Source organism: Porites lutea, chromosome 7, assembly GCF_958299795.1.
Source record: "Porites lutea chromosome 7, jaPorLute2.1, whole genome shotgun sequence".
Lineage (NCBI taxonomy): Eukaryota > Metazoa > Cnidaria > Anthozoa > Scleractinia > Poritidae > Porites > Porites lutea.
In genome coordinates this window covers 30496679-30621678 of record NC_133207.1, presented here as the reverse complement: position 1 = coordinate 30621678, position 125000 = coordinate 30496679, and the positions used below count along the sequence as shown (strand labels likewise).

General features: G+C 40.2%; 10 protein-coding genes and 1 long non-coding RNA gene across 11 annotated transcripts in view; 4 read left to right on the top strand and 7 right to left on the bottom strand.

Annotated features, from left to right (window-relative positions):
* Positions 1-1845, top strand: part of LOC140943102 (zinc finger FYVE domain-containing protein 21-like) — a 9264-nt gene extending 7419 nt beyond the window's left edge. Inside the window, exon 7 of the mRNA XM_073392161.1 lies at positions 697-1845. Coding sequence (XP_073248262.1) covers positions 697-729 — 33 coding nt within the window. The 3' untranslated portion in view covers positions 730-1845. The remainder of the gene's footprint in view (positions 1-696) is intronic.
* A 1845-nt stretch (positions 1846-3690) lies between these two features.
* LOC140944774 (uncharacterized) lies at positions 3691-13855 on the top strand. The gene is made up of 6 exons (XM_073393880.1): positions 3691-4015; positions 7137-7730; positions 11134-11202; positions 11558-11833; positions 12174-12408; positions 13519-13855. Exons 1-6 carry the CDS (start codon positions 3721-3723, stop codon positions 13853-13855), a joined length of 1806 nt encoding a protein of 601 aa, XP_073249981.1. The 5' UTR covers positions 3691-3720.
* A 7721-nt stretch (positions 13856-21576) lies between these two features.
* On the bottom strand, positions 21577-29939 carry LOC140944772 (uncharacterized). The gene is made up of 11 exons (XM_073393879.1): positions 29843-29939; positions 28006-28157; positions 27681-27757; positions 27066-27177; positions 26524-26552; positions 25374-25451; positions 24973-25060; positions 24772-24857; positions 23716-23801; positions 23209-23399; positions 21577-22506 (listed from the first exon to the last, which is right to left on the bottom strand). The coding sequence occupies exons 1-11, from the start codon at positions 29937-29939 to the stop codon at positions 21577-21579; spliced, it is 1926 nt and encodes a 641-aa protein (XP_073249980.1).
* An 861-nt stretch (positions 29940-30800) lies between these two features.
* Positions 30801-33646, top strand: LOC140943131 (uncharacterized). The gene is made up of 5 exons (XM_073392191.1): positions 30801-30922; positions 30996-31157; positions 31425-31524; positions 32289-32408; positions 33266-33646. The coding sequence occupies exons 1-4, from the start codon at positions 30920-30922 to the stop codon at positions 32375-32377; spliced, it is 354 nt and encodes a 117-aa protein (XP_073248292.1). The 5' UTR covers positions 30801-30919; the 3' UTR covers positions 32378-32408; positions 33266-33646.
* Positions 33647-34131: 485 nt separating this feature from the next.
* LOC140943089 (zinc finger protein-like 1 homolog) lies at positions 34132-43875 on the bottom strand. The gene is made up of 8 exons (XM_073392147.1): positions 43658-43875; positions 40662-40773; positions 39722-39810; positions 39128-39232; positions 38407-38476; positions 37476-37709; positions 35754-35874; positions 34132-34911 (listed from the first exon to the last, which is right to left on the bottom strand). Exons 1-8 carry the CDS (start codon positions 43757-43759, stop codon positions 34701-34703), a joined length of 1044 nt encoding a protein of 347 aa, XP_073248248.1. The 5' UTR covers positions 43760-43875; the 3' UTR covers positions 34132-34700.
* Positions 43876-53524: 9649 nt separating this feature from the next.
* On the top strand, positions 53525-57594 carry LOC140943077 (interstitial collagenase-like). Its single transcript, XM_073392132.1, has 5 exons — positions 53525-53779; positions 54614-54868; positions 55287-55758; positions 56089-56350; positions 56882-57594. Exons 1-5 carry the CDS (start codon positions 53645-53647, stop codon positions 57357-57359), a joined length of 1602 nt encoding a protein of 533 aa, XP_073248233.1. The 5' UTR covers positions 53525-53644; the 3' UTR covers positions 57360-57594.
* A 1982-nt stretch (positions 57595-59576) lies between these two features.
* On the bottom strand, positions 59577-65294 carry LOC140943078 (matrix metalloproteinase-24-like). Its single transcript, XM_073392134.1, has 6 exons — positions 65024-65294; positions 63302-63556; positions 62684-62927; positions 62091-62315; positions 61343-61622; positions 59577-60932 (listed from the first exon to the last, which is right to left on the bottom strand). The coding sequence occupies exons 1-6, from the start codon at positions 65123-65125 to the stop codon at positions 60452-60454; spliced, it is 1587 nt and encodes a 528-aa protein (XP_073248235.1). The 5' UTR covers positions 65126-65294; the 3' UTR covers positions 59577-60451.
* Positions 65295-68234: 2940 nt separating this feature from the next.
* LOC140944771 (uncharacterized) lies at positions 68235-87954 on the bottom strand. Its single transcript, XM_073393878.1, has 14 exons — positions 87746-87954; positions 86695-86928; positions 86097-86346; positions 85570-85788; positions 83669-83747; positions 82339-82458; positions 77780-77858; positions 77002-77172; positions 75131-75373; positions 74031-74283; positions 73459-73677; positions 72344-72719; positions 70831-71039; positions 68235-69734 (listed from the first exon to the last, which is right to left on the bottom strand). Exons 1-14 carry the CDS (start codon positions 87899-87901, stop codon positions 69574-69576), a joined length of 2769 nt encoding a protein of 922 aa, XP_073249979.1. The 5' UTR covers positions 87902-87954; the 3' UTR covers positions 68235-69573.
* A 566-nt stretch (positions 87955-88520) lies between these two features.
* On the bottom strand, positions 88521-97363 carry LOC140943067 (matrix metalloproteinase-25-like). The gene is made up of 7 exons (XM_073392120.1): positions 97069-97363; positions 95221-95475; positions 93487-93736; positions 92637-92855; positions 90630-91380; positions 89714-89934; positions 88521-89063 (listed from the first exon to the last, which is right to left on the bottom strand). Exons 1-7 carry the CDS (start codon positions 97231-97233, stop codon positions 88903-88905), a joined length of 2022 nt encoding a protein of 673 aa, XP_073248221.1. The 5' UTR covers positions 97234-97363; the 3' UTR covers positions 88521-88902.
* A 3050-nt stretch (positions 97364-100413) lies between these two features.
* On the bottom strand, positions 100414-104888 carry LOC140943133 (uncharacterized). Its single transcript, XR_012166588.1, has 2 exons — positions 104509-104888; positions 100414-102119 (listed from the first exon to the last, which is right to left on the bottom strand). It is a non-coding gene; the product is annotated as an uncharacterized lncRNA (long non-coding RNA).
* An 11753-nt stretch (positions 104889-116641) lies between these two features.
* Positions 116642-125000, bottom strand: part of LOC140944770 (stromelysin-2-like) — an 8408-nt gene continuing 49 nt past the window's right edge. The window contains exons 1-6 of the mRNA XM_073393877.1: positions 124942-125000; positions 122155-122424; positions 120274-120529; positions 118665-118889; positions 117913-118261; positions 116642-117068 (exon numbers count right to left, since the gene is read on the bottom strand). The exon at positions 124942-125000 is cut by the window's right edge and continues 49 nt beyond it. Coding sequence (XP_073249978.1) covers positions 116642-117068; positions 117913-118261; positions 118665-118889; positions 120274-120529; positions 122155-122424; positions 124942-125000 — 1586 coding nt within the window. The remainder of the gene's footprint in view (positions 117069-117912; positions 118262-118664; positions 118890-120273; positions 120530-122154; positions 122425-124941) is intronic.

Genomic DNA, 125000 nt, shown 5'->3' with positions numbered 1-125000 from the left:
AGCCAGTGCCAAAATCCTTGTTCTGGGCCCCAACCTGTGTACTAGGATTTGAATACGCGCCATGACTGGCCAGTTTAACATGCCCTTGTTGAACTTCCAATCAGATTAAAGGGAAATTCAAATTGCACTTCCCATAATTTTGGTTGAGTCCATTGGAGGCCCATAACAAACATCTCGGCGCTTCTTTGCAGATATTATTACCGTATTAATTTTATTTGATTAACTGCCCTGGGCGCTTATTAAATTTTTGGACCTTGAGAGTGGGCGCTTATTCGAGGCTGGGCGCTTATTAAATTTTCACCATTTTCAGCCAGTGAAGTATGTTTATTTTGTAACAAAACAATAATTATGCTAATGACAAAACGCGAACAAGTAACAAAGCAAGGTTTCTGTAAAATGTTCTGAAGAAAACTGCGTCCTCGGGCAAGTCTCTTATTAGTATTTATTCACTCGAGTGGGTGGGGTGGGGGTGAGCGCTTATTTGAGTTTGATTGGGAGGAGGAGGGGGTGGGCGCTTATTCCAGGGTGGGCGCTTATTTTTTTTGTGCCTTTAGGATGGGCGCTTATTCGAGGTGGGCGCTAATTCGAGGTTGGGCGCTTATTCGAATAAATGCGGTAACTGGGGTTAGATGGCTATCAAAATAAAAGAGTGACTGATGCATTGTGGACATAAAATACTCCACTTTTGTATCGTAGGCAATAAAGATGCTGTTTGAGGTGGGCAGCTAGATCAGTAAAGCCACTGAAGGAAGATGCAGATAATATAACCTTTATATGATGGGGGTTATGAGTGGTGATTGCCTTCGCAAACAATTGAAATTCTGTCATCAGAGTTTAAAATCTCTAAAGTGTTTTCTAATAGTCATGATCAGGACACTTGTGCTGAACTAAAGCATGATATTGGGATCGATCAAGATCCCTTTATTTTCTGATCAATAACAATCTGTCATCATCTGACTCAAGTATGATCACTAACACTATAATGGACAATACAATGTTGCTACCAAAAATCAAAATTTGAGATGATAATTTGAAAATTTCAACTTTTGTTTATTTAATTAAGAAACAAGGTCTCTCGGGAGTTTTTTGCTATAGATGAGAAAACAAAACAACAACAAAAAAAACTGCAAGGAAGAGCAACTTTTCTATTACAGCATGAATTCACACTGTCCCGTAACAGTGTCATAATAAATGCTCAAATCGGGGCTGCTGAAGGCCATTCAGATTGGAGAATGTATTGTTGTTATAATTACAATAAGTCTAGTAATTACCACCCTTTTACTTATAGAGTTGTATATAATGGAGATTTATATAACTTTTCTGTCTGTGGATGAAATCCAATGGTCGATGTCACCATTCAAATGAAACCTTCTTGGCTCCTCTTTTGCGTGGTGCTATCTGTTTTTGGTATGTAACAAAATAGAATAATTTTTTTCTAAAAGTTCAAGCTCTTTTGATAGTGAAAGGGTTAAATAAACAGTTAGTAGCAAAATTATAGCTTCTTGCTTATCCATAAGCTCAAAGTTGTTGAGATTTTTGAGCAAATACATGTAGATTACAGAAAATTCGTTTGGAAAAAAGAGGAGCATTTTTTCAAGAAGAAAAATACATTTAATAGTTTAATATATACTTTTTCGAGAATTAACATCATAGTGAATAAGATTTGCTGCTTAAGTAATAGCAATATTTTCAGGTGAAACTCCTTTTCCAAGAAGAATAATTTCTAGGTGTTTCTGCCCTTGTAGCATAGCGTATGGCTAGAAATAAAACTTGTAAGTAGCAACTTGATTACGAAATTGTTGTTAACTTTCTGTATAATTTTAAGTCTGGATTATAATAAAATTCGAGCAATTTATCGTTGTCTTTTTCTGCTGGTGTTTAATTTTTAAGTTCACCCGGATGAGTGTTTATTCACTTGTCTTTGCTGATCTCTTTCACGGTGTCTCACTCTCCTTCACATCAGCGTCAATTCTAACAAAGTCGGGGTACTGGAACGAGGAGAAACTGTCGAGACTTGGGGAAATAACTAAAAAGGAATTCAGTTGAAGGCCCGGGATATTGATCAGAGAGGAATAATTGCTTTACATCATCATACCTCTGGGCTAAGTGTGAATCTTTAAATACTACCGAAATCAGTAGCTATTAACAACCCGGGAAAAAAACCGATCGTTCGTGAACAAAAGCACACATTTTAAGCCAATTGAAACATTTCAGTATACACGCTTCTCCCCATGATCTTGGCACGCATTAGGGCGCAAAAAGGCTTTATCAAGTGTAAAGGCGAGGCTGCGGCTATTCAATTCGAATACGGGGAGGCTCCGCCCCGAAGTTTAACCCCTTGACCTTTTATCCGGGCTTTTATACCATTTAGAAAGAAAACGTACCCCTTTCATATCCCTTTTATTGACAAATGGTTCTCCTTTCACAAGCCTAGTTTAGAACTTAAAATTTGCATCCCTTTTAACTGCTGTAAATGCACTGTCTTAAAAATATGCTGAATAAATCACAAAACCAGGCGTTTTCTCGACTTTGTCACAGTCTGAAAAGCATCTGTTAGCCCTTTTGGGAATTTTTACCGACCTGCCGGGCCTTACCCGGGGCACTAATGCATAAAAGCCATGATACGTGTCACCCTGGCGTTTATATATCGAGCTGACCCAACAAAAAAGGAGTTAACAGAAATATACCGCTCGCATCCTGTTATTAAAAACTCGATTGGTCAACTGTAGCCTAGTAAGCCACAAAATAATAAAACCTTCCTGTTGGCAATTAGCCTGTGTGGCAGGCGTTCGAAAGGGAAGGAAAAGGGGAATCTGGGCTCTGGGGCGCGCGAGGAAGGAGGGCACGTTCAGCCTGTCACACAGGCTAGTTGGCAATTCGCCTGTTTATTAAACACTATTATTAATTTACCGCAAAATGTATAGGTGCTCTGTTAAAAAAAAAAACTGATGTGCCTTATTCGAGCGCCAATTTCAAAGTATAATATTGGTCACGAAAGTACTCAAATTGAGGACATGTCTCTTTGAGTTATGTGTGCTCATTTCCATAGCCAGTGTACAGACGCCCCTTTCTCTCCAAAAAAAAAGAAGACTAATCGGGGAGAGAGCCTGGACTCTCCAATTTTTTTCTAGGAGAGGGGACTTCTGTACACTGGCTATCGTTAGGGACTTTAAGATGCCACGACGGCGACGACAACGAGAACGTCAAAAAAGCAATAGGTTGAATAGGCAAAACAACAACTCTGCACGTGCATCACGCTTTTTTGTACACTTCTTTGCCGTCACTGCACGACTACGACGGGAAAATGCCTAATTTCACGTTTTATGGAGGACGTTAACAGACGACAGCTGAAGTTTCTTCCTCTTTCTAAACTTGAAATTCGGCTCAAAAAGAGTTCGCTTGCATTTGACAAAATAAATGAGTTTGAGTAATCGGCCGGATAGAGATTGCAAGCACGCAAATTCACTTTTCAAGCGACTCCCTATATTCCAATGAAGTACGGTGTACGTAACACTGAAACTTTGACCAATGCAACACGAGAATGTAAGAATACCGGTAAGACAGGTCAACATTCAGGGTAGCTTCACGTCAGTTGTCATATCAACCATATTTTTTTTAGGCCAAATTTTCCGGTAAAGGTATATTTTTGGTGGCAACTTTCCCACATGAAACGTTCGTCTCTGTGTGGCTGTGAAAGAAAGAGATTGTAGAGCTGAAGAAATGAAACCCTTAAACACCTCAAGATCTCATCGACTCCTTGATTTTGTTCCATCTGTAAGGCCATCGTTTCTTTCTGTGATGTTAGTTTTTGTTTGCGGATGCCTCTGGGTGAAGAATACAACAATCAACGAACGACTTGTCGCGCTGGAATCTCGCATTCACTGTTTTTCCTGCGTTAAGAGTATTTCTATCGAAAATCTTGACAAGATGACTCTCTCGCCGGCGAAAGATACCGCAAAAGATCTTTACAAGAATATGCAGACACATGTTTCAGAAGGGATCGCCTCTAACTCAGGTAAAATCGATGCTTTAGGTATGATTATCCTATCTCAGTCATAGATGTCGTAGTTTGACTGAAAGAAACTCCCGCTATTACGGGCTCTCGCTAAAGAGGGCACTAACTCAAGGTCCCGAGATCCGCTATAAAGGTACAGTGTTCTCTCCAAATTTTAGCTCAGCGGGTAAGGGACCATTCATGCCCCAGAGGTGCACTTTTCTGGGGAGGAATGGGGCCCGGGGGGGACTCCGCATGTGAAAGGGTGGGGATGCTCGTCGGAAATTTTGAATTAAACCTCTTTTTTCACGTGCAACCCTAAACGAGACCTTCACGGCTAAATATGATGGCGTTTTACCCAGAACACCTTAATTGAGACCATAATCCGACATTTACACCCCTAAGCGAGACGACGAGCATCCTCACCCCTTTCATATGCGGAGTCCCCCCCCCCCCGGGGGGAATGGGGGTAGTGGAGTGAGAGTAGGCTTTGGTAGATTGTGCTCGAAAAAAAAGCATATTATGCTTTTAGCAGTGCTCATATTTTTTAGAAATTATGCTAAAATTATGCTACTTTCTGGAAATTATGCTCTCTGTCACCGAAATTATGCTACTTAGATTTTACACTGATTTTAAGGAAAATAAAGACCATCAGTAGCTTAACTCTATCAATTTTGTCTTTAATGAACATTCATATAGTCCACCTTCCAGTCTTTAGCATGGCAAATACGCATGTCAGGCATGTGCACACATAATCTCGCTTTTTTGTCACTTTTAACTTCTCTTGCCTGCGGCATGTTTTTTGGAAGCCAAGTGGTTTTTGAGAATGCGGTTTTTAGAGCTCAATATCTCCTTACACCCATTGCAAAACAGTTTCCACCTCCAAGACACAAATTTTCCCCCTTCGATTCGATCACGAGGACTCATGTTCTTTGGATCTGAGTTACCTCTTTCCTTGTACTTCCCGGTATTAATTTTAGGAACACGTTCTCTAGAGATTAAAGCTCTCGGTACGGCACTGGAAGAAGTGGAAGTGGTGGAAGTGGATGTACTCGAGCCGCCGAGCCATATAAGCGTGATGGCCTGCATGAGTCTCAGTCTTATGCACAGGGTGACCTCTGCCGCCTGCCGGACCATATTTGACCATGGGCCTTAGCACAGACCTCAATATTTTCCAAAAACAATACAGAAATAAAATACAAACTGAATTATTCTAGAGCTATGATGGTTTTTTTTGTTTTCAGCGCATAAAAGCTCGGATTATGCTAGCAGTGCTCGAACTAAAATAAAAGCTTAAAATAATGCTCGTCTTGCTGAATTATGCTTAAAATTATGCTAGCACAATCTACCAAAGCCTAAGTGAGAGACATGAGTAGCCAAGTTCTTGGAAACGTCATTCCCTCATTTTAAGACCTCTTTTACGCAAATCGGCCGTTGGTATCTTTAGACAACAACTTAAAACGTTTGCTCCCAATAATTTTACTCTGTATTCACTGTTTTCTTTCCAAAATGCGTTGCCCATAAAAAGAAAAGCTGTGTATACTTAAGCACTTTTCCATATATTCATTCATTTCCTTGATCGGATCGGATCGCACCTTGCGTATTTTTTAAAACTACTTATTTCATTTTAGTAAACCTTCAAGCGGTTGCAGGCGGTAAGAAGTGTTGCTTCAGGAGGTAAATTGTAGCGACTACCGCCTGATAAGGAGAACACTGAGGTAGTTAACTGTATTTCGCCTTTTGAAAGAAGAAATCCTCAATGCATCCCTTCCCAACCCCTCTGCCCTCTGCAAAATATAGCATGACAGTATAACGTGACTGATATGACCTAACCAGAAATTCCAAAAATTATTGTCGTTCTCCGCTTATAAAATTTAAACAAGACAGGGTCAATTTGTTCCTTAAAAAACCTCGCAAAGAAAATTAAGTTTCAGTTTTCACATTTCTGTATGATATTGCATTTAAAGCCCTTCTAACTATCCAAGTTAATATGTTTCTATTTGACGGGGCGATCTACAAATAGCATTCCTTCCTTGTCATCTTGTAAGGAAAGACTTTTCACACGCAGGGAGAGTATTCCATCAAATTGAAACTTTTCCAAGGGGACCGTGGGAAGGCATTTTTTTTGCTCCAGCGCAGGCTAACAACATCATCGACTACTGTATCTAGATAATCATTGGGCGTAGATATAGAGGGAAAAATAACTCCACGCAATTTGTTTTGTTCGCTCCAATTCGACTTCCATTTCTGTTTGCAAGACGACCTGAAATGACCGGTCCCCTCCCTGCAAATATCGGCACCATTGAGGAGAGAGTAGGACGCAAAGCCTTCTGGGAGATCCATCGGCCATTTTGTCTTTTTTTGAAACAGATTCGAACCATTTCTTGATTGGGCGTTGCCCTCACGGGCAGTACAATAATAACAAAAGTGGCTATTGTTTATACCTTGTTCTGTCTTTCTTTCTTAATATAAGACGGTGATAAGAGGCCTTATGATCACAATAACAATCCAAAAAGAAATGCGAGATTCACACAAAGAGCTACGAAGTAATTACAAACTAGAAACCTCTCCTTGAGGATTGTCTGAACGAAGAGAGAAGGAACTATTGGTCTAATTGAGCGGCATTAGACCAATAGTTCCTCCTCTCCTCGTTCCGACAATCCTCAAGGAGAGGTTTTTTTTTCAAGTTTTTTTTACGGTAATATATAGTACTTCTAGTTTGTAATTACTTCGTGTGAATTACTTCGCATTTCTTTTTGGATTGTTATTGTGATCATAAGGCCTCTTATCACTGTCTTATATTAAGTAAAAAGCATCGAAGTTAATTTTTTGGTGCACCAAAAAATTTATCGCGGGTCTTAATTACGTAACCCTTTTCCTTCCCTTTCGAACGCCTACCATGCACGTGGGTTTTTGTTCCCCGTTTTACTGTAGCTTTTTATCCGGTGTCTCTTTCCCGTAAACACTTCCATCTATGGAAAGGGACATGTCATTTTCACTCACTCTATGCTGGTGTCAGTAATTGACCTAATAACTCAGTTTAACTTTGAACGAACGTCCCAATTCGTACAACGTTGTTAAATTTATTTGTTCTTTAACCAAATCATTTATTACAATTTATATGTAACATTTCTTACTGCAGTTGTACCGTTGTCAAAAATGGCTTTTACAACCATCCGACCAAGAAACAGAAGGCACGTTTTAAACGACACTTCAGCTAGTTTAACATTACAAGACGTGAGAAAAGAAATCACAAAACATTTTCAGCAACTTATGCCCCTCAAGTACTGTACGTCAAGTGAGAAAGTATGCCCCGCAGGTCCCCCTGGACTTCCTGGTCCCACTGGGGCAAAAGGACCCCGTGGTAGGAGGGGACCAAAGGGGAAAAGGGGGCCTCAAGGTCCCATGGGACCACCTGGAAAATCCGGAAAAACAGGAATGACGGGTCCTGCAGGGCCGAGAGGAGAAAAAGGAGACAAGGGAGAGCCTGGGCCGAAAGGTGTGCCTGGACCGCCTGGAATGCCTGGAAAATCGATATCTGCTCCACAAGTAATGTTGTCGCCGGCAGAACGGACACGAGATGAAGGAACAAATACAGCTTTTTATTGTACAGTTGGAGGAAATCCTCCCCCTGCCGTCGAATGGCGATTCAAGGGCAGAAAGCTTCTGTCAGGAGCAAAATATTTGATAAAAGGAGGAGAGTTGATCGTTAAGAATCTGAACTACAGCGATGCAGGTAGTCAGGTCTCTTAGTGCAAAATATAGGCCGGATCGTTACAGACGTGACAAAAGTGCCAAATTTGGCACAGAGCTTCCTTAGCACCTGCCGATTAATACTGGAGGGGGTGCCCGTTACAAACGGTCCTAATTGCAGATAAAAGGGGGGGGGGGGTTAACTTTCACCTATAATAACAGATTGGGTGCCCTGTGGTGAGTACTCTTCTTGTTTGATTTGGCTAAGAAACAATTGTTTCAAATTTTTAAGTTTTTTAATTGGTAATGTTTAGTTGTGGTTACACTATTCAAAATAGTTTTTACATGTATATAATACTGATTAGTGCCCAGTCTCCACACGGTAAGTGTGACCATGTTCACTGTGCAGCTATCAGTGTCACTTTTAAGACTTGCCAGTGATCGTATCATTACATATCAATTTAAACAGATCACAAAGCCAGCTTTCAAAGATGTCATACAATAACATAAAACCCAAATATATCACATCCTAAACGATAGAATTGTTAAATTTTGACATGCCACATGAACGACCTCATAAACCATAACTGGCAACGCGCCCACTTTGTAATTGTGCAGCTAAGATTATATTATAGTTTGCTTCGTTGGTAACCCTGTCCTTGAGATAATGATTAAAACATGTCAACCTCGTCCTCAGGGGGAAAAGGAGGAGCAAGGGTGGCACAGTTGGTAAGTGCGCACCCTTCGGTGCGCGAGGTCCCGAGTTCGATCCCCGGTGTCATCACATCCATATTTCAACTTCTCTCCTTTCTGTGTAGCTTTGACTAGCTTTGAATACCCTTAAAACGGAGCATTAATGGAGAGAGGGGGGCAAAAGGAGCGCACCGTCGACCTCAAGTTTATCAGTTATTACTACTGTCAGGAGTTATTGACATAAAATATGGTCGCATTACCTTTTTCTACCTTTTTATTACGCCCTGGGGACGAGGTTGTAAAACATGCTTCTCCAGGAATTTTGAACACTCTTTATTTTTTACACATCTGCATTTACAAAGCAGTGTATGAGGTCCCTGCATGCCTAGACACCTGTACGGAGCTCATTCACTTCAGAGCCCTCGCACCAGAGTGTTAATGGTAGGTCTACACGATCTTTCAAAAAAAGGAAGGTCGTCGCGTGCGTCTACAAACAAACTAACTTCAGAAGAACTGAAAGTTACAGGAACATGGCCTCTTTTAGCCAACCAACGATGCATGATTTATGAAAATGAATGTAATTTGTTTGATGCAATTAGGTGAATACCCCGTGGTTACGAAATCTTACGATCATGAATTCCTCAAGGGCAATTCAGTTACCAACTTTTCACAAAATAATGATGTGGAAAATTACAGAAAATACCAAAACAAGCAAGGGTCAACAATAATTATGGCCTGGTCCCGTATAATAATGGAGTGGTCATAATAATGAAGCCCATCAGCCCCAACTTTGACCACTTAAACAGATTTCTGACAGATTACATACCGCAAAGTTTGCATTCATTTATGCCTATGTTGCCAGACCAGGAGTCTAGACATCGGCTCCTGGTCACACCTTGTTTTTATTGCTGAATATAATTCTAAAGAGCTTTCCGAAATATTTTGTTAGCAGCTAGGGGTGTTTTGAACGTGATTGAAATTTAGACATGGTGACAAAAACGAACACAAAAAGTAGTCACAAAACGAGACGCATGAGACAACCGCAATCTAATATCCGTGTTACACCGATATAATGGCTCCTTTGGCTGCTATGCTGAGGTTTTTGAAGATGGAAGTAGCGTCACAGGTAGTCCCGGGTTAGGTATACCGTTACCGGTTTCACGGTTCCTGAGACTTAGGGCTTGTTAACATAAAGGTGGGGGACCCCAGGTAGGTGAGGTAACCTGCTTAGGTGGGGTAAAAAAATAACCCTCCCTTACATGCAATCTTACAACCCTGCCATCCTGAGGAGCACTTTCTCAAGATTATTGAATGGTCGCTAAGTAAGTAAACGAGAAAAATGCTGGCAAACCACATCTACGCTCACTTCTACGCTCTACGTCTACGCTCACTGCTCGTGCTGCAACCTTCAGTGTTGTGGCTTTCTATTGTTACCTTAAATAATTATGTGAAGCCACGCGGCGTCAAAGTGAATTTTGCGCGAATTTGATGTATCACGAATCCGACCCCGACTAGCCTGGATTGCCTCACCTTGAAACGTTGACATGGCAAAATTTGACCTCAGCTGAAAGGGTTACCCTATGTCGCAGAACGGGCTACCCACCTTGAAGGGTCACCCCACCTATCATGTAAACGTGATGCCCACCTGGGGTCCCCTCCTCCATGTAAACAGGCTCTAAAAGTTAGCCCAGCCCCCTTTCTACAGTTTCAGCAGTTACACCATTTATTATTTGAGTCAATCTTGTATTACTTGAGTCTCACTTTTACGACTTGATAAGCTGTTATTATTTTTGGACATGAGTGCTTCAGTGCCAAATGTAGAGGCTTCATGATAAAATGTGCTGTTTTTTGAAGCTTGGGCTAACTTGTTTTTTTTTTTTCGTTTATGAGACCAGATTCTTTTCTGTTTATTTAATTTTGCTTTGTAAAGCTTAGACAAACTGCGGGAATTGTAAATGATATGATTTGTGCCACGATGCTTGCTTCTCTGTCAAAACATGCACATGTGTCCAGCAGATAAAGAGAGACTGAAAGGCATCCAAGCCTATGTTAAGCTGAAAAATTAATTACCTCCTTAGGAAAGAACTATTTTGGGTTCTGTCATTTCGTTATTTGCTCTTCGTAAACAGCTGTCATAAATCCCTGATAATATGTGATACAACAGACTCTTTGACAATTTCTTTTTTCTGAAATTTTGTGTGTGAATTGCTATGCCATACGCTTTCTTTAGCTTAAAGTGACATGTAATGACAAGTAATACTTGATAAATAAGGCTTAAGCCACACAATAAGGCCTCCTCTAATTGAAATACATTAGAAAAGGAGAAGAGAACCCCAGAAGCTGAGTACTTGCAAGTTATGAAGCAAAGACGAGGCCATCTTAAATATGACCTATGAAAATGTGGGCGGACTGTGGACTTGGTTTAAGGGCACAGTAATAATCAACTTAATTATACAATCAATAAGCTGATAATGGATGGGAATGTCAGATGTTCGAGTCAAATTGTTGTTTACAACATGAGAAGGGCATTCTGAATGATTTAAGATATTAAATAACAATTTTCAATCAAAACACCACAGGGACCCCACCGGGAGAAATTTACAATAATTAAATCCTGTGTAGCACGCTTCAGTGACATATTTGCATTGGGCACCCCCTCTAATATTAATGGTACTGCAATAAGCTATCGCTGTGCAAAGTTTGGTGCTTTTGTCAACTCTGTAACGATCCTGACCTTAAGAGACCTGACTAAGGGCAGTACACATGTCACGCCAGGAACATTCTTGGATCTTCTGAGGCCACTTGTAATTTTTCTGTTCGAGGTAAGATCAGAGAATAATTGAAACTTTATTTTTCATACTTAGTTGCTTAGTGATGATATATTTTATGCCTGTAAAGGGCGCTGACTGGATCACACCCTTGTTAGTGATTTTGCTGGCAGATCTCTTTTTTTCTTTTTTTCTTTTTTTTTCTCTGTTATTTGTTTGTTTTCGTTTGCTTTTTTATTCATTTTTTGTCTTACTTACAATAATTTGTACAAACAATAATTATTATATAGTATTTAGTTTTTAATATAATAACGTAAAGGTAACATAGAAACTCCGTCGTCCAAAAGCTCGCAATTGTTTTCTATTCGTCGTTATATACATATTATTTGCCGTATACATCTTCTGTCAGGTCTTCCAGTCTTCACAAAAGTTCCACCGTCACCCGCCACGCCAGTACAACGCAGTACCTTTCAGGCAGTTTGTCAAGCTGAAGGATTCCCTCGTCCCGTAATAAGCTGGAGAAGAGTTGGAATGCCTTTTCCAGGTGTACGAACTGAGCTAAACAATGGTACACTAACCATTAAGAACTTGATTCTTGCTGACAGCGGTTTGTACGACTGCATCGCGACGAACGCGATGGGAACAAAGAAGACCAGAATCAACGTGGTAGTGCAAAGAAAACCCGGTAAGCTCCGTGATATATTGAAAGTAGTCTTTAAGCAGGGGTTTCAATGCGGATTTGATTTTTTTTCTGATGTTACGCCGTTCCCTGAAATCTTCCGCTGAAACAGCCAAAAACGGCGTGCTCCATTTTCTTTCCACCCGGATTTCCCGGAAACGTTTTGTGAACAATAACAAGTAAGTTTCAGCTATAAAAAAATTTTAAGGCGGGTCTGCTGCCGAACCATATCCCTGGGCGTAATATTTAAGGCTTAGATTTTACTTGAAAAGACAATATGCTCCGTGTTGACATTATTCATTAGAGCTTTTAGTCTCAAAAAATTTTTTTTTCGACGTTTGTTCAGATTTAGACTCCGCAATAGTGGGAAATAACAGAAATTACTTGAGGATTTTAAGAGGCTGGCTGTCCCCTGTGGCACGAAGCGTGAATTCCGCCTGGAAGCGTTGTTGGCGTGCATCTGTGGACGGCTGGGCTGCAAGTACATTTCACTCACGATGTGATGGCAAAGGACCAACTGTAACAATAATAAGGGTCGGGAGATATATTTTTGGAGGATACACCAGTGTTTCATGGGGTAAGTGGACATTATGAACAGGGATAATCTTACTACCGTTACTAGCTTTGTTATAAAGCTAAAAACAAAGTTACATATTGAGGATACACTGATAAAAGCGTTGTTTTTATGGATCTTCTTCTAGCTTTGCTCTACCTCTTTCCTTCGCATCCCATCCCCATTCTCTCTCCAAGTGTGACGATATATTTAAAGCATAGACTGCATATTTTCTGAAATGACAGAGTTGCTTGTAGACTAAATCATTCAAGGATCCGGTCCAGTCGGTGACTCCTTTGACAGTGCTTAGGCATGTAACTGAGGGCGCTTACTGTTTTCAATTTTTACCTGTTTCACTCTCAAAATATCAAAATGACCTGTTCCAGTGACCATTTTTTTTGTTGGTGATTGCCCATATTACGGCACTGACCTCTTAAGGAGGTATTAAAAAGTCAATTTTTATCCTGTGTATTTGAGACAGAGAAAGGATTACAAATTTAGATGTAACTTTCAAATCAAAAGGAGTATTACGATGGAAAGATTAGAAATATCTTTAAAAAACCTAAAATCGATGGAAAGAGGATTAGGGGCATTGCGAAATTACTAGATTCAAACAAACTTTGGAAGGGTGAAAAAAATAATTTAAATGACCACGGATTAAAAGGCTGAGCTCTGGAAGAAAGGAAGGTGAGGGGGGGGGGGGGGGGGGGGTTCTCAATCGCAATAAAGTAGGAGTCGTAATCGGAGACACAAGCCAGACGCAGAGGAGTAAACAACAAAAATCGAAGCTGTTAGGGTGACGGATTCAGCTGACTCCTCAATGCGCCTAAAACTTAGAAAATGTACATAAGTGTAAATGGTGCTGTGGCCTTTTTGTAGGTTGTTCGTTTATTATTTCTTATACTTTGATAACTGTGATTGTAGAGTTAAGAGTTGCTTTGTTTTGTTTTGACAAATAAAAACTGTCAACTACAACTCAAACAAGTTTATATGAGAAAGTAAACTACTCTTAACAAACATATATTTCGTGACTGTGTGACTCTGTGTACAAGGGAGATGGTTTCGCAAGTGAGTATCAAGATGGCGTCGCTAGTGACAGCTGTTTTCCATTTCTTTTCTCTCTGATAGATTCCAGCAGTAAGTATATATATCAGTACGACTCCAAAGCCTTATTTCTGTTTTCACTGGTGAACAAGCCAGGATGGGCACCTGTTAAACTGCCTCAAACGGGAAAATATAGTTCTAGCCAATATTCGATCCGTTTTCATTCATCGTATGGACCCACATTCGGTGGAGGACATGACATTTACATTTCCAACTCCGCGTCATCCAATAGCTATTCATACAGCCAGCTTGGCTATACTTACAGCCCACCGAGCGGGTACAGCTACGGCAGCACCTTCGCCAAAACATTCCTGGCAGGAACTTCCAGCTTTACTCCAGACGAAGTAGAAACCTTTTACGAGTCAAACTAAAAGAAAAAGAAATTAACAATAGGCCATGTCGATTTTGATGTTAATTCCTATAGTCTGCAATGTAATTACGTCGTTAAAAAAAATTGACTTAAAACTTGTCCTGTATCAGTATGCGTAAGAAACGATAAAACGATAAAAAAAAAATAAGACCTACAAACAAAACAAAAGTCTTTTTCTATAGTGAAACCTAAAGCAAATATACCACAAATATAACTATCCTTATATGTACTAAATGTCTTTTCAGTGTTTAACCATTAAACACTCGTCACATGTTCGCCTCTGATTTCGTTCTTGATTTTTTTAAACAATAGACAAAAGTTTACCAAAGAAATCAATAACTGAATAATACATCAAAAAATATATATTTGATAAAAAGCAAAAACTTCAAAACAAATTTGCAAAGGTTAAAAATGAAAACTAAGAGACGAAAAGAAAAATTGAACCCTAGACTTCGTTTTGGTTTTGAATATCTGTCTCGAATTCTTCTAACCTCTTTCGTGTTTATATCAGGCTATGCAAACACGGAAAACGTCTTCTGTTACTTGAATATTTAGTGTAATCGAACTAGAGCCAATCACGATTACAAGCTCTGTGTAAAAGTTGCCATCCTAAACTGCTACAAATATTCTTTCTTTGTACGGATCGTTATGCGTGGAATAATAACCTCTAGATATCCCCTTTCGAGAAATGTTTTGTAACTTTAGTTTTTATTTCTGGAGTAAAGTATTCTATTGTATTATAACATCATTGGCGGCTGTAATTCTTAGCCCCCCGTCCACTAATAGGTTTTCGTTTGAAAACTCATACATTTCGATTTCGTCCGTCCACACTACCGTGCCGAGCGTTTTCATCGAAAACACATAGATTTGAAAATTTGAAAATACTCTTGAAAGTGGATCAAAACGAAAACGCATTCACATCGTATTAGAGTGGAAGGTCGAAAACATTAAAAACGCATCAAAATGAAATTGATGACCAAAATATCGCAGGTGCTTTTGTTTGTAGCCATCCTCGGAGACGCAGGGGCAGTCAGACGGGTCGGGAGCAAAGGCGCGACGGAAGTCATTTCAAGCACAGGCGAAAAAGCCCCTGGGTACCGACTCTCACCGGACCACTCTCCAAACGATCAAGCGAATGTGTAGCTCCTGATTGGGCACAAAAAATTCTTTGTATTATTGCGCCCAATCTGACAGCTGACAGCCACGAAAACGTCGCAGGAAAAGTGAATACACATTTTTTCAGTCTCTATCTTGATTATTCCAACTCACTTACTTTGTCAAATGCACGCGAACTCGTCTGGAGGTGAATTTCTATCAACCATCTCCAAGTTTATAAAGGGAAAGAAACTTTCGTCGTTGCTTGTTTACGTCCTTCACAAAACGTGAAATTGGGCATTTTCACGTGGTAGTTGTGCAGTGACGGCAAAGAAATGTACAAAACAGCGTGATGCACGTGCAAAGTTGTTGTTTTGCCTTGTCAAGCTATTGCTTTTTTTACTTCCTCGTCGCCGCTGCATCTTAAACTTCCTATTATTTACGATACATTAGGGCCATTTATACGAGGAAAAATAAGACGCGTCTTACATAAGACACGTCTTAAATAAGACGCGAACTTTCCGTATAAACGGCACATTTCGTCTAAAATAAGACGCGGCTTAGCTAAGACGCGTCTTATTAGATAAGACATGCTCGTATAAATGGTACAGTTCGCGTCTTATTTAAGACGCGTCTTATGTAAGACGCGTCTTATTTTTCCTCGTATAAATGGCCCTATTGTGATCCGTCAGAAACAGAATTTTCTCAGTGCAAATTGAATTGCTCATGCTGATAGCCTCCGAAACGTTTTTCGACTCATCGGTAGTTCCTTCGTTTCTGGTTAGGAAAGCTTGGTGAACGAACCGGGCAACTGTGCCGAGATAATATTAGGGAGCTTAAGCAACGACGACGCGGACGGCAACGAGAACGGTAAAAAAGCGATAGGTTTAGATTAGCAAAACAACAACTTTGCACGTGCATCACGCTTTTTTTGTACATTTCTTTGCCGTCGTTGCCCGACTACAACGTGAAAGTGCCTGAATTCACGTTTTGTCGAGGACGGGAACACAAGACAACAACTTTCTTTTCTTTTCCTGAACTTTGATACAGTCCTTTAGAATTCAACTCCAAAAACATTTGCCAACATTTGACGAAGTAAACGAGATGGAATAAGCGCGATAAAGTTTGAAGTAGCGCGACTTCACTTTTTAAGTGACGTTTTTGTAGCCGTCGCCGTCGTTGTTGCTTAAGCTCCCTAATACCCGTCGTGTACGAACTCACGCAAACAACTCAGGAGAAACTGTTCGCCCATTGGGCACAATAATACAAAGCATTTTTTGTGCCCAATCAGCGGGAGCCAGCATTCGCTTGAATGGTTTCAATTTTTTATCATTGATAGCGTCACGGTGAAAGCCAGCAAAAGTTTTAGCCGATTTGCGCCGTTTCGCCGTGATCTTTGAGAGAAGTTCATGAACATGGTATGCGATCAATATCGAAAATTATCTTATTAAAAAGCAAACTTTTAAAGTTCAATTGAAGTTCTTCAGTGGAAAAAATTACTTTGAAGTTTTTAAATATTAATGTACGTGATTTTTTTTAGTTTTCTTAGCCCATAGTGGAGAGAGGCAGTGCGGCAGTTGTTTTCCCGTTTTGTGAAAGGAAAGCAAACAGGAATAAATTTAGAAGACTGACAACGTAGTTTTAAATGTGAATAATTTTAAACTTTACTTTATTTGAAATATTTTTACCTTTATTTCTTAAGTCTACTGTGGAAATGCTCCGTATACATTAGTCGACTTCAGTTTTGTGGAAATCAATACATAAAGAAAGGAAACTGGGAACGAAAGTTCCAAAAAATATATTCTAATACCAACAAAGTATAGATTGTAAATAAATCTGTTTCAGGGTGCTACTAGCCCGAGTAGACGGGTACTCTTGACGACGGTGCATACACTGCAAAGCTGACTAATTGTAAAGACAAAATGCCACATTGTTGTGGAAATCAATACATAAAGAAAGGAAACTGGGAACGAAAGTTCCAAAAAATATATTCTAATACCAACAAAGTATAGATTGTAAATAAATCTGTTTCAGGGTGCTACTAGCCCGAGTAGACGGGTACTCTTGACGACGGTGCATACACTGCAAAGCTGACTAATTGTAAAGACAAAATGCCACATATTTGTCTTTAAGACAATTCCTCTACGACAGTGGTGACTGCAGCGATGTATTTTTCTTGTTTGTCTTATCTATAAGTGACTCAAAAAAGAACAAAAACCCTTCTAATGTATTTTCCACCGCCTCAGTGCAATTTTTTCCTGGGTGCGAAACAACAATAGAGAAACTTTAGGGCGAGAATGTTGAAGATTATCAAGGCGAAGGTCCAAAACAATAATGCGAAGTTCATGACTGCCATACCAGGCAACACCGTCGATATAATAGCAGTGTAGGGAGTTGCCCGGAGGAGTTGTCGTTCGAATTCCTCGAACTTTATGTTCAATTTCGCTCCCTATAATAGCAAATAGCTGAGAAACGTCTAAAAGTTCAAGAATTTCCTCATTTTAATTTGCTTGATGCATCTGAGTGAACAGCAATATTTGTAGTTTTCCTCGAAACAAATGTTCCACACGTACATGGTCACTGTCACCAGAAAAACTATTTGATAGACAAACTGACATGTCATCTAAGGAAACAGGTATCTGTATTTGTTTTCTTTCCTGAAGCAGCAGCTTAAAAGCCTGAGACCATTCCTATATTAGAAAAAATCCTATGCAGTGAAGAGCTACAATTACAAGCAAGAAAAATGGCAGATTCATATCCTTTCCCAGTCGATCATTATTCTACAAACCGTACTGTTGGACCAACACACTGAATCAAGGCGGGCTTATGAAAAGGCCTTCAAGGCCGGAAGGCCCGAGGGCACTAACTAATGGTAATAACTAATGGCCTGTGTGGTACGGCGCATGTGCAAGTCGCGACAGTAGCTATTGTTCAATTTTGTATTATTTCCCCATTTTTCATATATTCACCTGTGCTATTCCCCCGAAAAATGCATGTTGCAGATTAACAACCCTGTTCTGCTTTGAAACAAATATTTACCTTCGTGTTTGTCTGACTTTTGCCACTTTTGTTATTGCAATCATGACAGAAGTGAGCAATTCGCTAAATTGTTGACCCAATGCCATCCACGTACGCAGACCTAGGGGCGATCAGTTAGGTCGGAATAAACGGCGGCGAAAGTTTTTAACAACAGGCAAGAGAGCCCCTGGGAGGCTACTCTTAACGAAACAATTCTACAACTCTTGCGGATGCTTGTCCAGTATATACAGCAAAAACCCGCATATAAGAACCTAGTGATTTAAGAGCCTACAGGCTGAATTTGGCATTTAAATACCCAAAAATATAAGAACCTGTTCAGCCTGGCAAAGAAAAATAGGTCCTTATTTAAAACAGTCACTCCAATTTTGATGGGAAAAATTCTCGACAAAAGATAATTGTGTATATGTTTTCTTTAATTTACATTTGTTTGGAGTTTCACTAGAAGTATGTTAGAACTTATGTTTTCCATAAAGCTACCTTGCAAATATAGACGATTTTAAATCTTTTAAATATCTTATTTAAAAAATGTGGAAATGTATTGATGTTCTTCTTGGAACTTGAATGTTGCCATTTTGTATTAGTCGTACAATATTTCTGCCAATGGTTACACTATGACAATCTCTGAAAAATAAGAACCTTTTAAGAACCTAATCAGCCTGAATTGTGAAAAACTATGTTCAGCCTGACCTCGAAAATTCTAAGTTCTTATATGTGGGTTTTTACCGTACTTCAATTTAAGAAAGACACTACCTGTTTATATACCTGAAGCATGAAAAAGGGCACCCAGCTGCAGTTAGGAGGAGCCTTCACGTATAGGCCATCATAGTGAAGACAGGCGAAGACCAATTTCAAAACCGTACATGGGGCCGAGATTATTGTTTTCAGTGTAGAAAAGAATTGTCCGTTTGCATGTAAAAACGTAGTCGTGTACCTACGGACATGTGTAAAATTCGCTGTAAGATTGTTAATTCGCACATAACAGCGTTTTTAAGAAAAAGAAGAAAGAAAAATCTTGTACATTAATCAACACACGCTGATTTAAAGACTAAATTTACTAAGATCACTGAAGTTGATTCGAAAAGCCCGGCGAAATATAATTTGTGGAAAAGGTTCCAGGACGTTCCGATGATATTGGTCAAATATCACTAGGTTATCTGCATAAGCGAGACCAGCCTTGATGTCAGTTGTTACGGAATAACATTCAATTTGGAGAAAAAAAAATGAGTCCCCTCCTTTATTTGCTTTCAATAGTAGGTCTTGACATACTAGGATTGTTCTTCAATATACGAATGCTATTAGGCTGCCTTAGGAAAGAAAACAGATATCTCACGCCTTGGGTAATATGTCAGTTTGTTTTTCAAGTCACGATTCTTGTCGCTGTGACCGTGGATGCGTGGAACAAACACGTCGATGAAAACTGTGAATATTGCTGTTTACTCAAAGAGCTGCAGAAGACTGCGGTATTTCTTGCAGTTTGTAACTTCGCACAGTTGGAAGCTGTTAGTTTGGACAAGCCCGAACATCCATTAAAACAAAAAATTCGCACAGCATCTCCTTCAAAGTTGGTATCAGCGACACTAGGAATGACAATTACAAACGTCGCGATCCTTTGGCCTCTGCAAAGGTTCATTGAAGCCTTAGTAAGTTATGCTTCAGTGGCGACTAAACTTTATATCATGATCCTCAATTTTGTCGGCCTGAGTTTATTGTTTTTGCTTTCTGCTGGGACCAGGATAAAATGGACTGAGCCGAAAGAGAATACTCTAGAGACCCAGACTTCTTTGCCCTTGAAGGAAGTCTGTGAATGTTTCTCAGTCTTTACAGCTTACTATTTGCTCATGCTTTATGTAATATATCAAACATGAGATGCAGTGTTTCATCACCAGATGAAACACCGAGAAGAGAGTTGAAAATACGACGCGCAGCGGAGTATTTTTGACGAACTTCGAGGTGTTTCATCTGGTGATGAAACACTGTGTCGAATGTTTGATATTTCTTCTCAAACAAAATCATTTTTGAAGGAGAAATTAAGGATGCAAATACTAAGCAGTGTTTCATCCGATTTCCAAACACTCATTAAACATTAATTTCCTTTGTATTTTCTTAATGAATTATTAATGAGTTTGAGAATTATTTTTCAATATTGAGTTTATCCTGCAATATTATTTCCCACTCGATCATTACATTTTGATGGGGTTTCTGAACATTGTTTATGGAACGTTCGTACCTGCATTCGTCACTGGGCCAGCTAATATATTCACGTCTAAAGGGAACAAAGTTAGAAATGAAGGTAGCCTGCGAGAAAGCTCCTTGGAGGCAGAAGGGGTGCACGTGAGGAGGGACTTCGAACGTGTGGAGTACCTGTTGTCGCTCCACATTTAGCTGAGCTGTCAGGTTTTCGCCAATGTTTACGTGCAACCGGACCCAACATGAACATCTTGGCCAAACAATGTTGCAACAACAACACGCAACAACATGCAACGGGGTGTGCAAATAGACGCAACATGTAAGATCCAACAATGTTGCGTCTGTTGTCACCGGGCTTTAAAAAACTAAAATTAAGGAAGTTAGACGAAAAGTTTTAGTTGTTGTTTAGGCCCAAACTCGAAATAAAGTTACCACAAGTATCATCGCTTTTTTTCTGGTTAATCCACGATGCTGGGTGGCGTTTTTGGTAATATATTTTTTTGTAATTGTAATTTGTTTACCCACGGAACACTAAGGAGTTCAAAAGAACTCGTTGAAACGTGTCCGTGCGTTCCAGATCGAATTGGAATTTGAAAGCGTTAGTTTTTAAGGAGAGGGGAAAACCGGAGTACCCGGAGAAAAACCTCTCGGAGCAAGGGAGAGAACCAACAACAAACTCAACCCACATATGGCGTCGACGCCAGGATTCGAACCCGGGTCACATTGGTGGGAGGCGAGTGCTCTCACCACTGCGCCACCCTTTTATTTAGGGTTTCCTTGGCAGCAATATTTCACAGTTTATAATAAACTACTAAGGACTAGGCCAAACGTCGAACTTTTCATCATACGAACCAAACTTAGTGAGTTAAGTTCATGAAAAGTTCGACGTCTGGCTCAGTTAAGTTCGTCTGAATGAGTTTGGATCGTCCCAACACGTTCTATCCGTCGGCGTCAGACGGATAGAATTTCTAAAGATCGTCTCCAGGACAAACGTCGATCTTCACATGCGACGAACTAAACTTATATATTAAAAATTTGTATGATAATGTATATTTAGCCTCGCTCTTTAGGAAGAAAATTCACTTTTTATCTGATCCAGTTGGTTGGTTCGACGCGTCCTAAGTTCGACGTCTGACACAACAGACGATCTTAACTTAATTTCGGTCGACCCAAATGAGAGTTTGGATCGTCTCATGAAAAGTTAGACGTTTGGCCTAGGCCTAAGAGGTATTACCATAACCTTCAAGCTGCATTTCCAGGAACTCTTTCGTTAACTGCAAGAGTTGAAAGCGCGCGCAAAAAAATGCGAATTTGCGCAACAACACTCGTTTTTTATACCATTCTTGATTGTAGATCATTGCGCGGAGTCCACCTCTATATTTCGGGTCGATCGTATTTTCATTAAATAAAAAAATTAAACTTCATTGATTTCTGATGTTTCGAATTTGCATGACAAGAGAATGAATTCCCCAACAACGAAGACGTTTGATTTTCAACAAAGTCTTCAGCAGTTGACAATCTTGCACTAGTCTCAGCTTTATCTTTCCCTTCTCGTGTGGTAATGGTATGTTTACCCTTGTTTGATTGTAGTCTTCCTCGACACAATCTTTGTTTCTCTTTTTTTCGGAGAGCTTTTTCTTTACACTCCTTCCAGCGTTTGCTGTTATAAATGTGAATCCTATTACGCAATGTAAATCTCTTCGATTCATTTCTAGGCAATACAAGCTTTATGTCTGTCTCATGTTTCTTTGTTATTTTTCTGCTCTTTTCTTCTGTGGCTGGTAATTCTGTTATTTCCTTGTTTAAATCGACAACATTATCCTTTCGTGCAAAACAATCTTCAGCTAACGTTTGCACCTTTGAGGCTATGTTGGTGTTTTCAGCAACTAATTTTCGTTTGAGGATTACAGTCTGATTTTCAGCAGACTTGTGTAGCTTTGTAGCTATCTGGGTGATTTCAGCATCTAATTTTCGTTTAAGGGCGACATCCTGTTCTTCAGCTAACTCGTGAACGTTCGTAGCTATCTCGGTGTCTTCAGCAACTAATTTTTGTTCAAGGGTGACATTCTGATCTCCAGCTAACTCGTGAACGTTTGTAGCTATCTCGATGTTTTCAGCAACAACTAATTTTCGTTCGAGGTTGACATTCTGATCTCCAGCTAACTCGTGCAGCTTTGTAGCTATCTTGGTGTTTTCAGCAAATAATTTTCGTTCGAGGTTGACATTCTGATCTCCAGCTAACGCGTGCAGCTTTGTAGCTATCTCGGTGTTTTCAGCAACTAATTTTCGTTTGAAGGTGATATTTTGTTCTCCAACCTGCGCATCAAAATCCTATAGCAGAGATGCGAATTGTCAGAATTCCACGTCAATAATGGCGGGAAAAATAGGCCCTCTGAAGGTGGTCAGTCACGTGGTACAATACCGCCATGATGGAAAGCAAGACACGTCGCAATGCATTTCTGTACCACGTGACTGACCACCTGCAACGAGCCTGTACTAGTAAGCTCTCCATTTCTGGCGAGCTAAGCGAGCCGCAAGGGGCGCAAGATTTCTTTCCTCGCTTCTTGCTCTCGCATCTCCTTTCGCGTGCCGCTCTCGCATGACTTCTCGCGACTTCACCAAATGGAAAGCTTGTTCGCAGGCTTAGGCCTATCAACTGGACTCGTACAGCTGAAACACGCAGTTGAACTTTACTACCGTCAGTAGGTGAATTAGGAACATTAGAAAACCGAATAGCAGACGTTTGGACAAGAGATTAAATTCAATCAATTAATGAAGGACTTGCCCCTTTAAATTGGATTTCAGAGCTGCAAATAGTATGTTTCCAATTAGCAATTGCCTTTACAGGGAAACATTTTGCTTCGACGAGTGAATAAAGTTCTTGCTCTAATCTTTCTTACATACTTTTCTACATACGTACAATTATAAGAGGCATCTAATAATGGTACTCCATTAGACTTAACCGCCTACGCTCCTTTTGGCTTCTAGTAACTAAACAGCGGGCAATCTCAGTACTGACTTATAGAAACTAACCTGCAATGACCTGCTGATTTCGCCCGGAATGAAAGACTCTCCAAGATTATAAGCCATTCCTGATCCAGTTTCTGCGGCAAACTCTCTACCCTGCATTGAACTGCTGATTTCGTCAAGAATGAAAGACTTGTTTCCAAGATCATAAGACATTCCTGGTGGAGTTTCTGCGTTAAATTCCCTGGGAAAAGATCCTGATGAACAAAAAGTTGATAATTTATAATTAGTTGTTGGTCATAAGAGAATTTCTACGTACCATATTTTCTCGCCCTGGGGCTTACATGAAATTTCAGCCAAAGAAACCGTGGTGGGGATGGCGGACGTGCATCTCTTTCAAACGAGGGAGGTTAACTGAGGTGGTGCTTAACAATGGAGATAAAGAAGTAAAAGCAACAAAATAAGTGAAGGAGAAAGTTTTCTTGTGACGATGCTGTTGTTGACAGAGTTTAAAAATTATCTAAGTGTGAGGAAAAAGAGAGTAACTATTCTATTTTTAATCTTGTATGTTACCTTTAGGATTGTGTCTCGGAGTTGACGCAAAAAGTTTGTCCAGAGTTCCTGGTGTTAAAATATTTTGACATGGAGTGCGAAACTTGCTGCAAGAAGAGTAGAATTATCAATGAACACTGCATCTTAGGGCACCATGTGCTAACCTCCATCTCGGACTGAAGTACATTTTGCTAAGGTAGTGCACAAATGAGTGACAGCCTTGGATGCATACCTAGACCAGACCACCCAAAATGGTAAGATCATCCTTGCTGTATACCAAGATTTTTGTCTCAGCTTACATGGGAGATGTTGATTGGTAAAAAAGGGTAAATTTCAAGCTTGGTAGTGAAAGAAAACATCTTTTTCATTACCCTGCGAGCAGTGGTTTTTCCAGGCTACAGGACGCTACCCTCTCCCTTCGTAGCGTAGTATCCGGCCTGGAAAAAACCACTGCTCGCAGAGTACTTTTTCATTCACTACTACAGTTAAAATTTACCATTATTTTCACCTATCACCAAACAGTTTTCTCGAGCTCTATGAGTGTCTCCATAGCTCAGTGGATAGAGCACCCGCCCAGTGTTTAAGATGTCATAAATTTGCATCCTATTGGGTACTTGAGATTTTTATCTATTTTTCCATGCCTGTCTCAAGGGGAACAGTAGGGACCCTAGGGAAACAATGAGATTTAAGTGAAACAAAAAGAAATAGTTTCAAGTAGCCTCTCACACAGATCTTCTCATGACTTTGCATGCATTCCTTCTCCATGCAGCACCAGAGGCTAGGTTTCAAGGGACAAGTCATTAAGCAATTATTTTTGTTAGCCCAGAAAGAAAAAGTTCCTAATATACAAATTTATGAAAAAAAATGTCAGCAAGTAGTCAACATTCATAAGTAACAGTACATTGTTACCCTGACATTATAAGCTGAGTTTTGTAATGTTGCCTGCTCAGAGAACTATGGTGGGAAACAATAGGTAATAATAAACCAACAACATTATGGCATCATCAACATATTACTGTCATGTTCTAAATGGCGAATCTGTTTACATTTGAAAACAGTCATTGAAAAGAAACAAACCTGGTGTCTTTAGTGCGATGGCTATTCCGAGTTTCAAGCCATGTTTCAATACTTTTGGGAAGATCCTTGGCTTCAGATTTGGCTACCTGAAAAAATTAAAAGATTCCCTATACCTTATTACAATCAAAGGCAGTGCCAGGCATTTTTTTTCATCAAGTAATACATGTAGCTTCAGCTGACATATCTGTTAAAATCACCAACCTGTTCTGGATCTGCTACAACGTTCAGCCATGGAAATATAATTTCATAGCATTCTGAGATGACTAGCAAAAAACTTCTGACAAGAACCCTACAGAGGAAAAATAAATTTCAAAAAACTGGTGTATCTACAGCCACCCCTTCCCTCAAACAAAGTCGGGGAGTCCCTGTCCTTGTGTTCATGACAAGTTAAGAAGGTGAGGGGAGAGGCCAGCAGAGAATGCTACGAATAAAAAAGAAAGGACAAATTTGTGTTTTTTCCCAGTCTTCTGGGAGATTACAGATCCCTTAAGTTTCTGCTATCTGAAAAGTACAGCCTGAAAAGGCTCTGTTTGAACTGTAAAGTAAATTGTACATGCAAAACAGTCTTGTGGATACAGTATGCGCCATATTGTAACACTTACCATATTCTACTTAAACTTGAACAGCACGTCAAGTGGAATGTCACGAAATGTCCAAAAGCCAACTGTGAACATGAACATCTTATGACAGTCAAGGCTGTGTTTCATAGTGTGATAATACCAACATAAATGGGGTAGATAAAACAAACTCATATACATATGGCAAACATATAGGGTACTATTGAGTAGCCCAAGCTTTGACCTGCCTTCAGAAAAGACAACAAATAATGTTCATTGTGTAGACTGAGTGCATTCTTAGAGCATAATATTCCCCTAACACTCACTTGGATTAGAGGCAGTTAAGAACTACAAGTAATACAAGTTCTTAAGCCATACATACTGAAACTTTTGGTTGCATTGTATGATGATTTTTGTGGATTGTCTCACAGTACACTGTTCTAAAACAAAAATGTTAGTAGCAGTTCCAAGGCTGTCCAAATAGCTGACTGTAAAGTGCCACCCTTGAAAAGGCTATGGTCTGTCAAGTAGCAATGCTATACACATCGATAATGCAAAATAGCAATCTATCATATTTACTCAGATAGGGTGATGATAAGCACGCATGTTTGAAAAAAAAAAAAACCTAAAATTATTTATCATCCGATGCAAATTTTTCTTCCTTTTCATAGGCCAAGAGTCCACTATGAGGCCTGCAAATAACTGCCTAGAAATAATGGTGTGCTCATTCGCAATGTCGTTCAACTGTGTTTGGCTGCCAATAACATTCTGCTCATGCATATTAATGAAAGGATGCTTTTCTCCTTCTTGCGATGCCTCTTGCGTAAAAAGCCCTTGCAGATCACTTTCCTTCCCGAAAATATTCATTAAAAAACAAACACCATAAAATATTGAAAGGTAAAAAATATAAAGATTGCAATTTGTAATTGTCTTGTGGATCAATTTTTTGCCTCAGCCTTCAGCTTTTGCAAATAAGTAATCTCTTCACCACTGAAAAATCACAATATTTTACCCAACCTTACCCAATAACAATAATTATTGTTAATAATAATATTGTTAATTCCTCTTAGGCTTTTGTTCTTGGTTCCCTCCTGAAGGAGTGCTTTCTGGTATTCACACCCTCATTACATCAATGCCATTGAAAAGACAAATCAATATGATAACCATGGAGTAGAAGCAAGTAAAGAAAGGATACTGAAATGTTTCCTGACAGGTTGACTTCACCTACATGTATCACAAAGATATAAAAGGATAAAAGCTACAAGGATAAGGATAAGGATAAAAGTGTACACTTACTATTTCTCGACTTGAAAGTTCAAAACTCAAGACTCAATTCTCAAGACATGAATGACTGTCAACTTACTTTTGAGCAGTACTGTAGTGTAAGGTCAAAACTTGAGGAACATGTATTTTTTTATATCTAAAATTGCTTGAACTTTGCCTTTAACATTTCTCATTATGTATATCATCTCCAATGTTTGCCTAATGAACATGATCTAAAGTTAAAATGTTGGGTCTGAGTCATTTGCAAAGCAAGGGAAATGGAGGAACTTTGATTTTGTAAATAGAAAAATGAATGCAGCATGCAACTAGTCTATTCACAAGAAATAAAAAAGGTTCAGAATGTATATATGATATTCATACATTCATTATTTCATTCATTTCTCTTGTTTAAAACACTTCCAATTTTCACAGTAGAAATGGAAATCTGGTCCTACAGTATAATGTAACAAAGACCTGTAACAAAAGTTGGGCAGATCCAATGAGGCAGCCAAGAGTACTGATGATCATTCCAAATGTAGGGGAGTTTGATATGGTCTCAGGGGCAAGAGTGCGACGCTTTGATAACCTGCAAACAACAATAGTTGACTATTAGCACACACTTAGTACCCACCATGCCATGATTTCAAGAGTTGATTGAATGTTTAGTCACATGCAAGCATTTTGTCCACGCATTGGACACTTAAGTTTATACTTTTGTGCTGCACTGTAACAGAATAAAAGGACAACTTGTTACTCTTCAACCTGCAGGGCTGGGTTGTTCAAAGCAGGGTTAATATTAATTGTAACCCAAGGCTACTGTAAAATGTGAATTCAGATTTGAGCACTAACAAAGCAAATTCAGGTTAAGTCTTTGGTTCACAATTTGATGCTCATAAAATGTCTGTTTTACTTAGTCTTGATGATTTAAAATTAAAGAAACAGGAACATGGATTGAAATTTAAAACAGCTTTAGCAATAATAAGCATTTGAACACAGTGGTTCAACTTAAATATATAGACTGTATTTTGTCTCCTACAGAAAGAAATATTACAAAATTTGTAATATTTCTTCATATACTGTACCACCAACCTGGGAAATGTGTTTTTCAGATCAGCCACCTTATCATAAATTGCCATTTCTTCAAGTCTGTTTAAGCACTTGATAACCTGGAAAAAAAGTCACTTCAATATTGTATCCTCTACCACAACCCTCCCGTGAAAACCAAGGGTAGGATTGTGTGACAAGCCCAGTCTGTAAAGGAGGCCATCCTAGGCTTCTTATTCAAAAGCAAGCAATGATTTTCAACTTTCAACCATGTGAAATTTCTTTCTGGGGTACAATGTGGGTAATGCATTCAGTGTGAACACGTTGCTTTCAGTAGCAAGTAACTTCTTCAATGACGGCATTATCTTACCCTTTTTAGACCTTGGAAGTACTTTTGTTTCTTGTGTGTGTTTCCATGTTTATAGATTAATGCCTTGATAATAGCTGCTTCTGACCACAGTTGAGGTAATTTTAGTTCACGATGAACAATTCCAAGCCTGCTTATGGTATTAATAATGATTTCTGCAAAGATAATGGCAAATCATAAATAATCAAGGGCTTTAGCTGTATTTTCTAAACTCTAAAAAAGCTCATAAATCATTAGCCTTTCTCCACTTTAAAAACAAACCAGACTATTATCATTATCAGTGGGGGCATGTGAGGCTAAGCAGTTTACAACTCGAACTCTGGATCGGGAGGTCCAGGATTCAAGCCTTGCCCGTTGCGTTGCTTTCTTAGACAAGAAACTTTACCCACTTGGTATATCTTTACCCAGGTGTGTAAATGGGTACCAGGAATATACTGCTGGGGGAGGGGACAGAACCCTGCAATGGCCTAGCATCCTATCCAGGGGGAAGTAGCAATACTCCTAGGCATGCTTCATGCTAAGGAAACTGGGATAAGCTCTGGCCAATGGGGCCTTTGGCTCTTGCGCGTCTTTACCTTGGATAGGGAGGCTTGGCTTGGCTAGGGAGTGGTGGGAGGCATCTCTATTGCGACTTGAACCTTAGACAGCTGAGTTGCATTTCTTGCACTCTGACCACACAATCAATCACTGCCTCCCACACATATGATACATGTGCCTAATTTGTATAAAATTCGAAACCCACTACCACAAATATTTATTTCATGGCTTCAAAAATTTTCCATTTTTTTTACTGCGATAAGGAATGAAAGATTACATCCAAATCAGAACCATATAACACAGTTGAGTGTAAATGCAGAATGCCACGGAATGTCTTACACATACTTGAAAAACTGCTCCTGCAGTCCTACAGTTGTGTTGTATTATGCCAAGTACTTGAATGTATGAGAGTTTAATGAGTGCTCCTGCAGTTGCTACAAATGAATATTAAGTTGGCATAAAACTAGCGCTACAGCAGTCCCACATTCCCGCAGTCTATGTCAAGGAACTAGTTCACTTATAGAACAAGGTACACTAGTGTTTCCACAGTCCTGCACTCCTCCAACCGATGTCAAGTAACTAGTGTGCTTATAGAACGAGGTACACTAGTGCTCCCACAGTCCCACACTCCTCCAACCGATTTCAAGTAACTAGCGTGCTTATAGAACAAGGTATACAAGTGCACTCGGGATCCCAAACTCCTGCAGTTAACGTCCGAATTTACTATGCAAATCAGACAACTCTATGACTGTGAGAGCAGGTTTTTCTCATCTGATGTTTAGTGGGCAAGGTTTTCTGCATTTTAACCAAGAGTTGGAAGGCCAAAAAAATTTTACCTAAATTCATTCTTGTAAACAAAAATTAAGCAGCAATTATCATACATAGTGTTCAATATCTCTTTTCTCATTGGCCAAATGCCTACAGTTGATTTTAGAAATCAGCACGACCTACATATATATATTAGCTAGTTATCTGCCAGCAGATAGCTGACTAATCTGTGGGGGTAGTTGTGCGCGCAATACATGATGTCCAATAGCCAATGCAAGGCCAAACTGCGTTCCGTTTGAAGAAGTGTTTCTCGATATTTTCTTTAAATAGTGTATAATTAAACAATCGTTAATAGATTCGCTTTCTTTGATATACAGAATAATCAACGTTGAGGTAAGTGTTATCAGCAACAATGTTACTAAATTAATGTTATAAAAAGAACGCAAAATGTAAGCTTGTGTATTCAAACATATTCCTGATAACCAAAATCTAATGCATAATATAAGACGTCCATAGCATGAAGGTAGTAGTTTACCTGTATCGGCGCTTTCTCTGGAAGAGTTCAACTGCGGATCTGTCGGATGAGAGCCTACAACTCCTCTGCGGTTCCAAAACGCTGTGATCGCGGCCATTTTATTTTCGTTACTATTAAATGAAATAGTATCTTTGTTTATCAGGCTACCGCTGGTCAACACCTCGCGCGCTTACAAAGAGAAGGCGCAGAGAGGCGCGTCATTCGTTGTTATGTTTTTTCTTCCCAACGGCACGCAAAGGCACGAAAAAAACGTTCTGTTCATTTCAGTTATACCATGGATAATAGAAAGACTTTCTATTATCCATGGTTATACATCTCGAGAAAGGTTGTCGAAAAAAAGTGCACGCGACAATCCCGAAAGGTAATATGGGATAGATCTATGGGATATTTTCTGACATTGTAGCTGTCTAACCTACTGTTTAACCTACTTTTGTTGCTTTCTTTTAGGATCCTTTTAAGATATTAATATCACTCACGAACATACGTCCATGGCCTCTCGTGCAATTCTTTCAAATTTCTTAGAAGAACAGTGAACTCAAAACCACCCACGATTTGTCGCGTGCACTTTCTCGAAATAGCTGTTTACGCAAATGTATGTTCTTTTTTTTTGAGGGGACAAATTTCAGGAAAATTTGCAACTGCTGCTATCATAACCATTGGTTTTCCACCATAAAATAAAAGAAACAGGTTTAACATGAGATTCGACCATGTAATTCACTGAATTCATTAAGGATCATAGGTCGTTTTTCGTCTTAACAACATTTTACATTAATATCTAATTATACTGAATTGCGTAAAAAAGAAAAAGGCTACTTTGCTGAATAAAAATGGAAAGGAAACGAAACTCTATTTTATTTAGTTGTCCGACGTTAAAACAAATTTCGAACGTTTTAATCCAATGCGCGTTAAGTGACGAACAACATTGATGACTCGTTCATTTGACGTCACATGAGTCATTGGGTATTGCGCGCTATAATATAAAGTTCTTTTTGTTTAGTATATTTGATCTCACTGGAATGTAAATCTATAAATAATTCCACGACTTTTATTAAATGTTGGAGGCAGAGATATGCCCTGATGGTAAGTAGGGAAAGTTACCTAACAAACTTTCATTTTCAGTTACTAATAGCAGGATCACATTTTTGTTTTCCAGTTTAACTTCCGAGGAATTAAACTTCACCGAAAAGAACTCTATACTTCGTTATCACTAGCCATTGCTTCGTTTCTTTTTGGAGCCTTAACCAACGACTTTATTTCGATTATTAACGTGGAGATGCCAGAGAACTCGACTCACGAATTTACATTTTCTATCCTGGTAAGTATAGGAGATCGCAAATGACAAACTTTCGGGAAGTTTCAGGATCTTTTCCAAACACGCTCATGTGGTTCGCTGATGTGTAAGTCTACCCACCCAATTAAATAAGCAATCCATATATAAAAGAGAAAAAAAGAAATGACATTTCTGACAGACATCATCAAAAACAAAAAATTCATTTAATAGAAGTTCGCTTTGTATATTGCCAGGGACATGGAATTTCAAGCTGACATACTTCTGACATATTTCTTCTTTTTATGTCTAAAGTTACTGCACTGTGCATCTTTTGCATTGGCTCTCCTTGGCTTCATTTACAATAATCTAGCAGAAAAGGAAATTGGAACTAAAATAGGAAAAGTCTCAGTCGGTAAGTTCAGTTCATTGGCTTCAGTGTGGTATTAACAGAAGCGAACAGTGGCCGAATTTATACTAGAGATGACCTGGGCCAGCGGCATATATATACGTCTAACATGCATCACATGAGACGAACCTAAAGCTACGATACAGTGACGATAGAACGGGCAACACAAACATGAAAATTGTTTTGCAATATTGCGCGTTTTACTAGCCACCGACCTGTTTTGCAGCAAATCAGACTGTTGCAGGTTACTGACATTTGATTGGATAAAATTAAGCGGGAGTCACACCAGACTTACGTCACTTGCAATTGCTGCAAAACAAGGTAAAACGCGCGGAATGTTCAGATTTTGTCGCAAAACTGAGTAGAGCTACTCTCTACCTGCTGCAACAAATTTTCGCAACCTGTAACAACCTGATTTGTTGCAAGACAGGTTTAAATGTGGCTAGTAAAACGCGCAACATCTCTTTTCAACTCGTTAGTTTTGCAGCAATGGTGCACTGTTTTTGTCGCCCCTTTTACCGTATACCCTAAAGCCGGCTAGCTAGTGAGCGAGACTCTAGTGATTAATCTTTAATCATTAGCATCGGGCTCGTTCGTCATATATCATGGCATATGTGAAGTTCGATGTTTGACAGGGCCTTAACTGTATGAGATGCATAGAATGATTTTACTTAACCCATGAAATGGATAGTAGACTACTACGCAGTATTACACTCCAATTTCATTGTTTCCTCTTGTTTCTCTATCTGAAAATGTCTTTTTTTTTTCAGCTTTAAATTTGGGCTTATTTATTCCAAGAATAATTCTCGAATTAGTTTTCATTGAATTCCGGCCAGAAGAAATGGCGACAGCAACGTAAAGTGAATAGAAGATGACGCAAACGATAACAGGTAGGACCGTAATACCGACTGCGTAAGCCAACTACTGAGAACAAATGCTTTAGTTAGCTTAAATACTAGTACGGTCACGTACATTAGGCACAAGTAACTTCCATGTCATGTTAAGCCCCATCCAAACGAACGCAACATTGTTGGCCAACAACTCCCAACGTTGTTGGACTTATGTTGCGTTTGTTTTCACACCCAGCTAGTTGCTTGTCGTTGCATGTTGCTTCGCATTATTGGGAGTTGATGCGCAAAGTTTGAAACCGGTTCAAACGTTTAGCTACGTGCAAACGGACGGAACAACTCCTAACACAGGTAGCTTACTCAGTGAACAAACTCGTTCTTAAGATTCTTTCCTTCTAGCACTGGGAAAGAGGCAAAAGTCAGGGTGGAGTGGGATGGGGGGGGGGGGGGGGGTGGAGGGGGAGGTGAGTCACTCGTTATTAGACAAGACAAGACAAGACAAGACAATGCTTTATTTAGAGTCTTATACAGTCCTATGTACATCGACTTTATCCCAAATTTGTTAATAGCCTGCGGCGCGACTGAAAGGGGAGGGGGACAAAAGTGCGAAAGGGAAAAGGAAAGGGGGCGCCTGCTATAAGAGCCGGTGTTTTTGCATTCCGCCCACCAATGACCTAACCAATCCAGATCCAGATAACGTCAGCTGTCAATACGTGACCAACTCCGCGACCAACTTCTCAACCTGCACCATGGTTGTTTCTTTCTAATACACTAAAATAAGTTACTTATCGCGGCTCAACCAATCACAGTGTCTGCCTCTCAAACAGAGTTCACCACTTTGGAGGCCCTCTAAGCTACATGTACAGTTTTCCACTGTATTGTTTTATTCTCTTTTTCAGGGAAAGTAATTCTAAGGATAATCATTTCTTAAAACGGAGACAGGAGAAAGCAAATGTAAGACTCGTTTCACAACGAGTCAAGTGATTGATGGAGGATGGGAGCGATTCAAGAAGAATAATGGCAAAGAATGCCGGTGAAAGATTACCCACAATCCTAGGACTGGTTTGCGCTTAACTGTGTAATGCACAGGTCGTATTGCGACAAGAATAGAGACAGCTGTCAGTTAGCTTGCGTATTTTATCGTTTTGAGTTCAGTGAGTAGAAATATAGTTAGAGATTAATAAAACGTTTTTATGTTCATCAACTGAAAACGAGAGTGAGTTGCCTTGATTCATACATATGAGTGATGGGGTTAGTTTTGAAAGCATCTGCGGTATTTATAATTTATTATTTTTAAGAGGGGTGATTATGGCACAAGTACTCTTTTGAGGAGGGTGTTTTTCAGAGGGAGGGTGCCTCTCTGTCCTACTAGAGGACTGGGGATAGGAACAAAGGCGCGCAGGGGGTAATGGGACCTCGCTTCTGCCGAGGTAGCCCACAGAACTGGTGCTATTTTTTCGCTATATCCGGAGTTATCCAGGCCGAGGAAAGTGTTTTCAGCCTCGCCCTTCGACTCAACTGATAACACTTACCGCGAACCCTTGATTATTCTGGATATCACAAAAACCGAATCTAAAATGTTTTATTACACATTGTTTGTAAGAAAATAACAACTGTACAACACATCACAGATAACACAGTTTGACATTGTTCTTGGAAATAATGTATTGCGCACGTAAACTACAGATAACTGACCAATCTGTAGGTGGCGCTGATTTTCAAAATTAACCGTAGGCTCTAAGCCAGTGAGACGACAGATAATGAGTACAATGTATAATAACAGCATTTATTTACTTCTTCGACTAATTCCTGAACCATTAAAAGTCTACTCTACGGTAAATACGACAAATACATGACTCATTTATATTTCAATAGTAGCACAGGAGGAAAACAACGTAGTTTTAACTTTTAAGTCTGTACATAAAAATCCAGAGTGTGCCGACCATTCAAATTAAACCTATTTATAAAGTACTTTCATTTTTTCCATTATTGGCCGGATTTGAGACAGAAAAGATTACGCGGAATTCCAGTCTCGCTACTCTTTCTCTAGATAAAATTCTAACACGCAATCTTCAGTAAACCGACAAAAATATGCCACCGTCTGCTGGCTCACCACAAAGCCAAAGATGCGTGCTCTTTATTTTATACTTGAACTTTTCATGTGTATCTGCATGGCTCCAGTTACTCAAAAGGTGAAGAACGCTATCCATCAGATAAATCTCTTTTTTGCTCCCTGATACACATAACCACTGAATAGTGATTTATCCGGTGGATAGCGCTATCCAGCTTAAAAACAACTGGGGCCTGGAAATTTAATTGTAAAATACAAGAGCTCTATGCGCTTTTAATATTGGCGTCTCCGACTCTTATGTTGGGATTCGCCATAGGGTCGAGAAATGGGTCTTTATCAGCTATTCCGCGCCCAACTCGTGTGAACAGTACCACAAGAGTGGTGAAACCGAGGATAAGGATGATTAATATAATAGTGGTACGTTTTAATGACGCATTTGGATCCTCCGGACCCGGCTTTCGAGTTCTCCGAGACCTGAAAATAGAAAAATAAAGAGGTTAAACTATTTAATTAGAATCAAATGAACATGATAAATTCCTGCTCTTAAAACAATCGACTCCGATGAACCTTCTCACCCCTAGACGAAGCAATGGCAAGATTATTTCTCACCCAAAATAATTTAATATCTGTTGACAAAATCCTGTGGTGTTACCATTCAAATGACATCTCTTTAGCAGAGCGTTTGCACAAAACTATTTTTTTTCATCACTTTTCGCGACTGGTTCCCTTTGGCCAGTATTACATTATGACTGAAATGGTTTTAACTACACAACGATAATCCACAAGGAAAAGCATCGCAAGGTATCTACTTCTCATCTAGGCCCGACAATAAAATATCTAATAATTTTATTCAAAGAGCCTGTGCACAGGTAACCTGCATAAGTTGACATACTTTGAAGAAACTTAGATCATAAGAGCGAAATATAAGTGCCTGTAAGATGTATTCCCCAATCCACGAACTTTTAGGGTAATGGGTACATGATTACGGCCCACCGATTTTCTGGGATCATTTGAGTGGACCGAAACGTTATACTTATGACTAGTTAATGGTTTCCTTGAATACCAACAACAGATCATCACTATACACCCATGATCCCAGAAATCACTGCATTCAAAGTTTGTACCTTCTCTATTGTCTTCAAAGAGGAGACTTGAAGGCAAACTACTTCCATCAGTCAATCAATCATTTATTTTGACACGTTACGTCGAGGAGCTAAAAAACTCGCTCAAAATACGAACGTGTAAGAACACTAGATCGTGCTGACATTAAATGGTTGGCTGTAATAACTTGTAATCATGATGGATTTAAAACTCACCAGAACCACCTTGTAAACCAGTCTATGGCTCCTCGTCTTTGATATTTATTCTCGTCATGATCATAAGGAATGCTGTCCACTGTGCTGTCCCGAGTGTTGAATATTTTTCTTGAAACAGTGCCTGCAAGGACAGAAATTTGGTTGTTATAGATCAACTTAGGGGGAGGTGGTGGGGGTCAGTAGAGTATTATTGATGATCACAGGTGGGGTCCATACATATATATATAAACTGGCACAACAAATTAACCCATTCGCCCCTGAACCGCCCGTACCCGCCCGTGCGGATCCAGGTCCTTTCTACCCATTGTGACGTCATCAGTTTTAACGGTCAAGGACAACTTTCTTCACTAACTTGTGCAGAGTGAAGAGAGCTTTCAAACCATACCAGAATGAGCACAATTCAGTCAAGGGCACCGGAGAAACAAGCAAAAAACCACGTGACATTGACCTGAAAATCTCCATGAAAATCTTGTTCCATTACCCACCTACCTTTCCTTTCGCCTAATCCTAAGATCCTAAAAGCTTTCCTAAAAACTCTTCCCACCAAAATCAAGCCTACTAAATGCCCAGTAAGAGAAAAAAAAAAATGAGGCAAGAAAAGCAAAAAAAGAAGGGAGGAGAGAAAGCGAAAAGTAAAAGTCAAGACTGCTGTGTCTTTTTTAAACCCCAAAACGAAAATTTTGCTTTCTGCGCATGCCCAAACTTCGCAAGCTGATATTTTGCATCTGGATCAGAAGGCCGCGAAGTGTTCGACCTGTAAACCAGTTTGTGGTAAGTTTTAGCTCTTTATAGCACGACAGTGACCAGAGAACCACTCGACTAGCTTCAAAACGCGTTTTTCGGCAAAATCTCCAGGAGCGAATGGGTTAAAAGTTAATTAGAAAAGTGGAAGACCCTGCCGAACACAAAAAAAAAAGGAAAGGAAAAAAAATCCCATCACCACACTGAACTACAAGACAATGCCTGTTATGCTGGGAGACCAAGTGTAATAATCATACTGTTCACTTTAGGACAGGTGAGAGAATTGGTGCCATTGAGCAAGTATTTGTTTTAAACAGAGTTACAAATATCGACCACAATCTACATTAAGTAAGTTTGATTATAAACTACATAAGGAAGACAAAGAGTAGCATTAGGCAACCCATAGCCTGCGTACAGACGTCCCCCCTCTCTCAGAAAAAAATTTTTCTGAGGAAGGGGGGGAAGTCTGTACACAGGCTAGGCAATCCACTCACACATAATTATACAGCTGTACTAGGCTTTTCAAGTACAAGAAAATACTATTGAGATTAAAACACAATAAAACACCCAACCAAGACAGTGTAACCCTATAGCACTTTGTTGTTAGTGCCCAGGGTTGAGAAAAACATAGAACAAAGTTTTTTTGGGCTAAAGATGAAAAGGCGCTGAAAGACATAGCCTCTCACCACAGCACCTGATCTTTGCCTGCAAGCTGCACATGGTCCACTGTGCATATGTAGATAGCTCATATTCTTTTTTTCCAATTAAGTTACCGCTCTGTCTTTTCATAATTTATGCTTACAGAATTACGCACTAAATTTGAATGAAACAGTTCTCTAGAGTATTATCACATGGACTACTTTGGAAAAACAAAACATACATGCTAAAGATGTCTACTAAAACTTATACCACAACACACAGCTGGCTGCAGCCTCATCGTATAAATGTGCATGAAGCGTAAAGGATATTAATTTAGCTTACTTGGTTTTTCATTGCGAGCATGAGCCTGCTGTGGGGGTGGTACCACAGTATTCTGTTGATGTACATCCACCACATGGTGATCTCTGGTTGCTCTAAGCTCTGTTTTAGTACTAACAGGGGTAGCATAAGGCGATGATTGACTTCCAAGTGTGACTGGGTGTGAGCCAGTACTAAGGGCACTGTCCGTGTGTCCACCAGTGATGTCTGCTCTGAGTGTGTTTGCCCCGTGAGAAACTGCATAGAGAAAAAAAACATTCAAATAAAAACGTTGCAAAAAGATCAGCAAACTCTGTGCACCCATGATGCAATCACAGGCTGTACTCTCAGAAAAACTGTAAGGATCTCAAAAGGTGGCTTGAATTTTATGAAGGTGCCTTGAATTACATTGCCTTCAAAATTGTTGTGTTTATTTGAGACTAAAATAATATAGTCAACTCTCTCTACGAAGGACACCTTTTGGACAGGGTTAGACTAATCTCTGTCCTATAAAGAGTAAAATAAAGGGGGTAAAGAAAGGCAGGAACCAACTCTACAGCTGTGGGGGTCTCTGTCTTATAGAGGTGTCTGTACATTAAGAGAGAGTTGACTAATAATGCAAGCAAAACAAAATCGAAATAAATTTAATTAGATAATAATTTTCAAGATTTTACAGTTGTGGAGTTCATTCTTGGGATTACATGTAATTTATTACTTTTATGGGAACTTGTTTTGCTGATTGTGAAACAGAAAAAAATTGCAAAACTGTCCAACAGTTGATGCTTGTCTGAGGGTCGAGTTGGAATACGGTATTTTTTCTGAAGCCCTGTCTTGAAATGAAGTTTGTCCAGCCCTGGGGGTCCTCTGGTCACCCACAATAACATCTATATGTAAAATTAAGAAACTTGCTGGCAGAAATGCTATCAACTACAATGTGTCATCCAACTGTACATACCAATATCAGCATCATGTCTTGTTAGTCTGCTTTCTGTTACAGTTGCACTGTTGGTACTAGCAGCTGGCACCTGATCAAGTGTAAAAAAGAATCGATAATAATGAATCTGTTTCAAAGCTTATTTTCTTCAAGACATTTACCATTATCTTCAAGCAAGTATTAAGCTACAATCCTGGGCAAAAGTCCTTGGGACAGTGATGCAGTATAATCATAATTTCTTGTTATGTCTGGGTGCCCTCATAAAACAGGGCAACTTTTTCAAATTATATCTGTCAGGTCTCCCTCCCCCCACCCTATACAATGTCAAAACTCTCAAAATGTCAAATTTCACTTTGTTATTATTATTAATGCTGAAGAACAAGTAAGTAACAAGTGAAAGGACTGTAAAAAGAGGTTTCATTTAAATGGTCACATTGTAGAAATTTGTCTTCAGACTTAAAAGTTGCACCATATCTTTCACAAATCCATCATTCACTATGAAGCCTGTGCGCACTTTAAATGTCTGCTGACAAAAATGCCCTCCTACAATACATGTAAGCTCTCACATACATGGTAAGGCCATCAAAAAGGCCTTTTGAAAAATATGAGTCCAGAGCTTGTCTTCAGAAATTGTAAGGTGTTTAAACTTCCCAATCTAATTGCATGGACTACTGTAGGTAAATGTACGACACATCACAACTCTATTCACAGTCCATAGAGCATGTTTGCATTAGACACTGACCACAGGAAGCCCAAGTCCAACCCGAGCCCAAGGTGCAGTAGACAACACTTTTCTCAGCTGATCAGCAACAGGGGAGACTTGATTTTCAGGAGGAAATACTGCTGCCTGATAAAGAAAAGATAATAAAAAATATAACCATATTAGACTTATAACAGTGGGAATTATCAAATTATATGTGGAAAAAGTGACATGCAATATGAACTATTTATGTTTATATCTTTTTGTTATCTTCTTTAAACAGTGAGATTAACTTGCTGGACTAAAATGAAAAAAAAAATTAATGATCTAGACAATTAAAATGCTGTGGTCAAATCTCCCAAAGTAACCATTGAACTCTCATCATAAGAGATCACCTATACAAAATACACCCTACACTGTAGATGTTAAGTATTAATGGTTGCTCCGGGGAGGTTTGACTGTAACCTAATGGCAGGAGTATGAGAAAGGGTGGCCTGACAGTAGTCTTAATCATTTTATTCAGTCACTGGCTCATTGAGATTCACTGTTGTTGGTGAATGCTCATACTCATGATGTTTACATGATAAACCAAAGAATAAACTCTAGTGCCCGGGGATATTCAACCTATAAACTCACCTTACAGTTGGGGCAAGTATATCCAGCTGGGGCTGTGTTTGTGGGAAGACTTGAAGCATAACTGTTCAGGCATCCCCAGTGAAACACATCTATATTAAGGAAGAAAAAATGGAATTCAGGCTAGAGTGGTTTTCGTTTGAGTGTCGTAAAACCAAAACCAAAGTAATTACTCTGGCCAATCACATAGGACACAGACAATACATTGAACCAATCAAAACTCGAAGTAATTACATGTGGCTGACGCAAAGCGCGGGAAAATGCATGCGAGCGCATCACAATTGGCTTTGGTTTTACTTCTGATTGGATGAAAAGGTGGCGCGAATCTTTTAAGCCAATCGCATCGTGTAGAAAGTGCAAAACCAATTACTTTTCGACACTCAAATGAAAACCGCTCTAATGTACGTAAACTAGATACTGGCGCACTAGTGTTCAGCTTTTAAACACAGTACATTGTATAACAGGGGATGATGGAACACTATTATTTTTACTGTCCCATAAACAATAATTTTCATACCTAGAAACAAATAACTAAAGGTTATGAAATGTCATTGAGTCTTTCCTCAGAGATGAAGGTATGGACACCTTAAGTAACATCTAGAGGCTGTCCTTAACCCTTTGAATTCTAGTATCAGTATGCATATTCTTTCCAATGTCCTCCGTGCATTACCTACAGTACTGATGATGAGAATTATTTTATCTAATGATCAGTTTTTTACTTGATGTTCATTAATTTTCCAAAGTTATCTTTTGCTCATAACATTAATGTTTGCTTGAGCAGTGGAATGTTAAAAATGATTACTATTCAAATTGGGTTCAAATTTTAACCCTTGGTTAGCAATTATAACCAGTGTTCAAGCAAAAGGGTCCTAAAATTACAAATGTCTTGGAATTAGAACAACATCAACCTCAATCTACATGTAAGTAAAATGTATGGCCTTACCAAAACAAATTAATCTAACGACATCTCCTTCTGCTAAACTGCCATTACAAAGAGTACATACAGGATTGTAATCACTGTCTTGAAGCCAGTGTAGATAGGACTTAACTATGCACTGGGGAAAAAACACAAGAAATAAATATACAGAGTCCCTTGTTGCATTTCACCTTCAAACCAGGCTAAAGTTAATATTTTTACTCCAGTATCTACATGTACATGTGCCTTTATCCTGTGCAATATTGCCCAGGAGTAAGTTACTAATCTAGTCTCTTTTCTTGCAAGACAAGCATTTCCTCTTGATAGATGAGTGTCTTGAAGATAATACACTCGACTTCTGATAATTCGAACCCTCAAGGGAAATAGAAAAAAGTTCAAGTTATCGGGAATTCGAGTTATCGAGGGTAAAATTGTATGGAAAACGATCAGAAGAGGATTGAAAATTACTTCGAGGTAATGGGAGGTTCGAGTTATAGAGGGTTTGAGTTACCGGGAGTCGACTGTACTTTATGAAATGCATGTGTTTAAACAGATGTTAGCACACAAAAAAGCAGTCTGGCCAAAAGAAACAGGTTGACTAGTTCAGAAGTTCAGACCAATTAAAAAGAAGACAAAAGTAGGCTCTGCTTGCACGGAGATTGAATCAAAACTGTAGATATCTCATAAATTAAGATGATCAGTGTAAAACACAGACTGCGGACCAAGGGTAAAACGCAGACTGCGGACTGCAGACTTTTTAAACATTATTTTGTGCTGCTTCTTCTCCAAATGGCTACCTGGTATCATTTACACACCTCGCTTTCTAGTCGCAGTAAATTGCACGTTCATCAGAAGTTTCAATAAAATTTAATGTCCGAACAGCTGAAGTCTGCGTACCTTGATTTGCAATACTTTCAAAGAAGATCATCCAAATTTACTGCAGAACATCTTTCTTTGTTGTTGGAATGATTTACTCCCTTTTTTATCGCCATTATTCCTTCGGGTCAGTATTTTGGGTCAGCAGCTATTTAAGCATAAATACCCTAGTGTTGTGCCAATTATTCATGGTCACATGTATTGAAAACTTCATTTTTTAAGTTGAAGCGTGAGGTCTCTAGGACAGAAAAAAGGTTGAAGACTGCAATTATGTTTTCGGGTCATCGATGACCTTCCAGAGAACAAAGGAATGGATTTGTGAAAGCACATCACAAGCAAGTAAGTGATCGTTTGCATGTATTTGCAGTATTTATTTTGCCCTTAAACCCATCGCGACTACAGTTTATGTTTGGTCTGTATTTTACCCCAAGTCAGCAGTCCTTATTCCGTGGGATGCCTGTGGCACTCCCATGGTAAAAATCCGGTTCGGTTGTACCCAAAATTGCAAAACCAGCCAATAGGATTGTGTAAAATCTTTATCGATTATTTCTCCTTCCAAGCTGACCAATCAGATTGTACAAAATCTATATCGATTTTTAATCGATTTGTTTTCTCTGAAGAACATTGAAATCAGAACGTTCCTTGCCAAATTTGTCGCCCTTGAGTTTTCCCACTCATGGTTAAGGATGGCTTGTTAACCAGCGAAATCCTTCGGGATACTGGTAAGTCACAAAAGGCTTCCTAAGCCAAATTATTTCTTCGCTTCATGATTCTTTTTTGTTTAGGTCTAGCTTTTTCATAAGGTTTTAGTAGCGTCTGGTTGCGGGCCGTGATTTCCGATAGATTTTTCTATTCGGAGTTTGCCAGTTTTTGCCGAGCACAGCTAGAGTTCAGTTTTTTTCTTATTTTATTGAAAACACCTTGACGATGGGAGGTTAAATCGCATAAATTTCAACTCGTACCCTTGACGATTGGCGGTGAAAGCGCGAAAAAGTTGTCCTCGTTGATCGACAACTCGCTTTCGGCATGGATTGGACTTCTGGATGGGACACGGATCAGGACCTTAGTAAACTTATTATACCTTGGAATCAGGGATAATCATTGGAACTATGTTAACTTTGAGACCTTGGAAACCCATTGCAATTAACTTTTAACCGTATCAAGAGCATCTTGGAATATTAAACTTTCTTCTTGGATTAAAACATTGGAACTTTATTGAACTTTGTAACCCTGGGTTCGACCCTGGATAAAGCAAGCGGATGTTTTGTTTTGTTTTGTTCCATTAACCTAAAACTACAATATTTATTTCTCTTTGAAAAATTTACCTGCGGCAACTTACTACCAAGATATGACATATCTTTATACATATAGTTCCTGTTCAGGTTAATCAGAGAGCATTATGTGCATGTTCTCCATTACCTGTTTCCGTTAACATTTCAATTTAAGTTACACGGGTAAAGCTTTTTTTGATGCAAAATAACTTCTTTTTCTTATCCAAATCGTGCTACGAAAATAACTACATAGCGATAGATCAAAACAAGATCAACTCCATCCTTGCGACCACTGACAACTATAAATTTAGCTTGCGTAGCAGGTGACGAAAGGGGTAGGGGATAGGGAGGAAGCAAAAAGGGGTTGTGGATTGGGGAGAAATAGTAGCCTGCCACGCAGGCTACTATAAATTCAGTCATAAGCACATTAAACCAACCCATACAGGTAACCTACTCATTGATGCTCATAACATGACACATCTTTCCGGTTTCCCTAATTTTTCCAAATTCAGATAGAACGCCATTATGCTTCCATAGACCAACGCATCCCACGGAAACGACTCTAGGCGTCTTGTTCTGCATTTTGCACCCAGCCTGCGTTTTACTCTCAGACTGCAGTCTTCATTTTACACTCAGACTGCATTTTACACCTGGTCTGCAGTCTGCAGTCCGCAGTCTTCTTCCTGGTCTTTGCATGTTTATCAGTCGTTATACATGGATTGTATCATGATTGTAACATTAAAATGCATCATGACGAGCATAAAATCTATTACATAGCATATCATTCCAAGTGCAACTATTACGACTGATAGTGGATAAAAGACCTGTAAAATAAACATCGCATAACATTAAAAACACAAAGCTTAGATAGCTTACTTTAGGGTGATTTGAAACCAGACAATGTTCGCAGACGTTAACGCGATGTTCGAAGCAAAACTGTGTAGTAACCTTCTTCTTAGGACATTTACACAATCCCATGGTTCTTCCCTTTCAATAAATTGACCACATTTGTCGTTCAGAAGCCAGATTGCGAATGAATTTCCCGTCAAAATTGTCTCAAAATCAATGCCACGTTGCCATACTTTAAAACCAATTTTCAGACTTAGTTGACTATGTGACCAAGCCTTGTTTCGTGACTAGAACCAAGTCCCCACACTGATCTCGTTTCTTCATTCCATTCACTAGGAAAATTAAGGGCCCAAGCTAGCCTATCATAAAGTTTATTTTTCAAAACTGAATTAGTTGTTGCAGCTGCAAGATATCGTATTGTCGGTAGCCATATAGGCCTCTCCAACCTCAAACAAAAGCCTCTCGTCGACTGTTTCCTCGGAAGGCTTCTTGGGACATTTTTGTGGCTGAGGCCAACTCGTCTTCAGGCGCCAAAGCTGGAGTTCGGTTTTTAAAATATTTGAAAAGAAAACCACGTGCGCGGGTCCTTATCCGCTCGCGTCTTCCACAAGGGTTTTACCATTGAAATAGAAAACAAATGGAGAAAATCCTTTACCACTCAGGATGACTGTCGTTGCCTCTACAAAGGAGTACTGAGAACTCAAGGCAGCCTTCGTGATCGTGATTTCCGTGATCGATGACGATGACCATCATCTGGCTGATTATGATAAACTGAAAAACCTTAAAACTAGTCTTAGAGAGAAATTTTAATGTTAGCTGCCGAACGAATTTTTGCTTGTCTGGAGCAGGGAAGTTCCGCCGATTTTATTTCACGCCATCCACTGATTCCAGGGGTGACGTAAACTACCCTACAAATTACCTCAAGAATGAAAAAAGAGAAACTTGTCTTTAAAAAATGACGATGCATTATTTATTTAAAATGGTCTTTCTTTTATTCTTTTAGACTGAACTCTGAAAAGTTAGAACATTACGACGCCAGGAGCCAAAGCTACCTTGACCAGCACTTTCAAAGCGGGTATTTAGATTGTTTCCATAAACCGCAGGGAATACCTTATTTATTCGATTAACCGCCCTGGGAGCTTATTAAACTTTTGGACCTTGAGAGTGGGCGCTTATTCGAGGTCGGCGCTTATTCGAGGCTGGGCGCTTATTAACTTTTTCGGCCTTTAGGATGGGCGCTTATTCGAGGTGGGCGCTAATTCGAGGTTGGGCGCTTATTCGAATAAATACGGTAGCTGCATTTTCCTATGATATTGATTGAGTGCGTAAATTGCGAATTAACCGTAAGGGGGTTTTCTTAGGTTTTGCGCAAACCTGATGTAAGTTTCCAAGCAGACAGATCCCGCTGACCATACGGGGCCTCATGCGGGCCAGCCAGGGGTGGAGTTTCCCGCGTACCTAGACGGCGGGATGCTTCAGACGCCGAGCCGATCCTAATTCGAACAAAGGCCGACCCAAACTATTTTAATAGACCGGTTGAATTGATTCAGACGCCGATCCTAATTCCAGCCGAACTGAATTCAAAAGGAGAAAAATGGTCATTTTACGTCATTATAATTTACGTTTGGAACATGAAAAGTCCGGCGTGTGAATCAAAGCCGTTCCGAATTCGTTCCACAGTCGAACTTCCCGGCGGGGCTAGGCGGGAAAAACGGATGATTCGTTCCAAATTGAATTAGGCGTTCCCAGGCGTTCCTAACTGATTCAGACGCCGAACTCTTCATGTACTTAGTTCAATATATTAGGTTCATGAAAAGTTCGGCGTCTGAACCGGCCTTTGCATATCACTGGAACGTGCAAAATTCTTGCTGAAAGAAATGTATGCGGGACTTTTATGGATTTAAAAAAGGAATAAATCGATCCATTTGTCAGTGTAAGCTTGTTTGTTGAGTTGATTACACAGCCTTAGTTCACACCAACGACGACAAGACTCGGGATCATTGAATGAAGAATGTTATCTGTTTATGTTATCTGTTCGCCGTAACCATTACGCCGGAGCTTTGGCCAAATGAATTTAAAGAGAGTTCTCTTAGTGATGATTTTGTCAAGCACATCCCAAACCGAAAACGAGAGTAGCTCACGGAAATTTAAAAGCGTTTAAATTCGACATTTGTCGATTGGGTGTTTCTTTTTAATTTAACAGCATCGAAAGTTCTAAACAAAGTATGATTCTTCTCAGAAAAACTAATCATAAAATTTGCAAAGGAAGGTTTCTTATATGTTCGCTTACATCAGCTATGTCCAACTTCATTCAAGGTGTTTTCTCCTTTATTTCACTGTTTGATAATTCCTTTTAACTACTCCCTAGTAAAGAAACTGTGTACCGTTCTTGAGTAGTTTAAGAAAACCGACGTTTAAAATACTGATAAGTACTGACACACAGAGTTCACTTTCTTGGTTCTCTCGCGTTCCAACTGTCGCTGAGAAAACTACTTCAGAATACCGCAAAAACTTAGAGGTGGACTTTACTGACTACTGATGCGCGGCGTTTCTTGAAGAACAGCCAATAAGATTTTTTTACTATAACAGAAGTTCAGAAACAATTCTCAAGAGACATTTTGGTAGAATTTTCAGCCGGTTTGAAACAATACTGACTGCAACGTACATTTGTACATTTGTACCTTCGAAACTTTTCGGCGATTACCCACGAAGTAGAACATAAAACTGAAGTGTCTTGTGATAGTCTCACCAAGGTAAAAATTTCCCTAAAAGGAATTCACTTCATTTTTCAAAACCAACAATTTTTAATTTGTTGCGTCCATATATATCCTTGATGAGCGCGGTTTCCTGTTTTTACTCCGGTCTAAAATTTACATTTCATTTTCGGATGAGTGGCAAACAATATGAGAAACAAAAAGTAGTTTGGCAAAGGACCCGGAAAACAACCATTCTTTCATCAAGTTCTTTTGTTGTTGCAAACTTCCTGAAACATATTGTCAACCTAAACAACAAGGTTTTATGTTTAATGCATAGCTATGATTAAAATTTGAGGAAAATTTAACATGTTTTGTTTACTCTTGAAGCAAAAACATTAAACTCAGTTAAAATTTGAGTCGATGCTTTCATCACTACGTATACATCGGATGTCAGTAACGTTAATTTTAGCTCATGCGGGGATCTCTGATCTATTAATGGCTTTCCTGATTACGTATTTTTCTTGTTGCGTTTTATTTTCTAAACATTTTTGTTAGCTTTCTTAGAAGCTTATTCTATTTTAAGGCCATTTTCTTTTGTTTAAGGCGACTCGGAGTTCAAAATAACATTGAATTGTTTTTGAAAAAAACTTCCTACTTTTTAATATGTAAAACCAATTCATTGATCGATTTACTGCTATATAATAGACCTATTCGGCTAACGCTGTACCCAATTCAAACCCTTTGGGAATAATACTTTTTGTTTCAGGAATTTCCATACATTTAAATGAGAATGCCACATTATGATGCAAATACAATACACAAAGAATCTTAACCCCGGGAGATTTGAATTGGGTACAACATTGAGTTAGGGCCTCTTCATATGAGCCCGGTTGACCGGGCTGGCTCGGTTACGGGGATGAATTTTGCTTTGGGTTCATATGAGAAATTTCAGCCCGGTTTCCGAGATGAGAAAAGGTCAAAGATCCTGGGTACGAGTTCTGGCGCCATATTTAGGAAACAAAGCAAACATAGCGAAACACAAAAATTTTAACTTTTGGGCCTATCTTAGCATCGGTAATTCTTAAAGCTGTATCACTGCAGTTAAATGGGATGCTTATGATGTGGAAAATACAGCAGGCAATGCAAGACGATGCCATCCGGACCGCCAGAATTCATCCCGCCGTTCATCCCGGTAACCGGGATGAAGTGTTCATATGGCAAAATTTCCAGCCCGCTTACCGAGATCTCGGTTGGAAAAACCGAGATCTCGGGAACCGAGCCAGCCCGCCCTCTCATATGAACACATCGAAAATTTTACAAAGGATTTAGAGGTGAGGCGAGATCTCGGAAACCGGGCCAGCCCGGTCAACCGGGCTCATATGAAGAGGCCCTTAGCCGAATAGGTCTATCACTGATGAAGACGGGTTAATTTGAGGGGAAAATTGCATCCGATCGGAAGTGAAAATAGACTTGGGCCGGATCACTTAAGGGTAAATGGGATTTCGCAAATGTGCAAAATCAAAACAAGATAAATTCTGCAAATTTTTGTTGTTTAGCTAGCTTTGAAAAAAACATTGAACCAATTCAACGTGCGACAGTTATCGTCTATCACGCGCGAGAGCGTAGGCCACGCGAGGAAAGGCAGATACCTTTCCCAAAGGAAAATTGGACAACATGTATGTTTTTATGTTCTCTTTAAAACACAAAAACAATGGACAAGAGACCTGTCCACCTTCATTGCACGCGCAAACGACAGAAATCTTGATGAGCAACATCAACACAGCTGAAAAAAAAAGCGAAAAAAACGAAAAAACTGAAGAGAGTAAAATAAAAACGGTACAAAACTCGGCCCTCAGCTTCACTGATCGTTTGACTGTCCGTCCAGACTGGTTTCTTTCACTTTTGCTTGATCTCCTGTTAAGGTGAACACTCTCCGAAGCGATTCATTTTGTGAACTTCAGGTCCCTTTGTAATAGTGATATGACTATAAAAACTCTGAAAAACATTGCATGGTGCAACAAGTGCTAAGCTCATTTGTTCGTTAGGGTCTTCTACTTCATGAACACGCAAGTTCACATGAGCACGCGTGCCGATATTCATCGCATAACTTGGGCGAAATTCTCTCAAGTTTTCTTTCAGTGATCTTTTTCTAGTTAAATCAGTATAGGTCCTTATAATGCGGGCAGAATCTAAGATGAAAAATGGTCACATGAAAATCATTTTGATTTAGTTCATGGCTTTCTTTCTCTCAGATCACTGACGGAGTTGATTTTCGCAAATAAAAGCTCTCAGGAATGTTGTCAAGATGCCAGAGGATAACTTCAACAAACCTGTTAGCGTCACACACCAAAAGATGAGCTGAGACTTCTGGTACTTCATGCGACAAAGGCTTCTTGCCTTCAAGTTATGCCGGATGCGGAATTAATATTGGATTAGAACATTTTTCAACGCAAATATTTTTGCTAGAGACTCTTTGCAAAAAACTCAGGAAAATTTCATCAACATTCTACATAGTACGATGACCTCAACACATACCTAGACTCATATCATGCATACGACAACTTGAGCTCGGTTTAGTGTTTAAAGTTTTGGATACAAAAACTGAAATGTCATAAGCTTGTTTAGTAGGTGATTAAAATGTCTTAGATCATGCCTACGGAGACAAGCCTAAAGGTCGACACTGAACTATAATCTTCTCAGTGAAAAATTTAGCTCTTTTTGACCTTCTGACAGCAGTTAATAGTAAAACATTTTGATTAGCAAGATGTTATTAGCGTTTTTTTTACTTCTGTGAAGAGCAAGGCTTTTGTACCATAGAGGTCATAGAGACTGGGTCTATAATATAGCTTGCGATAAAGCGTTCTTCGTTCCTTTTTAGAGAACTATCGCACCGCCTGAATATTGTCAACATTATTGTGTATTAGATCAAAGAACTGGATTTATTGGCATCGATTAAGTTTAATACAGTATTAGCCTTCTTAAAATCAGGTCGTCAAAGTTTACTTGCGAGACGCTTCGACTCGGGGGACGTCAGTCTGTCTTACCGCCGGCCTGTGGGTCTGTGTTGATGCACTGAGTCTGACTGAGTGAAGAGAACGTTATTGTCCGAGTTTATTTGCCTTCGATTTTCTAGCCACCGTGCAAAGGTCAGCTCCTAATGAAACTGGACTGACTGGAGACGTCTGCCCGCAGGCGGCAGGAGCTGTTCAGTGCAGGCTATTGTTTCTCACGTACACTCCGAGCGATTTCGCCAATAACATGCCAACTGACGTTTCACTGGCGTGCGAAGTACTGAACGTGAGGAGCAGTAGTCACGCAAAATCCTAAAATTAATTAACAATATAGAGGCCCTTAATCAGATAATTCATTTCAAAAGTGCTCAAAAGACGGCCAGTCACCTGCCGCAACCGCAGCACCTTTACTTTGAAGTAAGTGATCTAATCCCATCCCAAATCTTCAGATGCCGGATATCGACGTGAGAGCTCAGCGGATCAATGAGTAATAACCGCATTACTGATCACAAAATTATCTTACCTGTAAGTTTGTATTTCCACCCACACATTCATCGCTGGCTTGGCGGGGTGCAAGGGATAAGTCAGTGCTATCACTAATCACATTGCAACCTGATTAAAAAAAAGACCTGTATACTTGCTGTACATACCCACAGCCGCCCCCCCCCCCCCCGGGGGCCAACCTCCGGCTAACCCTGCTAATCTGTATCACCTAGAAGCCTTTAGTCCGCTTTTAGAGACGATTTTCCAGATAAAACCACCGCACAAGAGTACGAGCTAGTATGTCGAGTTTTCTTAGATTTGAGAGATTAAAACAGATAATGATTCACATTGCTTATTTACCAGAACTTTTTTTCCAAGTAATAATAGAGTCTAAAGAACCACTTAGCGTACTTGCGTCGAACACTTTCCATAAAATCGTCTCTTTTCAAAGAAATCGCCTCTTGCATATCCGAAGAATTATTTTGTGCGATAGCGCTACCGACTAGCGAGCTTTTTGTTCATCAATAGCGGTCAGTCGGCAACTTCCATTTTGTCAGAAATACCCATGCATAGTCTCCTAGCTAAAACCCCCCTTGTCTTGTGTTTTCAGTCATGGTTCGAGTCATCCTGATCTGGATACGAAGCAATTAAAGTTCATTTAGTGACATCCAATCTAGTAAAGGCGACCTTCATATTACGCCGAGAACTCGTGGACTGTACTTAATTTATTTCAGTAGTTGTAAGGTACAGGTTGATCTTTAAGGTTTTGTGGAAAAAGAAACAAACGGAGAAGGAAAAACCCTATAATCACGTCGCTAGGTCCCTACGCTAAGTACAGCAATGACCTACAGCGGGTTACAGGATACACGAAATCCCCCAGAACTCCCTTACACCTAGTGTGCCGGCTTTCACGCAAAACTTTACTGCCGACCGGGCACGATTTCATGAGGCACTGTATGATGACCAAATTTGGAGAGAACTGAGTCTATATCAGCTAGGAAAATGACTGGTTCTTCCGTTTCCCTTCACAGAAATGAAAACAGACGGTCTGCTTATTCCGCATACCCTTTTTTAAAAAACATCTGCCGGTTGTTCATGCTGGCCGGAATCGCACCTAATCCAAAACGGGCGAAATTACGATCCTGCAGTATTTAGCTTGTGTTTGGCGGGATCGATCGCGCACGAATGCTTCATTTTACGGGTGTTTTTTTTGAAATTTCTACTTACTAGGCTGTAAGCCCATGCTTAAGAAGCGGGCGGGAAAATGTGGTTTATCGCTCGGTAAACTACGTCCCCGCCGCCAAAACTCCCCCACGCTGATTCCTTCAGACTTACGAGATCCGTTAGCCATGTCATCAGAAGCTGGCTTTTCTTTTCCTTAAATGGTAGATAGGTAAAAAAAAAACTATAATGGTTTTTTCTCTGATTTGTACAAATAATTTACCAAAAACATTCGACTCTACTATTTTGTTAAAATCCGGCCGCAATCGTCTGATCTCAGAATTGATTCATACCGCGGCGGTACAAAATTGGAGCCAGTGGCATTAAAAGGTGGGAGAGAGCGGCTCCGTGTATTCTGGATTCTGGCGGCCTCAGCTATCACCATGGTTTCATCTATCAACCGACCATTTTAAAATTGATATTACGGCAACCTTAGTTAAAAATTCCAATTATTGTGATACTGGTTCAGTTACTCTCGCATGACAGCAAATTAATTAGTTCGGTATAGGCCAGGGTTGTCTGGTCGTTTCTGTGAACTTTCCGTCTCCATAACTAAAATCATTGTGGTTATAGGGTTTATCCTTCAGGCTTTTATGGGTTTGATTTAGTCTTGGACCCAGCAGTCTCACTTGAGATCTGGATGGCAAAAGCTCGCTTTCTGGCTAGGTCTCTCCAAACTTTAAAAGTACCCGGGTATACATTAAAGATCATGTTTCAAAAGTACATGAAACCAAGAGAGAACGACACCCAACAAAGCAAAAGAACAAGAACAAACAGCCGGAACAAAACAAAACACTCAGGTCCAATATAAACAAATGAGTCAATATTTTATGTTTTCATAAAAATTCTCATTGACGGGAAAAGATTCTTGCAACACAGCTTGCGACACAAGTGAATTACTGACGCCGTCTGGTCACGTACTCGTCAAATAACGAGATCTTTTGACAAAATAACGTTTTCTTAAATGTACATTTCGTTTATCAGCGTCAACAAATTTTCTGCTGCTGAATTGCACAATATTGTTTTGACAATATACGGGAATTTTTCCATGACTTTAGCTTATTTGTAACATTCAGCGATTCAGCGAAAAGAGGTTTTAGAACCTGATCTCGTTTGAGCTCGTAGGATCAAGGAAGTTAGCCCATTGAACCACCCCTCCTAAATCCCCCATAAAGAGCAAATTAGGGGACAGACGCAAAAGCAGTGTCAGCAGCCTGATTTGGCCTCAAAGTGCAAGCACTCTTTCCTGGGGGTTGTCTCTGAAAAAATCTGGGTGGGGTATATGATATTTTTCTAGAAACCCTCATCATTCTACGAGCGGATTCCTGCTAGCTGCTCACACGATGTAATAATTAGACCTAAATATTTGATTCTTAGGTTTGCTAATTGTCCTGACTCAAAATTCACGGATACCTTATTGCTGACCATCAGTGACATGGATCAGATGAACAGCACGGGATTCACGGCTACTGGGATTGTCCTTCTTCTCGGTCCCCCCCCCCCCCCCTCCCCGCCACTTGTCTACTTCGTATTCCCTTCATCGTAAACGCGTGTTGAATGACCTTATTATTATGATATTGTCGCAATTTCCGTCCGGTATCTCCGTCGGTTAACCACGCGTGATGCCACGTGTTCAAGGTCATTTCTGTCTTCAGGATTATTCGTTCAGCAGTTGGCCACTTTTCCTGTTTACGTTTCCGAGAATCTGACTCGACTGTTTATCCACGAAGATAACTCTTCTGGCATGCTTGTGCCAAAACTCTGCAAATGTGATGTAAAAGATGTATTTTTGAAAGAGGCAAAGTCTATAAAGTAATTTTTTCGCTCCGGAAGGTCCTGGAATGTACCGATACAATCGAGGCACGTTTTGGCCGCGAAGATAAAACAAGAACCTTATGCAAATTTATTTGGCATGAATATGTCATGCTCAACCAAGCGTTGGAAATTATGCAGTTACGTTTTCATGCATATATTTTTTTTATAGAAAACTGAACTCATCATCTGAATGTATTTGTTTTTACTGCACACTACGTTATTAACAGTGTTAACACATAATCACGAAACGGATGTTGTGACTCTTCGTCCGAAAGGGAGCGATATTTGATCTTTGACGTGCGCACTTTCTTTGTTATCAAGCCATGGTAACCAACTCTCCCACTTACACGCTTCGTAATGGATTTCACTACGGCTGACCTTTCGTAGAGTTCAAGAGTTTCCTTAACTTACAATTCATCCGTTTTGTCTAGAAGCTAGAAACAAACTTGCCATTTTTAAACTCTGAAAATTGGCTCTTAATGATATGATTTAATATTGATTGTAAGAGTTCGAGAAATATTGTTATCTATTGATGTTGAGGAAATGATGCGGAAACCTCAACAATGAGAGGCTTACTCGGACGTCTCAGTTAAGGTGTGGTATGTGGCTGCTGACGTCACATGATGTCAAAGAAATCGCGAGTTCTTATGTATTTAAGGGGTTGTGACTTGACCGAATCAACACTCTTCCAAGACATCGAATTACGGTAACTGAGGCAGAACTGCACATACTGAACAAATATTCAACTTGATTAAAAGTCATAACGAGGACAATTGCAATCAGCGAGTATGGAAGCAAGAATGGCTATATTTTTTGCAGTAGCTATTACACTCGCAGGACTTGGTTTTATTGTTGGAAAGCCGATTAGACAACTTGAAGTTGAGCCTACACAAGAATCTCGGGCTACGGAATCTGAACTAGTGGTGAGTAATGATTCTTTTTCATTGTGTTATTAATTAAGAGCAGAACGAAGAGTTATGACAAAATTAAGAAACGCAGCAGTGGTGTGCGAATTTGCTCCAGGCGTTATAAGGAACCTTTTTGGAGTGTGGTTAGCCTAGAGATCAGCTGATGAAGGGGATAACGTAAACAATAAAAACTGCCAGAAACCTGCCCGTTTCTATACTTCGGTTTTTTTCTAGGGAAATTGTTTAAAGTGAAAAGCTTAAAATTGCACAATCGTTCCCTTTAATAATGCAGCATTCCTTGTAGCATTGATCCAGCTGTGTCAATGGCTTGCAAATGGACTCGATATTGTTTTCATAGAATACCTCCAAGTTTCCTCTTTCTTTCAAAGAATATTTACAATTTCGAGGCGAAGGATATTCAAGATGAATATTTTTCTTTTCTCGTCTTTTCTAGTAGCTCTTTTTTATATCGTGTGATCTACTACAATTCAGGAGATCAGTGGTGACCATGCAAGCATATCTAATGTCTTTCAGAGGCGCGCGTCTAATCACGGTGTTTGAAAGTGATGGGACTAATGCGTAAAAAATAAAAAAAAATAAAAAAGTGTCCTTCAACCTGTCAAAATATAGAAAGCTAACAATTTTAATCTTGGAAAATTCTTCGTTTATATCAATATCCGGAAGAGGTTAGGTCGTTCGTGACCACAGTGGATATGATAAGAGCATGCTATTGTCTCCACACCGTACAGGAAATTAATATCAGTTGTTGACTACTCGTCATTACAAGGCATAAAACACGCTTAAAACAGCATCGTAAAAAATAATCCGTCATTTTATGTTAATTTGCAGGATTATCTCATAAAATATGGCTATCTTAAACAACCGGATCACAGAATTGGAAACGCACTTTCGATGGAGGAATTACAAGCAGCCATCAAGAAATTGCAGCGAATTGCGGGTTTAAAAGAATCCGGAGATATCTCTGACCCCAAAACACTTGCTATGGTAAAGAAGCCAAGATGTGGAGTGCAGGACTTTGGTCCATCCGACATAGCGCGGAGAAAAAAGAGATACGCCCTTGAAGGAAGCTACTGGAGAAAAACTGTAAGTAAACCCTTTAGATATAACTTGCGCATGTTGTTGCCAGAAAAGAAGGAAATATGTCAGCAATATGAAAGAGAGAAGAAAAATAAAAATAAAAATCAGATGTGTAAACTAGAATTCGCCACTTTAGGAACGGGAATTCGAAGGCCGAGAGGGAGACTGGACCCAATTAACTTCCGCAAAGACTTATGGGACTAATACTGGGGACAGGGAAAAATTTGGCCAATAGCAAGAGAGAATGAAATCATTCTCTCTTGCTATCGGCCAATAGATGATCTGCACGTTCCAGTAACGATCCGAGAAACGATCCTGGGAACGAGGTTAGGTTAAACTGGGCATTATCCAAAAACAAGCAAAGACACAATCGGGTTCATTTTTGATGATTCGTTAGTAAATGAAAATTGCTTTGATTTTGCAGGATCTTACCTACAGAATTGAAAAATACTCAAATGATCCCGACCTCAAAAAGGAAGACGTGGACAAGACATTCGAGAAGGCGCTTGAAATGTGGTCCGGCGTCAGTGGACTGACATTCAAGCGAGAAAACGACCTCAAAGTTGAGCCTGACATCAGAGTCCTATTTGTAACTGGTTATCACAACGACTCCAGGCCAGCGGATGGCCCCGGAGGCGAGCTAGCACATGCGTTCTTCCCTGGCCCAGATAACACTGGCCTTGACGGTGATATACACTTGGATGATGACGAGAAATTTACTATCAATGGAGGCAATGGGGTGGACCTACTTTGGGTAATGGCTCATGAACTGGGGCACAGCCTTGGTCTGGACCACACCTATCACCCTGACTCGGTAATGTTCGCCTTCTATACGGAACATATTCGCGACCTAAAGTTGGACAGTGACGATATTGAAGGAATCCGGAAAATATACGGTAAGTTGGATTATAATACTTTTGGCAGGAGCTGACGTTTGGCTCTTCTCTCTACGATTAGTATAAGGATTGTTTCCCTTGAATGGCACTTTGAACAAGCCATACAACACACATAAAAAAACGGTTGACATTTTTATAACATTAAATGCTTGATAATTTTGCGAATGATGATCATCCCTGAGTAGAGAACAGTTGTGACGTGTCGAGTAGTCCAAACAGTCGTCAATCTAAACAGAAAAAAAGAGAAGAAAAACGTCTCTTTCAAGAGGATTTTCATCACTTATGAAAGTATGAAAGTCACTTCTTAAATCGCTATCGTTTGATCTACAGGGTTACCTGGAGTTGAAAGAGTTACTCCCTCCCCTCAGCCAACACCTAAGACATGCAGCAATGTCAAACCAGATGCAGTGGTTACAACAGCTGATAAGAGGACCTATATCTTCAGTGGTGCTCACTTCTGGGAAGTAAAAGATACCGGTGGCGCTGATGGTCCATTTGAGATCAAAGACTACTGGCGAGACTTAGAGGAAAATATTGACGCTGCCTATACAGTACAGGCCTTTGATCAGACTATATTTATCAAAGGAGACAGGTACGTCCTTTCAATTTTGTCCTAGCTCTTTAACTTCAAAGACTGCTGGACTAGCATGTCTTATTTCCTCAAAACATGACTTTTTTTCAACAAACGTAAAGGTTCTTAGAATTTTCAGGGAAAAAAAGATTATATCAGTGAGAACAAAGGTCTGATATGTTAACAAATTATCCTTCTCATTACTTTAAAAATGTATGAAGAATGATGTAAAGAATTTTGATACTGATATTAATAAGCTAGGAAGATAGACCTCTTCGCGTAAGAACCTTTAATTTGCTAAGACCTGCAAACCGGGGGGATACCTATACGGGGATTAACTGCTGGTATGGTTTTTTTACCTCTCTGCCCTAAACAGGGTAATTTTGTATACGTTTTCCCCTATACACCCAAATATTGGTCGATTACCCCTCAGGCTGCAATTCGGCATACTGCTCCTTTGTTCCAGCCGATTTTTCCCTCTAAAATTTTGCTAAAGTCAAGAGTGGAGATTGACCTTGCTTTGCTCATTAAGTTCTCTGTATTATCTTCTAGGTTCTGGGTTTTCAAGAACAAAGATTTGTTTTATGGCCCGGCTAACATCCAACAACTTGGCTTGACGGAGGAACTCGCTTATATGGATGCTGCACTCGAGTGGAAACGAAATGGTAAAATATACTTCTTCAAGGGATCTAAGTACTGGCGCTACGATAGAACCCGGAGCAAGCTCGACGACGGATATCCGAGGGACATTTCCGTTTGGAAAGGAATTCCGAACAATATCAACGCCGGCTTTCAGTGGAAGAACGGCAGAACTTATTTCTTTAAGGATGACAAGTATTATGCATTTGATGATTATCTCGTTAAAGTGTTGGAAGACAGTAACAATCCTTACCCGCGAGATGTAGCTTCCTATTGGATGGGGTGTACTAACCCAGAGGTCAACATTGACCCAGCTGTTGGAGCAGCTTACGGAGTCCTATCAAATGTAATCGTCTTAATCACATGTTTCCTCGTCACATGGTTGTTTTAAAAATGACTGCTAAGCAAAACGAACCTTTAAACTAAAAGGGTTTTAAAGAATATTGAACACTTGTATAAAAGTTCGGATAAATTATAAGCGATTTCATGTACAGACAACTCAGCTTCAGATTGTAATAATTTATCTTTATTTAAATATTATTTATTGAGATGTACATATATATATGAAATAATTATCATGAACCGACTCAAGAAGTCGAGTCGAATAAAGGGTCACTGCAGATGAATTTCTAAGTCTCTTGTGTCGAATGTATGGGTAAACAGGTTCATGTTAAGTAAAGGAGAAGAGATATTTCTGCTTTAAAAACTGACCTCTTTGAAAACATAAGTTGAACAAAAAGCGGGAGAATAATATTTCACATGCACGCAAAACAGAGTATTCTACATAATTGAACTCTTCTATTGTCAAAATCTTAGGCTGAAAATTTCTAACTTTCATAATAATAATAATCATAATCATATCGTATTGTATCTGGAGAAACGAAGATCACCAGACAAAATGTCACTAGAGATACACTGTGCTTAAAAAGCTTTCATTTGAATAGTTTTGTATCACATCGGAAGGCTTTGAAACGCTAAAGTTTTGTTGTTTTGTGTTCAAAAACAAACCCTGGGCTGACGTTTAGGAGACAATAGCCCCTTGTAAGGGGGGGGGGGGATACTTAACAAAGTTATATAAGGGGGTCCGCCCTGAGGTTCAACCCCTGGCTCTTTTATAAAAAAGTTTTGACACAAAATGTACTCCTTTCGTATACCTTCTATTGTGAATTGGTACCCCCTTTCACATACCTAGTTTAGAACTGTGCATCCCTTTTAACTACTGTCAGGAGCTGTAAATGTCCTGTCTTTCAAATACGATTTCCCTCCCGTTCATATACTTCAACTAGTGAAATTCCTACCCTGTCATAAATCTGAATGAAAAAAATACCCCTTCCGGGTGGAGCCTCTCCGTATATGCCAGTCATAGGGAGTACCTCCCCCCCGGGCAATAACCGGAAAGCTGCGAGAACAGCATCTGGTCTCCCCCTCTCTCATGAGTTAACCCATCAGTGAAAAGGTGGTTTGTCTCAGTTTAAGCTGTTGGTCAAGTTCTGAATTCAGTTGTTCGTACTCAATAGTTTTGCATCAAAAACAAGCCAACGGGAATTGCCCGTGGCTGGGAGAAGCGTTTAGAAAACTAAGTAGTGGTCGCTTACGAGAGAATTTTTGAAACAGCATTGGACTGAGAAACAAAACCGGGTTTGTTTCAAAATGGTCGCTATGAGAGAGCAAACTCTACTCTAGACGAGTAGTCCCCATTTTTCCTCAGGGACAGTAGAGCGAGCGAAACGCGAGCGCGCGTGAAAATCACCCCACGCGAGAAAAGCGAGACGAGATGGCGAGAGAGAAAAAAGCGCGTCTCGCTTTTCTCGTGTGGGGTGATTTTCATACGCGCTCGCGTTTCGCTCGCTCTACTATCCCTGAGGAAAAATGGAGACTACTTGTAGTCTAACTGTGCACGGGAAAGCTTACCTACCATTCGACTTGAAGTCAACCAGAAAACGACTCTGTTAGGAACAGCTGAACTATTGTTATTACTAAAGTTTTGCCTCTCTACGGACTTACATGAGGACTCCATTGGGACCTTTACGAACTTGTAACGTTTTCGCGTTTTCGATCGCAGGGTAACTCTCCTAGCCGGGACAATTTTTGTCAGAGCACGCACAAGCGTTAAGTCGTTATCAGCTCTTGGTTTGGTTAAAGGGGCCAGCGCTTTTAGCACATAAACAATCGCTGTTGACTCGGCTGGGGGTGACCCTGTTTTCACGGGACAACTTTTCTTCATGGCTCGGCTGGGGGTGAACCTCTTTTCCGGAACAACGTTCCTCTATTTTTTTCTATATAAACAGGAGCCGATTCGTCTCCTGATATAAATTAATGAAGCGCCTGCAGTGAATGTAGGCCGGAGCCAGGCTCCGAAGTGGGGGGAAAAAGCCAAAAAAAAAGTTGGCGAGCAAAACGAACCGAGCGGAAGTTTGGGGGGGGGGGTGGGGAAGGGTGGAGGTTGGCGGAGCTCCGCCTCCCTTTTCCCTCTCCAGTGCAGAGTACGGTTCCCTTCTCTCGCCGATTTTTTCGCTGTTTCACGTTTAATACCTCTTTCCCCCACAGCGGAGCCTGGTCCAGTCCCCAGGCTACAGTGAATGAAGTAAAAAAACAACCTTGCTCCACCTGATAATGCAAATATTCTGTACAGTTCTGACTTTATTGACTGGTAAATTAGAAATTTTACAATGATTTTATCTCATAGAGATGGAGTCCTCGTAAAATTGCTCAATATGGAGCAACAAAGAATATTACGTAAATTTTACAGATATCGATGCCAAAATTATAAAAGGTCATAAAACGTTGGCGATAACTCCAGCAATGTTTTAAACACATATTTGGATTTACTATAGATTTTACAGCTATCAAAACCAAGATTATTCTCGTCTCATACCCGTAAAACAACGTACGCAAATGAAACTATTTTCCTAATATAAAAAATACTATATACATTTTGTTTTGGACAAATTAAAGAAACCATTTCTGTTATTATGTACAGCTAAACGTTTTTAAATAATGTAACCTCGTTCAGTTCCCTACACCCGGTACCCAAATTTTTTTACACTTCGTTTTGCACTTATACTAGGAAAAACATGTACGAGTATTTTTCTAAGAAAGTAAGGGAATTGATCTTACATTTTCTTGTCTATTTCAGTAAATCCTAGAATTATGTATCTTAATCTCTTTCGTTCATTTACTTTTGCTGTAAGCAGTGATTCTTTCCTTCTAGCATCTACATAAGAATTTTCTATTTTTTAATATCTCGTACCGTGCAACTAGGTTTAATTTGTCATGAGTAAATGTTTTTAATTCAATAACGTGCAAGAATGTTCTTTTGCCTTTTTATAGGTTTGCTGGTATTTGTTGATCGTGTTTTATTTTTTGTTTGATACGATATTTAACATTTAAATGAAAAGTTGTCGGGAGAAATTATCTCCTAAACTACCAAGTTGACTTCGACGACGATAGTGATGATGATGATGATGATGATTATGAAAGACATTATAAAGTCTTGGATACCAAAGAACTTCCTATTAGCATGAGAATGCTTGGAAGTAAAGTCAATGAAGATGATGTTCCTGGGGCGATCTTGCCCGCTTTCAGCCCCTCCATACTGCAGCCCATCCAATAAGTGGCAATATCCTTGGGGTAATTTACGGCCACTCGGGGCCTGCCGCGTTTTGTAAGCGCATAGTACTGTTCCCCTTTCATGAAATATGTCTTGCCGTTCTTCCACTGCAAGGCAGCGTGCAAGTCGTCCGGAACGTTAAGCCAGGCTTTGCTTATTTTTCTGGGATATCCCCTGTCTACTCTTTTCGTAAACCAGTTGTATCGCCAATAATTTTCACCCTTGAAGAAGTAGGTGCGACCATTTCCAGGCCAAGCTACCGCGGCGTCCATGTTTTTAAGGTCATCGGGCAAGTTGAGATCGCTAATGGGAGTAGGTCCCCGTAGACGGCGTTTGTTTCTGAACATCCAGTAACTGGAAAGAGAAACACGCTTGTTAAAAGTTGCAATTGAAGATTTTCAGGTATTAAGATTACGACAGATTGGCGAAATAAAATAATTAAAATAATATTAATAACTACAACAATAAAACAGAAACTCTCATGTGGAAAATACTAAAAAATAATTTCGGAGAAAAGTACTGCCGGTACTGCCAGGAACCCATGGACTCCTAGTACTGCTTAAGGTTTCATGTCAATAGATTCAACAGTTTAAAAGAAAGATGAGAGAGAATAGCGACGGGAAGAGAAACGCTGTGTATTTCTAAAGGAGAATAAATTCGCGAAAATCGAGGCTTCCGCAAGAGCTTGGTGGTTCCAGGTTTATAGCCTGTGTCTGAATCTTCACATTTTCTACCAAAGCTAATTTGGAGTATAACTGACTTACTTTTCTCCCTTAAAGAAGATCGTCATTTTATCAGCTGTTCTGGTCACTGCAGCATCAATATCATCATCTAGTCCCTTCCAGTGGTCCTTGATCTTCATAGCTCTCCCAGCCCCTTGATCGCCAATCTTCCAGAAATATGCACCACTGAAAGCGTACGTTTTCTTGTCCCTTGTCATCACCATGGTATCGAGCTTCTCAATATGACAAATATCTGGAACCCCCGGTGCCTCGGTGGGCTTTGTATGGGGAGTGGGCGTTATACGATCAATGTGCGGTTTACCTTGGAACAAAAAAGAATAAAAAAGTTACATTAGGAGGCAGTCAACACTTTAAAATAACTATTACTTAGTAATTACAGTTTATTGCTAATAATCCAAGGAAAACCTAAACTTTCGTTTGGCGAAACACTGAAGAATATATTATCACGAGTTCGAACTAAATGTTAAATAAATAGGACCATGTAATCGAGGTATTATTTGAATGGCCACCCCATAGGATTTCAACCGCAGCCTTAAAAGTTAGAACTACAGATGCTAAATAAATAGCGCCATGTGAAAGAATTGCTGATAAGACGAGATTTCATTTGAATGGTCACGCCCTACATTTTTACCCACACACCACACAAAGACATAATTAATCAGGATAAAACCCGAGACTCCAATATAAGTTTTTTTTTCTTTAAATCGAAATTGTCTTACGCTTAAGTTTACAGTCTTTTAATCAACAAAGTTTGTGATCCATTTCTCACCATAAAGTTGCTGAATTCCCTCTTGATCATCAAAGGCAAGTTTCAAGTCCTCCACGCGTCCGATGTACAGTGGAAACATAACGGAGTCTATGTCAAAGGAGTGATCTAGTCCAAGACTGTGACCGAGCTCGTGTAGAGAAACCCAATTGAAGTCTACTTTATAAGAATCGTTGCTATTCACAGCAAAAGGCTCATCTGCGTCGAAGTGTACGTCTCCAGCAAGACCTAAGGTAACAAAACAAAGATTGGTCGTTCAGATTTTCATCTGATTTGAGCAAGATGTTGTCTCTTTGACTTTTCCAATTACAATCAACTCTGATTTAATGGATACCTCTATGAGACGGACATCTTGCTTAAACGGACAACTAGAGTTCGTCCCTGCCTTTCTTAATCCTTATAGTACTTGAGACTCTCTGTAAGACGGACATCCCTCTAACACATTTTCCTTCTTAGAGAGATGTCCGTCTTGCAGAGAGTAATCTAAAAGGATAAGGACAAACTCTAGGTGCCCACTTTACCGAGATATCCGTCTTCCGTTAAATGAGAGTTGGCTGTAATTGATGACCAACTTATGCCCGTGCTAAAATACTAACCAGTATTATCAAGGGGAAAGAATGCATGCGCCAGCTCTAATCCTGGTCCGTCCGTTGGCCTGTTGTCTCCATGGTAGCCCTTCACAAATTTGATCATAATATCGGCTTCCTTGTTAGGATCTGTAATGCGCTCAAACTTGAGCTGGCTTGCGCGTGACCACTTGTCCAGACTTTTCTTTATAGTGTCGTCCACTTCTTTTTCTGTAATACCCGGCATATAGTTGACGATTCTGTAAGTCAAATGCTGGTGAAAGAAAGCGTCTGTGTTACGGTTTAATCACGAGTACCACCTCCAGAAAACGTAAAATATTATGTAGGTTTTGCAAGAGTGCTGCAACGTAACGTCTAGACATTTTAAATTTCTCAGTGAATCAAACTAGCAGGCATCGTTTCTGTCCTGACTCATCTCCTTGAGTCAAATATTTAGTTCCACAACATGTGCCTCAGTCTCCAGTGTGTCTTAGGTGAGTCAGGAGCCCATAGGCTCCTGGGTGAGTATAGCTTTGAGAATGGATTGAAATTGAAAACTGAAAGGAAATTCTTTCAAATTTTTTTCTAGTTTCTCAGCAGTGTGAAAAAAATATCCTAAAGTGCTAAATCTGAGTCTCGGCATCCTACCTTCTTGTGCCAAACGGTTCCGTGCGTTGCGTAACGCCGTTTTCTCCTGGCATTGTCCGCTGGCCCAAAATCTGGCACCGCACACCGCTTGCGATCCACCAGTGCTACAGTCTCGGGATCCTCAAGGCTTCCTGTTTCTTTTAATCCAGCCATGTGCTGAAGATTCTTCACGGCCGTTGTGATTTCATCACTGCTAACGATGGTTCCTATTCGTGGATCAGGTCGATTGAGATATCCGTATCTTGTCATGTAGTCCTTTAATTAAACAAGAGAAAACAAATAAGTTCATCCTGATCCATCTAATCCATAACTCAAATGAGTAATATACCGACCATATATTGAATTGAGAGATAACATGCCTCATGAACAGCTTTTGTGGCAGCCGCCGGGTTCTATTTACTTGGTTAATTTTTGTGACGCGCGAGGGGAACACACGAGGGGAAGAGGAAGCCTTCTCTCCTTTTCTCCCCTCCTGTATGCGTGCGCGCGCGTCCTCGAAATTTCGCCCTTCGCCCTAAAAAAATTAGCCTGCTAAGCCCGGGTGGGAGGGGGGGGGGGGGGGGGGGGAATTCGGATTTCAAGTGTGTTTCAGGCTAGTAAAACTGTTGAAAAACAATAGCTTTTTTTCAAAGTTCGAGTTACCTACAGTTGAGTCTCTCCTCAATGGTCACCTTGGGACAGACGGCGAAATGGACGTTGAAAAGAAGTTTAAATAAATATGGACTGTCCGCCAAAAAAGTGGCCATTGTAGAGAGGTGGCCGTTAGTGGAAGTTCGACTGTATAGTTGTCTGATTTGTTCCGTGAATATTTTATCAAAGTGTTTTCACAGTTTTGTAGTTTGAAGTCTTTAAGGCCGCAGGTAACGAAAAAAGGCAAAATCATTGAAAATACCATGGTAGGGATTTCAATCACAAAACGATATCCCCGGAACTATGATTTAGAAGATCCTTGGTGATTTGAGTTGTTTCAGCTCATAACATGAACGGCTGAACAGCTGAAGCACTTCATAGTTCTCGGAAATATACTCTCCCCTTCCTGCAGTCTTGGCAAAAGCAATACGCGCGCAAGTCAGTACACAGAGAACAAACACGAATAAACTTAGCCCGGGTCGGGATAGAAATGGCACTCGCGCAAAAGATCTACATATTGTTGCGTTGCATAACATTTTTGAATAACTGAAATTCCTTGAGAGAAGAAAGTGTATTTGCATCAATTTTTTATATGTGACATCCGCTTTAGATGAATGGCCAATATCTGAAACAATAAAACCTCTTTATCTGATATAAGTAAGTTTATCTTGAAACCTTGTTAACCTGTGGTGAGCCATGCATTGCGAAATGCTCAATGCTCCAGCATTGTGTTACTGTCGCATCAGTGTCTGGTGGGTCTAACGTAGGGGGAAATTTAAACAGAGAGTCCTTAATTAACTTCTAAAAGTGCTGGCTACTGGATAAGTTAAGGCGAATGTCCCTACGCATCAATATGCGTGGGTATTTTGTAGTGTAAAATACTAAGTTATGTACCCCTCTGTTGAAAAGATTCCGGCGGATGAAATCCTATACACAGGTAGGGAAGGAGCTGAGTTAATGAATGGAAATCATCCAACTGTGCTTTGCTTTCGATTTGTTAGTATACACGCGACATTAAAAACATTATTTTAGTTTGTGTGATCTTAGGCTCGCGTTGTAAAAACTAACTTGGCTGTCTGAGACTGGACTTACCATAAGCTCTGCTTGCTTCTTTGGACTCACCACCGCTCGACCGAAAACCATGACGGTACCAAACACACAGAATAGAGAGACAATGAGGAAATATCGTGCCATTATACTTCCACGGTCTTACACAAAATAAATAAATGGATAAATAGACTTAAAATGAAAAAGGTGGAACGTCTTGTTCTTGAGACGATTCTGGACTGATGTTCGCAGAGATGATACAAATATATATATACATCTATGCCGGAGCAACCCACAGGCGACAGCCGACTGTCTCAATTAATGACGTCACGCTAGGCGTGTAAAGTTACAATGATACCCCAAATGCAGCGGAAGTAGGATAGCAGAGAAGTGTTTTCACAAGTCACTTTGTGTTTACGTCTCATACTGACAACGCTGTAATCTAATCACTGTCTAATGGAACGATCTGGAAAAATCGGATAATTACTTGATCATTATTAAGCGTTTCATTATAACTTTCAGTTCAATTATCACAATAAGCACAAAAGAATTTTGAGTCTAGTTGTGAAAATGTTCGTGAAACGATTTTTTTTTGGTTTTGCGAGCTAAAGGGGAACCGGATGTGCTTATGACATCAATCGCTTACGATGCTTCACGGATCACTAAATTTTGGTAATACCGTCACTAGTAAAGTGTTTAGTGATACCATATTTGGAAATCGATTTTGAACGGCTTTTGTTAGAAATAAACCCGAGATTAACACCAGTTCACCGGGCGGCTTCTGCTTTCGTGGGACTCGTAACAAAATGAAATTGGGTCGTGGGTGCACTTATAAGAATACTTTTGTCATTTTCCTCTTGTAAAAAAGGGACATGCCTGAACCTCTAAGCTTTTTGAAGCCTCGTTGAAGGATAGTTTTATCCAACTGAACTACAGACTTATGGAATCTAAGGGGACAATAAAAATTACCGGTGTTCGCCCTTACACTAGTTTGTTGTAGTTTTATGTGCGCTGATGATACATTACAACAGTACGAATACAGTTACAATACAATACAATACAATTTTATCAAAGGGTGTTTTCAGTTTTATTGTTGTTTTACGGAAAACCGGTTATTATTATTGTGTCATTTGCATATTATCTTGGTCTATTTTGATGTTCAAATTGGGAGTTAGATGGCGTCTGATCAAAACTCAACCAAATTTTTTCCGGTTGAAAACCGTGGATATCGCTCCAGGAAGTTGCATTCTTTCCGAGGACTAATAGAGTGATTTTTGCTTCGGAAGGTGGGATGGGAAATTACTGAAAAAGTCCTGAACAGTACATGGCTTTTGAAGTAAAACATCTGTTCTCGAGGCTCCATAAAAGGTCTTAGGAACTCGGAAGGTCTGTTTCAATGAAACAAAAAAGTTTATTTCAGTAGGCGTAGTGGGGCGGAAGTTTTGTTTGCCCTTGAGTAACCTCCATTTTACATTGTAATACGCCGACACTGGCGACGCCGGGTTTATCAGCCTTTTTTCTGAGGGTTGTCAAAGTGGATTTTTGCGTTGGATTTTTTTCTTCTTTTGGGGACTACCCTAGTTCGCGCAAAGCTATCACCCAGATGCCTTCCATCAAAGAGAGCTTGCCCGTGGGCTATCTAATTCTTTGATTAATTTTCCGGCTCCCGGTTAGACATCATAGACAGAAAAAAAAAAGAGGGAATGGCTTTTTAGCCGCGGGTGGTGATCGCAGAAGTAGGAACACTCAGAAACCCATCCAGCTCGAGACTGAAAATGAGAAATTAATCATCATTAGTCCCAATGGCCTTGCACGCGATATTCTACGTTCATGGGTTCTGCGTGGCTTTCCTGCGGTAGATTTTATTTCCTCAAGCCGCCATGGCTCTTGATTTGCCTTAAAAGCTCACAGCCTGATTTAACCCTGTTAGGTGGTTTGGGGACTTTTAATGCTGATTGAAAAGGCGGAGTACATCGTATGTTCCTGTTCCCGCAGAAAGGATTAGGAATATAGGCCGCATTTCCTATGGCACTTGTAATTTTCTCCGCAATGAAAACAAACACTGTGTTCATCTTGACTGTTGAATTCAACAAAGCACCAGTGGATTCAACTGCTTAGGGAAATAGAATCTTCTGAGCTGTGAAAGCTTTTTAGATTTTAAACTCACTGGATTTCTTGTTATTGCTCTCCGAAAAATTTTCTAAAATCTTCATTCAGTTGAGAATCAATCGGAAGAGCAGAAACCACAACAACCATTGTGGGGTACACTACTATGAATTTTGTCCGAATAAGGCTGTTGTAATCACCGCAATATTATGAAACGTGTCAGGTAAAACAATCCGACCAAAATTAGTGAAAACAAACGAGCAGAGGTTTCTTTCAATTTTGGCTTTTAGCATTTGTAATGTCGTTCTACGTAGATGCTAAAAGCCATGCCGGAAAGAAACCTCGGCTTGAAGGGTAGTGTGTGAAAGCCCATATACCGTAAAATCCCGAAAATAAGCCCCGGAGCTTATATTTTTCAAAGGCCATTTTTGAGGGGCTTATTTCTGGAGGGGCCTACATTCGGAGGGGCTTATCTACGGAGGGAAATTTGCGTTTCAAAATCGATTGGGCTAGCCTTATAGTTGGAAGTAAATTTACCGTTTTACTTTGTATCTGACGGCAATTTTCCAAGTACAACCCCCAGGCGGCTTATATTTGGAGGGGCTTATACATGGAGGGGCTTATTTTCGGAATTTTACGGTAGTTTAAATCCTTTTTTGCGTGGACGTGTAAGTTTATTTCCGTAATTCACTTCACTGCGGCTCTCATGGTTACTTACTTTATTAGGAAACTTTTGCAACGATGACGGCTGCGGTAACGTTAAGGTAAAAAGACAAAACATAACAAAACAGCAATTTTGCTCGTGCGGCAGATTTTTTCGTTTATTTCTTTACCGTAATTGCACGATTACGACGTGGAATTTTACGGCGATTTTTTATGGGTCTTATGAAAATACGTAGAGACGCGACGACGAATTTTTATTTCTCTTTCTGGAACAGAGTTGGGAGCGCACTGAAAACCGTTTTTTTGCGTCTCTCCCCAGTTTCGTACTTCTTTTAACCCTTGCTCCATTTCAAACTCTACCTTCAATAGGTTTGACCTACGCAAAAATACGGGCTGTACTACTGAATTGCGGTCCCCAAGAATTCAATCTTGGGGAATTTAACCCACGTTTGTTCAGCTCAAGCGAGCCGGAATAAACGCGACAAAGTTTGAAAAACGTGAATTTATTTTAATAGTGACTTTTTAAATACCGTTGAGCCTGTTACAGGCTCCGAGATAGCCGGGTCCGCTTAATTGACAGTGATTGAGAAAGCGCTCTAATTTTCACTTGAAAAGAGCTGAAAAGAGTTGAACATATCCGCCATTGCTGTAAATTCTACTCTGTTGGCTTAATTTTCTTTTGTAGCGTCAGCTAAGACTACGAGTTGTTTCTCGTTTTCCGCAACAGGAGTAGACAGTTGAGTGAGCGAATTACGCAGCCGCTTGTGAAAAATGCCACCTGCGAGGAAGGTAGCATCATCGACGCGGGACGCGATTCCACGCGTGCTCGCGTGATTCGCTTGCTATAAGTTTCCCCTCGTTTTACCCGCGTACGGTTTATCTCGCTCCGATCTGAACGCCGCGCTCTGCTATCTGAACGCCTGGTCCAGGCTATGGGAAAAATGAGGGAAAAGTATGATCCAGGTTTACGTATGGAGAATAGTTGTCTCGGGGTAGAAAGGTAACCGGCCTACCCGAGCTACCCAGGTCGAGCCAACTTTTTCATACATTTCCTTACAAAATTACAGGAGAATTAAACAAAAAGTTGGCGCGGCTAGAAGGGTGACCCGCGATGGTAGAGTCACCCTCCTAACCGGGCCAACTTTTTTCCATATAAACACTTTGGCTCACCCAGCCCGGTCAACTCGGTCAAGGCGAGACAATCAGAGCATGCGTATGCGCTGTTTAAGATAATAGGGACTTTAAGATCCAACGACGCGACGGCAATAAGAACGTCGCTTAAAAAGTGAATTTGCGTTCTCTCAGTCTTTATCGAAATTATTCCTACCCACTCACTTTGTCAAATAGAGGCGAACCCTCCTGGGGTTGAATTCCTAGGCACCATATCCAAGTACAGTAAGCAGTAAGAGAAATAAAATTTCGTCGTTGCATGTTTACGTCCTCCATAAAACGCGAAATTAGCCATGTTTACGTCGTAGTCGTGCAAAAAGGGGCAGAGAAACGTACAAAAAAGCGTGGTGTACGTGCCAAGTTGTTGTTTTGCTAATAAAACCTATCGTTTTTTGACGTTCTCGTTACCGTCCGCCTCGTTGGATCTTAAAGTCCCTAATAAGAGAATGCGCGAGCGCTGTTGGCTCCAGCAAAGGGGTCACATTTTTTCTCATATTAACGCTCGCTAATTGACTCAGCTTGGAGAGTGACTCTTGTACTAGGCCCGACACAAGTTTTCTCCATTACTCGTATACGGGGCCCACGAAATGAATCCTCCGAGATGATGATATCCTATTCTAGCGCATGCTCTTCCTCAAAAGTAAACTGGACAGTCTTTAGGAGGAACACTTCATCCATACTTTGGTGATGTCACGGGGATATCCTTCTACAAATTTAAGGGTGCCGTCATCCAGCTTCCAATAGTTTTCATTCTTGAAGAAGTACGTTCTCTTGTTTCCACTCCAAGAAATAACGGTGTCCATTGAATGAGGGAGACCTAGACCGATAGTCAGAATTGAAATTACAGTTATTAATTTGCAGGGTGATTTTCCAGGGAAAGTGAAAGACCTCTGATTAGAATTATAAAGGAGGCTGTCCTATTTGCGGTCGCCTCGACAAAGACTTTATTTAACTCTTTCTTTATCAGCAATGACTGACAGAGTTGGTAGATTGGTAGAATTGGTAAGTGCGCAGCTTTCTGTCTGAGAGGTCCTCAATTCGCTTCCCAAGTGTGACCTCAAATCATTGTTTCCACATTTTTCTTTGTCATGTAGTTTTTAGCCAGCGTTTAACAACTATAAGACTCTCTGATGGAGAGATGGGGGGCATAAAATGAGCACATCATCGGCATCAGGTTTGAGATACCGACGCAAAATAAGACATCTATACTTTTACCAAAACTCTACTGACGAGGATGTAAGTAATCGTAGTCAAGCTCTCAGTGTTCTTACTGCTTGTTTGTGTTCGCTCAATTGTTTGCAGCGGAAAGCTCGCGACGGTGGCAGGTAAACCATCCCTACTTTTCGACCATGAGTGAACTATTTGAGTTGCAGGTAGACTTATCAGCCCTTTTTCAAGAAGTCGAATTGAGGCTTGGCCGTACTGATTCGGAGAGAGTAGCCTGTTCCAGGCTTTCAGATAGTAGAGATCGGCGGTCAGATGGTGGGGAGCGAGTTAAATTGTACACCGGGAAAACGGAGGGAAAACGGGGGAAAACGAGGGGGGGGGGGCCTTTCTCCCGCGCTCTACTATCTGAACGCCTGTAACAGGCTAGGAGAGAGGAACTGAAGATGCTTGACCGCGCGACAATTTTAAAGGACTGGCCACTATCTATTCTAGATCAGGGGTATCAGAGATTGAACGTCCGCATTGCGTTTATAGGAAGCTTAAGCAACAACGACGGCGAAGCAGTTGTCCCTTTTCGTAAACGGTCGCTGCCATTCTTAAGACACTTAGAAAATTTTTGACCTGTTATTGAGAGTATTTCTATTAAAGAGAAAAAAAAATCGCAACCTGGGGACAAATGCCAGACCTCGAACCTGGACCTTTCGTATCCTAATAATATAAAGTATGTATCCAGCTTTGTTTCTTACCCCAAACTGAAATTGATCTTGGATAATTGGCATCAATACTGTTGCTATTCTCGTTGTAACGCCAGTAGTTTCCCCCTTTAAAGAAATACGTCTTTTTGTTGCCTTCCCAAATAAACGCCGCATCCATATTTTGCAGGGCAGACGGCAAGCCATACTGCTTTATATCTCTGGGACCTTCTTCAAGCCTGTTGTCATAATACTTCCAATACCTGTAAACACACATTGATGATAAAAGGGATCAATAGGGAACTTAAGCAAAGACGTTTCTGAGCGACGCAAGTCGACCGGAAGTGGACTTTTTAGTAAAGTAAAGTCTGGTTTATTAATAAAATCGTCGTGCTTAGAAATAAGCGAATTGCGAAATTATTTGACAAAGATATAGATATCATATCAAAAAATTATTAATAATAATTTAAACTAATTACATCGTGTTCAAAATGGACTGGGCCTTACAATTATGAGAAGATATAATACAATAAATTAGATAAAAAAAACTAGAAACTAGAAATATATATTAAGTTATACATTACATGCCATGAGCATAAAAGCACATCGCCGGAAAAAAGCTTCGTTTAAAGCGTTCAGTTTTGCAACTTATAAGAGATGGTCTGTCTCTGTTGCGAAGGGAGCGGCCGTGCGCCTGCGACCGAGTCGGTGGAACAAGATGGCGAAGACGGGACTCGGGCTTTTTTATCTTTGTGAATAATTTGCTACACAACTCCATTCATTTTTGAATTCTAGGGTAGTGGTTTTGCCCAAATTTTACTCTATAAGAGTACAAACTCTTAGCAATACAAATTTGGTAGCATCAGGGCATATAAAAAAGGTAAAAGGCATCACTTTCTGTTGACTTGCATCGCTCAAAAACTTTGCATGCTCTACTTTACTATTTTATCATTATCTTTATTGGGAACAGACCTTCAACACATTTTCTCAGATCAGCGCATCAGATGGAGCGCATGGAATATGATGGTATTGTTCTATAAAATTTTCACCAAAGCTTTTGTCTTCCAAAAAAAGAAACAGTATTCTTCCAAACAGTAAGTTCGATTTCTTTGTATGTCGCGCTAGCCTTTGTTCCTTCCGAGATGAGAGTTAGAGAAGAAGTGAGGGTTTATTTCCCGAACAGCGATTACTAATCGAGCGTAAGGTACAATCAAACTTCTTTAATACAGACACCAAAGGGACAGAACCGAGTGTCCGCTTTACAGAGGTGTCAGTATTATAGAGGTAGGGAATATATGATTTTGGCATTTGTGGGACCAAACGAAATGTCCGTATTATAGAGGTGTCCGTAAGGAGAGGTTAGACCGTACCTCCTTTATGGCAGAGAGAATGTGCTGAACTCTTATGTTTTAACAACAAGAAAGCTTTCTTGGAGCCTTTTTGACTGAAAGCGTTATGGGTGCGACCAAGGAAGGACTAAGATTTTGTTGGTTAATTTGTTTTTTTTTTTGTCAATTTTTTCCGAATGGAAAGGAAAGTAAAACAAAGACATAACATCAGCACTTACTCGCTTCCCTTAAAAAATATAGTCCGTCTTCCGTTAGCATAGGCACTGTCTATCGGTGTCTTGAGTGCCTTCCATTTTGATGTTATTTTCGTCGGCCCGCTTTCCACACCAAGTCTTACGCCAAGGACCCAAAAATAGTCCCCGCTAAAAACGTAAGTTTTTCCGTCATATCCCATCAAAAACGAGTCGAACTTCAAGACTTTGCAAATGTCCAAAACCGGAAGAGAAGTAGCTTTGGTTGATGTTCTACTTCCGGTCATGGCGGTTCCTGTAGTTGTGACGTCTGATTGTGTTCCAGTTGGTGAAGGAGTAGGGGTCGGAGTCGGCGTTGAGGGAGTAGGAGTCGGAGAAGGTGTTGGGGTCTGAGTTGGCTTACCTAGAAGCAATCAATGTAAAAAGTAAGGCCTCGCGATCAACTGAAACAGCTACTGTCGCGTAATTTTTTTTGTTACTGTTTTCACTTGCTTTATAATGAATGTCATATTTTCTGTATTTTTGCAACTAGGAGTCTGGAATAAGGTCCGGCGTTGGAATAACCTACCTCGTATATTGTTACTTGTGAGTAACTTACTAGATTATTATTAGTAGTACCAAATAAATAAACAAGGGTTGTGAGTTTTTTGTAGGTTTGTGGTACATTAGAGTATATTCTTTGATTAACAGTTGATCTTTTTGGCTGACAACTAAGAGTCGCATGGTTTTGTGTGAGTCACCGTACGAAAAAAATTGCGTCGACGATTACCGTTAAGAAAATTGACTCGATATTACATGCAGGTATCCCTTATACCCGATAATCAAAGGAGCAGAAAATAGAAGGGACAACGTAATGAGATAGCTTGGTAACTAGGCTTCTGGCTTGCAAGTTTGCTTCCAAAGCGATATGCCGTCGACAAGAAATTTTTAGTGTGAACAATTGTTCAAAGGCTTGAGAAGAATGTGTCCTCAAAAACACAAAAATATTCCAAGCTACTGTTACCAGCTGCGTTTAATGGCTACGTTGAAATAAAAATTTCCAAAAAAAAAGGGAAAATTGTTCACAAAACTGTCACTAGAATGTGCAATATAGACAATTGCATCCTTCCATTTCCATGAGAATCATGTTTACCTATACTTACCATAAAGGGCCTGTATCCCCAAAATATCGTCCTCAGTCAGTTCGATATTTGGAAAATACCCTTTGTACCAAGGGTACATGATGGATTCTCGTACGTTGGAATGTTCCAGTCCCATGCTGTGTCCGAATTCATGAACTGCCACCCAGTCTAGGTTTATACCGTCGCTTGTTCCTGTTGTGAATCGCTCATCATCGTCAAAATGGGCGTCACCCGATAAACCTGAACTCAATAATATAGGGAAAAAAAGTGATTTGTACTGTCTCAAATTAAGCAATGATTTTGTAAATTTTCCCTCACTGAGGAACCTTAATTATTGAAACTAAATTTAACACCCATAATAATCCCATAATAATAATAATACACTTTATTTAAAGAGGGTAGCACGGAATAGTTACAGAAACTAGTAAACTTGTCGCCGTCAATCCTATGTGAAGCAATTTGAGACTGCTTAAAAAACATAATATAACTCCGAAAGCCAGTTGTGAGGCTTAAAAATAGGCTTAATTGGTAACTGCACGTCAGCTCTATGTGGGACATGTGAATTGTCACATTACTAAAACCTCATTGCTTACCTTTGTTGTTGTGTGGATAGTACGCATGCGCTAGCGTTCCTCCCGGACCATCAAACGGATAAGGGTCGTTATGAAACCTTCTTACAAACCGAATCAATATGTCGACATCATCGTCTTTAACGGAGGGATCCGTTTGCTCACGAATGTTCAGCGTGCTAACTTCTGCCCACTTGTTGATCATTTTCCTGAGAATATTTCGCTGGACATCCACCGGAAGATCAGCTGTACTTTCTAAGAATCGGTAAGTTAAGTCCTAAAAGATCATAATGATTGTTCAGTACAGTTTAATCCTATATTCGGTGGACACCCTTGTGTCTCATGAGTGGTCAGTGCGATTCCTGGTTCGAGTAACGCTCTGAGCCTGATTCTTCTTTGTCTAAGTACTTTAGGAATTTTGGGGAGGGGATGTGCCCCTGGGACCTTAGAACCCAGTTCAGCTTATTTTTTTACCCTTAACTTGGCGAATCTCCCCAAATTCCTCCCCATCCTAGAGCAGCTATTTCCCATCTATTAACCGCATTGCGGGTTAATTTAACCTATCGTATAAAAAAATGCTTGAACTCCATATCCACAGCTACACATACCTATATAGCGTCTATATGGCAGTGCACCCCCAGATCTAAACTCGTAACTAGTAGGTCATGGTTCGAATCCGTTGGGAGAGTCACTAGACTGCAAAACAGTTGGTCTTTTTCTCCAAATAGGTTTTTCATGAGACGAAGAGTCTACTTGAGATTTTCGCGCACTGATGGTTGTCTTACACCAGGGGCGGATGCAGGGGAAGGGTGCAGGGGTTGCGCACCCCCCCCCCCCCCCCCCGAGATGACCTGCGGTTTTCTAATACAACTGGTATTCTGCAAAAAAAAACTATGTGGTTTATTGGTGTTGAAGTAGAGCAAGAGACGAGTGCACCCCCTCCTAAAAAAAATCCTGGATCTGCCCCTGTACACTCCGCCCCGGTTTTCACTCTAGTTCCAGGAGTTTCGTTTGACTGCTCGAGCGTTCTTATCCGCAAAAGATACGGGCTGTTTACTTGTCTAGTCAATGACTCACTGAAAACTGAAAAAATCAACGTCATTAAACCATACCCGAGCTCTTACCCTTTTTTCCCATAATGTTCCTTGAAGATAAAAGCGTTTTTTTCTTCTTGTTTGACCAATAGTCTGGTTTTCATCCTCTTTCTCATAAACTCCACACCGAGGAGTCAAAAGTAACTTCTTTGTGGCATCGTCCAACACTCCAGTTATGTTCAATCCTCCCCTCAGCTGGATTGTCAGGATTTCTTCTGTTAAGCTGCCAGTCGCGCCTCCAGGTTTTCTTAGTTTGTATTTATACACCCAATCCTAAAACAAAGGACTTTGACCGGTTAACCCTTTTAAGTCCCAAGATTGACCAAAATCAATTTTCTCCCTACAATTCTTATACATAACTAAATAGAATGGTTACTAGAATTAATAAAATGATCTCCAAAGTGGAACCGCTTTGATCTTTTAACAAATTCTCACAACTAAATTTTTCAAGGAATGCATGGAGATCAGTCTGGAGAATTTATTTGTGGATCAGGGGCATAGACTGCTGGAGGAAAGGGCGGGGCGGAGGGGGGGGGGGGGGGCGAGGGGGAGTTTTCTGGCCCAGATGAAGTATCTCTGCACCCTATATATCCCCGAGGGCTTAAGTGTGACTAAATGGAAGAATAAGCGGGATCAGGATCATGGACTCCTGACGGGATATGGAAAACCTTCCAAGGGAAAAGCGCACTGGGGACGAGGTTGAACCTCCCACCCCTAGTTGACTAGCCGACGAATGGTTGAATATTTTTTTTTGTTTTACCAACTTTACTGGTCACAAACAATAGCACAAACCTTCCTAGAAGGGGTGGATACAAAAGGGACTAAAGGGGCAAAAGATTATTACGAGGGTGTCAACGGGCTTGAGTCCCGGAGGGTACTTACTAGTAATAGGCTAATGGGGATGTGCCGCTGGATAGGATCGTATTTTTCACGGCTGGACCGGACTATCGGGGATACATTTTCATTAAAGTTACTAGAATTGAATCGCCCATTTGCGGTGTCTGGCGGATCAGAAAAATCAGGTAGGTAGCGATTTAAAAATGGGAAGATTTTTACCAATGTGTCAATTCATTGCAGGATAACCTAGTTGAAAAGCTTTTTTTTCTGTAAAGGTAGATGCGTAAACAGGGATCGCGAAAATTATATCTTCCCAAAAGTGACTAAGATGGGGTCTATATTTGGCCACAGAATTGACTATAATGGGGTAGGAGTTCTAAGAGGGCAGCTGCACCTAGCCATGGCAGCATGAATTAACCCAAGTAACTCCCCCCGGGGCTTGAGTTTGCTTTAGGTAGGTAGGTATGGTTTTGGGTGTTCTTTATTAAGACGGATTTTTGAACATTCCGATCCGCTGTGCATATATTATATTTCGCTTCCTTTGTACGAGCCCAGGAGCAAATTAAATAGGCTCCTGACGTGCTCCACTTCCAGACTAAGGTCTCAAGTATGGTAGATCGGGAATGAGTCACCAGAACTATCACAGCTCTTTCTCATAAATGTATCAATTTTAGACGAGTACTCCCTGGTTTCTGCGTGCAAGCCTGGTTAGCCACATAGCAGCCGTTCTTTGTAATCTCATCACGCAGCGCATGTTCCTTGCGCGACAAAATAAATTACAAAACGACTGCGCAGGAAACTTGTCATTTATATGCTGACATGCACACCATGATATATATATTTATGAGGGAATTCTCTGTCCTTTCGACCCCTTTTAGGTCTTGGCATAATTTCAAGTGGTCATCCTACTGATCGTTTGTAATGTATGCTTATTGCTGGGTTAATGGTATAAATGACAGTAAAAGCTAATAAAGCACTTTTTCACTGACTTAGTGCAGTATACCTTCTCTTTGCTTATTCACGATTACTCCTTCGTCATTTCTGAAAGCTATTCACTGACTTACCCTTGCATTCTCCAGAGTGAAGTTGTCAATTTGTTCTTTGGTCGGTTCGACACTCGTAACGCCGATAGGTAAAGCAAAGCTGCGGTCGCTGCACCACAGGAAAATAAAAGCAAAAATGATCAACTGTTGCATCAAACTCTTCTGAGCTTCCATTGCGTTGTGAACGTGCAACTAAGGAATGTCTCAGAATCTTGAAACCTTAAAGGTTAATGCTGTGACGAAGTCTGAAATTGCGGACGTGACGTAGGTAGAGCCAGAAGGAAGCAAGAAGAACTTTCGTAGATTATGGTACAAACAAAGCGTTTTTTTTTCATAAACTGGCATTTGAATCATGTATTATGACACGCGAAACAATCTGACAGTGACATTCATCAGATAACGGAGCGTACAAAAGAGAAAGCACCCTGGACTTGCAACAGACGACACGTGAACCGGGTGGTGTTGCACCTCGAGACTCGGGATTTCCCCCACTGTGGCGGGAGGGGGGGGGGGGGGGGGGTCAGCTCCGCCCCGAGGTGCAGCTCCTTACCCTTTTTCAAATATATACCTTTTTTGCCCCTTTCACGTACTTGGACAGCCGTGCTTCAGGACGAAACAGCTGTCCATGGCTGCGACTGCAGGGGTGTTATGGTTGTGCGATACGTAAGGTAATGCCATATTGCGGAATTGATACGTGTACCTCAGTGCTGAAATTGTTATTCTGTTCAGGGAGTACCCTCGGGGTTTTCTCCTGCAATGGGGAGGCCTACATGTGAAAAAGTGGAGAGGCTCGTCAAACTGATTGTAAGTTACACTTGTCCATTAACTGCAAACGCCCAAAGGTGGCCACTGTAAGCGGCTGAAATTTTCTTAAGCAACTAAAAGAGAAAGACAGCCAAATAACTGAAAGTAATTTCATTCCGCTAGATTAGTCAGACTAGTTACGGCCTTCTTTCTTTTCTTTTCTTCTTTTGCTATTCCTGTAAGTAATTGCAGGCAGGTGATCGGCTTCTGCCTAAAGAAATTGAAAAGAAGCCGAATGACGTTCCCTTCCTCCCTAAATCTACAATTTGCATTTACAAGCACTGGCCTCAAATAATACGGCTAACATTTTAACTCCTTTGCATAATCGATCCCTCCAGTGTTTCTTTTAACCTCCTTTGCGACTAATCAATACATAGCCTGCAGAAAAGGTCTTATTTTTTGCGTGTTTCAGGCTATAAACACGAACGCGGACGTGGAGCGCGAGACACGGGCGACGTGAGAAGGCGCAGAAAAAATATATTCCCCCGTCGCGCGTGTTTCGTGCTCCACGTCCGCAGCGTGCTCGCCTGCAAAATGAGAGAAAAAATAGCGCCTATTCTAGGATTAAGCACTCATGTCCGCATCTGTCCCGGCATGAGTGTCTGCAAAGAAACAAAACCAGTATGGCGACATTTGGAGGTAGTACTAGCAAGTTAGTCTGCGAGCGGGCTCACTTGTGCGAGTTTGGGGAAAATGCTTTTGGCGAAGGAGCCCCCATCCCGCGAGGAGAAAGGGATGTGGGATGCGGGATGCGGGCTCCGACGCCAAAACAATTTTCCGCGAACTCGCACAAGTGAGCCTGCTACGCGAAGGTTTGGGTCAAGAGGCGAGAAATGGGGTGGTGGGGCGGGGGGATGGAGAGTTCCCTTTCCTCGTGCTCACCCTGTTCTTTCTTCCCAGTAATCCCCAGCCAGTGAACATTTTGGTCTAACAACAGAGGCCCAGCTAGCACAGCGGCACATGTCACGTGCACATGTCACGTTCTTCTCTTTGGAACCATATTATAGATATCTGACGTCGTTTTGACCTATTAGCCAATACTATTTCCGGTGAACGTGTTTCAGGATTATAATTGATTGTAATCCCTGACAAAAAAATTCTTTACCAGTTTTCGGACGTGCTTGTCAAGTGTGATCTAAAGGCCAGTTTAATATTCTCCACAAGAAGAGCTAATTCCAACAGGGGATAAACGATGCATATATGTCTTGAGAACTCAAGTAAGGGGCACTAGAGAGGGTAAGAAACAGCGAGTACTGTTTCTTTATTTTCAGTTTTTGTTGTTGTTCTTATCTCTTATCATTATCTTATTATGCTTATTAAAGATTTGGTGGGATTTAGAGGTAAACTGCGAAGCGGGTTTGACAGTAAAGATAAATACTAATAAATTTAAGACACTTTAAATCTGCAATTTCTCTCAAAAAGCAGGCGTAACGGAATGAAGCAGTGAAATGAATTCGCAAACGACTTGATGTCGTTGGGAGTCTTTATTTCAAAGACTATAATGACTTTATTGCGAAGTTTTCCTAGAGTTTATTCTCCCCTTGTTAATCCCACCCCAGATAGGGTGCACTCTAAGGAGTTAATCCCACCCTCAGACGACTAAAACATACCATTATCCACACCGTTTTTCAGGCCTGACCTCTAAAAACCAAACCCGTTCTTGTTTAATTTTTGTTTTGGCTTTTTTATGATTATTATTTCCAAAACTTGGTTTCCGAGTATACTCCGTTTTTTGGACCCATGCATTACCTTGGCCAAGGACAGTTCGTTTAAGACGAAAAGCAAACGTCAAATTCAAGTTGAGAATTTCTCAAAACAGATAACGTGCAGTTAAGAACAGTCCAAAAAACTGTAGTAGACAAAACTAACATGAAGTTACTAATTTGGGGGTAGAATAAATGAACAGTAAAGCACAAGTTAAAAGAATAAAATTGGTCACGTGGTACAAGTTTGCCGTTTGCCGTAAATATGAGTTGTTTTAGTTTAGGGTGTCAGGGATTGGAGATTCCTTGATTCTCACCACAAATCTTCAAGAAACCCTCGGTATCAAACTTAGTCATCATTTCTTTCTTAGAGGCAGTTGGTGGTCTCACTTAGTGCAGACACTAAAATAAACCAACGGTCTTGAAAGGATTTATACTGAAACAAACAACAACACTAACAAAAGAAGGTAGCATAGGCAAAATGCACGAATGTACGAATAACACACCTTCAAGTCTAGGTTACGTTGTTTACAATCGGTGATTTGTCCTCAACGAAAGCACTTTCTCATCTGATTTTTTTATTTATTCTTGTTTCTTTTTTTTTTTTCTTTTCTCTCTCTTTCTTTCATTTTCTTTCTTTCTTTCGTTTCTTAAATTTTGGACACTTTTTTGTTGTTCACATGTCTGACGTTGAGATATGGTTAAACTCTTTTTGCTGGAAAAATTGTTCAGGGGACCTTATGCGCCTTGCATTGCTTGAAATTCTTCTCTTTTGGCTCAGGTTTTTTTAAGCGGAAGATGAATCTATTTAAATAGACTGAAGGCTAACAGGCTGTCGGCTCATGACTACGTGTAATTTTTCATTCTCCTCATCATGCAGGGAAAGGTAAGTGAGCAAGTCACGTGAACGTGCGTATAGAGAAAAAGGTGACCTCACGGGTGGCAGTTTCGGGCGCGTTCACGTGATTTGCTTGCCCTACCATCTCTGAGAAGAATAAGGGAGAAAACGCTGAGTCTACTGAGAGCAAGGACTTATACAAGAAATAATTCCTCCGGAGTGATTTTATCCTGTTATGTAGAGAAAGGTCTTTTTTTAGAAGTAAATTGGACAGTCTTTAGGAGAAACTCTACATCTCAGCTGGTTCTGGGTGTTCAGGTAGTAGGCCTTTCCCGGTTGTGCTCGGCAACTTTTGAGCAACTTTTGGCGTTTGGAGCAACTTTTTGCGGTTCTAGCAACCTCGAGAAAATTTTGCCTTTCTGAGCAACTTTTGAGCAAAATATAGGTTTAGAGCACATATCAAGCCCGAAAAAGTCAACGATTTCATAGCAAACTTCAGTTCATGTGAATTTCTTGAATGTTTATTATTATTTTTAATTTTTTTAAAATTAATGATAGCTAAGTTTCCAGCTATTTTTCTTGACCGATGTTAGTTTTATTTTGAAGAACCAAAAATAAAGCTTTTAATTTACCTTTATATAAAAATATTAAGAAATTTAGGCGGCAACTTTTGAAATTTAAGTAGCAACTTTTTGGCATTCCAGTGAGCAACTTTCCAGCATTTTACGAGCACAATCGGGAAAGGCCTATTAGATAGTGGTGACACAAAGTCAGAGAGTGGGAAAAAGGAAGGAAGGAAGAGAAGGAGCTGGGGGAGAGGGAGAGGGAGAGCGGTGTTTTCCCTGCTCGCATGTCTTTCCGCCATCCCTACAATCTGAACGCCTGGAACAGTCTAAATTCATCCATATTTGGGTGATGTCACGTGGATATCCTTCATCCAGTTTAAGGCTGTGGTCATCCAGCCTCCAATAGCTTTTATCTTTGAAGAAGTTCGTTCGCCTGTTTCCACTCCAAGAGATCACGGTGTCCATTGAATGAGGAAGGCCTAGACCGATGGTCAAAAGTCGAATTAAATTTATTGGCAAAATGACCTAGGGGGTCTCCCATATAAAAGTGACGGTGATGCTCGCCTTGTCCCTTAGAGGTGTAAATTGCAGATTTTAGTCTCAGTTAGGGTGTTTGGGATGGAAAGTTACTATATTTGCTCATCCAGGTATCGCTTAGCACTGTGCATAAAGAAATTTACAACAATGCCCTGACACTGACCACACAGAAATCTACCTCAGGGGTCAGTTTGACCCACATCCACATTGGTCACCCTTAGGGGTTTAATTTGAATTTCCCGACGAGCATCCCCGTCATTTTAATATGAGTGTCCCCCCCCCCCCCGGCATAGTGATTTCTATGGAAAGTGAAAGGTCTCATGGTTTGTTAATCATAACTTATTCGAGGATGATTAATGATGACTTATTCGAGCCACTGACGTGAAATACCCTGTACTCTGCTGACGACGATGTTAATAAGTGTAATCAAACTCTTCTCTACTGCTTGTTTGTTCCCTTTTTTGACAAAAAATCCCCTTGGGAAAATCTCACGAAGGGCGCAGATAAAATATGCCTAATTTCCGACCATGACTGAAATATGTGCGTGAGATGGATCAAAGAAGGTCGGAGGGGTAGCTATTTATTTACAAGATATCCTTTTCGGACAGTCGAAATGAGGTTTGGCTTCTGTGCCTGCATTAGTCTTTTTCAGGGAAATGGAGATGCTCGGCTGCGCGAAAACCTTTAAGGACAAGCCACTAGTATTCTAGATCACTGGTAGCTAACTGGTTGCCTCAAGAAGCCTAGGCTTCGGTACTGTGCTTACGTCATTATATCTGTGACAGGGAAATATAAAGCTTTTGTGTTACTTTGTTTCTTACCTCAAATTGAAATTGGTCTTGGGTAATTGGCGTCAATACTCTTGCTAATCTCGTTGTAACGCCAGTAATACCCCCCTTTGAAAAAATACGTTTTATAGTTGCGTTCCCAGATAAACGCAGCATCCATATTCTGTAAGGCAGACGGCAAGCCATATTGATTTATGTCGCTCGGACCTTCCTCAAGCTTGTAGTCAAAATACTTCCAATACCTGTAAACACATCGACAGTGATGACAGGAATTATTACCCAGAGTTTCCTACTTTACATTATCAACTTTACTGGGCAGAGACCTTCAAGCTCTTCGTTGTCGTTTTTTTTTACGAAAATTTTATGAAATTTGCTTAGGTATGCAGGTGCGTATGCGTACTAGCGATTAGGTTGGGCAGCAAAGTTTTATACGAGGAGTCTCTACCCCAAAGTCCAATCCCTTACCCTAATTCGATTATCACCTGCCTTTTCTAGCCTCTGATGAGGGTAAGTTTTGTCTAGCCGAAAAACAATTGGGAAAATAGATTACCAATCCTTAGCTGTCCGATCAGCCTTGCCCTCAATTTTAACCCTTTTATATGCCATTTTTGACAGAAAAGGTAACCCTTTCATATACCTTCCATTGGCAAATGGTACCCCTTTCACATACCCATTTCAGAACACTACATCCCTACTACCTGCTGTAAATGCATCGTCTTTTTTAAAATGAATAAGTCAGTGAACCTAGGCGTTTTCGCTTCTTTTTACAGACACAATGTATCTGTTAGCCCTTTTGGGCCCTTTTACAGTCCGAAATGACAGATTTTCCTACCCTTTCATTGCATGATTTCAACCAGTGAAATCCCTACCCATATACCTGACGCCTGAAAAGTACCTCTTTCGGGCGAAGCCTCCCCGTCGGCCCTTGTCCCCATATAGGCCATTATAGGGAATAACCCCGGTCGTAAAGGTAGCTTCGCCCCTGTATATGCATATGAGTGTGAAGCCGGGGGGGAGAGGGGAGGGTGGTTAAATGGTTTCGTGGGCTAAGACAATTTCATGTGGTTTATATGACCCTGGGCTCTATTACCGAAAAAAAAAAGATATCAAAGAAGTGATATTGGATTACTTCTGAATCAAAACTGTCTCGGTTCCCTTACAAAAATAATTTTTAGTCCGTCTGCCGTTAGCATAGGTACTTACACCCTGCAGAGCAACACTACTTAGATCCCCCAGTTAGGGTAAGCGCTGTCTATCGGTGTCTTGAGGCCCTTCCATTTTGATGTTATTTTCGTCGGCCCGCTTTCTACACCAAATCTTTCTCCAAGGACCCAAAAATAGTCCCCGCTAAAAACGTACGTTTTCCCGTCATATCCCATCACAAACGAGTCAAACTTCAAGACTTTGCAATGTCCAAAACCGGAAAAGGAGTAGCTTTGGCTGATGTACTACCTCCGGTAATAGCGGGTTCCTGTAGTCATGTCTGATTGTGTTCCAGTCGGTGAAGGAGTAGAAGTTCGAGTCGGTTTACCTAAAAGTAATCAATTGTAAAACGCCGCAATTAAAGGGCCTTGCATAATAATAATAATAATAATAATAATAATAATAATAATAATAATAATAATAATAATAATAATAATAATAATAATAATAACGCGAATATTTGTACAGGATAACCTATCAGTTCTAATAAAAAGAACTGTTATCAAAAGGGTCCTGTAATTATCTCATAAATAGCTAAAAAATAAAGAAGAAAATCGAAAAAGGAAAATAAAATAAAATAACACTAAGAAATCTAAGATTTAAAAATCAAAATCTGTAAAAATCATCGACTTACAAGATTGAAAAGAGTTGTGAATTAGGGAATACTATTGAAAAAACTCTTTTAAATAACTCTTAAAGCGAAAAATAGAATTTAATTTCTTAAATGCCGAGGTAAAGTATTGTAAACTAGAGCCCCTTGAAACGCAAAACTTCTCCGTCCAGATTCTAATTTGGCTTTGGGAAGTTTTAGTGAACACCCATTGTTTCTAGTGTTAATGTTGTGTTCAATTTTTGCAAAATATCCTTTAAAAGGGGTACAGACGTTATCCTGAAGACAATCAAACACAAGCTGGCAGGACTGTCTCTATTAAACTCGCCACTGTCTGGACTTGATAATTTCCACCAATGACTTTCTGACTTCGACGTTCAATGCTTTCAATTCGACTCTTACGGGAACGTGACCAACAGAGACCCAAAGTTCATCAATACGTAAAAACAGGTTGAATCATTGCTTTGTAGATTTTCTCAGCACTGGTCTTGTCGATTAAAGGTCGGATTCTCCTGAGTAAATTAAATCTTCCAGCTGCTCTTTTATACATTTTGTCAAAATGTGATTCGAGATTTAAGAATGAATCCAAGTTTACACCCAAGCATTTAGAGGATGACGTGGTATTAATCAGTGTTCCGTGTACAGTCAAGGCTAGTTGTCTTCCATTCAATGCATGAAGCCTTTTGACAGTACCAAAGATCATACACTAATGCGATCTCTTGAATAGTCACTGAATGCTGTCTTTTTTGTATTTTTAAATTTCAATTGGAAATCGGTGATAGGGCAGGTTGAATAACCTTTTTCTATCTCGTAAAATCATGTACTTGCGTACTAGTTCATTATACTAAAATTTTAAGTGAATATATATAAATAGACAAATAAACTTTGTCATTTTGTTAGTTTGTTCATGTTTCAACCGGACAGTACAGATCTTTCTGATCGTCAAAGTACTGTGTATGAAAATGTATGAAACTGCGAACGACGATTGACAAAAATGACTCTCTTTAAATACCCGATATTCAAAAGACATGAGGAGACACTAGATGGGGAAAGTATCGACTACTCTAATGCGATGCGATATTTGGATAATTTGGCTTGCAAGTTAAGCTCGCTTCGAAAGCGATTTACTTGCCGTCCACAACATACGTGTCTTACACAAGAAATTAGTTTAAGAGGCCTTAAGATTCGTGGAGACTTGTACGAGAATTGCCTGATAGTTTTTTCGCGTATTCTATAAAATAGACACCCCAGAAAGTTTCATCGTACTTTGGATTCACCAGAAAAGTAAGCACTGGTAACAGAAAACTATCCTGGGTGCCAGAGACTTTTCATGCGCGGGTCCCGGTTTCCGTCATCAGTCGGGCTTCGCCGCGCGTGACTTCGGCCGAACATCTGTCGGCCTGCGACCGACACCGAAGAATCCACCCGCAATCAAGAAAAATACCTTTGGTACCCATGGTATCAGAGAAAAGTAACTATAATGAAAAATATAGACAAATGCGCGTTTGCTTTCCCTGGGAATCATTTTCCCTTTGCTTACCGTGAAGTGCCTGTATCCCCAAAATATTGTCTTCAGTCAGCGCGATATTTGGGAAATATCCTTTGTACCAAGGATACATGATGGATTCCCGTACATTGGAATGTTCCAGACCCAGGCTATGTCCGAACTCATGAACCGCCACCCAGTCAAGGTTTATACCTTCACTTGTACCCGTTGTAAACTGCTCATCATCGTCAAAATGAGTATCACCAGATAATCCTGAAATATTCGTTGAAAAATAGCTCTGTCTTAAATGGAAACTATATTTATTTCCGCTCCCATATAGGATAGGAGACATTGTTTTTTTGAATCCAAATTTGTAACGAGTGAAACAACAGATTAATCTTTTGTTTCAAGAAGCAATGCGCTTCTGGTTGTCACTTTAATATCAATAGGTAAGCGTGAGTATCGCAGGGGTACTTGGCGAGGACTTTAAATTAATAGCAATAATGAAGTATAAATTAACGCTTAATTAATTATTACGCTTGAGGTTATGAACTAGGGGCATTCTTCCACGAGATACGTACCTAAGTTGTTGTGTGGATAGTACGCATGCGCCAGCGTTCCTCCTTGACCATCAAACGGATAGGGGTCATTATGGAAGCCTCTCACAAAAGAAATTAAAATATCCACGTCGTTGTCACTGGCTGACGAGTCCGCTTCACGAACGGTCAGCGTGCTCACTTCTGCCCATTTGTTGATCATTTTCCTCAGAATGTTTTGTTGAATATCGACAGGAAGGTCTGCTGTGCTGGATAAAAATCGGTAGGTCAAATCCTAGAAGGAAAGGTGAAGGGATTTTGAAAATCGTTAAATTGTCTCTTTGAAATAAAGTCAAATCTTTTTGGATTACTTTTCCCCGCGAAAATGGCGTCTGTGCGTGTATCGGTAGTACGATAATGACAAAAACATAAAGTAGATGCTATCAAACATCAGAAATGCGATTTTCTAGTGTCCCGTTTTTGCTGCCTAGTTTGTTTGACTTACATATTTGACCGTCAAAGTTCGCGGGAGAATTGATCTAAAAATAAACTGGTCTGAAGAAACGCCGTTGCATGGGTACAAAAGAAATGCTCGATCCGGGCCATGAGTTCCTGTCTCTGTGTCGTGCGCGGCAACACTCACCCTTTTATTCCACTTGGATCCTTGGAGAGTAAAACGCTTCCTCCGTTTCGTACCATACTCCTGGTCCTTGTAATCATCTTCTGTGACCCCGCAGCGAGGAATCAAAAGTAGTTTTTTGGTTTCAGTGTCCAGTACTCCAGTCACATTTATTACAGCCCTGCGTTGAAGTTTGGAGATTTCATTTGTCGTTACACTCTGTCCCAGTAAAGCCATACCGTACTTAATCATCCAATGCTAAAATAAGAAAATAATCTGATTATTGCTATCATGATAATAATATTGATAATTATAATCTTCGTGTTTGGCTATAAAAATTGCGATAAGATTTTGCTTAAAACATTTTAAGACATTTAAAAAAACGTCAAAAAAATGACGACGTTTTGACGTGCTCGTCTTAACTTCTTTATTAAGTCAAAGGAAAATTGCGTTCGAACTGAATGTTCTATAAAACATAAATCTGCTATTTTCGTTTTTTTTAATTTCTTAAAATGCTTTAAGAAAAATTTTATCAAATTTTTTCATAGGCAAATGTTTCAAAAAATCGCTTCTTTTCTATTAATTGCCATTTTCTGAGGAGATTTTTGTCGGTTTGTTATTAAAATGAAAAGCCATTATTGAAAAGGAAAAGAATTTCTAAAACCTTATCTGAAGTAATAAAGCGACTGAGTTTATTTTTGTTTATTTCTTTAAACGTTTTCGAGGTTAACTTTTCAAAAAAGGCACAAGAAAGAGTACTCTCTGACTTGCATTTAACAGTGTGTAGTGTGACCACGCAGCCAGCAGTTCTCTCGTCACGCATTGCTGCTCTGGGAAGAATCCTCTCACAAAAGAAACATTAAGTCTACAGTGAAATTGAGACGCTCTTACTATACCACGTCTGTCCCACGATCATGGACGGAATGTTGTTGTGACGATGGGTTTTATCGGTATTATATTAACGTTCGAATCCGAGTTCGATGCGGCAGCCATGCAATGGCTTAACTCAGTATACCTTTTCCTCGCTTATTAATGACTAACCCTATAGCATTTGTGCAAGCTGTTCATGACTTACCCTGGCATCTTCAAGAGTGACCCTGTCAACTTGTTCTTCGGACGGTTCTACACTCATGCCGCCGCGGATAGGTAAAGCAAAGCTGCGGTCGCCGCACCATCGAAAAATAAAAGAAAAAATGACAACCTGCTGCATCCAACTCTTCTGAAGTTCCATTGCGTTGTGAATGGCGACTAAGGACTGTCTCAGAAGATGGCAACCTGGAGAGGTTATGCTGTGTCGAAGGTTTGAAAGATTTGCGGACGTGACGTAGACAGGGCCAAATGGTGACGGTATTAACTTTTGCAGATTAAATGACAAACAAACCATTTTTTTAATACATTAGCATTTGAAACATGCATTATGACACGAGAGATAATTTGTGGGTGTCATCAACAGATAACGGAGCAAAACAAAAGAACATCTTGATCACAACGGCGGGCGCAAACCGAAGGGTATCGCACTTTGACGCTCTCTTCTTGGGAGGGGTGGGGGAGGTGTTCGCATGTGGAACCGGAAGAGGTTCTTGGTTTTGAGGACGGGTGCAATCACCAAACGACGTAATACAAAAGATTGAAAAGACAAGGAACAATACCCACACCACAACACAAAAGCGAACTAACAATATTTATCAGCAAGACCAAGAAACACCCGAAAATTGGAAGTGATATTATTAACTGCAAACCCTTAAAGACCACCAATCTGGGATGGTTGGGCAAGCTTTTATGGCCCCTTGAAGATCCTTTTTGTTGAAAAAGCTTTGTGCCAAGTAACACAGTAAGTTGGCAAATGACGCTGACGATTTTACAGTTTAATTTTTCGAACATTTTGAACATTTTTAGCAGACTTATAAAACATTAAGTGACAATGGCTTGTTGGTAATACTATAGCAGACTTTGTTAAGTGAAAATAACATCCTTGATATTGGGAACTTAGCTCAATATATTTAGCTTTTACACATTTCTCTTGCCTTCAAGCACGGTAACGTTAACACGCGACGATAATTATTAGGACTGCAGCCCTCACGCCAGCTTTTACCGAGCATCATACATCGTTGACTGGTGCATTTTAAACAAAAACTGCTGTATGCATTATATATGTCCCGAGCACATTATGATATCTACTGCGCTTATCGAATTCCGATAAATGCTTGCTGAATCTAAAAATAATTCCTCTTCTTAAGTAGGGCAGCTCATCCATATTTGAGTGATATCGCGGGGATATCCCTTGTCAAACTTCAGCAATCTGTCATCGAGCCTCCAATAGTTCTCATCTTTGAAGAAATACGTTCTCTTATTTCCACTCCAGGACATAACAGAATCCATGGGATGAGGGAGACCTGAACGGAAAAAATCAATTAAATAGTAGCGTTGAATAGAACGATGCGTACATTTTGTCGGAAATAAGGGAATAACTTGTTATTTGTTGAATGCAGAGGAGATCAACACTTAAAAAAACAAGGATTTGGATCGTGAATCATATAGCTGTCAATAATTGAATGATTATTGGACGAGGTTGAGTAAACTATCGTGATTTGTCAGTGGCCAGCAGATCAATTGTTAGGCTTCAGCAAATAATTGATCTGCTAGACACTGATAAATCACGTTCTTTTGCGAAAACTGAGTTAAATAATTGTTTTATCATTCGATTAAACATGCCAAATCGGTCTTTGAAAGGCTAGCGAAGCGATCTGCCGTTTTCACGCAAGAGCGATCGCAAGAATAAGGAAAGCGTGGTTTAATATACGCATAAGCAGAATAGTTTTTGCAGCCAAACACTAAGCCAAACACAGTTGGACGACATTGCGCATGGGCGGACCATTATTTGTAGGCAGTTATTTACAGGTCACGTGGTGGGCTCTCGGCCAATGAAAAGGAAGAAACATTTACTTGGAATGACAATTAGATATGTTCTTCCTTCGAGGATCGACGGTCAATTTTTTCTTTCTCGACGAGCCCTCAATGGTAACGAAGACTACAAGACACTTACCCCAAATTGAAATGTTTCTTGGGTAGCCAGGATCTACTCTTTTGGAGATCTCATCGTAACGCCAGTATTCCCATCCTTTAAAAAAATAAGCCTTATAATTCTTCTCCCAAATGAAAGCAGCGTCCATATTCTCCAACGCTGAGGGCAGGCCATTAAGACCTCCGTATTGGGTTAAGTATAAGGGACCTTGTTCAAGTCTATAGTCAAAATACATCCAATACCTGTGACAGGAAAAAAAATTGAATCAAATTTGAATCTTGTATCTGTTTGGAAAGTACCATATACATGTACATGTATAAAAGCATTAACAAAATCACCCTGTTTAAATACACAGCTAGAGAACTCTACTGATTGATGGGAGTTACTGCAAAGTTACCTTGCGAAAACAAAATCAGCATCTATAAACCGAAGAGTAGAATTCTCTCCCAGGGGGTTACTTGGGTTAATTTTTGCTGGGTACGTGCCGCTGGCCTCTCAGAACCCCTACCCCATTATAGTCTATTCTGTGACCAAATATAGACCCCATCTTAGTTACTTCTGGGAAAATGAAATTTTCGCGATCCCAACTTAGTAACTTTCTGTTTATACATCTACTTTATAAAGCCTTTTAACCTGGTCACCCTGAAAGCAATTGACACATCGGTTAAACTTAATGAAGTAAAAAGTCTGTACCTCCCTGAATTTTCTGATTCCCCAAATCCCGAATATGTGCAATTCCATTCTAGTGACTCATGCAACCCCAGTTTAAAATTATTTCGCGTTTGCATTATTATTTTGCAAATCTACGCGTTTTTATCTCCCTAATTGGGGTTCTTCCGTCTTTTGCGCTGTCGTTGTTTTTCGCTCTTCCTTACCCAAACCAATAATACTTTATCCAAAAACACAGCGTCCTCAAAGTTAGATCTTATTTACTTACTCGCTTCCTGTGAAGAAAACTGTACGTCCATGCCAGTTAGTGTAAGCGCTGTTTATAGGGGTTCTGACTTCCTTCCATTTTGATGTTATCTTCGTTGGACCGCTTTCCACCTTGAGTCTTTCTGACAGCACCCAGAAAAAATCTCCACTGAAAACATACGTTTTTCCATCATATCCCATCACAAAGGAGTCAAACTTCTTAACTTTACAAATTTCCAGCTCAAATGTCGTTGACGTTGTTGGTGTCTCTGTGGTAGTAGCCTTTGTTGTTGTTTCTGGTTGAGTTGATGGTGTCTCTGTGGTGGCCGCCTTTGTTGTCGTTTCGGGTTGAGTTGTTGGTGTCTCTGTGGTGGTCGCCTTTGTTGTTGTTTCGGGTTGAGTTGATGGTGTCTCTGTGGTAGTAGCCTTTGTTGTTGTTTCTGGTTGAGTTGTTGGTGTCTCTGTGGTGGTCGCCTTTGTTGTTGTTTCGGGTTGAGTTGTTGGTGTCTCTGTGGTGGTCGCCTTTGTTGTTGTTTCTGGTTGAGTTGTTGGTGTCTCTGTGGTGGTCGCCTTCGTTGTTGTTTCGGGTTGAGTTGTTGGTGTCTCTGTGGTGGTCGCCTTTGTTGTTGTTTCGGGTTGAGTTGTTGGTGTCTCTGTGGTGGTCGCCTTTGTTGTTTCGGGCTGAGTTGTTGGTGTCTCTGTGGTAGTCGCCTTTGTCGTTGTTTCTGGTTGAGTTGTTGGTGTCTCTGTGGTTGTTGTTGGGGTTGGTTTGCCTGAAGTGGCGTAAAATGATTAAATACATAATCTGTAAACAAGCGCTCGGTTGAGCCTGAAAAGGTTTACCTAAACGCAAGAAAGAACGAGGGGATGTGTAACGTCTGTTTACCTGCACGTCTCAGTACAACTGTAAGTTTTGCTCACAAGATGCAGAAGGAAACCAATTGAAGGCTTTAGGGTGACTTAAGATTATCTCGTAACATTTGGAGAATTTTAAAGATAACAATCTATGAGGTGTATGAGACGCCAAATCAGGGGAAGAAGGCCGGGAAAGACAAATTTTATCCTTTTGGCTGAACCATTCACAGCTGAACCGCCTATAACCACCCGCGCGACATTTGACTTGTGCTGGAAGTAGAGATCTTTCAGACTATACCTGGATGAGCTCGGCGTAGTCTGACAGGCGGCAGAAAAATGCAAAAAATCCGTGATAAGTTATGCAGAAAATTCAAATCATTTTATTTTTTATTAGCTTCGCCTATTACTGAACAATGAATAATTAATGCTTAATAGGCAGGGTTGCCACAACAGCGGTGAGCCAATTACAGTGGTCCCAGAGCTTAAAAGATATGAAAGAAACAGTAAAACGTCATATGACAATTAAAGACAACAACGGAGACGGACAAACACGTTACGTGAAACGTTAAATGACGGACAGATGGTTTTCCAGGATCGTGGGTTCTCTGGATCGTAGTAACGTTCTACGGCATCCACGTAGTACTTCTACATGATGGATTTGAATTGGCTGATCTGAAAGTTGAAGGTCACTTGCTAGCGTGTTCCAGATTGTGGTGGTTCTATTAATCATACTACTACATGAAAAATTTCTGCAATTTGATTGGCTTAGAGCAGGGGTATTTCAGCTTAATTTGAAATACCTACATGTGAAAATTACAAACCTTTTGCAGGTAGTAGTATAAACAAATAATAGCATGATTTGTACGTGATATTTGGCATAATACCACTTGTGATATTTCAAAATTGTCTCAAATTTCACTCGCCTAACGGCTCGTGAAATTACGTATAACAATTTTTTTTGAAATATCACTCTTGCTATTTATGCAAAGTATCACTACAAATCATGCTATTACCTATACAAAAAGATCTCTGAAAAGTGACAGTATTACATTTCCTTGAAAAAAAGTGATTGACATTACGGTACTTCATCACAAGTAGATTATCCAAATACTCCAGAAAACACTTTTATGTAGATATCTACAGTCGGCTTTACACTAGAAATGTTTCAACTTACCATAAAGTGCTTGTATCCCTAAAATATCGTCTTCAGTCAGTTCGATATTTGGGAAATATCCTTTGTACCAAGGATACATGATGGATTCCCGTACGTTGGAATGTTCCAGTCCCATGCTGTGTCCGAACTCATGAACCGCCACCCAGTCCAGGTTTATACCGTCGCTTGTTCCTGTTGTGAATCGCTCATCATCGTCAAAATGGGCATCACCAGATAATCCTAAAATATCCGTTAAAAATAGCTTTTATTTAAAAAAGGCAAAACTCTAGCTCGCTCGCAGACTCGCAAAACTTGTACATTACTCCACCATGGGTGAATGCCAGATATAAAGGCGCCTTCTGGGATTCCCAGTATATTTAGAGAAAATACTATCTTCGTCCACTTTGAGACCTCATGTGCGCTTATTTCTGTGTTTTTAAAATCATTCCGATCTTCGGTACCGTCATATTATGTACATTAAACGCTGCAATTCATGCAGCGGCTAGGGCAACGGAGATTCTAATTGGAGGGCGGTTCAAAAAGAGGCATTTTCCGAGGGGTTGGGGGAGGCTATTCGAGGTCATTTTTTCCGGGGTTCCAAATGAGACTGCTGGGTTAAGGAAAACTATCATAGCTCATGATCTGTTGAGCCAGCTATCATTTGTTTTACTACTAAACCAGTGGTTTTACTCAAGAGTATGTTTTCATTGATGATCTTTTATTTACTGTTGGCTTGCGGAATGTTTTTTTTTTTCACGCCCTTCGCGATAGTGAACGGAAATTCCATGGGGAGGGGGGCGGGTGGGGAGACTAAAACAAAAGTGCCCTACATGTGGAAGGTGTGGATATTTCCTGGAACTATACACTGTACCTAAGTTGTTGTGTGGATAGTACGCATGCGCCAGCGTTCCTCCTTGACCATCAAACGGATAGGGGTCATTATGGAAGCCTCTCACAAAAGAAATCAAAATATCCACATCATTGTCACTGGCTGACGAGTCCGCTTCACGAACGGTCAGCGTGCTCACTTCTGCCCATTTGTTGATCATTTTCCTCAGAATGTTTTGTTGAATATCGACAGGAAGGTCTGCTGTGCTGGATAAAAATCGGTACGTCAAATCCTAGAAGGAAAAGTGAAGGGATTTTGAAAAATAGGGCCATTTATACGAGGAAAAATAAGACGCGTCTTAAAAAAGACGCGAGCTTTCCATATAAACGGCACATTTCGTCTAAAATAAGACGCGGGTTAGCTAAGACGCGTCTTATTAGATAAGACATGCTCGTATAAATGGTACAGTTCGCGTCTTATTTAAGACGCATCTTATGTAAGACGTGTCTTATTTTTCCTCGTATAAATGGCCCTATTGTCTCTTTGACTCTGTAAAAGCCCTCGACCAAGAACTTGCATTTTCCCAAGTTATCCTAAGCAGGTTCTTACATAAATGGCAATTAGCGAGCAAACATTTAGGCTAAAATAGGTTCTTAAAGAGTAAACTGTTTTCTGAAGAAGAAAAAATACATTGTAGCTGAGAGTATTTAGAAATATTTAGCCTATGCCTTTTATAACACAGTATGATCCGAGGTCCAGTTGGAGTGATATGGCAGCATGTCTTCAAAGAGGACCCTGAATGCTGACTTATCTTATAGTTCCCCAAGTGTACAGAATTTTTTTTTTGTAGATTTTAGAAAATAAGAATATGTTTCAAAATTTAGGCTAAACAGGTTCTTGTAAAGGGGGACCCTAACTGGCAAATTTTAGTCTAACACGTTTAAAAACCCAGTTCTTAGTCGCGGGTTTTTGTTTTTTTTATTTTTATTTTTTTGTTTTTATTTAGCATACGTCTCAAATAAGAAGCTGTGTTTTGTCATTTACAACTAATTCCTTCGCTAACGTTAAGTTCCATAGATATTAAGGAAGCTTAAATATAAAAAAGAAGGGAAAACCGACCATGAATCCGCGTTTTCACATATGAGTTAATTTAGCATCATTTTGGAGTACTTTACTCTAAGAAAATGCAAGCAGCGCCCCGTATGTGTGGGCATCAATAAAGACTGCGAGTAGTCTCTCTTTTTCTTCACATTTAGTGAGACCAATGCACGCGCGCGGGAGCGGCGAAGCCGCGAGACGCGCGAAACGAATACGGCCTCTCCCGTCTCGCGCCATAAGTCACGCGCGTGGCCATTTGCGTGTCTCGCGTTTTGCTGGACGGACTACAGAAAAAAGAGAGACTGCTCGTAGTCTAGCATCAATAAGACGATAATGACAAAAAGATAAAGTAAACCGGCGCTAACAAAATACCATTTTCTGTTCTCCCGTTTTCGTGGCTTTGTTTGTTAGACTTATTTCACAGTCAAAATTCGCGAGAGAATCGATCTAAAAAAAGCGTGTCTGAAGAAATGCCGTTGCATGGGTACAACAGAGATGCTCGCTCAGCGTCATAAGTCCCAGGCCGATTTAGCAAAAGAACGGGAACGTCAGTTGACGATGGCGTGCGCAAATCAAACAACTGGCTTGACCAATGGCAGGGTGGCATATCGCGTTTAGTCCTTTCCGCGCGCTTTCCTGTCGCTTTCCTGCTAAATCAACTTGCGCGGCAACACTCACATTTTTCTTCCAGGTGGATCCTTGGAGAGTAAAACGCTTCCTCCGTCTTCTTTCCGTTATTCCTTTTGCTGTACCATAATCTTGACCCTTGTAATCATCTTCTGTGACCCCGCAACGAGGAATCACAAGTAATTTTTTGGTTTCAGTGTCCAGTACTCCAGTCACATTTATTCCAGCCCTGCGTTGGAGTTTGGAGATTTCATTCGTCGTTACACTCTGTCCCACTAAAGCCATACCGTACTTAATCATCCATTGCTAAAATAAGAAAATGATATTATTGCTATCATGATAATCAATAATAACGATCTTATTGCCCCCGCAGGGATTTCGCCCAGAAGGCGAAATCCCGAGGAGGCACTTTAGTAACTCACCCTTTAGTATACTTCGATACTCTTTTGCGTTACGTGTTGTGGAGCAGTTGTTTTGAAAGTTATAGACCAAAAGACACTCGTTAAGCGCAGATGAAGTTATAAGGTGCGTATAACTGTGTACCATAAACACTTGGAGAGTTTGCCAGACACGAGTTCACAAATCTTTGATTGGAAACCTTGTCAGACACTCTTTCTCCCTCCTTCACCGGAATAAGACTCAGCCCCAAACAAGCAAGAGGAGTGAACAATGGCTAGCTTATCACTAGCAGAATGATGGACGATTACGGAAATTGGCCGACAATCAAATTCTGTGCCGAATTATTCCCTGCTCACAGATGTCCTTCCAACATAAGACTAGAATGCGCGAGCGTGAATTGATCAAACGTCCTTTTAATTTCTAAGGCTTACTTTCCGGCAAATAGAATGAACTGAATATAAAAAAAGAAAGAGAAAAATTCAACTTCTAATTAAATATTTTCTTATGGTTTAAAATAAACTATTCTCGAAACGGAGAACGTTTTGATCAAGGCTGTGTAAACAGTGTAAATCGAACTGAAAGTGTGCATGGAACCTTGTGTTTCCTGTATGAATCTCACCTATTGTATGGGATATGTGTGAAAATCTTCATTATGAATCGGTATATTTCAAAGAGCTACACAACGAGCAAGAATACTATTGACCGACAATATACGGAGCGGGGGCAGCTTTAGTGTCAACTATTAATAGTTATTATTGCATAGTATGAATATTGCTTTTTGTACGTATTTTATAGTTTATTAGGCAAGTTGATTCGCAGTTGTATTTGTTGGAAGGTGACGTATTTACATGATTATTATATATTTTTCACAGAAACAGCTAATTCAACTATACGCTCGCCATTTTCTATAAAAAGTAGAAGATTTTTGTCGATTTTTTAAACACTTCTGAAACATTATCTAAGGCACTAAAACGACTGAGTTTATTATCACTATTTTCTTATTTCTTCAAACGTTTTCGTGCTTAAGTTTTTATAAATGCTTCAAGGAAAAGTACTCTCACTTGTTTTAACAGGGTGTAACCACGTAGCCAGCAATTCCCTCGTCACGCATAGCTGGAAGGAGCGTTGCGTGAGGAGACAAACAACGGCCACGAGGGAGACTAAAAAACCGGATATAAAGTGATGTGAAGTTCATTTTCGATCTCCATCAAATGGGGGAACAACAGATTCTAAGATTTTCTACGGTCTAATAGACAATACGTCTTTCAGTTTCTATAGGTGATATATTATTTCCAAACCTAAATATGAATAAATAAATCATACTTTAACACCCAGAGAGACTGACCGAGTAGTAAAATCGTGAGTCAAGGGTCGTCACTACAATACGCAGTGATCATTTCGGCGATGCGGTTTGCTGACGCTTTAACCGATATGCAAATTTCATCAGCCTTTCGGGTACATTCAGTTGGAAAAACAAGGTTGTTACTGAAATGATCTTACCTTACAGTCTTCCAATGTAACATTTTCAACTTCTTTATCAGTAGGGTTAAACTTTACAGCCTTGCCGATCGGAAGAGCTGAACTATGATCGCCGAACCATAAACAAACCAAAGTGAAGATGACCAGCTCACACACCAAGCCCGTCTGCCCTTGCCCTTTAAACATCCTGATAACATTTAGTCTATTCCTCAAAAGACCCCTTTGCACTTTAGAATCGACGCTCTGCTGCTACGAGCCACCGTGCACTTCAGATCTACAGAGTGGTATATAAAAGCGCCCTGTCCGAAGTGAGGAATTGCGGGGTCTGGCATTTATTAAAAAACGTAACATGACCCATAAATGTCTCCGAGGTGACGATTTATTACATAAATTGCCAGATTAGCAGAAATGATGTCTAGCCAGAGAAGAATGTATCAGTTCAGACGACCCCTCCCTCCGAAGGACTCCCAAATTGACAGAGCCCGTACTTATTTTCTTGTCTCGCTATAAGGTAGAAATTGCAGTTTTGGCATTAAGGTGTCAGAACAAAAATCAAATATTTTGACCCCATAAAGGATTATTTTTTTAAAGGTATCAATTGCAGGAAGAGAGGATGAGTTCATGGGGAGTAACCTGCAAGAGGGAAAGGGGGGGAGCTCCCTTATATAAGTCACAGGGGACGCTGCATGCTAGTCGGAAAATTAAAATTAAACATCTAAGAGAGACCAATGTGAGTCATGCCGAGTGAGACCAAAATCTGCAATTTACACCCCTAAGCGAGACGACAAGCATCTCCGTCACTTTAATATGGGGTCCTCCGGATCCCCGGGTAGCCTGTGGCCACGAGGCATTCAGAGTAATAGAGCGAGAGTGAAAAAAAGGCGAGACAGAAAAAAACAAACAAACAAACAAACAAAAACAAGTTAACACTGGGATGAGAACCTCCCCTGTTCTGTTGTGAGGTACCCATTGTTTGAAATTGTTTACTATCGATGAAAAAAAGAAGAAGAAAGAATTGTAACAGCAATGCCAAAACATACTCAGCTACCAGAGCAACAGAATCCTACAAAAAGATTTTCTTAGTTCCTTTCTTTTTTGTTTTTGTTTTTTTATTTGTCGGATGATCTCCAGGCGAGATGGAAAAAAGTACACAAAAATGATCCACAGCATTGTTCGTCTGTCCGCACACTGATCCGAAAGTGACACTTCCCATTTCTCCCCTCCCTCCCGCGCCAACATTAAAGGCGCAGCCAACGAGCCTGTTGACATGATGACGTCTTCAGCAATTTCAAGTATTTTGTTAATTTGCTGAAATCCCAGGTTCTTTAATAAACAATATTTATTTGTTTTTTGTCTTTCATTTTTGTCAGAAGCAAGATTACAGATGAGTTTGCCACTGATTCCATGACTGCTTCCACTTGAAGCTCGATCAGGTCTGTTAATCCGCTTCTTCGATTGTCAGGATGTAGGGCACACATCACGCTATTATATAGCTATAATCCTTGAATTCAAATTCGGTAATTTTGTTGACAGCAGATATATAGTACACCCAATTATTGGTGAGGATTTTTTTACGTCAGGTAGAAGGCACCTTAAAGGGTCCTTCAGAGAAAAACAACGGAATGTGTTTGTAAAATTCCCATGATACAAAAAAATGTTGTCAATTCTAGCCGCAAAGCTGTCTCGAGACAAGCATACGTGCATACCAGATAAGCTAGTTAGAAGGATGAAAGTTTGTGGTTTCTAGATCAAATAAAAATGTCTTTTACAGCGGCGGCTCCTGACAGCGGTCAGTCCAGTTTTACGTCTCGTCATGGAATGATGAAATTTATAAAAAAAAAATTGGGAGTACCGTATGTGAGGAAGTTTTCACGAGAATTTCATAGATCAGCGAGATGGGGAAGCGTGTAGCTTCTCCCTTTATCTTTTAAGTGGACGCACGTACATTGCTGTTCTTTCCCTTACATATTTTATATCATGACGGACATTCTGCAGCCACACCTCCTTTAACAATGCCATAATTTGTTCTCATGCATACTCAAGGTTGAAATCCGTCATTTCATAAAATCTGATTTCTTCCCGCGAAAAGGGGGAGACTTTAAATCATAACCTCAGCGAAAATTTCAGTTTCTAGCTAGTTGACAGTCAGTTGTGTTAGGGTAACGATATATGACGTCGGTAATGGGTGTGACGGCAAGGTGCCAAGCAAATATAAAGAAAATGCTACTTTTCGCTCTTTTCTCCCGCGAAAATTTTACTATTTGACAGTCATTAGCTAGGGTTACAAGATATGACGTCGGAGGTTTTACGACACGATGTCAAGCCATATAAGGAAAATGCCACTTTTCGCTCTTTGTTGCGGTCGCTGTTCAGTCACAGTAGTGGGCAGTGGCTCAGGACATTTTGGGCAGTGTTACACCAAGTACTACCGGTGTGCAGATCCTCAAACAGTACCAACATCAGTGCAAGGTTTAATGGAGAGGAGAAGTCGTTTCGTCACGTTGCCATGGTAGAAAAATCTTTGGATCTCGACAAACCGTGGTCCTGAAAATATGGGAGAAAAAAAACGAAAACCTTGACATGACGACTTGCATGATGATTGCTCTCAGGAACAAAACTGTACGCCATACTTTTCTTCCGTCTTTCGACAATGCAAATAGCAATCTCTGACAAGAAAGACTGCTGTGAGATCAAGAAATTTGCTACCACGGTAACGTGACGTCACACTTCTCCCTCTCTTTTGCACTTCCCACACTCTTTTGCACTTATAATAGACGGTTGGAATCAATCACTTTTTAGAGGTGATGATTCTGATGGAAATGTCTTACAGTCCGGGCCATAACCATTGACTTTCAGTACTTAGAGTTGATTATTAAAACTGACACCCAAACGTACTGATCAGACCCTACGGACACGTAACCTCCCTTTATTCTGTAAACCTTGTCAGGAAGGTCTAGTCTACGATCTATAATAATTTCTAACCAGCAACAATCGACGTACATGAAAGGATATAAATTAAAACTAATATAATTCCGTAGTTTTCTCTTTTAAGAAACGGTCCTTTCCGGGCCAAACAGTAGCTTACGTGACCCCTCATGTTTTGACTAACTTCCTATTTTAATTAGTTACCGTATTTATTCGAATAAGCGCCCAACCTCGAATTAGCGCCCACCTCGAATAAGCGCCCATCCTAAAGGCAGAAAAAGTTAATAAGCGCCCAGCCTCGAATAAGGGCCCACCCCCTCCTCCTCCCAATCAAACTCAAATAAGCGCTCACCCCCACCCCACCCCTTTGAGTGAATAAATTCTAATAAGAGACTTTCCCGAGGACGGAGGTTTGTTCAGAGTATTGTACAGAAACCTTGCTTTGTTACTTCTTCGCGTTCTGTTATTAGCATTTATTGTTTTGTTGCAAAATAAACATACTTCACCTGCTGAAAATGATGAAAATTTAATAAGCGCCCAGCCTCGAACAAGCGCCCACCTCGAATAAGCGCCCACTCTCAAGGTCCAAAAATTTAATAAGCGCCCAGGGCGGTTAATCGAATAAATACGGTATTTCTGCTTTCTACCAGGATCAGGAAAAATAGTTTTCTTCATGGAGGTCCAAGATCAAAGGAACGGATTATGCTTGAGAGCAGATTTAGAGTAAGATTGTCAACTTATTTCTCAGAGATAGCTATCTTTCGTGGTTTTACCTAGTATTCAAAACTTAGGGTACTAAACACTTAACTGGGGAAGCCGGAAATTCAGGTTGGAAAATCAAATTGTTCGCCCCATGCATTTGAAAAGCTTCAGAAAATATGGGCTGTTCTCTTTTTTAAGTGTTCAGCTGATTTTGATATACTTCTTAGCCAGTTGCCCGGGGGGGTACTCTTGGGAATTCTTGGTGGGGGTGTGCCGCCCGGTTCTCAAATCCTGACCCTATTTCAGACCAAAAAAAGTGATTTTCCACACCCGTTTTCAGACCAGAACTTAGCCTGTTCCAGGCTCGGAGATAGTGGTGAAAAGTCGTTCAGTAAAAGGAAATGCGAAAAACGCGCGGGGGCTGGGGAGAGAACCCCTTTTCCCAAGTTGGGCGCGTCTTATTTTCGCTTTGCTCGTTTTAATACGTCTGCACTATGCTATCCGGGAGCCTGGCACAGGCTAACCAGAACTCTAAAATCCATACCCGTTACGTTTTCAGACCTGGCCTTTAGGCAGAATTTATGTTATCATTACTTAGATTAGAGCGCAACCAAAAAGTTCTTTAAATCCATTTCGAGTTCGCATATTTCCCTTTCTTTTTTACTCATTTCGAATTGAAACGATAAAAACGTTCCGTACACTCCCGTAGTTCTCTCAGAAACCATACCCGATTCCAGACCAAAATAAGCGAACCAGTATACCGTTTTCAGACCAAAAGGGCGCAAAAAAGCTACCCGATGGGGCGGCACATACCTATATAGCTTATATAAGGGAGTACCCCTCGGGGCCGGTTGTTCTCCCACCGAGACAAATTTTATAGCTTCTCATTTATGCACCCGGGTGATTTGTGTGCAAGTATCCTCAACTCTTCTTCGTTAAGGAAGGCCAGAGTCATCTACCTAAAATTACAATTTTATGAACAATCTAGACTCTGCTGACTCACCTATTTTGAATTACAGTCATCATCAGTAATCTATTTGAGTCCCATCTCGGACACTATACAAACTAGGTAGTCTATACGTACCAACTGTTTTGATTCTTTTGCGTCAAGGTAATTCTCATTTTGTTAGTTTTCTAGCTTACTTCAAACCCTCAATTTCCGAACGAAACTTGTTCTCTGGCATCCTTGACTCTCGCGCTTCAAGTTCTTTCATTAAGGCTTGAAAACGCTTGTCGTCTTTTGAGTTCGCTACATAACGACGTCTGATGTTCTCCCACGGGTTGGATTTCCTCAGTACAGAACGACCCGCTCCCAAAGTTCCATCTGATGAGGTGTCTTCATACACGTTGAATAGCTGTACTGACGAAGGTAAGTGCTTTGCATATGTGGTAAGATACGTACTGAGCATCCTTTCTTGAACTTCTATGGGTTCATTTACAAGGGCCTAAAAAACATGTAAGAGGCAGTCTGAACATCTGGACCCGGTTCTTCAAACGTTTAACCCTTTAAACCCTAAGATCAGACTAATTTCAGTTCTCATTTGCTGTCCCTATTCATTCCCTACAGAAATAGTGGGGAGAAATTGATAAAATATCAAGCAAATTCACTTTGTGTGATCATGTCCGTAATTCTCATGACCACTCTGTTTTACAAAGCATTGACATTACAAGGAGAAATTTGATGCTGATCACTATTAGGGATTAAAAGGTTTAAAATAGCGCTCCTTAGCAGTAGCGCCCCGGATACACAGGCTTGCTTGCAGGCTAATCACTATCAAGCGGATGATAAATAGGAAACCCAGTTGCGCTATCCACTGGATAGAGATTAGTCACCCAGTGCATTGAAAAACTGGGACCTGAAGGCAACCTTTCCCCCAACTGAGTTTACGCTACTGATCCAGAAGAAGAGGTTATCTGTAAGTGAAACAATTGAAGTAGATAGTCACCTTAGCGATAATGATTTGCAAGTGCTACGTAACTTTTGCAAAAAAAAAATATCGTGGCAGCTTTTTTTTGATATACCGGCCATTTTACAGTAAAATCGCCTCGCAAGAATTCCATTATTACGATAACAAAACCGCAGCCCCAAAGCAGTAAGGAGTTCCGGCTCATATGTAGACAAGGATCCGCAGTAAAAAGAAAACGATACACTAATCCTAACAGCAAGGAAAACATTTCTTGCGTTTTTTATATTGTTGTTTGCATTTTTTTGTTCCCGCTATACGCTCTTCTGAGATTCTTTCGGCACTACTACCAAGCAATCAATGTATCTTTTCGTCCATCGATTTTTTTCAAAATTAAAATTCCCCCTTGTAAGGTGAAAGTTCGATCTTTTCGCGTGTGCTCCACATGAACATGACGTTAAAGTGGAATGTAACGATGTACCATTTGGTTGCCTTATGGTCAATCAGTAATCACTGCTTTGGATGGTTGGAATTTTGTTGTAATGTTGGTTCTTTATGTTATCGTGGGTTGACCGACACATGAGTTTTTTCAGGTGATAGGCTCCTGTTTTCTTAGAAAAATTGCACTTTCCCGAATTTCCCACCTATAAAACCATCTAGACTTATCAGACAAACAATGAAAAGTTCTTTGTAATTTTTTACGCACGCCAGACTGACCAAATAATAGACCAAACTTCCCCTGTCAATATTTCAAGAAAAGTAAAAACTGATAGGAAAAAAAACTTCCCAGGCTACTGTTATCGTAACATACCTCGAATCAATATCCTGGAGAAAGAGGATGCTCCAACCCGCCGCCAGCTTACTTAGTTTTTGGCCGACAGAATGAAGGACTCCTCCCCCCCTCCCCCCTCACCCCAAAATAAGGGATGAAGCTCCACAAGAAGATTAAAACACGCCAATTTTTTCCATCTTTGAAATGGGGGAAGGGATTACAGACAATCCATGATTTTGTCTAAGACTTAAGCGTAGCATGATACTAATGAAGCGATCGAAGACGTTTGTCCCAGATCATAAATTTTCTCATATTTTTTAAGTTTAGTTATGAAGGAAGACAGCAATAGGACTTAAATATATTTCTACTCAACAAATCTCTTATGCTCATCTACAGATTCACGCTCGGATCTTATACCGGTCCCATTCTGTGGGAGTTTCCTGGACGTGCTTTTTACCCTGTCGGCGATGTGCACGTATTGTTTTGAATTTGTATTGTAATTTGTTTACCAACGGAGCACTAAGAGCTCGAATTTGGAGGTATGGGTTTTAAAGGAGAGGGGAAAACCAGAGCCTAACTGAAGCGGAAACCTCTTAGAGCAAGGGAGAGAACCAACAGCAAACTCAACCCGCATATGGCATCGACATCGGGATTTGAACCAGGGCCACTTTGGTGGGCCAGAGGCGAGTGTTCAACCAGCTGCGCCATCCCTTTAGGCTCCCTTACGCCAACAATTCCGGGCGTTCCGCCCTATTCTGATTCTCTCAATAGCTCAAAATATATTTATGTAGCGAAGATCAGACGCTGTCGTAAACTTTCGATTGTGATCGAAATGTGAGAAGAACGGGAAGGAGAAAACTATAAATTTGTTTGAAAAAAAGTGGACTGAAAAAAGACACCGCAACTGAATTGCTAAAGACCTACTATGCTAAACAGCTTTCACTAGAATACGCCACACCTTTTAAAAGCGTTCTAAAGCGCTAGGAGAAACAAACAGTTTTTTCCGCATGAGACGAAAAATTGGCTTAATTTTTAAAACCCTGGCAAAATTAAACAACGTAAATAAAACAAAATATTGGCAACTATGTGCTACCACGATGACAAGTCTTAGTTGTGGAGGATAAGACCAAATTATTAAGCATCCGAGTTAAATCTTACCTGTTCCAGACTTCTCACCGCTGCAATTAGCTTTTCATATAAATCGTAACTCTTCACGTTGCTGAGAACACATAGGACGATCAAGCATGCGAAAAGTCTCCTCATCTTGCTCAAATCTTAAGGATCCGTTTCTTATGGAGTCAATTTGTCTTCGTCTTTTTTTAAAATAGCACTTTCAGTCGCATGCAGCAGGGTTACGTTTTCGCGCGCAGCTCTGGACACGTGAATAGCCGACAAAAAACTGCTTGTTTAAGACACGATTCTGCCTTTTTAGCTGATACCGCAGTGATAAACAACGTATCGAGGGTATTAATTTCAAACGTCCGCTCGGCACGTTGGTGTCATATGCAACTGGTAATCTCCGTCTTTTTCATTGACAAAAAAAAAAACCGACCGAAAACAAACTTCACACAGAACAAAGTAGACACACGTATGAATCAAACGGATGTCTCATTATCAAGTACATTTGCCAGCTAACGGAAATTATCGATATCATCTACAATTAAGGGGCTACCAGCGACTTAAACTGATTAAGGACTTTGGATACCGGCACCCAGTTTATCTTGTTCAGCCTTTTAAGGGTCAAGATCATGATACACTGAAGCTAAATAAATACTATTGTTTGTTCACGGTTAATCGTGCTAAGCAGGATCACTGATTTGAAGGTATTTTTTGGTAAAACATATCTCTAAAACTCTGCTACTCTGTGTGAGGCTTAAAAGGAATTTTAAATGATAATAGATGAATGTGAAAGTTTTCATGTTTCTAATTTTCTGCCATAAGAATAAAAATAATAGGACCTACATTTTATCCCGGGGGGCGGGGGAGTACTCCGTTATATAAGCTATATACGGGTATGTGCCGCACCATCGGGAAGGGTTTTTGCACCGATTTGGTCTGAAAACGGGTATACACTTTGCCCATTTTGGTTTGGAGTCGCGTACGGTTTTTGAGGAAACTACAGGATTGCATGAACGTCTTTACCGTTTCAATTCCAAATGAGTAAGAAAGGAAGAAAAATATGCGAATTCGAAATGGATTTGAAGAACTTTTTTGTTTGCGCTCTAATCTAAGTAATGATAACATAATTTCTCCCTAATGGCCAGGTCTGACACCGGTATGGATTTTAGAGGTCTGGTCTGAAAACGGGTGTGGAAAATTACTTTTTCTGGTCTGAAATCGGGTCAGGATTTGGAGAACTGGGCGGCACACCCCCACCAAGAATTCCCAGGAGTACCCCCTCCCCCCCCCCCCCCGGGCATTTTATGCACTGGCTAAAATTGGATCAGTCAGCCTTTGGACTCTTGCACTACTGTTGTCATTGATCGTTAATTATTTCAATGAATTTTTATCTCGGAACGTTCATTCAATGTACTGTGTCGAGGAGGTTTGAAGGTGAGGTTACGATTCGCAAAGTGACATTTTTAATTAGCGCAGCACAGCGTTGCAGTGCTGGTACCTGATGTTGTAACCATTCGAAACAACGTCTCAACAACGTTGCAACGCTGTGTTGCGCTAAAAATCGTCGTTGCGAATCGTCTCGTGTAACATCATCCGTTATGGCCCACAGCAAAGAATTTTTTGGTTCACAGACTTAAATCTGGAGTTACTTACTTACCAAATCAAAAGGTATACCATGAAAAACGCTCTTGCTTAAGGGTTTCAAATAAAGCGTTCACACCCTAGGATTTCATCTTTAGAACTCCATACAGAACAAATTAGTACGAAAGGATAACGAAAAGAAACAAGTAGTACACTGTAACTCTGGGAAAAAAAGAAGGTGGAATGTCGTTCGGATAAAACAGCTCTTGAACAGCTATTGACTGCTCCCAGTAGGCTTGCTGAGCTCAATTAGTTAGAGCACTGCACCGGTAATGTCAGGGTTCGAATCACGGCAGTCCTAAATTTTTCAGGCTTCTTAGTTTCACAAATTCATAAGTTGCGTCTTTCAAAAATGTGAATATGCAAGGATCTTCTCTGCATTGTTTCTTTATTCCGCAGTTGTAAAATATAAAATTCGTGATTTTCATTAGGTAGAGTAAGGTGGTGTTATAAAAAGGTCGACTTAACAAAAAACGTCTGTTCCTGAATATTGATTTCCTAATGTGATAAAGCTCTAGTTGGTTCTTGCACACACGCACACACAAAAAACTCTGACTCCAGTTTGCGTGCTTTTCGCCTGACAAGTTCTAATAATTTCTGTATTTGCAAAATCCTGTGTTAAATCATTCTCGACAGCCCTGGTTCTTGATCAGCCTTGTTAGTGGACGCAAAACCCGCCAAAAACAGAGGCAGTAGCAAACAGCAACCAATTAAAACACACTTCACCCATTATTTTCTTTGTACAACATATCTCTGCAGTCTTTTATCCGACCGTTTATGTTTATTCATACAGATAAATGAACATACCATATATTTCCTTCCTTTCCCGCAATGATTTTTTAATAGATCCTTAAGTCTTTTACAACGACTTTTTAATGGAATTGTAATCACTGGTGGGCACAGAATGAAACAGTTCTTTCAAAAAAGCATTATCAATGTTAATGTTATGCTTAAGTATTTCCTGATGTAAAAATAGCAGATTACTAAAAAGGTGAAGAGGTTTATATGATTAGATTACGTTTTCGGTTTCAGATGATCTCCGCTGGAAAGTAAATGCTGAGCTGACGGTCTCCTGTTGTTATCAGAAAATATTCGACGAGTTTGACACTTACGCTAGGCTAATTAAGTTACCGAATGCTAGAAAAAGCATGAAATGTATCTTCTTAGCATCTTTTTAACTGTAGTGGCTTTATTTTTAGTAGTAGCCATAACATGTTTTATCATTCCAGAACGTTTGGGCTCGTGGCAACACAGGAACTAGCGGGAAACATTTATAGAAACATATTTCTAGTTCTACCAACCGTGATACAGCAGATCATGAAATGGCCGGGAGTCGAAGGTTTCTGGGGGCTCACATAATTTGACAGCGGGGGTAAGGAAAAAAGGGGGGATCACTCAGCCATCTGAGAGGGACAGCGTCAAATATTGGTAAGTTCCAGTTTAATTTGTCGTAAGGGCAGTAAGGGTCTGCTGGAGGAAGAGAGTGTTAAGGTACCGTGTTCGGCATAGTATTTATACCAGTTTTCTTTCAATTTGTTAGTATCTCCAGAACTTGACTTTGCACTGACCACAATCCCTTGATTAGAAAAGACACCCCTTGCGTTCTAAAGAGGATTCAGATAAAGGCCTTTCACTGGCTTTGCTGCATGATTGGGATGATTGACAGCCCCTTAACTAGGTGCGAGCATCTTTGAAGTACTACTCGTGTAAAAGCATTTTCAACGTTTCACAGTTAATTTTTACACTCACGATTTTGGCGCGAATTTAGAATTTCTTGGAATCCTACCTGGGATTGATCCGGGTGCTTGAGAAAATCTTTTTCCCTGTCTCCTTATTAACAGTTTGATTAAGTCGATAATAATATTGTTAAAAACAGAGTTTTCTGGAAAAAAAAAAAACAGCACTGACTAGTACTCTTCCCAGTCGTCTGTGGACGAGTTGGGCATAAATGCGTCGCAGTTTACAGCGTCCCGTTTTTATACTAGTACTGAGACGGAAAAGTCCTCTCACAGACGGGTAAGTGCGTCCAAACGACGCACGCACCAGAAAATGTTGGTGTCCAGTCATCAGACTGGACACTGCGTCTTATTTACTGTTTTATACTAGACGTGAGAGTCGTCTTGAGGACTACTTTAACGTCTCAAACGGCTTAAACGTCTCTAGCATAAAAAATGCCAATTTCAATCAGTAACGTTCGTGTTCTCGACGGGGGAAGGGAAGAACAGTGAATGTTGAGAACTGCTAACGCCAGTGACAGAGCCAGTGAGAAGGCGGCCGGGATCATGGAAATGCCGAAATCTCCGTAAGAGATTGTGTCAACAAAAATCCCCCGATCAATGTCAATTAAGAAATAATGATCGGTCCAAAAAGCAAGAGAAAATAAAGCTACAGCTTTCAGTTTCAATTTCATTTCCACTCTTGATCTTTAATTCGCTTTCCCTGCGGTTTACTTACTGGCTTCAGAGGTCCGTTCTCAAAAAACCATCCATATCAGGAGTAAGGTATCGTCCCAGGGTACTTGCAGATAGTTTAACGCTTAATTTTTTGTCCCTTAGGTTACTTTAGCGGATCGACTCATTTGAACCCACATTTTCTTTCCGCATTAATTGGCTTTGTCTCGACTGTATTTTCTCGAATAAACGCCGTGGTTTTTCCATCTTTTATATAGAAAATTTAAAATATTTAAACCTCGTGCTGTGTTTGAAATTCAGAAGGTTCATTTACTGAACTTTAGAGCCTGCCAAGTACGATTTCTATTCTTTTATAAATAGTTGATTTCAACCATGTTAAATATGACAAATATCAGCGGAACAAATATTTGAACAGTCAAGCACAAAGCAAGTTTGTCGTTTTCTTTTCTACCCATTGTCCGAAACAAATAGATTCCATTGTTCCATGTTTTCTTACTTAGCCGGATCTCGTCTTCGGCTTCGTCAACAAGAGGTCTAGGTGCGAGATTAGTAAGTGATTGACATGAGAAAGAAACGGAAGTTCCAGTCGGAAGCTAAGCACAAATAGCAGATTGTATAAATTTGTTGCTTTGGATCTTCCTAGAATTATATATTTTATTATTAATTTGAAAGCTAAAAAAGAGGTGCCAAGGTATAATCAAGTTTCAACTTAACTTTTTCTCTCAAGCATGACGCGCTTTATAAAATGTACAAAAACTACTTTAAAATAAATAGCACTGCATGTATCGTAAAATTATCTTCCTTTAAAAATTAAAGTCCCAGTAGTGACCAAGGTCAATTTTCTCTTTAAAATATCAGTAAATGATCATGTGAAAAAGTTATGAGAGTTAATATAATGATCAACTAAGCAAAATGCTTTGATCTTTTTTCAAATTCACTCATCTAATTCTTTAAGGGAATGTATTAACATCGATATGAAGAATTTGAAGGTGGATATTATGGCTTAAAGGGTTAAAAAAAAGATATGGAATATCAAATACACACTCAAGTAAATCAAATCATCTTTCTTTCTTTCTTTCTTTTTTCTTTGCCTTCGTTTGCTTTCATTTTCGTTTGTTATAAACCTTTTCACTATGACCATTCAAATGAAACCTTTTCGGCTAAGTATTTTCACATAATACTCTTCGTTTTTAGTTGAACAGTCAAAACATATGTCATTTAAGTGTCACTGTCACTAAGGACCAGGCAGGGTCCGCGGATCGAGGTCGGCCGATTACCTCCAAATTTTCAGCATTTTTTCTCTATCAGATAAGATTACGATCGGTGGTATTTTTAGTAAAATAAAATTAATTTCTTAGAATTTTGACCACCCCCCTAGTTTTTGGTGCTATTTTGCCCACGTGAGACGGAAAATTTGGGTAAACTTCCACGACGCATTTTACTTACTTGGCATTAGCCTTATTCATTTATACGAACTGTACATACTTTCCAGCCTATAACCAGCTCATGTCTCCAATATAAACGAATTTTGTTAAAAATAACTTACTTTGGAGCGGTTCCAGATATCATCACTTCGTGGCTATCGCAAGTAAGAAGAATTTTGGCAATTTTCCAATCTGGTTTTCTCTAAAGTGCGGCAGTTTATATCCAGATCAAAGCTATTTTTTATTAGTCTGTCATAAAGTCTTTACAAATACGCAAACTCTTATTTGGCAAGTTAAAATCTCGTCGCGTGAGCTTTCTCACAACTTTAACCTAATTTCCTACTTTGCATAGTTGTAGTTTTTCCGGGAAAAATTTCACGCTTGATTTGCGACTTGTTGCAGGCGTTTATTGGCTTCTTTACTATCACTAAGAGAAAAACATTACTTTTTCAGGTAAGTGGCCATAGTTCATCGGCCTATTTTGTCATTTGGTAGGTCAAAATCCCCTCCCGTAAGCTTTCTTCAAATTTAACTAATTTGCATGTTGTCGAATTTCCCCGGGAAAACTTCACCTGTCTGTTGATATTATATACAAGTGATGATAACCCTGCACGTAATTAATTATTAATTTTTATGAGGTTCTTGTTTTTGAAACTAATTGTTGTTTCGATCTTGCAGACGTTGACAGTCCACAAATTTGGGGCGAACATAACAATTCTGTCATTTCACTAAACATGGACATGCAAATTAATATGCCAGACAGGCTCAAGATTGTGTTTTGTAAAGTAGTGAATAGTTTTGGAGACTAACAGAGTTAATGTTTTCTCCACGTGTGATGGAAGGCAAACAGGCTGCCGGAATGACAGTCAATTCGTGGCAGAGGAAATGCAATTCGAACAGATGCGCAAATTAGTGAGTCGAAACTTAATGCATTATAACGTAACAGATTTGACACAACGTTACTAAAGTTGATCAATCCGTGTGCATTGCTGCTGAAATCTTCCAGCACTGCTCTTTTGTCTAGGAAGAAAACCGAATTGGTTTCATCCATGATAGCATTCAAGCATAGCGACGGACAGCTGGTGTTTAGCAGTATGTAAAAATCCTTGCCGTTTTTTGTTTTACTGTGTTTACCATAGCATTCATTCAGTTTGCAGTCTTATATTGCTCACGATTTTTTAATTTACAAGTATTTATAAACCCTGTTATCGAAGGGTCTCCCTGTACCTATCTAAAAGGCCCCAATGGAGAAGATTGGGGTAGAAGCATAGAGATCCTCCCTACTAAAACCATGTAACGTTATTTTTGAAAACACGTGCAACTCTCAGAGAATTTTTGAATGGCCTCAAAGAAAGTTTTTTTTCTTGACAGTGGTCCGCTTGTCGTCAGGTGTAGCTGATTGCAGATTTCTTTCAGAGCTGCCAGTTTGAGTGAGTCAAGCTTCTTGTTTTTTACAAGTTCGCAGATATTGCTAATGCCCACGATGATTGGATGGCTTGGTTTGCCCATATCATCCATCACCAAACTTCTAAGGGTGTCAAACGCTATTTCCGACTCGGCAGCCTCGATGTCTTCCTCCGACATTTCCTCCGCATCAATACCCCTATGACGCAGCGCCGACTCTCACAGCGCTCACATTCGTAGCAATGTTCATGATCACATTCGCCCCTGAACTCCCATGCACTACTGTCACTTAGTGCGTGGACCGTGCAGTGATCACTGCAATGTTCTCCTCGTCCAATGTGTGTCTTGAAATCATTCTTTAAGTACCTTTTTGCATCCTTTAGAAATTTCTGAGTGGCAGTAACGTTGATGCCCTGATTTGCTAAGGCCTCCAACATAGAAAAGAGTTGATCAAAAGCCTCTGTACCCTCTGCAGTGGTGTTGTCAAGTCCCTGAAGGGATTTCTGCATAGAGGCCGAACACACTTCAATCATTCGGTAGAGAGAACGCTGGCTCGCCGGCTCGAACTCTTGTTCTTTACAATAGTCTAAATATTGTCTGATGATGCGTGAAGGAATGACGGTCCTAATGACTGCTGGTATGACAATTTTCTCCCCCGAGTCAAGCTTGAGAGTCTTTGTCCCGAACGCCACGTCTTGGACAAATTCTGGTCTGGAGATATATTCAATGAAATGATCCACCTTTTCATGCTCAATTCTTGTACGGAAACTAGGAATTTCAGGGAGAGGCTGGCCTTTCCCTGCTTCTGTTGCATGTTGGCGAGCTTGGTCGATGCGCCATTTGGAAAGCCCAGGGATCATCTCTTGAAGCTCAGCTCTTGAAAAGTCGTCTGCAAAGAGGGAAAGGATCTGTCGCTTTGTTTGCCAATGACCTGCTTGCTCATAGGCATTGACTAAAATGTCGACAAGACCAGAGTTGGGATCAAAACGCTTGCGCTTTCCTTGGTTGTCTCTGTTTGGATCCAAAAGTACCTCCATTTGTAACGCCTTCAAAACCAGTTCCTCTTGACCGGGAGTGATGACAGACAATGAAGTCACTATAGTCTCCTTAGCTTTGCGGATGTAATACCGCTGCTGGGTGTCGGAGACGTCGTCCCAGGTCGTGTTCAGGCTGGACATTACGGGGCTGTAGCGGCCACCTGAGATGCTGTGGACAGCTTCGTTTAATTTCTGCCGTTTGCTGTTTTGTTCCTCCATCTCGTCAACCCATAAACTAATCTCTTCGTCTGGTATCGAGGCTTGGGACGAATGGGACTTCAAAGAGACTGTTTCTAACCCCTCACCAGTGCTTGAGACCGCTGCACACACCGTGGCTGGCAATGTGCTCTCCTCACAAACAGTAATGACAGAGACAGTGGCAGAATCAGACTCCTCGATCTCGTCTCCAATCACCAAGGTGTCTGAGTAAGGATCCTGAAGCGTAATAAAATAGATTAGCAAATTATGGACAAGATCGTCAGCAATTCCACAAAGATCTTCAATACATGTAACTGTGGAAACTCTATATGTGTTTCCTAGCCGCTGCCAAAGGGTGCCCTCGCATCTTTGTTGTTGCTGGTCTCTTCAAGCACTGGTCAAGACCAATTTGTCATTCAGAAAACATTCAGATGTAGTCGAGTAATTGTTCTCGACGCGCGATCTGAAAACTCTAGACATGGCTATCATTATAACTAGGTCCCAAGCCTCTTGGAAATCGACCACACCTTAACGATTCCAAATGGCTACCCATTGAAGAAAAGACAGGAAAACCAACAAAGGTACGTGTTATTCATGTTGTCAGTTGTTATAGATATCAGTACACCTGTTGACGGTATCAAAACATCCTCTGATTATATGGTCAGTTACACTATGCTTAGTTACACTAAGCTGTGAATGGCCAATGTGTACTTGAGCCTTACGGGATTTGTAGTGTGCTCCACGGCAGCTGGAACACACAGCTGTCATAAAAAATGATAATGATAAATAGATTAACAATACTGACAACAATAACCAACACGATCACCATCAACGTCATTGACCCTTTATACCGTCACCATCGTCTTTATGGTTATCGTTATCATACCCATCATCAATATACAGTCAAGGGACATATATATTCGTCACTTTCAATATGGCGGCGTTTACGCGCGCTGTTTTAACTTCGTTTACGGTAAATTTAAGTTTAAAATCACCTTAGTATTTGGTAAGATGACCCGTCATTTTGATAACATTGTCTAGGCGATCAGGAATGGGCTGGTAAAGCTTTCATATTCAATCTAATTGGATCTTCCGCTACACACTCTCAGTTTCACGAAGAAGGTCATTCTTGGTAGCGATATTTTCAGTGGACTTTTGTAACTCTCTCTTGATGTAAAGCCAAATGTTTTCTATTATATTTAAATCTGGAGACTGTGCTGGCCATTCCATTAAGGGTACTTTGCTTTATCTTTATAATTATTTACATTGTGTGCTCCGCTGTGAACTGGCGTATTGCCATCCATGAACACGTAGTCTTTGTCTTCTAAGTACTAAACAACTACTGGCCATACATTATTTTCTAGGATGTCAATGTACTTGGCAGAGTTGCTGTTGCCTTCAACTGAAGTCACACTTCCAACACCATCATATCAAAAACATCCCCAGATCATCAAATTTATCTTTTGTTCCACCTGTGATAGTCGTTCTTAGAATGCTCAACAGTCTTGACAGTTCAGCTTTGTTTTCCACGGATTCTGACAAAGTAACAATTAATTCTTTTGTCTCTGCAGACAGTTAAGCACTTTGTCGACTCACGAGTGCTGAATATTGTTTATCAGAAGCAAAACAAAATAACTGTGATCTTTTTTTGCGACCACCCGTTGCAGTTACTGTCGAATAACTGACTGAACGATGTGTCAAAACACAAACAGCTTTTGTTCGTTTCCTTTTGGGAAGTTTGAAATTTTTTTCTTGCTCTTAGTCGGATGTTTCTTTGTTTCTATTTTTACATAATTTTCCCGCCTTTATTGACCGATGTCGCGCTCCGCATCTAGTTTTCCCCCGCGTAGTGTGCACAACGCGGGTAAGAATTTCGCGCGTTATTTTTGATAGTGACGAATACTTATGTCCATTGACTGTAGGTTGTGTCACTCACGTAAGACCAAACTAAAGTGCGGTAATTTGCTTTCTTAACAGCTAAAGAAAGGAAGGTGAGTGAAATAAGGAGTGTTTGGGCGTCCCTTGCAGCCCCACCCAACTTCCCATTCCCTCTACTCCCCCTCCTAGTTCTCTTCTTCCCCCGTCCTCTCCCATTTGGCGTCATCTTGCAGGCGGGGTGCTTGATTAGCAAATTACCACTTCAATCCACCTCGAAACACTACCCCAACGTCCCCTCTCCCTCCCCTTTTCCGAAAAAGTCAGAAGGATATCAGACAATGCAACAGAATTAGGCAATGCCTTTGTATATTTAAACGAGTCGACTAAAAGAGAAAAGCTCATTCAAATACAAAAAGCAATGGCATCGGATTACGTTTTGCTTCGTTCCCTTAGCATATTCCGATAAAGAAATAAAATTTATGTACTAACCATATCCATAAGCACAAAGTAAAATAAGTACCTTCGAAATAAAGGTTTCGTTTGTATTTACCAGTGAAGTCCATACTACAACTCTAAGTATTAAGGCTGCGGTCTGGCTGCACCCGATTTGTACTTACCCGAGCCAATGGGAACTGTGGCTTGGTGAAATTGATAAATTTCTTCCGACAAGGTGGCGTTTACGCGGCGCGGTTTCTTTATAGTTTTCCGCGGTCCTCGATGACTTGGATACGAGCATGTGTTGCTCTTTCTGCAAGCCCAGTCTGTAGTTAGTTGTATTCTGTGTCTCGGGCATATTGTCATTGACATTTTCTCGTTATCGGTTGTAACAAAGTATCCAGCTCTATTCAGGATCGGGTCAACCTCATTAACGTTTTCGTCTCCGGTTCGCAGTTGCCCTGAGCTGACTCCCAGGCTTAGTAGATGTGCAGTGATGTCTAGCTTGCACGCCAACAGGGGTACAACCTGCGACCCCGTGCCCTCCAAACTACAGGCAGAATCAGGAGAACTGAACGAACAAGTCAAACTAACATCCATATTGAAAACAGCAAAATCAGCTGAACAGGACAGCTGTCTGCAGATAATCAGATAAGGGATGGAAAATTATCTTTCCCTGAAGTGTACTTCTACCAAATAACAGAACCGCTCAATATTTCAAAGAGTTTGACAGTGAAGTATAGTATAATATGCAGGCCACCTATCTGAAAAAGTAATGTGTTGCTCTTAGTCACAAACACCGGGAATATGTCGCAAATTAATCAAGCGTGAAATATTTCCGGGAAAAACGACAATTATGCAAATTAGGAAATTAGGTTAAAGTTGTGAGAAAGCTCACGCGAAGGTATTTTAACTTGCCAAATAAGAGTTTGCGTATTTGTAAAGACTTTATGACAGGCTAAATAAAATAGTTTTGATCTGGATATAAACTGCCGCACTTTAGAGAAAACCAGATTGGAAAATTGCCAAAATTCTTCTTACTTGCGATAGCCACGAAGTGATGATATCTGGAACCGCTCCAAAGTAAGTTATTTTTAACAAAATTCGTTTATATTGAAGACATGAGCTGTTTATAGGCTGGAAAGTATGTACAGTTCGTATAAATGAATAAGGCTAATGCCAAGTAAGTAAAATGTGTCGTGGAAGTTTACCCAAATTTTCCGTCTCACGTGGGCAAAATAGCACCAAAAACTAGGGGGGTGGTCAAAATTCTAAGAAATTAATTTTATTTTACTAAAAATACCACCGATCGTAATCTTATCTGATAGAGAAAAAATGCTGAAAATTTGGAGGTAATCGGCCGACCTCGATCCGCGGACCCTGCCTGGTCCTTAGTGACAATGACACTTAACTATTTAAACGGAGATAACAGACAATAACTCTAAAAGTATTCAAGGTATAAATAGCCCCTATGCATGATTACGCCAGACGAGTAAATTTCACCAGCAAGCCTCGTTTGCGAACAAAATTTTTTTGCATTTGCACTTTTTGTTCGTGCTTATTCTTTTCAACTCTACTGCTTTGGGAATTCATTTCTGTGAAACTTCGCTTATTTTTAATTTCAAAACGAGGCTTGGTGGTGAAATTTGCTTGTGTGACGTAAACATGCATGAGGGCTATTGTGCCTTATGACGTTTCGCCTGGAAAATGCAAGGTCGCCAACTTAAGTTTCTTTTGTGCAGCATTATATATCTTTATTCGATTGTAAAGCCCCGATGGCGCCAACGTCGTTGCATTTCATCCACTTATCGGCTGTTATTTGAGGGTATCCGCGGTCGTTATATACCATTCTCCCTGTCGCTTTGTTCTGTAACCTAAAATATTTTTCTCCACTAAAAATGTAGCTTCTCTGGTTTTTCCAAGTGACGGCTGCATCTATGTCCTTTTTTACTAGGCCCGGCCAACCTTGTCTAATCTCCCTTGGGTAATATGGATCTATACGTCGGTTTGCCTCGTTGTATCGCCAGTACTTTTTACCTTTGAAGAAGTACGTCTTTTTGTTTCGATGCCAAGTGAAGACTGCATCCATGTCGGTAAGGTCAGAGGACAGGCCATACCTGTCTAAACTGCCGGAACCGATGAGTCTCCTGTCATTACCGTATTTCCAATACCTGGCAAGCAATTACAATGGGGAGTGTTAGAAGAAGGCATCAGAGTAGAATTTAGTTTCTATAGTTCCTTTGAAGACAATTTAAAAAAACATATGAAATTGTAGCTTCAATCAGCGACAAAATTGTTTCGTCGAATCGGGTTATATATTTCGGGTACTTACTAAAGTAAACTTACTAAAGTCCCCTCTCTTCAGTCTTTACACTCAACCCGCCGGGGCTAACGTTACTTTTTTTCCTGATTTTATGTTTAATGTTTTTGTCGTTGTTGTGGTTGTTTTTTTTTTTACAGATGACCAATATTGTTCAGGGGAAATGGGAGAATGAAAGTTTGAATATGGATAAAGTCGGAAAGACGTTAAAAAAAATGTCAATGAGGTCAGTGTCTCAGCCAATTTTGCCACCGATGGTAGATAGCTTAGGACTCGTGAAGTAAAGAGAAATGAGAATTGCTACGTCTATCTCAAAAATAAGAAATATTAAATCTGTAATAATTCTTGAAAATAACTTTGTGAGTGTGACTTCATGTAACAGAATGATAGTTTGAAATTTGAATTGGTGTACAATAGGCCAGACCGATCATTCTCCCTTGGCCATGTTCTACTTCAGTAGTCCGACGTTCAGTTAACTCGTAGTTCGTGTTTTAACAAATTAGCAACACTTGGCCGTTTTGAACTTGGATAATCACTTCGGTTCGTTTATCAAACTACAAATCGGAACATAACTCTGCCAAACTTGAAAATACAGGAATCTTACGATGGACTACAGCATTTCTATAACATTACTAGTAAGAGTAAGTCAAGGACATGAAAAACTCACAAAAAGCTGCAACGTCATGGTCACTTACTGATTTCCTGTAAAGAAGACGATATTTCCATTTCTATTGCGATACGCAGCATCTATGGGAGTGCGAACATCGGGCCAGTAATCACTAACTCTCTTTGGCTCCCCTTTCTGCAACCTTTCATTAAGAGTCCAAAACATCTCTCTGTGAAAGAAATGAGTGTGGAACTTGCCGCGCCTGTCTCTCTCCATAACGACAGCATCGTATTTAGTTCCGGGTTTACATGCGGAGTGAATTGCAGTAGGGGTGGGGGGATCGGTCGGGGGTGGCTGTGTATTTGTTGTTGTCTTGGGTGCACGGGTTGGTTTCGTGGGTTTCTTCGTCTCTGGTCTCTTCGTCACGGGTCTCTTAACTGCAAAGAAGCAGATAACCACTAAACTTTTTGCAAGGATAAAGCGCCTATGTTCAATACTGTAGTTCACATCTGTTATTCACTATTTCATCATCTGATAATTTCATTTTCATCTTTTCCGAATATGTTTAATTACAAACCAAGTTAATAACCAGCTTAGCTTGGTTAGAGCGCTGCACAGGTAGCGCAGAAGTCAGTGTTTGAGAATTTCTATTCGCAGCTGCATGAGTTGCGTCTTTAGCTACGATGATCTTCTTTTCATTTCCGCGCTTCCAATATATGAAATTCATATATTTATCATTTCCCTGTAAAATTATTATCCAGTATACCTTCCTTGCTTTTATAAACCCTACGCAATGATTAGATATTTTAATCAAAGGATGCAATCAAATATTTGATTTACCTGGATAGAGTGCCCGTATTCCCAAAATATCGTCGTTGGTCAGCTCAATATTAGAGCCCTGGTATCCTTTATACCATGGGTACATGACAGATTCTCGTACGTTGGAATGTTCTAATCCCAGACTGTGTCCGATTTCGTGAAGGGCCACCCAGTCCAAGTTTATACCGTCCTTCGTTCCTGTTGTAAAACGCTCTGCATCATCGAAGTGGGCGTCCCCTGACAGACCTGCAAGTGTATTTTTAACGTCGGTTATATCGGTTGGCCTTTAACAATGCAATCAACTGAAATACGTGTATTGTCGCTTGAGAATAGGACGTATCCATTCAAAGGGACTATGTCATTCTATTTTCTATCATTTCAAAATGCTAAAACTTGTCTTCACACCGATTGAATTTCAAAAACAATGGTCCAGTTTTGTTTATTTAAGACTACAATTATCATGATTTGGACACTGAAAATGTTTCTTGTTGTCTTTTGCAACGGATGGCAAAGAAGGACATTGATTGAAACTTGACTGAATACTAGTTGGCCAACTTTTTCAAGTCTTAATGCCCTATGCCTGCAAATGAATCAAATCATTCTAGGTGCCCCCTGATAAAAGCTGTTCGAAATCTTCTTGATAACTGTACAGAAGCTTTTTCATTTGTGTATTGGTTAATGGTGGGTAATGACTTTATCACAGAATTGACTTAAGATAGCTGTATCTTCGTGACATTAGCCCCTTTAAAAGGTGGAGAAGACAGAAGTCAAGTGGTTAAGAAGCCTCTTCCATCCCTAAGCTAGCCTCTTCCAATGGGGACGGCGGAATCTTTTTATATAACTGTTACTGCGACGTACGAACCCGCTCAATTCTTCATGAATACTGTAGCTTGCGAAAATAGCCGTCTCTCCTCCCCCTCGCTGCTAGCGACGTTTCTTCAGGAGAAACGTCCCAAGCGGCGAGAAGCGAGGGGAGACTTAGCTTATAGCACTGAAATTGTTTAATAGAGTTGTACTTTCAATCTTACCGCTGTTCTCAGTCAACTGAACGATTAAGGGATATAAAGCTTGTAAATACTATGTTTTTCGTAAAGCAAACAGCTTCGAATGTCAACGTGGTCTCTCCCTAAAGTCAAATACAGGGATGTAATGTGGTTGGAATAGGCTTAGCTACAAAAATTTCTAAAATGGCCTAAAATCAAATCAGGATTTACCTTAAACGTCTGAAAAACAACCTTCGTTTTTACCTCATAAAATCACATAAAAGGTAATAAAAGGACCGGGTAATTTGTGGTGGAAATTCTGTGCTCGAGCCCGCCATCAACTGACAGAGATGCAAGGAATGCTTGATTAAGGACAAAACTGTTGACCGATTGCGTGGGGGCTACAAAACTTTGCAAACAAAGGCGGGGCTTCGGATCGCTTGTGGTGAAATTACACACTCAGTCTTTTATGTGACAGAAAAATATCAAGACATTAAATGTGTTCAGTTTTAAGGAACGGTGACGGAAAGAAATCATACGTAAGAGTGAGACTAAATCGTTACGTAAATATGCTTGTTAGAAAAAAATAGAAACCATAAAAAAAAACTGAAAAAGCTACCTCTCAATTAAGACTCCTATGTACCAACCTTGGTTGTTATGTGGATAGAAAGCGTGGGCCAAAGTCCCTCCGGTGCCATCAAACGGATACGGATCTCCATGGTAACCTTCCACAAATGAAATCAAAATGTCGACTTTATCGTCTGGTATTGAGGGGTCGGCCTCACGTATCGTAAGCGCACTAGCCTCGTCCCATTTGTGGATCATTCTTCGAATTATATTTTGTTGAACATCAACTGTAAGATCCCCTGTGCTCTTGCCTCTTACGAATCGGTAAGTCAAATTCTAAACAAAGAAGAAATGAGAGTTTTAAGCACTTTCAAATGCCAACACAAGTTTTACCCTAGCATTATAGCATTAGAATTAATAACCAGACTGGCGCCTGGGGTAGGTACTAGTAGGAATCTAAGGGATCACGTGACTCACTCCCATCCCCTCTCCTCTACGTTGAGTTTTGTACGTGCACCAGGATGAATCAAAGGCGCCCCACTTCACCGACAATAGTTATCTTGATTCAGTGAACCACAGACTCCCCTAGGCATTGAAAAATAATCAAATGATTTAGAAGGGCTAATTAACCTTCTAAACAGAATAATAAAAAAATACACCCCACCTTTCATTTCACCCTACAGTAGACAAATGTATGGTAAAAGAAACTACTAAAAAACTGGAAAAATCCGAATGTTGGGTGGTAAAATGGTCTTCGAGAAATGAAGGTTTTAAAGACATGACACGAAGGGGAAGACCCAAAGTCCTGAATAAAGAAGCTAAAATAGTTTTAAAGAAGGCTACAACAGTTAGCAGACCAAGGCTGGAGCAGGTTCATGGAAAGCGAAGGTTAGACGCCCCTGAGAGAGCAAAAAAACCTTTGCTTAGTCCGCCAAGTAACGATCAGCTCTTCTCAAATTTGTAAAGAAGTACAAAATCCTTACTGTGGAAAGAGACCGGGATGATTATCTTTTTTTGGATAAATGCCCAAAATATATAATAGATTTTTTTTTTCAGCGGCCTAATCTAAAAAATATTTTTTGGAGGTCGAAGTGGCTCCTGCGTACCAGGTGATAAAAAATTAAGCGCATAATGGATCATCTGTGGTTCTACGCATTGCATCCCACTCTGATGCCGCAACGGCTACAGAATGTGATAAAAACAACAACAAAGGAGGCATGCCAATTACTTAACGTCTGAATACATGTACTCAGTAGAGCAATAAACATCTTCTAGAAATTTCTAGTAAAAATAAAGTTTTGGTCAAAAGTTATAGCGCATGAAACTAGACATTGGAAAGAACTTTTGGGACACCCTATCTTTTAGAGGAATGACCTATAAGTAAGTTTCAAGGACGAAATTTGTATCAGAGACCTTTGGAATCGAGGACAAGAACGACTAGGCTTACGAGATTTTATTTCAAGTTTTTTCGCGTATCGTCAAAAAATAGACACCCTGGAATGTTTCATTGTACTTTTTTGCACCCGGAAAGTTAACACTGTTATCTTTATAATTATTGGAGCAGGTTATAAGCCCTCTCCCGGTCACAAAATTAAAACATTTATGTGTTTAACACTTGTTTCCGCCACTGCGACGCTCTCGCTAAAACCGCTAGTAGAATGACGGCTATCACGATTTCCCGCAAAATTACGCTGGTTCACGTGCGACCACTACTTCGTACTGAGGAAATCTCGTCCTCGTCTAGTCGTTCTCGTCTTCGAATCTAAAAGGTCTCTACTGTCGCCACTGCTAATTGCTCATCCAGAAACGCAGAATGCATGATTCTGATATCAACGGCAATGACTTACGCTTTATATTTTAAATAATCATTTCATTGTAGAACCTATGAAGGTGCGCTTGAGCTGGTTTCAGCGGGTTGATTGTAAAACCCACTACCTAAATTTTACGAGTGAAAACAGTACCGTCTTCTTCCAGAAAGTTCCTTGTAAGTAGAATTCGCCAACTTGATTCTGAATAGCTCCGACCCTCTTGACCTTCTTGACGGGATCTTTCATACCACATCGCTTAGTACCGATCAGTTTCAATGTTGCCTGATCAAGTTGCCCAGTCACAGGCAATCCACCGAATTTCTGGAGGTCCCTTATTGCCTTTTTGATGTGCAGAGTTGGCCGACTTTCGTCGGACCTCTCAACGATGTAACCGTATTTTAAAAAGAAATTCGCCGCCTGAAGCTGTAAAGAAAAGATAACAAAGAAATATAAACAATTATTATTCATTCAAAATATTTCCCCGATTCTGATTGGCTAAAAGCACACGTTTAATTCACCATAACCAGTTAGTGATGACCAAATTTGGAAGAATTTTGACTTTAACGAGGAAATGAAATCAAAAATGCAGCATTTTCGCAGGTTAAGGCACCGTTAACCGAGAAGACCTGGGGACGAGATTGAGTTGTTTCGGTTGTGAACTTGGAAAAATGGCGGACATTTCACTCGTTTCAAGAGTAAGAACTAGGCGAAAAAATAGCTAAAAACATGGCAAGAACAGCAAGAAGACAACTCGAAGGGAGACATCTGCTATTTGGAGAATATTTGCGGAGCTGGACAAACCTAAATGTACACTATCGAAGATGAACTGAACATCGATGGATCGATGGAGGTAAGCATGTTTTAGCTATGTTTTTAAACTAGGAATTATTTTGAATGAATAATAAAACAGTTATTGAATTCGGCTTTCGTTATCATATGAAGAATTATGGAGATCTCGGAGGGTGTTATCCGTCGAGGCCGTAGGCCGATCTCCATAATTCTTCATAAGATACTCAGCCTCATTCATTAACTGTTAAATATACAAATATAAACTGTTAATGAAATAGATAGATGTCGTTGTTGTCGCAAGAGTTTAGAACTGAATTTATCAAGTTCTTTTCTTCCTTCTTTGGAGATGGAGAAGAGGGAGGTAGACTCTATGAGTCTCCCTTCCCTGAGACTTCGCGATATAATTGAAACATGGGTCTAGTATTGTACAGTTTATAGGGGATTTAAAAAATTTTGCAGATCACCTCTCCCTCCACCCTTCCCCCAAACTTTATTAGACGCCCACCCGGACAAACCTTTCACCTCTACATTTTAACCCTGGTTTTAACTTAGTTGTAGAGTGGGTATCTCCCCTGCATTGCTTATTTCATCCCTAAATAGAGTCAGTATTTAGGATACTGGGCAGCACACATGCCCAACTATCCGAATATTAGGGGAGTTCTACCGGCAATAGTCGTCGTGTGACGATAGATTTTGCCCTTCCAAACTCATATCGAGGAAAAATAAGCGTAAAGGGAATTCGAGCGACTTCGGCGTGTAAACAACAAGGGGCAGAACTAACTCTGCAACTCGCTCTGGCTAGCGGGAAAGGAACTCGTCACTATTCCAAGGTACTAGGATCTGCAACAACTGGAAAACAGGACAGCGCTCAAACTTGGACTTAAACAGTTTAATCTTCAGCTCATGAACGTAGATCATACAGCCATGTGCATCCAAAATGTAAACCGTTCCGGCATGTAAATCCCCAACGTAAATTGAAAAACAGGGATAACAGTGCTCTATTTATACTAACCGATCAGCTTATTACAACATCACAAAACAAATCGAACGAAAGCTGAATAAAATCAGCTGAACACCGAAAACAAATCCAGATAAATTCAGCTTTAAAGTTCATATGTTAAACCAAATGACTCAAAATTAAATGTCAGTCAAGCAAATGAATTTCTCAAATTTACAAACAAAGCTGTGTAAAAGAATTCGAGTTTCCTTTGTTCAGAATTCCTCAAAATGTCAAAACTGAATCTACAAACCGGGTTGGTATTTGAACAGGAGCCTGAGGTCCAGTTGTTCAGTGACTTACACCTCTATGATTATTCAGAAACTAATTTTCCTTTTAAAAGTCAGCATTGAAGTAAAATGTGTAAACAGAACGAGCAATTTTGTTTGTTAAGGAACACTGTTGTCTTTTCTACGATTATTACATGTACTTAGCGAAAACAAAGCAACTTAAACAAAGGACAATAAAATGGCACGTTCAGCCTTTTTGCGGAGCTAAAATATCTCAAAGCAAATTCAATATAAATCACGGCTAAACAACTTCATAAAACAAAATAACAATTTGTCGCAATGCAAGTTTCAACTCATCAGATCCTTTTACTTTATAAATTATCAAGTCATAGGAGAGACGCCACTAAGTAGCGTCTCTCCTATGACTTGTGTTGAAAATATTTTTCAAGCATTTCTTAGTTGCAACTTTGGTTAGAATCCTTACCTATGGTTCCACTTCTCGTAATGCAGACTCAATGTTATTGTTGTGGTACTGATAAATTTTAAACTGATGTGGTTCACTTCTGGGTCTAGCGAACACTAAATTTACACCATTTGAATAAAGCACTTTGGGACAAAATCGGTCGGAAGTTTATAACGTACAAAATGAACTAGCTGGTCTGTTTACAGACTCTATTTTCTCTTTTAGAGATCTGATCGTCCAATGCGCGTATGAAAACAAAAACCGCTAGGCAAACGGGAAAACGTGCTGTCTAATTCTGCTTATTGTCAGAAAACAAAGAAAAAACATTTGTGGTCAGGCTATGAAATAGCCTGCTAGCAAGCTCTCTATTTAAGGGATATCGTGAAAGGTAGACGCGCGAGCGGCACGCGCGTGAGAGGAGAAAAAGGCTAAAAATGAAATGAAATGGATCAAAAGTTTACCTTTTTGCTGGCTTCAGCAGTCCTCCTTGAAACCGGTGCGCTGCTAACGTTGTTCAGTA

Coding starts and splice junctions, on each gene's coding strand:
- LOC140944774 (XM_073393880.1), top strand. CDS start 3,721: ATGAAACCCTTAAACACCTCAAGATCTCATCGACTCCTTGATTTTGTT. Junction 7,731..11,133: donor TCTGAACTACAGCGATGCAG/GTAGTCAGGTCT, acceptor GACCTGACTAAG/GGCAGTACACATGTCACGCC. Junction 11,203..11,557: donor TTGTAATTTTTCTGTTCGAG/GTAAGATCAGAG, acceptor ATCTTCTGTCAG/GTCTTCCAGTCTTCACAAAA.
- LOC140944772 (XM_073393879.1), bottom strand. CDS start 29,939: ATGGCCGCGATCACAGCGTTTTGGAACCGCAGAGGAGTTGTAGGCTCT. Junction 27,178..27,680: donor CTGAAAAACACATTTCCCAG/GTTGGTGGTACA, acceptor TGTTGTTTGCAG/GTTATCAAAGCGTCGCACTC. Junction 23,400..23,715: donor TCCGAGACACAATCCTAAAG/GTAACATACAAG, acceptor TTTGTTCATCAG/GATCTTTTCCCAGGGAATTT.
- LOC140943131 (XM_073392191.1), top strand. Junction 31,158..31,424: donor AATTTACATTTTCTATCCTG/GTAAGTATAGGA, acceptor TTATGTCTAAAG/TTACTGCACTGTGCATCTTT. Junction 31,525..32,288: donor AATAGGAAAAGTCTCAGTCG/GTAAGTTCAGTT, acceptor TTTTTTTTTCAG/CTTTAAATTTGGGCTTATTT.
- LOC140943089 (XM_073392147.1), bottom strand. CDS start 43,759: ATGGGATTGTGTAAATGTCCTAAGAAGAAGGTTACTACACAGTTTTGC. Junction 38,477..39,127: donor TTGGACTTGGGCTTCCTGTG/GTCAGTGTCTAA, acceptor ACACTTGATCAG/GTGCCAGCTGCTAGTACCAA. Junction 35,875..37,475: donor TGCTCGCAATGAAAAACCAA/GTAAGCTAAATT, acceptor CTGTCCTTGCAG/GCACTGTTTCAAGAAAAATA.
- LOC140943077 (XM_073392132.1), top strand. CDS start 53,645: ATGGAAGCAAGAATGGCTATATTTTTTGCAGTAGCTATTACACTCGCA. Junction 53,780..54,613: donor CTACGGAATCTGAACTAGTG/GTGAGTAATGAT, acceptor GTTAATTTGCAG/GATTATCTCATAAAATATGG. Junction 55,759..56,088: donor AGGAATCCGGAAAATATACG/GTAAGTTGGATT, acceptor TTTGATCTACAG/GGTTACCTGGAGTTGAAAGA.
- LOC140943078 (XM_073392134.1), bottom strand. CDS start 65,125: ATGGCACGATATTTCCTCATTGTCTCTCTATTCTGTGTGTTTGGTACC. Junction 62,316..62,683: donor CTTTCCCCTTGATAATACTG/GTTAGTATTTTA, acceptor TTGTTACCTTAG/GTCTTGCTGGAGACGTACAC. Junction 60,933..61,342: donor ATCTTCTTTAAGGGAGAAAA/GTAAGTCAGTTA, acceptor TTCTCTTTCCAG/TTACTGGATGTTCAGAAACA.
- LOC140944771 (XM_073393878.1), bottom strand. CDS start 87,901: ATGGAACTTCAGAAGAGTTGGATGCAGCAGGTTGTCATTTTTTCTTTT. Junction 77,173..77,779: donor ACAAGTGTAACTTACAATCA/GTTTGACGAGCC, acceptor GACATTCCTTAG/TTGCACGTTCACAACGCAAT. Junction 72,720..73,458: donor GGGGATACAGGCCCTTTATG/GTAAGTATAGGT, acceptor GATTGCTTCTAG/GTAAGCCAACTCAGACCCCA.
- LOC140943067 (XM_073392120.1), bottom strand. CDS start 97,233: ATGTTTAAAGGGCAAGGGCAGACGGGCTTGGTGTGTGAGCTGGTCATC. Junction 95,476..97,068: donor TTACATTGGAAGACTGTAAG/GTAAGATCATTT, acceptor TTCTTATTTTAG/CAATGGATGATTAAGTACGG. Junction 91,381..92,636: donor AGGGATACAAGCACTTTATG/GTAAGTTGAAAC, acceptor ACGCCACTTCAG/GCAAACCAACCCCAACAACA.